This window comes from Arachis stenosperma, chromosome 1 (genome assembly GCF_014773155.1).
Source record: "Arachis stenosperma cultivar V10309 chromosome 1, arast.V10309.gnm1.PFL2, whole genome shotgun sequence".
In the NCBI taxonomy this organism is placed as follows: domain Eukaryota; kingdom Viridiplantae; phylum Streptophyta; class Magnoliopsida; order Fabales; family Fabaceae; genus Arachis; species Arachis stenosperma.
The window spans coordinates 118,740,162-118,875,745 of NC_080377.1; the positions used below are offsets into that span (position 1 = coordinate 118,740,162).

General features: G+C 34.4%; 14 protein-coding genes across 16 annotated transcripts; 8 read left to right on the forward strand and 6 right to left on the reverse strand.

The window, feature by feature from the left end:
• Positions 1-3,716: 3,716 nt before the first annotated feature.
• Positions 3,717-8,403, reverse strand: LOC130932476 (probable LRR receptor-like serine/threonine-protein kinase At4g30520). The gene is made up of 12 exons (XM_057861809.1): positions 7,949-8,403; positions 7,748-7,880; positions 7,596-7,667; positions 7,144-7,287; positions 6,923-6,994; positions 6,725-6,784; positions 6,509-6,609; positions 6,292-6,423; positions 5,873-6,217; positions 5,046-5,324; positions 4,828-4,837; positions 3,717-4,684 (listed from the first exon to the last, which is right to left on the reverse strand). Exons 1-12 carry the CDS (start codon positions 8,073-8,075, stop codon positions 4,417-4,419), a joined length of 1,743 nt encoding a protein of 580 aa, XP_057717792.1. The 5' UTR covers positions 8,076-8,403; the 3' UTR covers positions 3,717-4,416.
• A 22,250-nt stretch (positions 8,404-30,653) lies between these two features.
• On the forward strand, positions 30,654-34,871 carry LOC130932485 (glutathione S-transferase T2-like). Its single transcript, XM_057861818.1, has 3 exons — positions 30,654-30,665; positions 33,970-34,326; positions 34,410-34,871. The coding sequence occupies exons 1-3, from the start codon at positions 30,654-30,656 to the stop codon at positions 34,869-34,871; spliced, it is 831 nt and encodes a 276-aa protein (XP_057717801.1).
• A 638-nt stretch (positions 34,872-35,509) lies between these two features.
• LOC130932495 (uncharacterized) lies at positions 35,510-36,829 on the forward strand. Its single transcript, XM_057861829.1, has one exon. The coding sequence runs from the start codon at positions 35,510-35,512 to the stop codon at positions 36,827-36,829; it is 1,320 nt and encodes a 439-aa protein (XP_057717812.1).
• Positions 36,830-38,852: 2,023 nt separating this feature from the next.
• Positions 38,853-40,243, forward strand: LOC130948035 (gamma-glutamyl peptidase 3-like). Its single transcript, XM_057876772.1, has 3 exons — positions 38,853-39,300; positions 39,377-39,709; positions 39,868-40,243. Exons 1-3 carry the CDS (start codon positions 38,974-38,976, stop codon positions 39,979-39,981), a joined length of 774 nt encoding a protein of 257 aa, XP_057732755.1. The 5' UTR covers positions 38,853-38,973; the 3' UTR covers positions 39,982-40,243.
• On the reverse strand, positions 40,244-44,946 carry LOC130932504 (histone-lysine N-methyltransferase ASHR3). Its single transcript, XM_057861836.1, has 11 exons — positions 44,605-44,946; positions 44,371-44,517; positions 43,986-44,150; positions 43,057-43,083; positions 42,581-42,695; positions 42,278-42,368; positions 41,603-41,696; positions 41,416-41,494; positions 41,150-41,321; positions 40,746-40,826; positions 40,244-40,594 (listed from the first exon to the last, which is right to left on the reverse strand). The coding sequence occupies exons 1-11, from the start codon at positions 44,944-44,946 to the stop codon at positions 40,429-40,431; spliced, it is 1,479 nt and encodes a 492-aa protein (XP_057717819.1). The 3' UTR covers positions 40,244-40,428.
• Positions 44,947-59,605: 14,659 nt separating this feature from the next.
• Positions 59,606-62,380, reverse strand: LOC130941344 (AP2-like ethylene-responsive transcription factor At1g16060). Its single transcript, XM_057869821.1, has 8 exons — positions 61,990-62,380; positions 61,831-61,913; positions 61,693-61,701; positions 61,518-61,606; positions 61,341-61,414; positions 61,176-61,226; positions 61,002-61,078; positions 59,606-60,524 (listed from the first exon to the last, which is right to left on the reverse strand). The coding sequence occupies exons 1-8, from the start codon at positions 62,133-62,135 to the stop codon at positions 59,929-59,931; spliced, it is 1,125 nt and encodes a 374-aa protein (XP_057725804.1). The 5' UTR covers positions 62,136-62,380; the 3' UTR covers positions 59,606-59,928.
• Positions 62,381-86,738: 24,358 nt separating this feature from the next.
• Positions 86,739-89,158, forward strand: LOC130938684 (heptahelical transmembrane protein 2). Of its 3 annotated transcripts, XM_057867175.1 has the most exons (5): positions 86,739-87,105; positions 87,216-87,302; positions 87,426-87,495; positions 87,665-87,714; positions 87,896-87,907. In XM_057867175.1, exons 1-4 carry the CDS (start codon positions 86,867-86,869, stop codon positions 87,707-87,709), a joined length of 441 nt encoding a protein of 146 aa, XP_057723158.1. In that variant the 5' UTR covers positions 86,739-86,866; the 3' UTR covers positions 87,710-87,714; positions 87,896-87,907. The 3 variants fall into 3 exon arrangements, with proteins under 3 accessions (XP_057723158.1, XP_057723156.1, XP_057723157.1); XM_057867173.1 differs by lacking the exons at positions 87,665-87,714; positions 87,896-87,907 and adding an exon at positions 88,120-89,158; XM_057867174.1 differs by having other exon boundaries at positions 87,665-88,013.
• Positions 89,159-89,607: 449 nt separating this feature from the next.
• On the reverse strand, positions 89,608-90,173 carry LOC130938736 (uncharacterized). The gene is made up of 2 exons (XM_057867178.1): positions 89,927-90,173; positions 89,608-89,829 (listed from the first exon to the last, which is right to left on the reverse strand). Exons 1-2 carry the CDS (start codon positions 90,154-90,156, stop codon positions 89,688-89,690), a joined length of 372 nt encoding a protein of 123 aa, XP_057723161.1. The 5' UTR covers positions 90,157-90,173; the 3' UTR covers positions 89,608-89,687.
• On the forward strand, positions 90,090-92,613 carry LOC130938720 (nuclear pore complex protein NUP43). Its single transcript, XM_057867177.1, has 5 exons — positions 90,090-91,008; positions 91,164-91,233; positions 91,747-91,957; positions 92,105-92,178; positions 92,300-92,613. The coding sequence occupies exons 1-5, from the start codon at positions 90,371-90,373 to the stop codon at positions 92,351-92,353; spliced, it is 1,047 nt and encodes a 348-aa protein (XP_057723160.1). The 5' UTR covers positions 90,090-90,370; the 3' UTR covers positions 92,354-92,613.
• A 595-nt stretch (positions 92,614-93,208) lies between these two features.
• Positions 93,209-94,144, forward strand: LOC130942756 (uncharacterized). Its single transcript, XM_057871028.1, has 2 exons — positions 93,209-93,676; positions 93,879-94,144. The coding sequence occupies exons 1-2, from the start codon at positions 93,290-93,292 to the stop codon at positions 93,930-93,932; spliced, it is 441 nt and encodes a 146-aa protein (XP_057727011.1). The 5' UTR covers positions 93,209-93,289; the 3' UTR covers positions 93,933-94,144.
• A 1,124-nt stretch (positions 94,145-95,268) lies between these two features.
• Positions 95,269-97,378, forward strand: LOC130960975 (50S ribosomal protein L35, chloroplastic). The gene is made up of 3 exons (XM_057886558.1): positions 95,269-95,606; positions 95,737-95,853; positions 97,080-97,378. The coding sequence occupies exons 1-3, from the start codon at positions 95,361-95,363 to the stop codon at positions 97,155-97,157; spliced, it is 441 nt and encodes a 146-aa protein (XP_057742541.1). The 5' UTR covers positions 95,269-95,360; the 3' UTR covers positions 97,158-97,378.
• A 12,824-nt stretch (positions 97,379-110,202) lies between these two features.
• Positions 110,203-111,525, reverse strand: LOC130932512 (protein FAR-RED ELONGATED HYPOCOTYL 3-like). Its single transcript, XM_057861846.1, has one exon. The coding sequence runs from the start codon at positions 111,523-111,525 to the stop codon at positions 110,203-110,205; it is 1,323 nt and encodes a 440-aa protein (XP_057717829.1).
• Positions 111,526-116,308: 4,783 nt separating this feature from the next.
• Positions 116,309-119,629, forward strand: LOC130936731 (uncharacterized). Its single transcript, XM_057866876.1, has 6 exons — positions 116,309-116,683; positions 117,096-117,371; positions 117,481-117,654; positions 117,770-117,876; positions 118,300-118,631; positions 118,744-119,629. The coding sequence occupies exons 1-6, from the start codon at positions 116,528-116,530 to the stop codon at positions 119,331-119,333; spliced, it is 1,635 nt and encodes a 544-aa protein (XP_057722859.1). The 5' UTR covers positions 116,309-116,527; the 3' UTR covers positions 119,334-119,629.
• Positions 119,630-120,848: 1,219 nt separating this feature from the next.
• On the reverse strand, positions 120,849-127,326 carry LOC130968216 (autophagy-related protein 11). The gene is made up of 5 exons (XM_057893386.1): positions 125,336-127,326; positions 123,232-124,918; positions 122,432-122,652; positions 121,850-122,063; positions 120,849-121,493 (listed from the first exon to the last, which is right to left on the reverse strand). The coding sequence occupies exons 1-5, from the start codon at positions 126,277-126,279 to the stop codon at positions 121,083-121,085; spliced, it is 3,477 nt and encodes a 1,158-aa protein (XP_057749369.1). The 5' UTR covers positions 126,280-127,326; the 3' UTR covers positions 120,849-121,082.
• Positions 127,327-135,584: the final 8,258 nt, after the last annotated feature.

A 135,584-nucleotide genomic window follows, 5' to 3' on the forward strand; every position in this document is an offset into this window, starting at 1 on the left:
GAATTTTTAATTGTATTAGAATTATAAATTTTAATCTAATATTAAAAAGATTAGAATACCCTTATTTTGTGTTTTAAAGACACTAAAATAATTTTTTTTTGAATAAAAATTAAAAGACTAAAATATCCTTTTATAATAAATGTTTAGTTATAGTAAAAATTATAAATTTCAACCTTCAAAAACACTCTAATACCCTTTTATAATTAAATTTTAAAAGAACAAAACAATTTTAGAAGGCTATTTTAAAAAATACTAAAATAACATTATAGGATTAGTTTATATTATTTAATTGTATTAGAAATTGAAAATTTGGATATAACGTTAAAATTCAAAATAGAAAAAATCGATATTTTATGTGAAATTGAAAAAATAAATTAAATATGTAAAATATAAAATTTTAACAAGATTTAAATTATAGAATTGTCAAATCTAGTAAAAATTTTATAAAATTAATTGACTCATTTAAAATCGTAATATCAAAAAATTTTAAAAGTTAAATCAAAATTTTAACTATTATGTTAAAAATACTAAAAGTCTCTCTGGTTTTAAGATTTTTTTTTTTTTGGTTTAATTTTTTGTAAAGAAAATAGATTAGTTATATTTTGGACTGCTTAAAATGCTTGAGTTGGATAGTTCTCTTTTTTATCTTTTCAATCAAATTTCCACAGACGCAAATTTTCGATTAGGTTTCCATGAAATTACAACCCCAATACGAAGTTCCATTGTTAAAGCAGGAGCCCAATAACTAGCCCATTATAGCCCAATAACAAAAAACACACTACACTATTGGGTAGAAGTTCACCCCACTAAAAAAATACTAATCGCCTTCGAATACCCTATTTACAACTTTATACATTTATAATTGGCTTGGGCCCAAGCCCACCTATCAGGTAAGAGGATAGTGATTAGTGCTAAATACTGATTCACGTCCCAAAAAAAAAAATGCTAAATAGTACTTCATGCTTGCCAGTTGCCACCCATCTGGCATTGCCTTTCTCAGTATCTCATTTTTTCTTTTTCCCACTGAGATCATTAGAATGTTTTTTTTTTTTTTAACAAAGAAAGCTAAACAGAGAAAAGTGGAGCAGCTCAACGAACACGACACACACAAAAAAGCTAAGGAAAATATATACAATCAATCAATTTTTATTTTTAGCATTGGCATTAACAACTATATAGATCATCACTATACTATTCCTTATAATTTAGAAATGACTTCTTTTTTATGTCCTCAATGTTTTTTTTTTCTTAAATATTCTCACATTTGGTTCTAGCTAAATAGTCCAAATTACAGTAAAAAAACTTAATCAACTATTTTTTCTTCTCATATTTTTTGTCATGCACTCCTGTCCATTGTCCAATTTTTAAACAATTCTTTGATTATACTTTGAACAGCCCATACTTTATCATAATATGTCAATCACACGCACCATACTTATCAACTAAACTTATAGTAAAAAAACAAATAATGAATACGTTTTATCTATTTTTTACATAAAACACAGGTATTATCACTTTAATGAATGATTCCTAAAAAAACTTAAATGCTCTTTAGTATTCATCCTTTCCACTAAAACAAATTATACAAAAAATTTGATTCTTGTCGGGACCAACCTTATCTAAATTGCACTAGTGAAACTATAACTTGTGACTTCCTCTGAAATAGTCTCTAATTTTAACACCTACACAAAGAAGTTAGTAGAAAAAATGCATTTTTTTTATCAAATTTTAACACAACTACATCATCTCTACCAGTTGATAGTTTATCTAACCTTAACCTTTCATGGAGTTGGTTGACAAGTGCCAACTCCTATTGAAACAACTCTTTCCTTTGATTGAAATTTCATATAGAAAAGTTTTGAAAAACTCTCTTTCAAGGCCCACCTTATAACCAATTGCCTTCCCAAAATCGAGTTCTTCTTCCATCCCTTATTTCCATAGAGAGCCCACTAATCATCTTGTCTTTCACCTGTTGTTCTTCGAAATATAACTGATAAATATGTTTGCACGGACCCCTTTTGAAGGTAGAGTTTGATTTGATAACATTATATTAAGATCCAAATTATTACAAGAGCATATAATCTTTTTCCATAATGAACAATCCTCCTTTAAAAAACACCACCACCACTTAAATAGAATCGCTATATTCCTAGTCACCGCATCTCGCACTCCCAATACACCTAACTTTTTTTGCGCCTATATCACTTTCCATTTAACAAAAGGCATACCATTGTTTCCATCCTCTCTACTCCATACAAATCTCCTTTGCTATGCTATCAACTTCTCTGCAACCGCCTTTGACATCTTATATAAACTAAGATAGTAGACCGGCAAGCTATTGAGCACAGACTTGATAAGGACTAACTTTCCAACTTTGTTGAGTACCTTTGCTTTCTAGAGACTAAACTTCTCTTCCACCTTATCTATAATTGGTTTTTAGATCTTCATCAGTCGATGGTTTGCTCCTAAAAAAATCCCAAAGCATCTCACAGGTAGAACGACTTCTATGCACCCTAGCAACCCACACATATTTGCCCCCCACTCCGGCTCGCAATTAACCGATATCAAATTTAACTTGTCAAAATTAATTGTCAGACTAGACATAAGCTCAAAACATCGCAAAAGCCTCTTATAATTCAAAATTGTCTCCATCTTTGGAGGGCAGAACAAAATAGTGTATTTGCAAACTGTAGATGAGACAGTTCTATATTATCTCTCCCAACCAGTAGTGGAGATATGCGTTCGTTCCTGACTGCCTCTCCCACCATCCTATGCAACACATCAACAAGAACAAACAAAAATGGAGATATAGGATCTCCTTTTCTTAGACCTCTCTCCATCTTGAACGGCTTGAACGGTGACTCATTAATCATAACCGACATAGATGCTGTACTTACACATTCCTGCACTCATACCCTCCATCTATGACCAAAGCCCATCTTTTATAACACGATATCTACAAAACTCTACCTGACCTGTCATATGCCTTTTGAAAATCTAGTTTAATAATTACCGCCTTCTTGTGCGTCAGTTGTTTCACATACTATGAGCACTCCATAGTGTATTTTTCCGTCCCTTTACAAATGCACTGTGTCTCTTCCACCAAATCTAGTACATTGTACACACATCCAACCATATTAATTGGCCGAAGGTCTTTGATCTTCTTCGCACTTAAAAATTTTGGCGCCAACACCACCCATATTGCATTTGCATCCGTTGGTAATTTGACATTTTGGAAGAATCCTATTATAGAATTCCTAACCAATCTTATTCCAACACTTTATAGTTAGTCAACTCACAATCCTAAACTACATCTTTAATTCCCTCAGTAGAGGACATTACTTCCAATGTTGCACATCTTTAATTCCATCCCCTTATAGAATCCTCCCCTTATTCCTAGCCTGATTCCTTACCAACCTCCCATGAATTTAAAGTGTATCAATTTTATTATTCCTCCTTTTGACCAAAACTAGTTGATGAAAGTATCTAATATTCTTACCTATATCCCTTCCATTCTTTTATTTTATTATATACACTAACTTTAAAACGAGCTACATTTTCCTCTCTTTTATTTCTGATATATGTCATGTGAGATTCACTTCATACATAATATATGCATCACATACAAAGTAAGCTCATTTGTGACATGATACATCACTTTGAACGTTCTAGCAATTTATGCATTAACATCATTTTAATTATTTGGACAAATAACACGCCACGCCATATAAGACTGAAGCAGATAAAGCATGAAGGCAGAAAGTGATAAAAGCGGTAAAAACACCCAATAAAAAGAGGTGACCGTATTGAGAGGGGGAAAATAAATGAATAAAGTAACGCGTGGCCCTGCAAAAGCATCTGAAGGAAAAAGACATGTAACAGCTGAAAAGCAGAGACTCTGTGACCTTCACTCACACTTTCAAAGTTTTGAACACACACAGAAAATTCATGTGCCCCCATCCCATCCCACATCCCTTCTCTCTCTCTTCCCTTCTTCAGTCAAAACCATCAGTATCAATATTCTGTTGCATGACACCCTCTCCTCTCTTCTTGATTCACATACTTGAGAGCAAGGAATCTTTGATGATCATTGTACTCCATCCACCCTACCCTATACGACTATACGCACTGAACCTAGTTACACCTTGATTTCTACCGTTCTTTTTTGCATCCAAAAGCACGCCACTTTGTACTACTACCACAACTCCACTCAAACTCATATTTACAATTAAAACACAAACCCAACATGATAATGTGTTTTACAGAACCATATACACTGATTAAATCCTAGAATAACCCAAGTTTAATAATAATAACAATTTTATAAGAAAAAAAATAAAGAATTATGATTATATATGACCAATAGATCTCATTTCGCTTTTCTTTTCTAATTTTCCTATTGAAAGCCATGGTAATTTACCTAGGACCAGAGAGTTCCATGGCATAGGAATCCAAGGAGCGTTCATCATCATCGTCATCCATTGTGGAGCCAAACATGCTTGTACGATCATGAACACTGTCATCATGCTTCGATGCAGGGGCAGGGGCGCGGGATGATGTGTGGCCACTGTTATTGCTTGGGGTCATGCCATGACTAACATTCCGATCATGATTATTACTATGTGATGCTGCCCACTTCTCAGCAAGTCCATCGCCTTCAAGCATTCGGCTGTATTTTCCTAACCTGTTACAACATACCAATTTTGATTTCAACTTCTGTTAAAAGTCTAAACATTTCTCATGCTTCAATCACTATAGCCATATTGAGGACATCCTATTAATATCATAGTACATAACTACATACTACATATCTTTTGGGTATAATACATTAACATACCTAAGAATTCAAGTTTTCCATGGTTCTTCAAATATTGTTGATAGAAATGAAATACGTAAATGAACAATTGCACAGGCAGAAGTGTCCCCATAAAGTTTAGCATTCTCTTAACAGAATGCTATGATGCATAAATATAACTACGATGATTAAAATTAATACCACAATTACTACTGACATATCGTTTTGATTATTAAGAATGGAAATTAACAGTTCGTTTCAGAAGATTGGCCAGTGGAAAGGTACTCTGGAGCAATGTGCCCAACTGTGCCACGGACCGCGGTTGTGACGTGGGATTCAGAATGGTCAAGGAGCTTTGCAAGGCCAAAATCACCAACAACAGCCTCACAGTAGTCATCAAGAAGAACATTAGCAGCTTTAACATCTCGGTGTATTATCTTTGGATCGCATTGCTCGTGCAGATACAGAAGTCCTCTCGCAGCTCCAATTGCTATCCTCTTTCTTGTGTTCCAATCTAAAGATGGTTTGCCTATCATAACGTTCGTGATATTCAACAAGAAGGAATTTAAGTCCAAGATTTACTAGCTAAACTAAGCCTTCAATTATAAGGAATTTAAGTAAAGAAGAAGGATTTAATGCCTAGAATATACATTTTGTAAACCTGGAAAGAAACAATCAATACATTTTTGTAAATCTGGAAAGAAACAACCAATTTGACTTGAAATTAAAAAGTTCCCAATAGATTGATTCAGAACATTTTAAGCTTATATTTGAAATCATGATGGTCTTCCAAGTATTTTAAATATTATTGAATACACAAGATATTGATAATTAGAGATAAATTATGTGTAGGTGCCTGACATCCAAAACTATTTTTCAGATTACAGGAGAAAAAGAGTCAAATTTGAAAAAATAATTAAGTCCTAAAATTAAAATCCGAAAACATGATAGGTGCAGATCAAAGACCATAACAGGATTTAAATGCAAAACGAAGACCACATAACTAAGTTCTACTAAAATATATAGTAACAAACATTGTGTGATCACATGCTTTGTGGGGTAGTGAGATAAACCTACCTCTAAGCCTGGATGCCACACTGCCATTAGACATATAAGGATAAACCAGAAGCTTTTCATTAGGAGTAGCACAATATCCAATTAAGCGAAGTAAATTGCGATGAACTGCCAAACTGATCATCTCCAATTCTGTTCGAAACTGTGATTCACCAGAACTTCCAGTAACATCCTTCAGTCTTTTCACTGCCACCATAGAGCCGTCACCAAGTTTTCCCCTATAAACATTGCCAAAACCTCCAGCCCCAAGTATGTTCTTGGAGCTGAAACTATCTGTTGCTTGTTGGAGCTCTCTGAACGTGAAAGTCTTGAGATTTCCCAAGCTGACAATTCCCTCTTCCTTATATTCTGCAGCAGAGCAAAAATCATAACTAACTATTCCTCCATACATAATCTAAGAACTGTTATGTTGTGCTACCTACCACCAATAAACAGGATGGCCTGGTGCTGTCGTTTATGTCTATACCAAAAGATCCCAAAGAGCAAAACCATGAGAGAAGCACAACTAAGACTAACTCCAAGTGCAACTGCTATTTTTCTGGACTTGTGTTTTCCTAAACATGGAGATGTCAAATAGGTTTAAAATGTTGTATAAATAAAACAAGAGGCACAAGACAGCTAAACGTTAAAGATAGGTACCTTGTGATGATGTTTGAGAGAAGGAAACGGGCATAAGAGTTGCTGATCCAGAGCAACCTTCAGTAGTGATGCTTCCACAAATTAATGGGTTTCCCACAATACTACATAGTAACAGTGAACAAAAGACAAAAGGAAACAGTTCAAAAATAATGTATACAATAAAATAATACAGCACTATCAAACACACGCACACACACAGGGGAAGAGACACCATACTTGAATGCCCTTGCAGGAAACTTGGGCAATGGTCCACTTAGATTGTTATAAGACAAGTCCCTGAATAATGCATAGAGTCATCATCATCACATCAGAGATAAATAGAAATAGTGTTAACAAGAAGTTGCATGTGGTTTCGATTTTCAAGGCACTGGTATGCGTGAGGAAAGGGGTAATTGGTATTATATCCATACTCACAAGAAAGCAAGCTGTGGGATTTTGGCCAGTGAAACAGGAAAGGGTCCTGACAAGCTATTGTTGTTGAGCCTCCTGCTCTCATTGCATTCCACATTTTACATAAATAATAATGATAATACAAGATTTCAAATAACACAAGTAGTATCATCTCAAAATTAATAAATCAATTTACTCCTTAAAAATGGTGATAAAAAGGAAAAACAAAATAAGAAACTACTCACAGGTATTGGAGACTATCCAATTGGCCGAGAGAGGAAGGAATCACCCCAGAGAATCGATTATTGGAAAGATCCAATGTCTGAAGCTTTGGAAGGGTTCCAAGCTCGGGCGGAATTCGACCTGAGATATTATTGTTCTGCAGTAACCTGCATTCACCCATAAACGAAGGTTCCAACGTGGAGAATTATGCTTAGGTTTCTCAGAAGGTGATACAAACTCCAATACTAAAGACATGAAAACGAAAACTAAAGGAATACTGGAACAAAAAACGAAAAAGGAAGATGTTGAGGTGAATACACATAAGGACAAGCACTACTTAGAAACCAGTAATTGTAATAACCAAAACAAGAAGAAAAACAAGATAAACAGGTAGTGTTTGTAGAAGAAAAAAGAAGCATTGAAAGAGAGAAATATGAATGCAAAATTGGAAAGAAGATTTGTTCTGAGTCCTCACACTTGGCGAAGATTTGTTAGGTTTCCAATTGCTGCAGACAAAGTTCCAGAGAGAGATTGGCTCGGCGCTCCCCTGCACACAAACAAACAAAAGGAATGAAGTGTAAAATCCCTGAGACGACGACGAATAAGAAAAAGAAGAAGAAGACTAACAGGCCAATAACAAGGGAATCAGAGGAGCAAGTAATCATGGCCCAGCTGCAAGCGTCGACTGAGTACTCATCCCAGTTACTCAACACACCGTGAGGATCAGTGAGACTCCACTTGATGCTCATTAGAGCCTCCACTGCACATTTCACTCAATGAATTCCGCTCCAAAGAAAGAAGGCACAAGAGAAGACAAGAGGTACGTACCTTCGTGGTTGCGAGGCTCCGCAGATGAAGAGAGTGCGGCACGCGAGAGGAAAAGGACGAGAAGGAGAACCACCGCCATGACTATAGAGCAACAACGGATTTCAACATATCTCACAAGCACAAGCATTACCAAAAGTAAAAGGAGTAATAATATCTAACCTAATATCAATGAATGAATTTCAATTTGTAATGGAGCACAACACAGCTTCGCTTTACAACAAAAGAAAGAAAAAGGGAAATTGAAATGTGTGTGACTTGAGCGCAGAATTTTAGATGCTTAGAGAAGAAAAGATTAGATAGTACTAATACTAATACTAATACTAATAATAATAATAATGAGATTAATGAGCCTTCAGCTAGCCAGAATCAAAACGTCCATCGCTTTTGCTAATAGCTTGTGCTCCAATTCTGCTCTCGTTTTTCATAATAATTATTATTATATGATTATTATGATAGTAGTAGTAGAGTTAGTAGTATTGAATTAATAATAGAGAATAGAGAGGGAGTGATGGTGATAGAGGGATTGGAGGGAGCAGTTTGATTTGACAAAGACATGGTGTTGTGCGCAGCCAATTGTTGGGTCACATTAACAGAGATAGTGACAATGGATGGGTCCCTGCATTTCTTCAACACACTCATCATTACCACCACCCCTTCATCTTTTTCTTCTATGGTTTATCACAATCATTATTAAAATAAGTAAAAGCCACAAATACACTCGAGCAACTACACTTTCAAGAGATTAATTCGGAAAGAAAAAAAGTTTTAATAAAATTTTTTACAATAGTAGATATAGACATATTATTTTTAAATTAATTTTTATAATTAGAATAAAAAATTTTAATTTAAATTAATTTATTTATATTTATTATTTTAAAAGATTTTATTAATATTTTTTTAGAAATTAACTAATATTTTTATTCATAATAATATTATGAGAATATAAATCTTTTAAAATTAGATTAGTTTTGTTCTGACATTATATATTATAATACAAAAAATTTATAGAATTAAACTATTTTTATAGTATTTTTTAAAATTATATGTAATAAATATTTAAAAAAAGAAAAAAGTGAAAATATAGATTAGAAAGATAAATAGTAAAATTTAAAATTAAATAAAAAAATATGTATATAATAATAATACCTTTTATTTGAATTATACTATATTGTTAATTTTATTTTTTGTAAAACAGAAAGGTAGAGAAAATAAGAGAAGAGAGAGAGAAAGATAAAAAAGAAGAATTAGATAGAGGTTTGTTAATTTTAGAAGAAATAATTTTATTTTAATTGTTATGAAAAGTATCTAGTGACACATTTTGACTTGTCAAATTACTAATATAAATTATAAATTATATATAGAGTGAGAATGATAAAGAGAAATAGAAAAGTGAGAGAGGTAGATAAGAGAATGTAGGAAGAATGTTTATTAATTTAAAAAAAATATATCTTCTTAATTTTAGTAAGAGAGTATTATGTGATATATTTTGGTTATTAAATTAGTTAGTAATATATAATATATAATATAGTTATATTTCAATTTTAATATTTTAATTTTAATTTAATTTAAATATAATTAGAAAATGTTATGTTACATATTTTAGTGTCAAATTTGTAATTAGTCATTGATAATAATTTATAAGAGAGATAAAATAATGAAAGAATGAAAGAATAGATAAAAGAGAGAGAGGAGGAGAAAATTCCTTGAAAAAAAAATTTAATTTTAATTATAATAAAAAATAATATATAGCACATTTTAATTATACATTAGTAATATATGATAGATAATAAATTTATTAAAATATAAAATTTGAAAAATTTAGTTATTACTTTATTTTTAAAATAATTTATTACTTTAAGACAGACCAACTTCCTTTAATTCTTCTACTAAACAATATTATCTCGTTAATTAATAATCTTATTCTTTTTCTCGGCGTTGTATCTTTATTTTACAATTTTCTCTGAATTAGAATAATCTGAATAGTAAAGGTCAAATGTAAAATCATCTTCAGAAGCAATTTTTATATTCTTGTCAACACTTATTTTATTATAACAAAATTGAAAATTTAATATAGTTTCTTTTTTTTATTTAAACGCTTAGACTTTTTTATTTTTTCATCGCCATTTTATATTTATATTTTATTTGAGTTCTTATCTAAACTGCATATTGTTTATGTAAAGAAAATAAGAACACTTGACCAAATTTTGAAAATAGTAATGAACAAAGTACAATATTCTTTTAGTTTTTTTTTCTAATTTAACTAATTTTAACCCAAGAAAATTTTGAACATCCTCGAGACATTAAATATATTTGATTTTTTTTATAAATTAAAAATAAGATGAAAAAGACATTTAAAAATACTATATATAATTTCATATTTTATATTTTATATTTTAAAATGTTTTATAAAAATAATTAATTTTTTGTGTATATGTAATATTTTATATATTTTGTTTCTGTAATTATATTATATTCAATCAAATGATATGTATATAAAAAATCAATCACTAAATTAAATATTAATATAGAATATATATATATATATATTGATATATAAAATATATTAAAGGTATATAAAATATTATAATATTTATATATAAATATATAATAATTAATTTAGTGACTAATTTTGTTATTACAATTACAAACTAATAAAATTAACTAAATAAAATTCTCGTATTAGAGTGTGTTAGTTGGATTATTTGATGCCTTTATTTTATCAATATATTTTCATTAATTAGAATTGAGGCTTAGTCAAAAAATAGATTGATATTTAGTTATAGTAATACAAAAAAAATATAAAAAAAATTGAAATTTATTTTATTTATTATTTATTAATTATAATAATTAATAAATAATAATTAAGACAATTTTAAATCTTTTTCAAACATTATTAATTTAAATAGATGCATTTAATTCATATAGATCTACCCATTCGGAATCAAAGTAACCTTAAAATTATATTTCATCCCAAGATTATAATTATTGATCTCAAAGAATACAAACATTGAAAATACTAATATATATGTCTTAATGTAAAGAAGAATTTAGCTGATATATACTTTGAGAGTATATAATAAGACTATTATTAATAAAATATTTTAAATATTTTTTAATAAATAAAAATAAATGTATCAAAAACTTAAATTTTTGTGTATTTAAAAAAAAATGTATTATATTAATACTTAAAACATAAGTTAGATAAATCCTACGTAAAAAATGCGAAGAAAGTAGTGAAGCAAAAACAATTCCTTTCCATCTCTATTCTACAGTGATTAACTGTTGAGTTAAGAGTATGTTTAAAAAAGATGTGACTCTAAACTCTTATTAATTAAAGTGTGTCAGTTTCCTAAATATAGATACATACAGGACATGCATTACTGCATATTGGGTCCGCTAATTAATTACCACATTTTCCAACGAGACTTGGACAGCATATCGTTTGGAGGGACAACACTGATCCGAGAGATCTAGCTTTTAAGCTTTAACAACATTAAATCTCAGCATATGAACACGAGATTATTGGTAAAGTTAATTCAAAAATGTTAAAGGTTAAGTAGCACATTAATTAATTAAATTAGAGTCTTTATATAAAAAAAGAACTAAAAATGAATTAAATTATAGTGCTGTGTCGGGCAAAAGAAGGATATAAAAGCAAGAATTGGTTAGAGATTTTGACCAGGAGCCCCAAAAATTGGAATTTAAATTCAATTATGGGTCATGAGGCATTATTCTATTCTACTGAAAAGCAAGTGCCACCCCAATAAGACAATGCAATTCCATTCCAACATAAACAATGCGAGCTTTCCGTTATGTTCCAAATTTCCATTTAGAGCAACTTTAATTTGCAACGTTAATCTCTTGCACCAGTTACTCCAAATTGAGGACGAATTTCTCATCATGGGATAAAAAATTCCTCATGCTGTGAATGGGGATCCATGGTTAATTGTGACTTAAGCTCCAAGCATTTGTTGGTGGAGGAGGAATATGAATATTTACATTTTATTGCTGCAGCGAATTAGTATTTCATCATATCGTATATCCTATGCTAGTAGTATGTCACTGGCTACACAAAAATGTTTTTAAATATAGGTCAATGAAGATATATAATATTTATTTAGTATATTACAAAAGCTGTTGTATGTATTTAAAAATATGAAACGAATTTTGATAAGCAATGTTGCATGTGGATAGTGGGAATATGGAGAAGTGTTAAGTAGTAGTAAGAAGTAAAAATGGTAACGTGGGAATCCCCACTTGTTCAGACACAATATCTTTGTTGGAGTGCGTTTATTCTTCCATTCCATGGTGTTGCAGCTATGTATTACTGTGTACCAATTGGAATTTGATTCCCCTCTTCGCCTCCACCTCCTCCTCTTTCTTCAAATCTCAAATTGCTTTTACCGAAGCACTTTGATTTACACAAAAGCAAAAGGTCATGACCCACCCGTGTTATCCCCCCTCCTTTAATTTAATTTGATTTCTTAACAGACTTCTATATATTGAAATAGTAAAATTTATATGAATTTTTTTTTGAGTAAAATAATAATTAGGTTTTTAAATTTTTTGCTTTCATACTAATTAGGCTCTGAAAAAAAATTTTCAATTTAATATTTTACGATAGCACACAATTGATACGCTTTTTAATTTAAATATGGAAGTAAAAGTTGTGTTGGACTCATATATGAAAAAATACAGGTGCTTCACAGCCATGTGTGTCAACGGAACAGAATTCGGATCATGTGAGTTCTTCATCAGTAAACGAACGGTCCGAGTTGCTTTTGATATTCCATTTCATTAAAAAATTGACAACAACAAACAATTCGAAGAAGGGTCCGTTTTTTAGCTTCCGAAATTCATATTTGTCCAACCACAAGTCGGACCATGCGATTTCTTAAGGAAAATTTTAAAATCAAACAACTTGCATGGTCCGATTTATGTACTCTGAGTTTTTTCAATTTTTTTTAACATAAATCGGACCCTCAGATTTGTATACTCTGAATTTTTTCTACTTTTTAAATGCAAATCGGACTCTCCGATTTGTGTATTTTCATAATTTTAAAAAACACAAAAAATATCATGTTAAAGTATATCACCTATTTTGCTTCCATATCAAAATTTTTTAGTCCAATGGATATGTGATGTCTTTCTATTAATTTATTACGTAAAATTTAACAGTGACACTTATATGTACCGTTACCTACTGTGATGTATATTTATAAAAGATTGTGATGTAAATAATAACTCGTGAAGCAAACTTTACCCTTTAGTAGAATTTGTAATAGATAGAAAATAATTGACAAAAGTTATATGAAAACTCAAAAAATAGTAAATATTTCATCAACAACAGAATACATACCATTGTAGTCTGTAGATAACGAAATATATATATACAACCTTATTTTATTTCATACTATCCATTGACCGTTTTTTTATCGTAGACGACCTAAGTGGTATTTTTTTTCTCTTCAAAGACTAATTAATTCTAAGTCGAAATCCTGAAAAATCTAATTATCACTTTACTCTTATTACTCTTATTTTTATATAAAAATCATAGTTGAACATTATTAAATAATTTAATATATTTAATTAAATTATTTATTGTAATGTGTTAATATTTTAATTATTATTTTAAAATATTTTTACCTGTGTAATTATATATTAAAAAATATTTAGAGTATTCTTGATCTTTTGTTAAGATAGATTTTTTAGTTAAAAACTTGGTGAAAACTTATATTCAATTAACTCTATGTGAAGTTGATAGTTGAGAACTGTTAAATAATTTTACTAAATTTTCATCGAATGACTCTCAACTATCAATTTCACGTAAAGTTAATTATACATGAATTTTCACCTAAAAACTTTATTTAAAAGGGTAGTGAAATATGAATAGAGTATTAGAGTCTATTTTAAACCCATTGATATTCAGAATATAAATATCGAGGTAATATTCAATTTGATCCTCAACTTACATGCAAGCGATAATTTAGTCCTTAAAATTTTAATTGTCTTTATTTAGTCCTTAAACTTTGTGAACATAACTCATGTTAGTCCTTGAAACAATTTTCAACGTAAAAATGTTAACTGAACACTGTCGTGAACAGGCGGATGCTACACTAAATCTTGTAAAATGGTGTTGTTTTAGTTTGGACATTTAAATAACCCAAAAACAACATCATAAATTGTGTTTATTAAAATTTTACCTAACAAAATAAGTGATATGATTGCATTTTTGAGCTATTTAAATGCCAAAACTAAAATTGCATCATTTTACAAGTTTTAATGTGACATCTAATAGTCTATAACAGCGCTTCATTAATATTTTTATACTAAAAATCGTTTATGGACTAATATGAGGCATGTTTATATATTTTGGGGACTAAATAGAGGTAATTGAAATCTCATAGACTAAATTGAGACTTGCGTGTAAGTTCAGGGACCAAATTGAATATTAACTCTATAAATATCTTACAAAAAATAACACCTTAATTAAATATAACACACATATATATATATATATATATATATATATATATATATATAGTGTTTTTGTTATGTTGTCTAATTTGTCTAACTTATTTTTTAAAATAAAAAATAAAATATTTAAAATAAAAAACAAATCATGTAAAATTTATTAAATATTATTTATTTACCTTTTTTAATAACTTAGATATAATGTGATAGATAATATAATATTCACCTATATATATTCGTCTTCCACACTTATGTAATCTATTGGAGGCAAACGCTGAAATGCTTCTTTTAGATTTTATACCTTCCATGTTTTATGAACTATAATACATGTTTATGCATAAATATATATGTTTTAAACCGTACTAGTTTAATAATTTACTATTATAAATAAATATGTATATTTATTATTTTTAAATTTTTAGATGGTGAAATCCCTGGTAACTAACCTTCTGGATTTTAACACAAATTTGTAGGTGTAAAATCACTAAAATGTCCACAGTGGAAACATTTGGAAGTATTGATCTGGAAAAGAAAATTGGAAGAATGTGAAGAGGCATACATTTTTGGATCGATTCTTTTGGTTTTGTTGCCTAGCAGTAATCGCTATTTTTGGGTCAGTTCACATTATATCAATATAATTATTATTGGACAATTGAATCAGAAATTATGTTGAAGTTCAAATTAATAGGTGAATATGTTTTAAAGGATATAAAAAATAAACATATTTAAACATAATTATAGTGAAAATATTTATAATTATGCCCTGTATCCAACTAATAGCTTATGAACACAATTTAAAAAATTCTAAATACATGAATTAGTTTGAACGTGATTTATTATCTTTTATGATATTTCGTCTGGTCAAATTAGATTCTAGAAATGAATGTGGTAGAATTCTATTGACTTCCTCATGTATGGTTCCAATCATTGGAGCATATAACCTCATCACTTCTTACATTATGATTATTGATCCACTTGTTTCATTTTTCAGTTTGTACCGTCAATCTCGCTTAGTGGTGATACTCCTTATCCTCATACATATATTATATACACATAATTGGACGTCAATTTTTAAGTGTGGATTATGCATGAATAGGTTAAATCAGAGCACATTAGAGACAAATAAAGGTTGCCTATACACATCAACAACCACTATAAAATAAAAATAAGAGAGAGGAGAGAGAGAGAGAGATTGACGAAAAAGCTCGTCTTGTCTCTTTCCTCACCAGGTGCAACGTTAAACTTTTTTTTTTTTTTTACTTTTTTATGCTAACTTTTTTTTCATCATGCTAAACTTGCATCGTCTAATTAATTATCAAATGACGTGTGTTCTAATTGTCATGTTATTGGACCCAAACCCAAACTTTTTTTCCAATTCCATTGGGTTGTTATCTCCAATACAGATAGAGTAACCGTAAATGGGCCTGGGCCCAAGACATATAGAACATAACAAACGCCAATATTCCTAATACCAAAAAAAAGCCCAATATTCCTATACCGACGCAAATTCTCCCAAAAAGTTTTAAGTATTTCTGCGCATGAAATACGTATAATTGAATCTTAATTTAACTTAAATAATTTTAGAACAAGCTAATAATGCTCTTCCACTAACACACAAACTATGATTATTTTTAATAATCTGTATCACTTGGGTTAAGTTTCAACTTTCATCATGTGCTTAATTGCTTATCTTGTACATGATGAATTTACAATAATATCCCGGTCTACATGTACAAGAGTGTCTACAGAAGAGAACAAAATGGGGATTAAATACCAATATATATATATATATATATATATATATATATATATATATATATATATAAGCTAAGAGATAATTTTATAGAAGGAAAAACAAGAGGTTGCACAATATTATCATACATCGCTTTCACTCGATCATGCTGAGTAGACACATCACACACCATGAAAACAAAATTTATATCTTCAATGTAAGTTATATCTACAAATAAAATTTGAATACCTAAGAATTTATTTGTAATAGAATTCTGACAAGAAAAGAATTTTTTTTCTTTGGTTTGGAATACAATAAAAATATAATGAAAAGTGCTAGAGACCAACAACTTTTGTGATTTGTAACCATCAAGTAGTCATCAATAATGTTTTTAATAGTGTGAGATTTCATCCAATAGTATGAAATTGCTCATTTTTCCTTTACTAGTTACGTGCTGGTCAAAATTTAATAAAGTTGCGGGTCTCTTAAATTTTTCCAAATGTAATTTTCAAATCTCAAAAAAAATTTAATTTTCACATTAATGTTTAAACTAAATCGGATAAAAAAAGATCTGATTTGTAATTTCACTGTTACTAAAGATTAAAATATCAAAATTGTCCTCAACAAACAAATAAAAAAAGACAAATAAAAAGACCACAAAATAAAATAACAAAAAATACAAAATTAATTTCATTCATACAATTAATTTATTTTAAATCATGAATTTAAATTTAAAATAATATTAAAATTCACTCCTTAATTAAATACTTTCCAAACATACTCTAACATTTTGATTAAACGAACAAACAAACTAGTCATTCAATTCACCCAGATTTAGTATTTTATATATGTTAAAATTAATTTCATGGAATAATAAGGCTTCCACTTTCTCGAATGCTTAGCTTCTATGGTATTCATTTACTTATAGCCATCACTCATGCAAATATATAAGAGCCAAAAAATAAAAAAATAAAAAAGTATATTAATCATATAAATATTTGTTTATCGCCCTAAATTACTTATTAGAGTCCACAAAGCACGGCCATGAAAGTGGTACAAAACCACTTTCTATTCCAAGCTGCATGATTATATTGGTAAACCGTTGCCACAATAGTCAAACCCTTTATTGCTGCTAGTTTCTCCTTTGCCTACTCTTTTGGAGATTGGAGCGGGGCAACAACAATATTAATATTAATATTAATTATAAGGTAAAAACTCAAGTGAAGTCGACTTCACATGAAGTTGATACCTGAGAGTCGTTAGATGATTTGATTGATTTGACTAAATTTTTATCTAACAGTTCTCAAATATCAACTTCCCGTGAAGTTGACTCCACCTGAGTTTTCACCTAATTATAATTAATACCCTAATAAGATCATCCAATGGTAATGTGACACGGTTCTCCAATAATTTAGGGCTCAACAACTCTATTTTCTAGTTTAATTATGCTTTGACAACCCAACATCATGCAAGAGCTTCACTTTAAATATTCTCCAATTTAAAAAGGTTAATATTTCGTCCTCATCATCACTTCGTTGTTCCCTTCTTTAACCATTCTGCCTTATTCCTTTTCCTGATTATTCTTCAATAATAGTGTTTTCCCTCCATTAAAGTAGAGTATAAGTGCTTAATTATATATACCGATGTTTGGTTTCTTTCATTAATAGAAATTGGTATATGTTCTTATTATATGAAATTTCACTATTATATATACTGTTGACCATAACTTACATTTTAAAGTTATATAATGTATCACATTCTCTCTTAATAATCCAACTTGAGATTCTCGTGAAAAAATGGAAGCTAAAGATAGAATAAGAAGAAAATTAAATAAACATCATTATAAGAATATTTAAGCACTGTAGTCCTTGTTTTGTTGTATGTTGTTTGAACTTCGAATCATTCAGCACGGTAATGTCTTCACCAAGAGTCAAGAAATTTTGATGGGGCGTGACGTCATAACTTATGCTAAGTTCCATAAAGTACGTAGCCAAATGATGAAGACGACGCTTCATACGGTGAATAATCGATTATAGTAAAAGTAAAACGCTGCATGAGTTACATATAATAATAATAATAATGGCTTCTGATCAAGCTGAAAATCCATGTGCAGTCAACTTCACGTGAAGTTAATAGTTAAGAGAAGTTAAATGATTTGATTGATTTGACTAAATTTTCATCTAATAATTCTCAGTTATTAATTTCAGGTGAAATTGACTGTGTGAATTTTAGGATTTCAAATCCATAATTAGGGTCTCAAATCCTCAAATATATGGATGTAGCTTCGATTCGGTATATCATAATTGATAATTATGTAGTTTCCACGTACACACATCTCACTACCCAATTAGATTCCAATATCCAAATGATTGAAACGAATATTATAAAGTAGCATAGATCATTTCTGTAACATGGACAATATAATTAATTTCTAATGTTTATTGGAGTAGAAAATAATAATGTGTTCCGAACATATTTAAACAATGTTCTAACAGCAGTTATACAAAATGACTTATTTTTAGCATTTACAATAATAAAAAATTAATAATCCGAAGTATAAGTATCTTGCGTTAACTCAGAATTCGAGAGAACGTTATACCTAAAAACTGTGATATATGCAGCCTAATCTGATATTTACTTCAATGACTATTTCTATATATTACTTGAATGTTGAATCCATAATTCTATAGCATTTATAATAAACTACATAAAATATCAAATCTGAGTGGTTATGGTTACTTATACATGTTAGAAAAACAAGGAAATTAACCAATTAGGTAAGCTCTACCTTCTTTTTGTAAACGAAATAGAGTGGGAAAAAATGGAATTATTAGTTAAAAAACTCGTGATCACCTAAACTTTCTCATACAATGAGATGAATTCATAGTGCATACTAATGATTTTTTAAATATTATGCAAATTTATTAAACAATGTAATGATATATACTATGATGCACAGAGATATAGGACATGACCTGACAGAAGATACAGTGATACGATATATATAAAATATAAAATAATTTTGAAATAAATTATAATAATATTTTTATATTTTATTGATTAAAATATAAAATAAAATTTTAACTATTTTTAATGTCTTTTTTCAATTTATAAAATATTTAAAATAGTTTTGTTTTAATAAATAATAATATATATTATTTTTAAATTTATTTTAAAAATATATGTTAAGAATAAAATTAAATACACTGATATGTGATGATAATTAAGTGTATCTAAATATATTCAAAAAAAAATTTTAATTTTTATTAATATACGGTTGGATACAGCCAACACATGTTGGACAAGTACACACTTCTGATTGACATTTTAAAAAATTCTACAGTCCCAAGTTTTGTATGTGTTATTAATCTATCGAGTAACAGAAGCCTTCAAGTCTTAAATATACAAGTATGGATAAAGGGGTTTGTGCTTTATGCCTAATTGATTCACATTGCATGCACTTTCAAGATAACACATTAGAGTGTTACTTGATGCATTATTTGCAACCCATAAATTTAAGAGAGGCATCTGGTTTTGAAAAAGCTTCGATATAGCTTTATATATAGTATAGAAATGGGTATGTATTTTTCTTTTTTTGATTGATAATTTGGACATACACCTGAAAATACAGATAAATTATTTAATTAAGAGTTAAAAAATGAATGGCATGAAAGGTCCCTTGCAAAATCTTGGTCAGTTGACGAATGACGTTTACAAAAATTAGAAGGTGAAAAATCACCACACGCTGCCACATTCAATGTAAGCTTCTGTCAGATCCTAGTTTCAGTAGTCATCTGAGCCAACTATATTATTATATACATTTAATTATTTATCGAATCATTGATGTCCAAGCTAAGTAGTTTTTCACTATAACTAGAACATTTTAATTGAAGTAGGCAACCCTATTTATTATGATAACATGAAATTGGAATTTATTTACGGAAGCTAACATAGCTTTCATGGTATAATATATAGTAGGTAGATCCTGTTTAATTCGAAGTAGCTAGTGCCTACACTACACTAGCAAGTTCCAATTAATGTGGTGAGTATATATATTTGATCAAGTCACGTGGCAAAGCTAAGTCAACATGGGTTTTATCATAAGGCCGAACAAAGTGGAAACAAAAAGAGAACCTAATTATGGGGACAATATAATGTATCCAAAGTACATTTAAATTTCACATAGGTGGGATCATCGTCCCCACTACCCTCTTATTTATTCACACAAAATGTGAAATGTTGTGTGAATTCACGGGTTACTAGACCCCTCTTCAATTTCCTCCTTATACAAAGTAGTCTTAATATTCTACTCTTATCTATAAGACACATTCACATTATTATTAAGTAAATTATGGATATGGGCTTGAATTGGAGTAGTTTGGGTTTGGCCGTATTCACATTTAACTTTGCTTTTTTTTTGGTCCATGATATCCTTCAATCCGACAGATCAGATACTAATCCATCGCGAATCGAAACTTAAGTTGGAACTTGTTAAGATAGTAGTATCAACCGGAAGAAGCTAAGACCTAAACCATGCTAGTATTCAACTATTTTGCTTCTCATCAACGTTAGGTTCGTTAATTATGCAATAGTATTATTCTAAAAAATTGTTAGGAGGATCCGTCATCAAAACAAGACACCTCCGAGGAAGAATCATATTCCTCTTCTTTTTCTCCCCACCCTTCTTTATTCGTTTCAACTTTCAACCGTGCTCTGCACATCCATGCTTTCACGTGCATACAAAATCTAACACAAGAATGTTTGAGACTTGGTTTGCGCTTTATTGTCCAAAGCGCAAAGTAATGGCCACTGCTCATTCGAAAATAGTTTTCGAAATTCGAATCGCACCAATTACATTTTTAAAATCGACAAAAATACACCTCATTATCAATCTTAGAAACATGATTAGTACGAAAATATTTGGTAACAAAAAAAATTAACTAAAACCTACCAGAACTTGTCTTATTTAAAATACGAAATGAATGTAAAAAATAAATGATGTTACTACTAATTACTAGCAAAACTAAAAGAGAAAAAAAAGGTTGGGAGGCACAAGGCACAAGGAAAAGGACAGTTTCGCAAATGGACTAATGAGGCAATGGTGACCCCTAGCTCACAACTTTGTTGTTTTTGTTGATATGTTACAAGAAAGAAAGAGAAAGAAGAAATGGTGGCTGGCTCACTCTTAAATAGGACTGGCAATTTCAGTAATTTTACAATGCAAGACCCTACCCTTTTCTTATTGGATGTGGATTGTCACCTCACCCACACCCACATCCACAACATTGATTGGACAACTTACATAATAAAACCAAATATTAACACACTGCAACCAGCCAAATTTGCATATACACTTGGATTAATTATTAATTATTGATGGTTAATTGAACTCAGGTACTAGTATTCTAGTACTACATATTACATGACATACGTAATCTTTTATTATTTCAACTAACTAGGCTTAGCTAGCTTGTTAAGAGCAACTACCACAATGCCCAAGAAATAACAATAAAAATTTTGGTGAAAGAGACAGAAGCAAGGACTGACATTAAATTTGAAACGGTAATAAAACAGTGGTTTGGATGTTGAAGGCTCTGTAATGTGTACCTTAAGGGACCCCCAAAATTTAAAGCATCACTGCCCCAAAATCCTACAGGATTAGGTGCATCCCCATTTACTGCAAAAAAATTCAAGCACCTACAAGCCACAAGTGAAGAAACCTCCATTTCCTTCCTTTAATTTGCTTTCCCAGCAAAAATTTAAATTAAATAAGGGCCATGATATGATGATTTTATTTTGTTCAGGCAATTGAGATCACAAGCAATAATATCAATATGATGAACTCCTTGCATATTAACATATGTTGAAAATCAAAAAAGTAAAAGAAATCATAATAGGCAAATTCTACTATGAGTTGAGACTAAGCTAATAATAATAATAATAATATAGATTGAGCCGTGTAGCCAATATCACCTTCATGAGCAGCATCATAATAATGAAGAGCCAAATCAGGAGAGAAACAACAACAACAACAACAACAATTGGTGTTGATGAGAAACAGAAACAGAAACAGAAACAGGAACAGCACATCCTTGACAAAAGTAAAGGTTTCTCATCAACATCATCATCTCAATAAACACAAACCAACCTGCTTGATGGATCCAATAATAATAATAATGATAATAATAAGAATCTGAGGAAGCCAAAAGCAAAGGCCATGGACACACCAACATGTTTGGCTTCTTCTGCTTCAGCTTCAGTTGCTGCCACCAACTCCAAGACCACCCCAAAAGTGGTACCATGAAACAATGAATGAGCAAAGGCAAAGAGAGTGTATGTGGTGAGAAGAAAGAAACTACTAAGGAGGCAGGGATGGAGGACGTGGAGCTATGGTTGCTGTGTGTGCAAACATAATAATAATAATGAGGTGTAAGTGTAATAGAGTGTATGAAGGAAATTGAATTGAAGCTACTACTATGGTTCTGGTTCTTCTGCTTCTGCTTCCACCACTCTTTTTCTCTTTCTCTTTTTCTTTCTGTGTCTGAAATCTTTTTTAGCTCTCAATTGCTTGCCCCAGAAGTCCAGATTAGCTAGATTTGCGCAAGCAATCTCTGTCCTTTATTTCCTTCCACTCTTAACCCTCCTCATTTACCATATTTCCTCTCCTACCCCTCCTTCAATACCAGCCAAAACCATTATTTCCTCATTATTATAAAAAGGGTAAGCTGGTGACTTACACTATTTCTCTATCACACATTTGCCAAAAACAAAATTATTTCTTAACTTACTTTCTGCTTTTTCAAATCCTAATAATAAATCACTCTAATTAATACTTAAAAATAGATATTTAAATTAATTAAATAATAATAAATTTTTAAAAAGATTGATTAATTGATTAAAGACTGAATTTTAAAAGATGAATAATATTTTTTATAATAAATATGAATACATTTAAAAATAAAAAACATTAATTTATGAATATAATAAAATTTTGGAATATTATTTTTATATTTTTAGAAATTAAATTGGTGATCCTCCCTAAAACAAATATGATGTGTCTATTCATACTTTTTAAAAAGATCATAACATGCCTCTTAAACTTATTCTCTTGTCTAAAATAATGTTAGTCAAATTACATAAGATTATTAGACCAATTAAAACTTTCTCTTATAAATTTTAATATAAGGATTTAACTAACTTGTATCTAAAGATGTATTTTAAAAATTTAACAAAAATTAATTTGTATAATAAAAATAAAATATTTTTTATGATATATTTAACCTATATTTTAGAACACAAATTAGTGAAATTTTTAATATAATTATATACTTAAAAAGTGAATTAAATGCTTACGGTTAAATTAGAATACATTATGAGTAGTAGTAGAGTATTAAATTGATGAGACTGGCCCATAACTCCTGTATTTTATTGTGTGCTTTGGGTACAAATCAAGACCTTTTCTCTAATATTTTTAATTTTTTAAATTCATTCATGGTGCATAGGATTTCCAACCAAAAAAATACATATATATTGGAAAGGCTCTCATTTTCTACCTGACTAAACAGGCTCACATGCCGAGGTTAAATTTATCGAGATAACCACCATACCAAAGGCTACAACTACTAACAACTATACACTACTATTAATACTTAGTAAAATGTGGCTCTACACCTAACATTCATTCGTTTTAGAATCTTTTTTCCTTTCTATTTATTTAATAAGCAAAATTTAAAATAAATTGGGGTAGGTTTCGGTTGGGTTTTTGCACTATATGGAGAAAATAGAAATTTACTTGTGTTGGGGGCCCATATAAAAAGCCCAATGGGGCAGTTTGGTCTTTCGGTGTGTTCAAATAAAGGGTACTCGTAAAGGGAACCCGGATTTTACGTTTCCATTCTAACAGAACAAAAAGTTTTTGCTTCTTTCAACACAACATGTGAGATTGAGAAGGAATTACCCTTTCTGTGTTTTGCTGCAGTTTACTTGCATCACTGGTAAATGCATCTAATGCCAAACTTATTATAATATAACTTCATTCTTTTTCCTCCACGCAAAATATCATTTCTTACTAGTTACCAGTTACTACCCCATGAGGTGAAAAAGGTATATCTTTAATTTGTTAAAAGAGAAAACTTTTTGTTTTTTTAATAAAACTAAAATATAAAACAAATAAGTTTTTATCCCAATATGTAATTATGAAGACAATCATTGTAAGTATTGAAAGAGACACAAAGACTGAGATTGCGAGACAGAAACCGAAATAAGTTTTAGTATTGTGTTTTGTGTAAAAAATCAATCTCTAATTTAATTTACATAAAGAGTAAAGTTGGAATTAATTAATTGAAATAGAGTTATTTTAAGTATAAAATATTATTAAAGTTTCAGTTTCTATCTCAAAAAATTCCTGTTCCTGTGTCCTTATTTTTTGCAAGTACTGAAATACTGACATTTTGAAGATGGTGACTGAAATTTTAATACCAATTTCTAGACTAATAAACATGATACTAAATCACAATCTTTTTCATTTTTATCCCAATACTTCAAAAAAAATGCTATGTTAGAATCGTAGTTGTATAGTATTTTTATATAAATAAGTAAATAAATAAAAGTAAGAATGATTGTTTTTATATAATTACAGAAAGCAAATTTTTTATATATACTAAAAATTAATCATTAATATTAACTTAATTATTTATAGAAAATATATACTAAAAGTATGTGAATGAATATATATATATATGAGTTAATACTCAAATTCGTCCCTGAAAGATACCTCGATCTCCATATTAGTCCCCGGATGATAAAGTTAATCAAAAGAGTCCCCGAAAGTTACACGAGTTAATCAGGTTCGTCCTTCTGTCAAATTGCTTGATGACATGGCTAACGTCTGCTCACGTGGCACGTTAACTGCCATGCTGGCAAAGAAGGAATACGACGCCGTTTTGATGGTTCGGCCAGATAGACATGAATCGGCGTCATTTTGTGGAGATAGTGGATTCAAAACGTTTCAGAGTGGAATCACCCTCCTCCATAACTAGTATCTTCACCGTTGGCTCCAAATTGTTTCGTCTTCGTCAAGCCATGCCCTAACCCGTTCACGTTGCATTCGAACATCGCCATCCACGTTTGTCGTCGTTGGTTGACGATCAAAGCGGAGCAGCTGTTGGTAATGAGAAGAGCGGTCATCAGCGGTTAGCAGCATTGATTGTGGAAGAAGCAAGCTTGACGGTTAGAGGTAAGCAGTAAAGTTTTTTCCTTTTTTTTTGAAGTCAGTTTGTAGGCTGATGTCGTAGGGGTGTCGTTATGTATAACTGTGTCTGGTTAGGGGTAGGGGTTTCTGTGATTGTTGTTTAAGGTCAGAATGCATTGCTTTGAATGCCGTTGTGATGATATTGTGTTATTGTTGTTTGATGTTAATGGGAGTTAGTTTTCGGTGTTGCATGTTTGTTTTGGGGTTAGGGTTTCTTATGTTATCATTGAGAATAGGCAGTTGCAATCTGTGTGGGCTAAGGAGGTTTTCTTCTTTCTGCTTGTAGATGGAAGGTCCTCCGATGACCTTTGTGTTTCACCATGGGGGACTGTTTAAGAAGAATGAGGAAGGAGATATGGTATACGAACCCGATAATACAGAGGTGCTGATGGGGGTTGAGGGAGACACGCTTGACGTCTTCTTTGTAAGGGGTTATTATAGGGAGTTGGGTTACATTGAAGCTGGAAGTTGTTGGTGGAAAGATCCTGGAGTTCCTCTTGCATCAGGGTTGAGAAGCTTAGTGACAGACGCAGACTTGGTTGCCATGTGCAAGGATTGCAGGAGAAACCACAATCTGATCATATCTACTTGGAGCATTGTATATCTCAGCCTTGTATAGTAGAGGAGATTGAGGATGAAGTAGTGAATGTGGAAGCAGAAGGGTTGAAACAGGGGAACTGCAGCTCCCAACCTGTGAAGAAAACAACAAGAATTGGTCCTCAGTCCCAGAAGCAAACCTCTCACCCCAACAGAACAACCTCACAGCCCAAGTCACAGCCTAATCCTACAATAAAGCCCATATCTGAGCCAATCAACCAAAGGTGAAGCCCATGTCTCAGCCCAATAAAGCAGCCACCAACCCAACAGACAACATCTCAGCCCAAGAAGACAGCTGCTCAGCCCATGAAGCGTGTTCCTCAGGCAAAGAAGACCAGTTATCAGGCCAAATCAGTCCCACCTCAATCAAATTCGTCATCAGAGGCAGGCAGTAACTCACAAGGGGCAAAGGACAAACAAAATAGCATTGGCTGCAGAGTCACAAGGTGTGGAAGACAAGTGAAGAAAGCTCCCCTCCAGGAAGATGACACTGACTCTCATGACTCTTATGAGAGTACTAAAGATGAACTGTATAGGCCTCCAAAGGTTGTAGGAGACAACCTCTATAGCAGTGAGAGTGATACTGACTCTGGGAAGGGGGAAAGAAGTGCAAAAAGGGACAGCAGGTCTGAAGTCAAAGAAAAGCACAAGCCCCCTAAGAAAAGACTAGCTGATAAAGAGATAGACACTGATGATTCCAACTATGAGGGCTCTGAAGATGAAGAAAGTTCTGAGTCTGGTATGTTAATTCCTTTAGGGTTAGTTGTTTGGGGTTTTTATTATGCAAATGTTAGCCTTTGTAATGTGTTACAATTTTTTTTGTTGCCAGATTTAGATGAAAGTGATGCTGCCTCAGATGCTGACTCCTGGCATTCAGAGGATTCTGATAAGGTGTTGGAGTCTGATGAAGAATCACCAGCTGTGTACCCACAGTTCAATGAAAAAACAAAGTTTGGAGAGTTAAAATTCGAGGTCAGTATGGTATTTAAATCCAAGTCTGAATTCATGCAAGCAACTAGGGATTATACAATCCAGTGGGGTAGAAATATTCTATTTTCAAAAAATGACAAAGTTAGAGTTAGGGCTGTCTGTAAGTCTGAAGATTGTCCCTGGGTAGTTTACTGTGCATGTAATAAGCAAGATGGTTCTTGGCAAATTAAGACACTAGTAGATAGTCACACTTGTCCGAGAAGGAGAAAAAACAGAGCTGCAACCCAAACCTGGACTCTAAGTAAACTAGTACCTAAGCTTAGAAAACACCCAACCATGAAGCACCGAGAGGTTTACGATTGGTTTGTTAGAAAGTGCAACGTCTATCTGAACAGCACATGCATTACAAGAGCCTTGAAAGCGGCTAGGAAAATAGTTGAAGGTGATGAGATAGCTCAATGGGTTGGTGTGGGACTACGCGAATGAGTTGCTCACTAGTAACCCCGGATCCACAGTTCAAGTGTCTGTTATCCCCATGCCTGAGAGTCCTCCCCTGTTTGATCGCTTTTATGTTTGCCTTGATGCCTGCAAGAGAGGTTTTAAGGCTGCTTGCAGGCCCTTAATCGGTCTGGATGGGGCGTTTCTCAAAACACTACATGGGGGTCAGATTTTAACAGCTTGTGGGCAAGATGCTAACAATCACATAGTTGTGATTGCTTATGCCATAGTCAGTGTTGAAAACAAGGACAACTGGAAGTGGTTCCTTGAGTTACTGCACAGTGACCTGGGAGACTACAGGGAGAACAAATGGTGCTTCATTTCAGACATGCAGAAGGTGAGCATTGTTTTTGATTCAGATAAGACAATACTGGGACTATTTGACTTGATCAATTAACATTGAGGGATCAATTTGATTTAATGAAGTTAGTGTAGGGACGAATTTGACATGTTAACTTGTCGTGTCTGTTTAACTTGCAGGGGTTAATACCAGCTGTTCAGGAAGTATTTCCCAGGGTACCATCGATTCTGCGTCTGGCATTTATGGCGCAATTTCTCAAAGCAGTGGTCTAGTACTGAACTGAAGGATATGGTTTGGGAATGTGCTCGGTCTAGGACAACAGTTGAATTCAACAGAAACATGAACAAAGTGAAGCTAATAAATCAAAAAGCATGGGAATATCTCGACAAGTGGCCAAAAGATGCATGGACAAAGGCCCACTTCAGTGAACTGCCAAAGGTTGATAACATATGCAACAATGCTTGCGAGTCTTTCAATGCAAAAATCAAGCATGATAGGGGCAAGCCGATTCTGACATTAGCTGAGGAAGTAAGGAGAATCATCATGAAGAGTATTGTTGACAATCGGAAGAAGCTAGAGAATTATCAAGGGATTCTCCCCCCTGTTCAGCAGAGCAGACTTGAAGCCATGACAGCTTTGTCTAGCCACTGGGCTCCTCAATGGTCTGGTGATGAAAAAGAAGAACTGTATGAAGTTCATGGGTGGCCAACCAATATGGTGGTTGACCTGGGAAAGCATACATGCAGCTGTCGTTTTTGGCAACTAACAGGTAAATAATTCGAGATTTACTCAATATAATTTACTTTTATGCACGACTTTAAAATAATGATTGGTTTCTCTATGCAAGGGATGCCGTGTATGCATGCAATCTCAGCTATACAGGATAAGAATGACAAGCGTGTTGAAGACTACTGTCACCATTGGTTGAAGATGGAAGCGTACAGGAAGACTTATTGCTTCAATGTGAATCCTGTGAAAGGTCAGGATCTGTGGGAAAAAACTCCACACCCAGCTCCCGTCCCACCACCATTTAAGGCTAAGCCTGGAAGACCAACGAAGAAGAGGAGAAGAGACAAAGAGGAACAACCCACTGGGTCAAAAACAAAGATGAAGAGGAAGTATAACCCTATCAGATGCATGTATTGCAGTGAGATAGGACACAACAAACGAAGCTGTGCAAAGAAGAAAGCTACCGAAGCTGAGGAGCATGCTAGGCAGCTGCAGCTGCAACTAGCTCTGGTTGCCCCTGCTGCAGAAGGGGCTGCCCCTGAAGCAACCACTGTCCCAGCTGAGCCTACTCCAGCTCCATCACCAACACAGACTCCGACAGTAATTGATATTAGCCAGTGTGACAGTATACCACCAACCCAGGAAACACAACAGGTAATCTGCAATATGTGATTCATTTTAAACATTTTCATAAATCTCATTTCTTTACTAAGCTAAATCTAAATTGTACCATTAATTTGTTTAGGAACAAGTCGCTGTTAGGCCATCCAAGTTGAAGGTCATTAAGGGAAAGCCAGAGTTCAGTCGTCTCCTAAAGCTACTGTAGCCGCACCAGTCGCTATCTCCGCTGAGACAATCAAGGGGACTAGTTCAGCTACTGCTAAAAAACTGGCCGACTTTATGACCTTCGTTCCTACTCCCGCCTTCAAGCCCCCAATAAAGACTGATAAATGACTTTGATTAGAGTTACATTATCTACATTTTGGTCATCTATGTCACTGAAACTTGTACTCTGCCCTTTTATTTTGGTCTATTATGTATCCTCATGTAAAAGCTTATGACTTTGATGTGGTCTGTTTAGTTTGTTAAACCTTTTGTTGTTCAATGTGACATCTAGCCTTCTATGGCAACTCAAATATAATAGTACTTTGACTACTCAATGTTTAACACTACTTTCACTACTGATTATGTCCATTCCTTGGTACATGTTACTTTAATAGTCATTGAATTGGTTTGGAACCTTTCAATCAGATTGTGTTGTTTACATATAAAAAAACCAAATGAAACATCTATTCTCATTCAATACATTCATCTCATTACATCATCAAGTGTTTGGAATTTGCTTTACTTGGAACGACACAACAAACTACAAACAATCACATTAAGCACAACTACCACAAACAGGAAAACTATCAACATTTTCAATGCTTTTACTTCAGCTTCCAAGCAGCCCAGTCTCCATGCCACCTTCAACCTCCATTCATCATAGTCACTATCAACCTGCAGCTCAGCCCCATAATCTTTCTTCGTCCCACCTTGGCCCATCCCTTCATACTCATCATCCTCAACCCACTTAAAGTAGTTGCAGTGGCTGCCCTTCTGAAAATTCGGAAATCAGAAAATAAAAAAATTAAACATAATCCCAACACACAAAACAACATCAAAAACCATAACATCTGTCACAACACTCACCCGGTACCTTGGACATGCACGGAATAGTCTATCTGGGTTCTCCGCTGTCCAGACTTTCTTATTGCAGCCTTCAACCCACAGAAACATGATTCCTCATGAGGTTTCCTCCTGCTTCGCATTGAGGCGCTGGAACCATTACTGCCGTTCGAGAACAACGACACACCTCCACCACGGCCTCCATTTCCATTTCCGGCCTCCATCGTCGCCCAAAACCACTAATTCCAACACGAACCCAGGCATATGGCCATCTGATTGATGAAGGCGACCTATTTATCGTGGAATTTAGGATTAGGTTTCAAACACTTAGGGACTTATTTGAACTGTTTTCTCAAACTCCTTGTCAGCACAGCTCATGACACGTGGGCCTTCCACGTTGCAAGCTAACCACACACATCAGCAACAGTTAGCCAGGTCACCAACGGAGTTAACGGAAGGACAAACGTGATTAACTCCTGTAACTTTCGGGGACTCTTTTGATTAACTTTATCATCCGGGGACTAATATGGAGATCGAGGTATCTTTCAGGGACGAATTTGAGTATTAACTCATATATATATATATATATATATATATATATATATATATATATATATATATAATATTTAATTTTATTTATATATATATCATATTTTTTAATTTTATATATAACGAATTATAAAAAATATTTGATTACTAATATTTGTGACTCATGAATGTTATTTACTAATAATAGTGTGTAAGTCAATAAATAATGAATTTAGTTAGTATGTATTTTTAGGTCATATGATAAGTTTATTATTAGTGAAAAATTTAAAATTTTTTATTTAATAAATATAAAATAAATATATTAAAATTTGAAATCTTTTATATTCTTAATAAAACAATTTTAATTTATAATCTTGATAGATAAAACCCATAAATAATAGATAGATTGCATGGGGGTACGGTGTTGATTGAGAAGGAGTGAAAAATAATTGATTAGGCAGAAAATGACGAGAAGCAGAAACATTTTGTATGAAAATGTAGAAGGAAAGAGAAGAGAAGAAGAGAAGAGGGGTGAGTGTGTTGCTGAGCTCAATGCTATCATAGAGAACAGCAAGAGACAGAATGTCTGAGGAAAAGTCAGATATCACAATTAATAAAATTTAATTTTTTTATTTATTTTAGTAAAAGGGTGAAGAAAACGAGACACAACCCAAGAGAAAGTAGACCAGCTCTTAAACCAAGATAAGTTCTTCTCATCCAACGGTTCTTCTTCAGTCTCACCCAAAGAGTAACAACAATGGTTACTTTGTGGGAGGATTAGGGTTACGTTAAAATTTGAGAAGTTGAGGTAACAAAAATTGGATCGTCTGATTTTTTAAAAATACAGAAATTAGATTGTTCATTTTTTAGAATACAAAAATTAGATCAAGAGATTTGTGAAATCGAATAAAGGAATTTGTGAGAATACATAAATTAGATCGAGAAATTTTTGTTAAAAAATTAAAAAATTTAAAGTATAGAAATCAGATACTCTAATATGTGTATCTTTTATATTTTTAAAAAATACAAAAAAATTATAATATTAAAATATATTACTACTTTTATTTCTATATAAAAAAGAGTCTAGTCTCCTATCTTTAGGCCAATGAGTAATAGTTCAAATGACATAATCTTCCCATACTAAATTAAGAGGTTGTGGATTCGAGTCTCCTATTGTTTGGTAGTAAAAAAAAAAAAAACCTAGCATTTGCATTGGTGCATGGTATCCAATGAAAGAAATTTTTTTAAAAGTAAATAAAAAATAAATAATTAATTATTTTTAATTAAAATAATAAATTTATATATGATAAAAATTATAAATGTAATAATTATTTTTTATTTTTTCACTGATCTTTTACCTAGTTATAGTATCCGGCATCAAAACCTAACCAATTCCAGATTTCCAGTGCAATTATCATTATAGTTTTATTTTATGTATTTATTATTTGCTTTTTATAAAGTTGCAAACTTTTTGATAATTAGCAGCGGGAACAATATTTTTAGGCTCGTTTCTCAATATGTCTCACGTCTGTACTCTATCTATATCTGTGGATATGACAGTCCAATTCTTTTTTTATTTTATTTTATTTTTTGCATATTGTATTTTATTTTCTATTTGTAAAATGGCACATGAAAAAGTAGAACTGGCCCTTCTCTTCCTTCGCCGTCGCAATCCGCTTCCTATTTCTGAAAAGCTCATCATACACCTTTCTTACTTTTTCTAATAAATCGTTAAAGTAAAAGGGGACAACATAAACTACCCTTTTCTTTTTCTTTTTCGGTTTATTCACTACTTGGATCTTCTTAACCGTTCGGCCCAGAAGGGACAAAAAAGTATTCAATTCTTATTGGCTGAACACCTTTTCACTTTGTACTTGGGCCTATCATATATCGTCTGGAGTGGATATTGGGCCCAATCAATTAAAAAAATTATAAATAAATTCATAACCTTTTAAATTTTTAGTAAAAAAGTAAAAAAAAAAAAAAACAAATCTTTCACTACTTGAATACAAACCCATTCACTTTTTAAAATGAGAAATATCAGATATCTAAGTTTCTCTAAAGATACGTATTTATTATAGTATATTTTAGACAGAATAATTTAAATATTTCAAATTTTAGAAAATAATAAACCTTTTTGTACTTTTAATTAGTCGTATTTATTTTAGAAATGGAAGTATTTGGTATAATTAGAGATAGGTGAATTTTTTAGATAAAAAGTCAATACATAGGGGACGTGTTGAACACGTGGGGCATATTGGACACATGGCAACATTCTGACCAACATGCGATAACATTTTAACCAACACATGAGAGACGTGTTGCAACACGTGAGGAGCGTGTTGAATAATTTCCATAATAATACACTTCAAATGTCAATATTCAACCAAAATACTATCTTTCTTTTCCTATTAAAAATAATTTCTGTAGAATCTATTTGGTTTTTTTTTTTGTCTAAAAAGATTATTGAACATTTGAAAAAATAAATAAACAAATAAAGGAGGTTCCCTTTTCCCTATTGTCACTACTTAGAGCAACTCCAACGGTTCAAAAATTTTGAATCCCATTTACTGTGTGTCAGAAAAAAAGAAGGGTGTACCATTCGAGCAATTAAAAAAGGAATTCCTTCACGAAGTTCGGGGCAGCAAAGGCCCTGCTCAGAGTGACGCTCTCTCTAAAAAAAAATAATATTTTATTAATAAAATTAATACTTTATATATATATATATATATATGTATTGAGCTAATAGTTACATATATAGTACTAATAGTTACATATATATATATATATATATATAGTATACTTTACATAATTAATTAGTTATTATAATTATTAATAAATTAAATATGATTAATTATATTAAATAATTAAATGATTAAATTTTTATTTATATAATAATTTATATTATTATATTAAATTAGTCGTTGCAAAACTAGCCGTTGTAAAATTAACTGTTGGAAATTAGTCGTTATTATGTTACTGTTATTATTAATAAATTAATATTTTGTTACTCTATATATACCACTTAGATACACTTCTATTCTTACACTCTCTACTACTCTTCTTCATCTTCTTCCAAGTTTACACAATCAAAGTTCTACTACTATTATTTTTTTTTCGAAAAAATAGATCCAAACCAACTCAACTCTTTCTTCAATTACTTACAAAACTTTTCTCAAATTCCAAATACCCAACAATCTCAAACCTCAAACACTCAAGTTCCAAATCAAAACATCACACTACCAAATACATTTCAAAATCCAAATCCACAAAATCTTTCTAATTTCAATTTTCAAGCTCCTTATAATAATCAGTTTCCTATATTCCAACCGCAAAATCAAAATTCACAAACACCTCATTTTCCATTTTCATCCATATTTAACCCTTCTATCGGAAATGTTACTCCAACTTCCTTGCCGTTTCCAACTCAATTCAGTGCATCAAGACATAACTCATCTGGTGTTGGTGGCTCTTCTAACCCATCCTCTCAGACTCCTATACAATCTAGTCCAAATTCGCAATATTCCGATTTTACCAACCCTCGTGGATTAGATGCTATCGACCTCAATGATGATGATATTGAAGATCGGAGGCAAGATAGTATTCAACACTGGCATTGGGAAGAGGATGAGATGTTGATCAGTGCGTGGTTAAATGTTTCAACTGACCCTGTAGTTGGTACCGATCAAAAGGGAGAAACATTTTGGAGTCGAATTCATAGCTACTGTGTAGAATTTTGCACCGACATGACAAGGGGGTAGTTGCATGTAAGAAACGATGGTATAAGATCAACAAGGCTGTTGCACAATTTGCTGGTTGCTACGATCAAGCTAGTCGAAACATAAGGAGTGGTTCGAACGCTGATGATATAAAGGAGTTGGCTTATAAACTTTATTCCACAAATTATGGTCAAAAGTTCACTTTTGAGAGGCATTGGAACATGCTTCGGTTGGAGCAAAAATGGAGAAGCCAACTACCTACACAGAGTGGCGGCTCAAAGAGAACCAAGGTTAGTGCAACTGGAGCATACTCATCCTCATCAAACCCAGAAACACCGTTGGCTGACGAACCCGGTGTGGACTCTCCCGTTCGCCCACAAGGATCAAAGAAGAGCAAGCGAAGAGGTAAGGGAAAAGCACAGATGTCTGAAGATTTTAGTGAAAGAAATCATCGGTTGTCAAAAAATTATCTCTCATGGAAGATATTAAGAAGTTAGAGAAAAGGAACTAATGGAAAGGGAAAAAGAAAGAGAAGAGGAGAAGGAACATAGAGCAAAGATGATGGCAATCAAAGAGAAGGAGTTACAAATTCAAGCGGCAATGAAAGAACAAGAATTACAAACTCAGAGGTATATTAAAAAATGGAGATAAAAGCAAAAGAAAGGGAATGGATATGCAAATACTTAATGCTGACACGTCTACAATGAGTGAGAAACGACGAGCTCTTCATGAGATTGCATGTGAGAAAATAATGGCCAAGTGGTTTACTTAATGGTTCCTTGTATTCGTAGTGTTATGTAGTATGTTCTTATTTATTTATTGCGTATTACTGCTATGTGATGTAGTTTGTTTTATTTACTTCTGATGTAAGTTTTTAAATTAGTCAATATTATTGTGCCGTTATTGTTCATGAAAGTGACCGTTGCAAAACTAGCCGTTAAGTAGCCGTTGCAAAAGTAGCCGTTAAGGAAAACTAGCCATTGCAAAAGTAGCCGTTGCAAAACTAGCCGTTGCAAAACTAGCCGTTACAAAACTAGTTTCTCCACTTATAAATATCAACTATCAATGACTCCACAACTCCACTTCAACTCTTCTTTCTCACCTCGACAGAGAACTAAAAATTACATTTCTCCATATGGCTAAAAATTTTGATGATATGTTTAATGAGGCTTTGTATGGCAAAAGAAGACGGCAAGATAACACACTGATAGATAATTGGATCGATGAGTATTTACTCGAAGATTCAGAAGAAGAAGATATCGATAGAAGCCCTATCCCAATTACTCGTAGATGGATCAACAGAGATCGAGAAGCAGGACATGATCGCCTTTTTCAAGATTACTTTGCAGATGAACCGGTGTATAATGCTGACATTTTTCGACGGAGATTTCGAATGAGAAGAGATGTGTTTCTTCGGATAGTAGACGCTCTCTCAAACGTCTATCCGTATTTCCACCAGAGGGTTAATGCAACTGGAAGAAGAGGCTTGTCGCCACTTCAGAAATGTACCGCTGCGATACGGATGTTAGCATACGGCGTAGCAGCTGATGCTGTTGATGATTATGTGCGCATAGGCGAGAGCACTACAATTGAATGCTTGGAAAAATTTGTTGAAGGTGTCATTTCTGTGTTCGAGGTTGAATACTTGCGAAAACCCAATCCAAATGACGTACACCGCCTGCTACAAATGGCAGAGGGTCGTGGCTTCCCTGGCATGTTGGGTAGCATTGACTGCATGCATTGGCAATGGAAAAATTGTCCAAAGGCGTGGAAAGGTATGTACATGAGTGGTTATCGTGGGGTTGCAACCATTATACTTGAGGTTGTAGCATCTTCAGACCTTTGGATATGGCATGCGTTCTTTGGAGTTTCTGGTTCAAACAACGATATCAACGTGTTAGATCGTTCTCCAGTATTTGATGACATTCTAAATGATCGTGCTCCGGAAGTAAATTATACTATTAATGGTAATAATTATACAATGGGATACTACTTAGCAAATGGTATTTATCCTGAATGGGCCACATTTGTCAAATCAATCTCAAAGCCACAAGGGGAGAAACGCAAGTTATTTGCACAATACCAAGAAAGGCAAAGAAAAGATGTGGAACGCGCATTCGGAGTGTTGCAAGCACGCTTTGCAATTATACGTGGTCCAGCTCGTTTTTGGAAAAAGAAGAAGCTTGCCAACATAATGAGAGCTTGTATTATATTGCATAATATGATTGTTGAGGATGAAAGAGACACTTATGCAGGAAATTTTGCTCAAGGCTTAGAGTATGATGATGTTGAAAATGGATTATCACAACCTCAACTGGGAGAAGAAGATTTTGCACCATACCATCAATTTCTCAAAAGAAATGCCCAACTTCGAAATAGGCAGCAGCATAGACAATTGAAAGAGGACTTGATTGAACACATATGGCAATTTCACAATGTTTGTCGTCAACTGTAGAATTTAATTATGTTTTTTGTATTAAGTAATTTTACAAATTTGTGTAATCTCGAATTATATATTGTGTATTGTTGTTATGTATAAATTTATTTAATATTAATATCTTTTAATAGTGAATTATTTTTAAATTTAAATATTTAAATTATATTATTAAAAAAAATTAATTACATTAATTTCAAGTATTTTAATTAATTAATTAATTAGATGGGACCACAATAGGGACTAAAGTTAGTTCCTCCTAATGGAGAAGAGAGAAATGCTTTGAGTTCCTATTTACTATTTATGACGCAAAAGCTGTTGTGGAGTTACTTTTTATGACAAGTGGGTCATAAACAGAAACTGGGATGAATTCCCTATTGGAGATGGTCTTAGTACTTACTACTGTTGAAGAACAGTTGTGTTGTATGGGTGGTTGGCAAAATGAGCAATTGAACATGTGCAGTTCTGTGTGAAAACTGAACACTGAAGCAAATTCCAGGAACTGAGAAACCCTTCACTTTTATATGTGCTGCTATGCTTTCCACGTGCCATTACCATTTATCACCACCCTGTATGTCATACTATTTCAATGGCCCCGTTTTGTTTCACTCTTCTACTGCTTTCACTCTAATTAGTGAGTGATATTTACAAAATCCAACATTCAATTGAACTTTTACTATATAATATCTATAGTCTTAAATTAATCAATTGAGAATGCTTGTAGTTGTGCCAAGTAAGAGCACAAAAATTGTTACTGACCTTGTTCTAGAGTTAAAAGGTGTAGTTAAATATGAGTATGTCATGTTATTATTAATATTTAGAAATATTTAAAATAAGCTCTGGTTAAATTAAATCTAAGGCTTGAGTAAAAGATGACATGATTGACTCTGTATTAGTATAGGATTAGTATATTTGCAACTAATATCGTTTTCTTTAGTGGGTGAAATAAAAGATTAATTTAATAACCACAGAAAGTAGCATGAGAGATACCAATACCATGTGTTGCACGTGATGGATTCGTTACTTCTGGAAAGATACATATATATTGCTGATAAGCCACCCTAATAGCTAACACCGCGGAACGCTGCGGTCTTTGTACTGAAACGCGGTGGTTGCCATAATAAAACTTTCTTGTTTCTATTATTATTATTATTTAAATATGTTAGACTACACGCGTTTATGATTTATCAATTGTGTTTCTTATGGAAGAAACAGTATTCTGATTTAGTTTTATAGGATGAAACAACGACACTTTTTTTTATTTATCTTGTCTATATTTATAGGATACATTTTGAATACGATATTTATTTGAGATTTGTTTACATACTTTTTATGTTTAATTATGTTTTAATTAAAAATAAAAAATACTTTAAATATATTTATATACATCTAAATATTATTATATATTAATTGTATCTAATTTTATTTTTAATTTATATTTTTAAAATAACTTTAAAAATAATATATTATTATTATTTATTAATAAAAAAAATTATTTTAAATATTTTATATAATTAAAAATATTAAAATATTATTATAATTTATATATATATATATATATATATATATATCGTATTCATGTGCTTTATAAAAAAATTAAAATTTGTGTGCCTGCCTATCTTGTAATATCCATGCTTCGTAGATTTTATACATTGATATGTAACCTGAATTAAAATAATCCATTCAAGAAATGATCTCGTATTACCTTTTTTTTTATCATATAGTACAATTAACATTTCAATAATGTCACGGAATTACTATTGAAATATTCCTTAATTATATTTGGAATATTATCTACTATTTCCTAAATATTCATTTATCTTGATTCCAAATAAACGCTCTGTTATTCAAAAGTTTTATACTTTTTTTATGTATAATAATTGTCATATTAAAATTTTTGTTCATCTTTTACTCAATAAATCTAGAGACAATAAAATCTACATATATATAATCTAAAAAGTTTACCAGAAGACGGTCAACGGAAAAAAAATTATTATAATTTTGCAATTGGAACAAAATTAAATATAAATAGACGTGTGTAGTCTACAAATTAGCACACACAAAAATTGGTTTTGGTTTCTGGGTTAGATTCTCCTTTCAACTTTTCAAATCACGAACTCATTCATAATTGCTACCACTCCATCCTCCTTTAATTTCACTTGAAGATGGTAATGAATAATAATGGAAATGGAAGAAGATATGGTTTGCTTCAAGCAGCAAAGGACCCTGAGTATGTGAAGAAAATGTATGGCGGATACTTGAAGGTGTATGCAGAAGCATTTGGTGAAGAAGGAGCAAGTTGGGATTTATTTAGAGTGTGTGAAGGAGAGTTTCCTGAGATCAGTGAGCTCCATAAATATGATGGGTTTGTTGTATCAGGTAGTTCAAATGATGCATTTGGTAATGACTATTGGATCCTCAAACTTTGCTTCATTTTGCAAATCCTTGATGCCATGGAGAAGAAGATTCTTGGCATTTGCTTTGGTCACCAGGTACTGTATACAGTATACATTTCCTTCTCATTCAGCACATGCTTAGTCACGTGACCTGATTGTTCTCTATATATAGGTACTATGCAGGGCATTGGGTGGAAGGGTTGGGAGAGCAAAAAGAGGGTGGGATATTGGGATAACACAAGTGAGTTTTGCCAAAGATAGAGCTCCATTATGGTACCTTGATGACCATCATAACATGCCATCATCACTCTCCATCATTGAGATACACCAAGATGAGATTTTTGAGGTTCCTGTGGGTGCAAATGTCATAGCTTCCTCAGACAAAACTGGGGTTGAAATATTTGTAATTGAAGATCACATTCTTGGAATTCAAGGTCACCCTGAGTATAACAAAGATATACTATTTAATCTAATTGACCGCCTTCTTGGTATGGACAAGATAGAGGTAATTAACAAATTGAATATCTTTTTTTGAAACAAACAATTTATAGTCCATTATAATTAGAATAATCATGCTCTTTCCGTCTTTGTACTAAAGGGGAAATTTTATATTGATATATCATCCCAAAAGGCTTAACGATTTTTATTGCAATAATAATGCAGAAAAGGTTTGCTGAAGAAGTGAAGTGCCGAGTAGAATTGGGAGAGCCTGATAGGAAGTGTTGGGAAAAGATATGTAGGAACTTTCTCAAGGGACACCACAGAATATGTGACTAAATTGGGATTCAACCTTTTCAGTGTATATTAGATTATGATAATAATGATAACTATATATAACTCCGAAAATAGATAACATGATTGAAATTTTAGATGGATAGAGAAATTCACTAATTAACATAACTCTGTACTTGAGATTCAGAAGACAATACAAATAGGAATGGTTGGATTTTTCCCATTAAATTAGTATCTTTTTGTTCAACTGTAATTTTTTCATTCTTAAATTCGATAAATAAATAAAAAGATTTATTTCATTGTTCAATTGCTACAAATGCCATTGTCGTCTGCTCTTAGCAAACTGAACCCTATCGCCCTGGTTCATTTTTTTTCGCTTTATCATTTTTCCTTTTCAAATGAGTTTTGCATTTGAAAATTCATCTCGGCTTTACATACAAAAGTGATGGCAATGCACAAGGATTACCAAAATAGAGGCACCAAACAAACGAATCATACATGTGTTTCTATGGCAGGACATGCAGCTGAAGTTCTCTTACGCTTTGATCCCCAACCCCAACAAATATCTAACTTCACAATTTTCTTTTTCACCCCTAAAAACCCTCTACAATTTGGGGCACCACATTGGCATTTTACCTCAGGTCCAAATTGCACAAATCTGATAAGTCAATAAGAAATGTTAATCCCTGATCACATAGATAAATTCACAATTTATTTCCTATGTGCTATTCTTAACATACACAGAAAAGAGATGAGAATATGCACTAAGTAGAAAATAGAAAATGAAGAAAGAAAAAAGCAGGAAATACCTGTAATCATATGTTAAGGGATCTCCCGTTTCTATTGAACGGGAAGCAAATACACCAACCCGCGTTTCACCATCTACTTGCCTGCAAGAAACAGCCAAAACTAAGACGGATACACAGCAAGGCACCTGCCATGGAATAGACAAATTCTTTCCCTTCTTGTGTAGTAATATTTGGTAGATATCTCACTACTTGTTACATGTTTTAAGAACAAGTACATTCTGCAACTAAATGCCCATCTATTTAACTCTTTCTATTAAAATCTTTGTTAAATGTATGTATGGGTATTAAATCGTGATAGCAGTTAGCAGAACTTTGGTATAATATCAAAGAATTCCCATTTCGGGTTACACAACTAGTACAACAGTGAACTAATGAAGCCAATGGAAAGAATTTTTGGCACTAACCACTTCTCGAGAACACAGTTGGGATCACAACCATGGTTTAAGAAGCGAGCCATATTTCCTTTGAAGGTTGCATCTATAGTAAAATCTTTACGAATCTCACACATGTAAAAATTCTGTGCACCCCCGTATTTCATGTCCCAAAGCCTTTTTTCACATAAAGCATCATCAATGACTGAAACAGAAAACATTTCGGTTAACGGTGGAAAGGCACACTTGAAAGATAAAAAAGGTTTTTAACAATATAAGCCAAAAGAAATGAGAGCTACCTTCTCCAATATACTCAATTATGAATTCGCCTTTGTTGATGGTTTCAGCTGCCTCTACTCCCCATCCACAATGTTCAGTCTGAATCAGAAGCACATGGTTGCACAAATTTAGAATTTTTCACCCCAAACAAAATTCAATCCCGAATATACACATTGAGATTAAAGGAGAAAAGGATGTTTCATCCACCTTGACCAGCTTAATCTTTTTCTCCTTGCGAAATGGCCTATTACCGCAATTTTCTGAGCAGCGACATGACTTTGAGCAACTTATGCATTGAACCCTAACAAAATGAAAACTCCATGTTATAATAGAATATGGGAAAAGTACAACTTGTCGAATCTATTAACAAGTCACTTGACAGGTATATGTCATGAAAATAAAATATAATAGAATCTATATAAGGTGCGGGTAAACAATGGGTGAACATTTATAACTTCTCGGATCCATGAGTGTAAAGATAAAACATTTTTTGTCAGACAAATGACATTATTCAACAGATATTGGCTGAACGGGTGTGCCAAGCTTCAATATCTCTTTATTCTCTATGATAACCATAAATTTCATTGTCAAATATAAATTGATAACAAAATAGAACAAGTACATGTTTATTGTTTATCAGTGTCATGCTCTTACGATATCATCTAACCTAAACATGATTGCCATATCATTTGGAAGAGGTAATCTTTAGCTAGATTAGTTTAAAATGTAACAACCCCAGACTAAACAATGGTGTAAAAGGTTATCATTATCACTGAATCAAATCGCATAACACAATGAAATCTAAAATCCATCTATACCTAAGCGGAAAAAAATTCATAAAATATGTAAATAAACAAACGACCGAAGACAATTCACAAGTACCTGCACACACAATCATCCGAGCAGGTAGAACTGCAACTGGTACACCCTGCACCATCATCTTCGCCACTGCGCTTCTTGACTAAGTAGGAATCTGAGATTAGATTAAGGTTAGCAATATCATGATCAGCAGTCAGTACAGAAGTTAACCTCTGTTAATGAGGAATGCAATGACAAACAGTAAAACTAGATATCCTAACACAGATGTCATAAAACTATTTTACTTAGCATTCTTAAGGAGAACTGATTATTTATTCTTGAATGAATTGGTAACTGTTTCAGCAAAATAAATAAAATGTAGGATACTGCGCCTTATATGCACATATGATGGTGGTTCCATCTTAGTCTCCATCTCTTTCCATGTAAGATCAATCTTGAAATCCTCATTGACATATGGAACAGGCAACCGACGAAATACTTCCTGGAAAAGGCCAGGGAAGTCAACAAAATTGTTGGCCAGAGATTAAACATAATAATGCAAATGGAACATGGTATAAAAAATTATCATCTATAACATTCCAAAATCTAAATATAGAAAAAAGACACTTCCATAACAGAACCCTACAGAATTGATGGCAATTTAACAATATATAGCACTTCTTTTTTTCCCAAATTGGTATCTCTTATTATCTCTAACAACGAGTATCCAAAAATGTCAATGTACCATGCCAAGACGTCATTACTTTCCAAACATTTACCATGGCTCCACGAGAAATAGAAGTACAGCACAAGATTTATACAAATATGATATGAAGCAAGAACATATGAGTCATAAATCTAACCTGTATGTCACTTGTGGAACCTTCAAGCTGCTTATCCAACAAATACAACAGTCCTGTCAGCAAACCTAATAAATGAAAAATACTAATAAAAAAATAAAAAATTGGAAATAAGTAAAAATAAGCTGATATTTTTGTCCTTCATGACGTATCTCACTCAGTTGAGAAAAGTATATCCAAAGTAGTCAAACTACTACTTTTTCCATCTTAAGCAAGGATTAATGGCAACCAAGTTTTTTCAAAGACAGAATTTTATACAAAAACTAAACTTCAGAACCAAATTCCAAGTGAGGTATTAATGTTTTCAAGGATCATAGTACGATTTAACATAAAAGTTAAATCCAGTGAGAAACATGATCGACACTCCACATATGACAACCTCCGATAGATAATTTAAACTCCAAATAAAATTGCAGTAGTATGTAGTTCTGATCATTGTGCAAAAGTATCTGACAGCGTGGTCTTAGACAAGCTAAAACAAAAATGTAAGGCGGTGAATAAATTTGGACATAGTTTACACTCACTGAAAAGTTTCAAACTAGTGCCCATATCCCTTCCCACCCCCACTCGTCCTCCTTTAAAAATTTTTATTGGACAAAATTAAAGAGACAGTAAGAAAAACCAAGTAAAGAAACAAGAAATTTGAGATTAGCAGACGCCACCAGTGTTGGTATAAAAAAAAAATCAGTGAAATTAGAGCTCACGATAAACTGGAAAACATATCCGTGTGATTGTGATTTAAGTTGTAGAGAGGAAAATGAATGGAGGGAAAGGAACAAAAAACACAAAAGACTAACATAAAGAAAAGATATTCTCTAACAGGGCAAAGAATTAAATCTGAATATGTCATGTATCTAACGAAAACATCTATTGCAGCGTAAACAATTAATATGCAGTGACAGTAAAAGGTCTCTGTGAAAAGATAAAATGACCTTTCCATCCAATCGCCAATCAGATGGATGCCTCCAACAAATAGCATGTCCAGGATTGTCCTGTAGGCTCACCACAGCCTCTGGCCATGGGGCACATTTTTCATGAAATGCATTTGTACAACGCACACACCGCAACTGCTTCTTTTGTTTGCAGACAAAGCATGCCTGTTTATAGAACCAGTTTTCTCAATTGCATTAGTGGGCACAACACTAAAGTTAATATCACAAATTATAGCTACGCCCTAAACCCCCTCTATCACTGAGATGTGATTATAATGCCAATTATGAGCATATAGCATCCACACACATACCCGTGGGCATCCTAATTGAATCTATTCATTACGCTGATTGTAAGATGCGATTCATCAAATATTCAAATACTTACATGTCGTGAGCACTTGAATTTTTTTGGATTCGAGATCCCCATAGTTTCTTTTGCACAATTGATATGGTAGATTCCCCCACAGCCACGAACAGAACAACATAGCTCCTCCCCTGGGCACACTAGACGATGGCAAACAAGGCATTCAACCTGAACCAATACACAGAACTAGATTCTAATCTCCCCAGTGTTCATAGCAAAATCTACAGACTTCAGGGAAAAGAAATTGAATTGTACCATTTTGGAAGCGCCAACGAGGAAGGGAAGTGAGAATTCAAGATCGGGATCCTCGGAGCCAATCTTGTTCCTCTTCTGAGAGAACTCTCTGATTCCATCCTCCAAACCCTTGGCGTCACCATTAGCTGCTTTAACGGCAGGAACCTTAATCTCGGTTCCGTGAGTTTTGTGGATGCGAATGCCATCTTGCCGAAGAGCATAGCGCGTGTAAACAACGGTGTTGGATGGTGGCGGTAGGTTTTTGAGGTTGGCTGAGTGGAGAGAATTGGTTAAGACAGGAGGGTCTGCGGGGGTGGGGAGAGCTAGAGTCTCGGAAAGAGACAAATTCCCCAAATCGGGCATGGTTGGCGGTGGAATTTGGAACCCTAGAATTTTGGAGGAAGATGCATGGATTGGAAGAAGAAGAAGAGGGGGTGGTGGATGAGGAAGAAGGGAGAGAAGTAAAGACTGAAGGAGTAAGGAGGAGAGTGGCCAAATAAAATGAGCGGGAAAATGTTTTCGTTTTATAATTTCATCTCAGAGCGCGGCGGAGGAATTTTTAAATTAAAACCATTAAAGACATTTAATTTCATAAATTGAAAATATTAATTACTATTAAATGGAATTAAATACCGGAAGGCTTGTAAAAATGCCAAATGTTATTAATTAAGAAATGAAATTATCTATCTTGTACTCTATGACGATCTCCAGTAGAAAATTCATCTCAATTTTTATTTATGGTCCACCTATCAAAAAAAGTAATTCCACAATAGTTTTTGCGTCATAAATAATAAATAGAAACTCAGAGCATCTCACTCTTCTCCATTAAAAGGAATTAACTTTAGTCTCTATTGTGGTCCTACTTAATTAATTAATTAAAATACTTGAAATTAATGAAATTAATTATTTTTAATAATATTATTTAAATTTATAAATTTAAAAATAATTCACTATTAAAGAATATTAATATTAAATAAATTCATATATAACAATAATACACAATATATAATTCGGGATTACACTAATTTATAAAATTACTTAATACAAAGAAAAACATAATTAAGCTCTATAAACGATAAACATTATAAAATTACCATATGTGTTCAATCAAGTCCTCTTTCAATTGTAGGTAAGTGGTATATACAGAATAATAAAATATTAATTTATTAATAATAACGGTAATATAGTAACGGCTAGTTTTCAATGATTAATTTTGCAACCGCTAGTTTTATAACTGCTAATTTTAATAATGTGATTAACATTTTAAATTTTAAAAATAAAAATAATCAACCCAACTAAAAATTATTTTGTAAAGTGTAAAAATTAAATTTATTTTTTGATGTAAGTAAATTTAATTAATTATAATTTAATATAATAGTATAAATAATATTTAATATTAATTATGATATAAATAATTAATATAAATCATTAACTAAATAAAAATTTAATTATTTAATCTAATTAATTATTATAATTATTAATAAATTAATTATAATTTAACTACTTAATTAATTATTATTTATTTAATTAATATAAATTATTAATTAAATAAAAATATAATTATTTAATATAATTATTTAATTAATTTAAATTATATATAATTATTTATTTTTTAAATAACTTGCCAAATGACAAGTTATTATTGGGTAACAAGAGTCCCCGTTCAGAGGGACTCCCCCTTCTTGATCCAAAAGAAGGAATTCCTTCTTACCTCACTCCAATGGTTGGTTCCAACTTTTTTGACATGCACAGTCATGAGAACTCCAAACAAGCAACCATTAGAATTGCTCTAAAGACATGTATTAAGATTATAAATTAAAATTTTTTTATTGAAAATACAAAATAAATAAATTTTTTATGTGTTTGTTTTATATCTATTAAATGAGAAGATTTAAAACATTCCACTAATGATAAGTTTATTAGCACATGTTAGCTAAATTTTTAAGAAATTTTGTTTTTTTAACCAACTTAGATTTGTCTAGTGATTAACCCACTAGTTTGTTTAACCAAATGAGTAACTAGTAGTGGCAATGGGATTGAGAAGGGCAGGATTTTACTTTACCCGACCCACCTCACCATACAATAACTCGCATAAAACTCATTCTGCGGCTAAGAATAGTAAAAAATTGAAACCTAACCTATCCTCGTCAGCTCCTATCATTATTAAAATCTAACCAAAAATAAAATTTCAAAATTTATATAACCATCGTCACATACATAACATAAATTAAACTGAAAAACTTTACAATTATACAATATTATTAATTATTTTACTAATTATTTTATGTATATTAGATATTAAAATTATATATATTATATATACAAGTAGGTATTACCTAAACCTAATTCTCATCCAACTCCCACCCTGCCAAGACCCTGAGCCGACCAAATAAGGGAGGATATCCGTGAGTCTGAATTATGTTGCTATTTTTGGCAGTAACTCATTAACCAATGGTAAATAGGTTTAATTATTTTGTTGGCCTCTATAATTTTACGAAATTTTTAATTAGGTTCTTATACTTTTTTTTCTTTTAATTGAGTCTCTGTACTAATTTTTTTTCAATTAGGTCCCTTTTGGTAGTAATTAGCTTAATTGTATAAGGACCCAACTAAAAAAAAATTGGTGTAAGGACTCAAATAAAAAGAACAAAAAGTGTAGGGACTCAATTAAAAAAAATTAGTGTAGGGACCCAACCAAAAGGAAAAAAAGTATAGGACCTAATTAAAAATTTTGCGAAACTATAGGGACCAACAGAGTAATTAAACCCCTTAAATAAAACTTAGATCCGTGACAGATTAATTATTGACTATGAAGTACGGACATTTTATTGAGTTATTGTGTTTGTGTGTCAGACACATTTTGGACAGACACTCATCGACACTCGTCCGACACGCGTGTACTGTATCCAACTGTGTCTTAATAAAAGATAAAAAAGTTTTTTTCGGACATATCTAAATACCATCACGTATCAGCGTGTCTAGCGTTATTCTTAACATGTATTCTTGAAATTAATTTAAAAATAATATATTATTATTTATTAAAATAAAAAATCTTTTAAATATTTTATATAATTAAAAAAAGATATTAAAAATAGTTAAAAAATTATTCTATATTTTAATATTAATAAAATATTAAAATATTATAGTAATTTATCTAAAAAATACTTTGTATTTATCGTATCCTGTATTTTATAAAATTTTAAAATTTATGTATCTATATATTTCGTATTATGTCGTTTTTCGTGTCCATGCATAGTTGATTCTTGAGAATTTAAAATCTTCTATTAAGAATAACCTTAACCTTTGTTAACTAAATCCTGATTTAAATATAAGTTTAGCTAGCATATTCTATTTGGGCACACATGTTAAAAATATAAATTAAAAAATATTAAAAATCGTCAGAATTTATTATTTTTGTTATGATTTAACTAGTAACTTAGTTTGTTTAGTCTAGTTTATTTAGTCTAATAATTTAACAATATATTTTATCCCACACCTTTAAATATTAATGGCTAAAAATAATAAATTTTGATAATCCTATAATATTTTTCTTTAATAAATATATTGAAAACTAAATTTTAAATATTTTTCTATAAAAATATTCTTATTTTAATGTGTCACGTAAATCTTTTAAATATTTAGCTAGTACATTTTAAGATAATAATAACATAAATTTAATAAGTTTATTACATATTTAATACATTAAAAGTATAAAAAATTATCATTTTAATAACTTTTAGTTAAATAATTTTAATTGTATTCTTAAAATGTGTCTTTAATTTAAATAGATGTTCACACTACTAATAACTCAATTACATTGAATAAAAAAATTGTTTTTTTTTAATGAGATGTCTAAATAATATTCTCATTTCTTTTATTTATAAAATATACGCCTTCTTTTTTAAAAGATTAAAATAATATACCCTTTAGTCTATTTATCCAAAAGAGCTATCAGTAATTATATTATATAAAATATTTTAACTTGATTATTATAATAATAAAAATATTTTGGTTATTATAATTGTTACGTGGGTAACATGAGCTTAATGAATTGGGCTTGTAAGGTTGGCCCAAACGCCAAGGTGAGGTGATCTCCGACTTGGTTTGCGTATGGGAGTCGCCGTCTGATTTGTGTGTATGAACGAATGGGGGGTGGTACCTGCAAAGACACTCCGATGCCTACGTCAGCAAAGGGTTTAGCAGGTTTTGAGAGTATTGGAACTTGAAGATACCAGAGGGGTGTCAGTGTATTTATAGTGGTGAACCAATAACCACCGTTGGAGTAGTTCCATCTTTTAAGGTGGATAACCGTCCCTTTATCTTAGGGTAGTTGAGATATGACTCCTGAAAATGGGTTGAGAGATTTTAGTGGCAGTTACTTATTTGAATAAGTGTTATCTGCCAATTATCCTTCAAACCCAACTTCGTTGAGGTGGAGTCTGTGTTGAATTTGACCTCTTATGAGGAAGTCGGTAAGTAGCGAAGGCCATCAGTGGGGATTGGGCCTTTAGGTATATTTGGATCTGAGCCATAGTGTTGCCAGGGTATGAACAGTGCCCCTACTCGAGTCCGATCTCTTTCATTTATGAGTCGGATTCGAGTATTTGAACTCGATCTTGTAGCCGACGTGATTTTTAAAACCGACGTGATTCAAAATTCTCAACCATCGTGTCTAATCAAACGTCGCGTTTGTTGGGGTTTTCGCATTTACACGTGGGAGCAGTTAATTGGTAACGACGCGTTTCTTTAATGATCGCGTCAATTTACCCTTATGCCCCTGGCATGTTATAAATACTTTTCCCTCACTTTTTTTCTGTTTTCTTTCGTCTTCTGAAATTTCTTGTTTCACACTCTCTGTTCTTTTCAAAGAAACAACTCTTTTCATCTCGGAGTGCTTTGCTAGCGCTGTTACTGCTTCTCTTCGTGTTTGCAGACAAAGGTTAATACTTTCTTTCTCCTCTTCTACCCTTTATGTTGGTGCTTTGTTAGAGGAGTTTTGCATGTTCTTAGCGAGTCTATTTATTAGTCTAGTGATCCTATTTGTTTTGCTTTGGAGAGAAGTTGCTTGGTCTTTGGGAAAGCCCTATTTTTTTATGCCCTTTCTTTTTTCTTTGTAGGTCTTGCCCCTTTTGTGCCTACTTCTTTGTTGAAGAAATGTCTTCTCACATCCCTGAGTCCCTTTCGAGATGGGTAGATGATACGGTACTGGAGGAAAGCCCTTTAGTGGATATTGACTATATCACTGACCTTCGTACCCACCATAGGATTTGTAGCGATGAGGTTGATGAGTCAAAGTATGAGTTGATGGCATCGGGTCCTGAAGACCGGGTTTGTTTAGGGAGGGTTGTTGATTCAGACCCTCATTTTTTCTTTATGTATGATTGCTTTTTTACTCGTTTGGGGGTTTCCTTCCCCTTTTCTGACTTTGAAATAGAGGTTTTGAACCATTGCTGAGTTGCTCCTACTCAACTCCACCCTAATTCTTGGGGTTTCATGAAAATTTACCAACTTGTCAGCCGAGAGCTAGACTTCCCGACTTCCACAAAGATCTTTTTCATCTAACCAAGCCATTTAGTGGACAAAATAATAATCAGCAGTGGGTGTCTTTCTGAGCCATTCAAGGTCGGAAAGTTTTTTCTATCTTTGACGATTCCTTTCATGAGTTTAAGAAATTTTTCTTCAAAATTCAAGCTGTGGAGGGTCATCATCCATTTTTCTTCGATGAAAACTCCAACTCCCAATTTTCTCTCTATTGGTTAGAGGCCTCTTCTGTGGAGAAGTATGGCGTGGACGATTTGGATGAGGTAGAGGAGGCTGTTGTGGGGTTTTTCCGAGATGCCTGGGAAAGAGCCCCCAATTTGGACACAAAGAAGTTTCTTCTGGGTTCTCCTAGTTTCATACAGACCCAGCTAGGTCGTCTTTCGTTGTCCTTTTTCTGAAGCTTCTGACTTGCGGTCCTTTTCTGACTTATAGACTAATTACTTGTTTTCTTCTTTTCAGAGATGGTAAAGTGGTTCAAGTGCTGCTTACCAGAAGGTCCAAGAGGCCAAGAAGAAGGCGCGTGCTCGTGCTGATGATGCGAGGGCTGCTGGCGCTCCTCCTTATCCTCCTCGAGATTTGGGGACTTCTTCCCGCCTTATCTTGGTAACTCTGGCCTCTGCTTCTACTTTTCCTCCTCTTATCCCCCCAGTCTGACATCCTTCCGAACCTGAGAAGGAGAAACGCAAGACCTCGGAGTCTGGCTCTTCTAGGGAGACCAATTTTGATGGTCCTAGGTTTATTCGGAATCACATCTTCCCCCATACCCAAATTAGTATGGATGATGTTTCCCTTCGAAACCACCTTCAAATTATGGTTTGGAGGAGTGTTCGGGCTGCAGGGGTCTGCACAAAACTCCTTGATATTCTGGACAAAACTTCTCTTAGTTCCTTAGGCTCTTCTCAAAGAGTTGTGGAGGAGTTGGAGGGGAGAATTATCCTCTATCAAAAGAAAGAGAAGAGGCTTCAGGAGGAGGTTGTCGGGCTGAAGGAGGAGCGAGCCCGACTTCAGGAGAGGGAGAAGAAGTTGTGGCTCATTGTGCTATGGCGGAGGGTCTCAAGGAGAAGGCGGAGCAAAACTACGTTAAGCTTTTTTCTGAGAATATTGACCTTCAAAAGCAGTTGGAGTTGAACCGAGAGGTGTATCCGGACTTGGAGGACCCCGTGGTGAAGAGCTTGGAGGAGGCATGGAGGATATTCAAGGAGCAGGTCGGAGTGATTGCCCCCGGCCTGGACCTTTCTCCCCTCCATCCCGATAAGGTCGTTATTGATAGAGCTATAGTCTCCCCTCCTCATTCTAAGATGGATTCTGAGTTGAAGACTCGCGGGCAAAGGCTAATTGAGTATCCTCCTCGCGGGAAGCATCAAGAGGAATACCTGCCGAGTTCTTCAGAGGTTCTGACTCCTGTTGCTGAAGAGACCACTCCAACCCCTCCTGATGCAGACCCGAGCTCCCTTCCTGCTGGTGATTCCCCTTTACCTTCCCAGTGATTGATTTGAGCTACTTTGGCGCCCGGTTTGTGGGCCCTTTTTTGGACAATTTTTATTTTTTTGTTTGTGATGGTTGCTCTTGACTATTCTGGCCTTCTGGCCATTAACAAAAAATTACGTTATTTTAATTTGCCCTTTTTGGATAAGGGCTATTTTTTGTTTAAGTTACTTGCGATTTTTCGAGGACTTTAGGACAGTTTCTGCCTCTGTTTTTAATGGACTTTTCCTATCTCTTTTTGTATTCCTTTCGTGTTCAATTTTCATATATTGAACTGTTTCATAACGTAGGTTATTTTTGCGATGCATTTCACTTTTCTCATGATTTCCGACTAATAGGTCAAGATGTTCCTGAGTTATTATGATCATCTTTTCGTAACCTCTTTACACCAACTTGTACCTCGTCGTTTTATTTTGCCGACCAATTAGGTCGGGCATGAAATTTTTATATTTTTTCGAGCTTAAATCGGTGCGTTTCGTAGAATAATGCACACAATGTGGGAATTTATGAATAGGTGTAAAAAGATCTTTATTTATTGATGAAAGTATCTTTTACTACTAGGAGAATTTTGATACCTCGTTAAAATCCCCTTCCGGAAAACCCTTTTTTAGGAAAAAACCATGAAGTCGGGAAAAAACCATGGAATTCGCTTTTAACTATAGTACTTTTTCATGTTACAAGCATGCCATGACCTAGGTAGCTCGGTATCGCTCAAGTTGGTTACCTTGTAGTATCCCTTTCCTAAGACTTCGTTTATCCTATATGGCACTTTCCAATTAGGAGTGAGCTTTCCGTCCCCCGACTTGTTGACTCCGATGTCATTTCTGATCAAGACCAAGTCGTATGGGACGAAGCTTCTTCGAATGACTTTTTTATTATATCTATTTGTCATCCTTTGCTTCAATGCTGCTTCCCTTATATGGGCTTGTTCTCGAATCTCAGGGAGTAGATCGAGTTCTTCTTTGTGTGCCTGAATATTGTCAACCTCATCGTAGAAGTTCACTCTTAGACTTTGCTCATTGATTTCTACTGGTATCATGGCTTCTATTCCATAAACAAGTCGAAATGGTGTTTCTCCTGTGGCAGACTGAGGTGTAGTTCGATATGCCCATAGTACTTGAGGGAGTTCTTCAGCCCAGACTCCCTTTACAACAACCTTTTTTTTCAAACCAACCAGTATAACCTTGTTAGCTGCCTCAGCTTGCCCATTTGCTTGTGGGTGCTCTACCGAGGTGAACTGATGCTTGATCTGCATGCTGGCTACCTGGTTTCTGAAGGTAGAGTTGGTGAACTGAGTTCCATTATCAGTGGTAATGGAGTGGAGGACCCCATATCTTGTGATAATGTTCTTGTAGAGGAACTTCTGACTTCTCTGGGCATTGATGGTGGCTAATGATTTTGCTTTGATCCACTTAATGAAGTAGTCTACTCCCACTAGTAGATATTTTACTTGTCTAGGTGCTTGGGAAAAGGGTCCTAATAGGTTCAATCCCCATTTTGCAAAAGGCCATGGAGAAGTTATGCTAATGAGCTCATTAGGAGGAGCGACGTAGAAGTTTGTATACATTTGGCATGGCTGACACTTCTTTACGAATTCGGTGGCATCTTTCTGCAAAATCGGCCAGTAGAACCCGACTTGTATGACTTTTCTACCCAAAGACCTTGCTCTGAGACGATTCTCGCAGATTCTATTGTGCACCTCTTCTAGGACCTCTGTTGTCCTTGAGGTCGGACGCTCTTTAATAGTGGTGTAGATATTCCTCTTTTATAGAGGGTATTTTTCACCAAGGTGAAGTTCTGTGCTTCCCTCCGAATTTTCTTGAACTTTCTTTTCCTCTTTGGGTAGGATGTCGAATTTCATGTGTTCGATTAGTGGGTTCATCCATCCAAGGTCCAAACCGGATACTTCAAGGCCATCCTGTCTAGCCTCTGTTTTTGTGAGAGAGGGTTCTTGGAGAGTTTTTTGGATTAGGCTTCTATTATTCCCTCCTGGTTTAGTACTTGCTAACTTTGAAAGGGCGTCTGCTCTGCTATAAAGATCCCGAGTTATGTGTTTGACCTCGGTCTCCGAGAACCGCCTGAGATGTTCCAGAGTTATGTCTAAGTACTTCTTCATATTGGGATCTTTAGCCTGGTACTCTCCATTGATTTGAGAGGTTACCACCTGAGAGTCGCTAAAGACCACTATTTTGGTTGCACCGACTTCCTCCGCCAGCTTCAACCTGGCGATAAAGGCTTCATATTCTGTCTGATTGTTAGAAGCTGGAAATTCAAATTTGAGGAAAACTTCGATTTGTGTTCCCTCTTTGTTGACTAGTGTTATGCCTGCACCGCTTCCGACCTTATTGGAAGAGCCATCCACGTACAGCTCCCATGTTGTTGAGGCTTCCTCTTGATCTCCTGCATATTCCGCTACGAAGTCGGTGAGGCATTGGGATTTAATTGCAGTCTGAGTTTTGTACTTAAGGTCGAACTCGGCTAACTCTATGGTCCATTGAACCATTCTGCCTACGATATCTGTTTTTTGAAGAATTTGCTTCATGGGCTAGTTTGTTTGAACTCTTATTGTGTGTGCTTGAAAATAAGACCGTAGCCTTCGAAAGGCCACTATTAAGGCATACGCAAACTTTTTGAGTTTTTGATACCTTAACTCAGGGTCTTGTAGGACCTTGCTGGTGAAGTACACAGGATGCTGCCCGAACTCATCTTCCCGTGTTAGAGCTGATGCTACAGCTTTGTCGGCTATGGACAAGTACATGACTAGTTCCTCCCCGATTTTAGGTCGGGTCAAAATCAGAGGTTGGCTTAAAAACCTTTTGAACTCCTGGAATGCTTCTTCGTATTCAGGAGTCCATTGGAACAGGCATCCTTTTCTTAGTAGGGAGAAGAGTAGAATGGATCTTAATGCTGATCCCGCCAAGAACCTAGAGAGAGCTGCAAGTCAGCCGTTATTTTTGCTGGACCTCCTTTAAGCAAGTCAGATTTTTCATTTCTAGGACTGCTATACACTTATCGGGGTTGGCTTCAATCCCTCTTTGTGTTAACATAAATTTCAAAAATATTCCAGCCTCTACTGTGAAGGTGCACTTTGTTGGATTCAACCTCATCTCATGCATCTTAATGGTGTTGAAGACTTGCGAGAGGTCGGCCTCGACCTTGGTTTTTACTAACATGTCATCCACGTATACTTCCATTAGATTCCCAATGTGAGGTGCAAACACCTTATTCATCAGCCTTTGATATGTGGCTCCTGCATTTTTTAGTCCAAAAGACATAACTACATAGCAATAATTTGCTCTTGGCGTGATGAAAGATGTATTTTCTTGATTCGGCTTGTACATCGGAATTTGATTATATCCCAAGTATGCGTCCATGAACGATAAGTATTGATACCCCGAGCTGGAGTCTACTAAGGTATCAATATTTGGAAGTGGATATGGGTCTTTAGGGCACGCCTTGTTCAGGTCGGTGTAGTTGACACACATCTTCCACTTGCTATTTTGCTTCTTGACCAGCATCACATTTGTCAGCCAAGCGGGATATTTGACCTATCTGATGAAGCCGGCTTCTAGGAGGGCTTGTACTTGTTCTTCCACCACTTGGGCCTGTTCAGGTCCGAGCTTCCGTCTTCTTTGCTGCACAGGTAGCGATTCAAGGTACACTGACAGTTTATGCGACATGAGCTCAAGATCTGTTCCTGGCTTGTCAGAGGATTTCCAGGCGAAGAGGTCGGAATTCTCTTGTAGGAGCCTTCTAAGCTTCTGCTTCAAATATTCTTTCAGATTGGCTCCTATGTTGATGTTCTTTCCTTTCTCCTTTCTGACCTGCACCTCTTTGGTTTTTCCCCCGTGCTGTGGTCGTAGATTTTCCTTAGCTCGAACTCCTTCGAGCTCAATGGTGTGAACCTCCTTGCCCTTTCCTCTTAGGTTAAGGCTCTCAATGTAGCACTTTCTTGCCAGTTTCTGGTCTCCTCTGATGGTTGCGATCCCCTCTTGCGTTGGGAATTTCATGCAAAAGTGAAGGGTGGACACTTCTGCTCCGAGCCGATTTAGGGTTGTTTTGCCTACTAAAGCATTATAGGTTGAACCCACATCGACCACTATGAAGTTTATACTCAGAATCTTGTATTTCAACCCCTTTCTGAAGGTTGTGTGTAGAGGTATGAATCCTAATGACTTTATTGGTGTATCCTCCAGCCCGTATAGGGTATCAGGGTAAGCTCTTAATTCCTTTTCATCCAATCTCAGCTTATCAAATGCTTGTTTGAACAGGATGTCGGCCGAGCACTCCTAATTCACCAGGGTTCTGTGTAGGTAGGCGTTGCCTTGCCTTGCCCATCTTCTTTAGTGAAAGATATGGTGGGAAGGTCAGGGACTTCGCCCCCGACCTGGTAGAATTCCTTTAGGTGTCTTTTGCGAGATGACTTTGTTAGACCGCTTCCAGCGAACCCCCCCGAGATCATATGTATATGTCTTTTCGGGGTCTGTGGTGGTGGGTCTCTTCGATCTTTCTCATCTCGCTTTCTCTTGCCATGATGGTCTGACCTTTTCATGAGATATTTGTCAAGCCGACCTTCTTTGGCCAGTTTTTCTATCACATTTTTCAGGTCATAACAATCATTCATTGAGTAACCATATAGTTTATTGTACTCACAGTATTCCCTACGACTCCCCCCTTTTTGTTCTTGATGGGCCTAAGTAGCCTTTCTGTGTGACAAATTTTCCTAAGTAAAGGAGTGTAGGAGTGATATCTCATCAGCCTTTTAGGTCCGACTTCTTCTTTCCTCTTGGGCTCCCTTTCCTTTTCCTTTGAAGAGTGAGAATGCCCAAGTCGCCATCTCGGCTCTCTTAGCTTGGCATTTTTCTCCATGTTGATGTACTTCTCCTCTCTTTCCTATACATCACTCAAAGAAGTCGGGTGTCTTTTTGAGATGGACTGGGAGAAGGGACCTTCTCGGAGTCCATTTACTAGGCCCATAATCACTGCCTCTGTGGGCAGGTCTTGAATTTCTAAGCACGCTTTGTTGAACATTTCTATGTAGTCCCTCAAAGATTCTCCGACCTCCTGTTTTACTCCAAGGATACTTGGTGCGTGCTTTACTTTATCCTTTTGGATCGAAAATCTAATAAGGAACTTACGCGAAAGGTTGTCGAAGCTGGTGACCAACCTGGGGAGGAAGCTATCGAACCACTTCATTGTTGCTTTTGTCAGAGTTGTCGGGAAGGCTTTGCAGCGAGTAGCATCAAAGGCGTCGACTAGGTACATTCGACTTTTAAAATTGCTCAAGTGATGCTTCGGCTTGGTAGTCCGGTTGTAGAGGTCCATATCGGGACTTTTGAAGTTCCTTGGAACTTTTGCCCTACTTATGTCCTCACTGAACGGGTCTTCTCTCCCCAAGGGAGAATCTTCTCGATCGCTGCGAGAGTTCCTACCTCGAAGTTCTATTCTCAAGAGCTTGTCTTCGAGCTCTTTTCGTCGCTCAATCTCTCTCCTCAAGTTTCTCTCCGCCTATCACTGTCGTTCCAGTTCTTGATCTTACTCAGAATCGGACGCTGTGTTTTCGTCCTCGTTTAAGTCGTTCGCCATCATGGGCTAATCTCCAAGTCCCCGGCAATGGCGCCAATGTTACGTGGGTAACCTGAGTTTAATGGATTGGACTTGTAAGGTTGGCCCAAATGCTAAGGTGAAGTGATCTCCGACTTGGTTTGCGTCTCGGAGCTACCGTCCGACTTGTGTGTATGAAGGAATGGGGGGTGATACCTGCAAAGACACTCTGATGCCTAAGTCAGCAAAGGGTTTAGTAGGTTTTGAGAGTATTGGAACTTGGTCACTTGGAGATACTTGAGGGGTGTCAGTGTATTTATAGTGGTGAACCAATAACCACCGTTGGAGTAGTTCCACCTTTAAGGTGGATAACCGTCCCTTTATCTTAAGGTAGTTGAGATATGACTCCTGGAAGTGGGTTGAGATATATTAGGGGCAGTTACTTATTTGAATAAGTGTTACCTGCCACCTATTCTTCAAACCCGACTTCGTTGAAGTGGAGTCTGTGTTGAATCTGACCTTTTCTGAGGAAGTCTGTAAGTAGCGAAGGCCATCTGTGGGGATTGAGCCTTTTAGTATATTTGGATCTGGATCATAGTATTGGGTCAAGGTATGAACAATAATTATCAACCAAATAATTATCATTTATTTATATATATAATTATAATTATTATTAAGAGATACTTTTCACAAATTAACTAAAATGTATATTATTTTAATTTTACAAAAAAAAAAAGACAAAAGTGTATATTTTATAAATAAAAAATATCATTTAGACATTTCACATAAGAGTGAAATATCATTTTTCATTGAAAATATTATTTATTGTTATAAAATTTAAATTAAATTTTTTATTTACAAAAATATTACAATAAACTACAAACATAATCATCAAATTAATCATTGTATTTGCATATATATATATATATATTAATTAATATATTTTTTAATTAAATAATCAAAACTTAGAATATAAAAATAAATAAATTTGTTCATAGTACTGCAATAAAAAATACAAGATATCAAATATATAGTTATTTTTAAATACGGTGACTGATTAGTGATTAATTTTTTATGTATATTTAATATAATTATTTTATTTAATAAATACATGCTTGTCCTCTTAAAAAGTATATAATATTTTTTTCAAAGAATTAAAAGTTTTCCAAAACATCAGTATCTAAGAGATAATATAAGATCATATTAATTGATTTGTTTCCCTATTAATGTGATGTTATAATTTACTTTTTGTAAAATATAATTTTTATTTTAAAAATATTCTTTTAAGACAAAAATATTAACTATTATATATTTATTATATGTATTATTTTATAATTTTTAACAAAGTAATCAGATATTAAAATTGTCATCAAACGTGTCAAAAATTAAAATAAAATAATGTTAGTTGATTATGTAATGCTCTCGTTTATTTGTGCTTTTAACACACACAAAAAGTACATTTTCTAAAAAAAATACTTATTTTATTTTGAGCAATTTATTTGTGTATTTATAATAATAATAAAATTAGTAAATTAATATTTCCTTTGTATTTTGAAGAGAGAAAAAATCTGAAAAAGGTAAAACAATTACAATTTTATCTTTTTATATTTTTTAAAAGACTAAAAAAAAGTTTTATGAATTATATTCAAATAAAAATTATTTTTCTAACATACATCTGGAGATAAAAACTAGTGCAATAGTACTCTGTTAATTTGAGTATTTGACTAAAATAGTATTAGTTAATATATACATATATATACGCACGAAAATATATAACAATACTTGATTGAAAGAAAATGGAATACATTACTTTTATCTTTATTTCATTTGCAAAACAAAGAAGGAAGTGAGTCAACAAACATAACTAACCGCACCACCTAGCTAGCTACCTCGACCCATCAACAACTAACAAAACATTAATCTCCATATTTATAAACTAGAAGTATTCAAATTCAAATTGATTTAAATAAAAAATTAATTAAAATCACATTAATTTAAATTTAATTAGATTCTATTTTTTATAAATTATTAAATTAGATTAAATTTTAAATCTATTATTTTTGATAATCGAATCTAATTCAAATTGCATAATTTATTATAATATTATTATTTTATTATTATATTTATAGTTATAGTTACAACATGTTAATTCGTTATATATTTTTATATTGTTTATATATTATTATTATTTAATAAATATTTTATATTTAAAATATAATTTATTTATTTTAACTAACTTATAATTTTATTTATATTGTTCTGTTATTGTTGAGACTTGTTATGTCAATGTTATTGTTAGTTATTTAAAATTTGATGTTAGAAACTTGTTATATATATTTAATTCAATCCAAACTACTTGAAATTTGATCGATTTTTTTTTTAAAAATCATCCAATCTAAATCGCATCACAAATAAAACTAATGTTTGGATCAGATGAATTTTTGACTCAAAATCAATCCAAACTGCACCTCAAATACCCTTATTATAAACAATGTTTTGATTTCCCAATACATATTTCACAAATCAAAATAAATAATCAACATAATAATTAATTTGTCAAGGACATATATAATTATATATGTTTCTCTCTAGCTAGCTCCCCCTATCCCTTCCAAGCAAAAACCGCTCTTTAAAATCTTAACAACAGTTAGATCAAGTCTTAATACATGTTGTATAAGACAAAAATGCAATAATAATAATAATAATAATAATAATAATAATAATAATAATAATAATTAAATAAATGAAATAAATTAAGAAAAATCAGGAAATTCGTCAATTCTCGAAGTCATCGCAGTGGAACATTGGCACAAATGAGTGGATCTCGTTGAACAACGTATCATGATCTCCTCCTTCATACTTATTTGAATCTTCATACTCAAAATAAGTTTGAATGTCGTCAGGGAAATTGCACTGTGGCAACTCATCACTACACTCTGCTGGTGTTGATGGATTATTATTATTATTATTATTCGCCACTGATGACGTCATCTCCATCATTTCCTTAAACTTGGACGACTGAAGCAGAAGCTCTAGGGCTGACGTGGCACCAGGTCGAGCCTGACCCGACTTACTTCCATTAATTTTATTATTAATGAATAATGGTTCGTGGTTGAAGAGGCTATTATTATTGAAGTTTGGTGTGAAGTTGGTGTTATTGCAATTAGGGTTAACGTCATCAACGGCAACAGCAGCAGCAAGATTAAAACTAATCCTGTTGTTATTATTATTATTATGATCATTTTCGTTGCTGTTATTGTTAGGCTTAAGCCACTTAATGTAACGGCTGAGATCGAAATTGGTGACGGCGTTAAGTCCACGGTATTCAATAGCAGCCATGTCATAGGCAGTGGCAGCTTCTTCTTGTGTAGCTGCAAAAAATTCAATTTTATATTTATTATAAGGTATGCATGCTATGTTATCATGAATTAATGTTTTAAATTAATGATGATAATGGCATATGCTAGTGTCACAACTCACTCTACTACTACTATTACATACGCGTAGTAAGTAAAAGTTAAAAATTTTCAAAATCGGTTAGGGTTTGGTGGAACTTCCTACCCTATTGAATGTGACTGATTAAATTTGCCACACATAGCACATGTATGCCCATGCAGATGGGGTTGAATTCAATTCAATTAAATTAATTAAATGTCTCTTTATGGTATTTAATTTGGTGGTTTGCAAATTAGATTACGATAGTGTATACGACGAGTTTGTGCACGCCCTAACAGAATGTGATAATTACAAAATGATGAATAATAATGCATAATACGTCATATATAGTATATGTATGAACGATAATAATAATAATAATAATATAATGTATGTTATTAATGTAAACGTACCATAAGTTCCAAGATAGAGATATTTATTCCCAAAAACCCTGCCTATCCGAGCCTCCCATCTTCCGTTATGATGATGTCTGATCATGTGATTATTAAACGTCATGAATTTTAATATTTAATTTCTGATTAATTTGATTATTCTGACGATGATTATATGAATATATATATATATACCTTGCAACACCTCTATATTTAGAAACTCCCCGGGAAAATCCACTGCTTTTCCTGTAAATACAAAGATTTAATTTCATTATATTTTTCAAACCCAGTTTGATTGGTAAATTGATTACTTTAAATTAAAAGAGGTAGGTATAATTGTATAAGATTAATATAAATTACCTCCTTAGTGATCCAATATACTCCTCCCTTGATTGACCCTCCATTTCTTTCAATTCATTCTGGTACTTCGATACCTATAATTATTGGAACACAAATAATTTTAATTTGTAATGTCATATGTATCTTCTTTTTTTTTCTCACGTAATTCATAATGTTATTAGAGTAATGTAAAAGTACCGGAAAATTGAGAATGGTATCTTGACCCCAGTATTTGAGTGCTGCTAGATCATAAGCATGTGCTGCCGCCTCTTCATCGTCATAAGCACCTTAATTAACACACACTTGGATGATTAATTAATTCCCTTAATTACCTTAATCAACATACTTAACATAATGTATATCATATACGTACCAAGGTAGACTGAAGAAATTACATGATGAGAAGTTCCACAACACGATTGAGATGATTCCATAAGAAAGAAACCAAACCTAGCAAATTAGTACATTGATTATTCAATATGAAATAAAACTAAATTAAACTAATTATTACCTTGTCGTCCCTTCTTGTTCTGAGACTCATTCCAGCAATTCTTGTCCCACAGATGAGCTTCATATCTTCCCGTCCACCTATGCCTATGATATCATCCATAATTAGCGGAGAAAAAAAAAATCAAAAAAGCAATAACAATAAATAAAATAATTAAAATACCGAGTGACTCCTCTGTAAATCGAGCTTCTTTGAGGTGGAGAGTCTCTAGGGACACTCCTCCTGGTACGTTTCACCTTGGTAGTACTGCCATTGATTACACTAAGATTATGATTATTGTTCTTGTTAACTTGTGATGCCTTTCCCATGAATAATAGTAGAAAAATGAAGTTGCACCAAGGAGTAAGAAAGATGGATGAAATAGTAGAGAGTAGAATGGTGCATGCAAATAATATATAGTAGAAAGTAAGGGGGGGTTAATTTAAAGGGGATGGGGCTGGCAAACAGTGGGGATATAGCCGGCTGAAAGAATGGTTGTTAGTGGCCGTCTGTGAAATCGGCTCTATGTTAAATTCTTTCTTGCTCGTCTTCTTAGCCTCTCTGTGATGTTCCTTTCAACACCTTTGGAATCTACCTTCCTATCTCTCATTCTCATCTTTTATTAACTCCATCCCTTGTTTTCTACTTATTTTTTATTCTTTTCCCTCACTTTTTTTATGCTTCATTGTTTCCTAGCTTGCTAGCTATGCTTATATTCAATATTCATAAATATTAATTAGCACAGTACTTTTTATCAAGAAACTAATTTTGATACACTATATACTTTACATGTTCAATAAAAATTATTATTTTTTATATTAATTACTTGAATAATCATCTAAAAAAAATAATATGATTACATATACGAATGTGTAAAATATTTTATACTATCAGTATATCAAAATTAATTTTCTTATTAATATAAATTAATTAATATTTTATTTTTATAATTTTAAGCCATCATATATATTACATTTTAAAAAAATAAAATAATATTAAGTCGTTATTAACATGACGAAATAGATATACCCAGTCACAATTACTACATTCTGTATGTGACTTTTGCAATAAATTTTCCAAAGTCACACACACATATATTCAAAACAAATTAATTTTTTAAATGAAAAATATTAATAGACAATAATTTTTGTGAAAAATGTAAACAATAGATTTAATAATTGTTTAAAATAGATTGATTAAAAAAAATATAGGTAACCAATAATATTTTTGAATAATATGTAAATAATATGAATTAATAAAATTAAAAGAGTAAATTAATCTTAAATTTAATTAATAACATTAAATTAAGATGTAATATATTTTTATTTAATTGGTAGTTATTCATATTATTTAAAATGTTCATTATTTACCTAGCACTTCCCGTAATAATATAAAGAGGCATAATGGTTTAAACAATACAGCATCCAATTAGTTGTAAAATACCACTTTGCAATAGGATTATTCATTAATAGCCTTAAAAACGCCGTTTTAACATTCATTTGATTGCTAAGTTCATTTATAACATTCATTTGGTACCGAAACCAATTCCATTCAATTCCATGCATTAAACAACGTGTTTCTATTGACTATTGAGCAATGAGCGCAGTTATATATCTTTAGGGGAAAATAAATTAAAGAAGGAAAGATGTCATAAGCATGGTTGTTGAATTTATATATATACACTTGAAATAAATAGTTTTTTAATTTGGAAGCATAATTTTAACCTAGTGACTTATAATTAATTAGTGCAAATACACTAAAAAAAATACTGTTAAAATTGATGACCAAATCAACAGTAAAATTATCAATAATATTAAAAATTGACAGTAAAATTGACGATATAATTTATTATTTTTAAGGATTACTTAAATTACAGAGGTGAGGTATGGTCTTAAATTCTTTTCCCATACATCTAATCTAGCTAAGTTCAACTAACCCATTGACAATAGTTCTTCTAGGCTTCTAGTGTATATAGGGAGCCCTACCTCTACTTATATTAAATATGTGTAAAAATAATAATAATAATCAATATATGATTAAAGTCTTCGAAATAATATTTTTTACACTAAATATCTCTTATATTCTCATTACATAGATAGCTATATTGTGCCTAAAAAACTATAACCTAAAGTGTACTAAACTATTTATCTACATTTATATATGTATGTATTATATGTACAAAATCTTCACACAAAAATTAGTTATTAAATAAATCATCATGTGTATTTGTGAATAGTCTGTATGTTATTGTTACGATGGGTAACCGGAGATTAGTCCAATGGATGGCGTTCGGCGGCCCAAGTGTATGATGGAGGAGGACTCCGTGTGGGTCCGCAACTCGGGAGGCTCCGTCCGACTTGTGCTCGCGTGTGAATGGGGGGGTACCTGCAAAGACACTCCGATGCCTAAGTTAGCAAGGGTGTGAGCAGGTCTTAGAGAGTATTGGACTTAGGAATACCTGAGGTGTGTCAGTGTACTTATAGTGGTGAGCCAATAACCATCGCTGGAGTAGTGCCGTATCTTTAGGATAATAACCGTCCCATTATCTTAGGGAGGTTAAGATATGGCTTTATGAAGTGGTTAGAGAGATTTCAGGGGCGGTTACTCATTTGAATGAGTATTTATCTGCCAGCTAATCTCACAACCGACTTCTTCGTACAAAGTCGGGGTTGACACCGACCTCTTGCGTGGAGGTGGTGCTTTGCTAGGCTTAATCTAATGGATCAGGCCTTTCGATTGGACCTGGGCCCTCATCATTGGGCCAGGGTATGAACAGTGCCCCTACTTGAGCCCAAATTTTCTTTAAAGTTTGGGTTCAAGTATTCAACTCGGGTTCGTAGTCGACTTGTTTGAAAGAGCACGGATCTTGGAAACCGACGTGATTTTCGCGACTTTTGATTTCTGACAGTTACGTCAATTCAAGCGTCGTGTCCGTTGAGGGATCATTTAGGGATTGGGGGCTTTGGTAACGGTGCAGTCTCATTAATGACTGCCTCGCTTTTTACCATTATGCCCCTTAGCCTTTTTTATAAATACTTTCCCTCTCTTTCCATTTTCCGTTTCTGCAATCTTTCAAACTTTCTCCTTATCTTGTTCGTGCCGTATCCTTGCGTTCGAAGACTTCCGTTCTTCTCCAACCTCCATTTTCGGATAAAGGTTAGTTTTGCTTTATCCCTGTCACTTTTGTTTGCATGTTCTGTTTGGCGAGTAGATAGGTTGACCTGTAGATTCTAGTTTCGAATCTCTCTTCTTTAGTGGCCGTATTTTTTGATTTTCTTTTTCTTTTTCCTTTTTGTAGGTTTTCTGCCACTTTCTTCTTTATAAAAAATAGCCTCTGTAGACATTCTTTCTCAGTGGGTTGACGATACGGTCCTTGGGGAGGAACCGTTGGTTGACGCTGAGTTCATCACCCACCTTCGTACTCATCATAGGCTCTGTACTTCAGACGAGGACGAGCCCAAATATGAACTGATAATCCCGGGTCCTGAAGACCGGGTCTGTTTTGGGAGAGCTAATGAGGCGGCCCCTCATTTTTTCTTCATGTATGAATGTATGATCACCCGTTTGGGTGTTTTTCTTCCTTTCTCTGATTTCGAGATATCTGTCTTGCACCACTGTAAGGTTGCCCCTACTCAACTCCATCCCAATTCATGGGGTTTTTTGAAGATTTACCAGTTTATAAGCCACGCTCTGGACTTTCCGACTTCCTTGAGAATCTTCTTCTATCTTTTCCATATGACTAAGCCCTTTAGTGGGCTAAACAACAAACAACAATGGGTATCCTTCCGAGCCATTCAAGGTCGGAGGATTTTCACCCTTTTTGACGAGTCTTTCCACGATTTCAAAAACTTCTTTTTCAAGGTTCAAGCTGTAGAGGGTCACCACCCCTTTTTCTGGACGAGCATTCCTCCCCTCGCTTTCCCCTTTATTGGCTGCCGGCCACCCCTTGCGAAAAGATTGGTCTAGATGATCTAGACGAGGTGGAGGCGGCCATTATAGGGTTTTTCCGAGAAGCGTGGGGGAGGTCCCCATATTTGGATACCAGGAAAATTCTTCAGGGAACACCGACTTTCGTTCAGTCTCAAATAGGTAGCGCATGCATTCTTTATTTCCGAGTAGTTTCCGCCGACTTATATTTTTCCGACTTGTGACTTTTGTTTTCTTTTGTAGATATGGCAAAAAGGAATGCTCAGGAGGCCTACCAAAGGGTCCGGGAGGCCAAGGCGAAGTCCCGGGCTAGGTCCGGGGCGGTCACCTCTCCTCCCCCTCTACCTCCTCCTCCTAAGAATACTGGCACTCCCACTCAACCTATTGTAATCTCTTCCTCGAGTTTGCCCCGACCACCCCCCTCTGCCCAAATTCTCTCCGAACCCGAGAAGAAGAAGCGCAAGACTTCAGAGTCTGGCTCTTCTTCCTTCGATGGTGGGGTTAAGGCGGATGCTATGGCATTCGTCCGAAAGAACATCTATCCTTTTATACATATGGATGATGTTTCTGTTCGGAACCACCTTACCACCATGGCCGAGGAGAGTTTTAGGACGGCGGGTGTTTGTGGCAAGCTTTTAGACATTTTTTAGAAGGCTCCCCTTAGCTCCTTGGGTGCAACCTCGAGGGTTGAGGAGTTGGAGGGGAGACTTCGTATTTTTGAAAAACATGAGAAGGAGCTAAAGGAGGAGAGAGATAAGTTGAGGAAGGAGAGGGATCACCTGAAAGAGGAGGAGGGCAAGCTGCGGGCCCAATGTACTTTGGAGGCTAATCTGAGGAAGACAGCGCAAGATAGCTACCACAGCTTATTTCAGGATATTGTGGCTGTGAGGAAGGACTTGCTGAATTCCCGAAACGCATACGCCGAGTTGGAGGACTCTATTGCTGAGGGTGCCGAGGAGTCTTGGAGGATTTTTCTGGAACAAGTCAGGGTAATTGCTCCCGACTTGGATCTTTCTCCTCTCCACCCTGACAAGGTGGTTATAGATGGTGCCATTGTTGATCCTCCTGTCCCCGAGGTCCTTTCTGAGTCAGATTTAAAGACTCGGGGACAGAGGATTATAGAGTCTCCTCCTCGGCCCCAAGATGCTCCAAGCACTTCAACTCTTACTCCGACTTCCTCTTTGGCTCCTCCTCCTGGTCCTGGTGGTGTTCCTCCTGGTGGTGATGATTCCTCTACTCCGTCCAAAAAATGACTTCTTTATTTTTGTGGCTATATGGGGGCCCTGCCTGTGGGTCCCCTCTTTTTTAAACTCTGTTTATTTATTGGTGGTTGTGAACAATTTTCTTCTGGCCTTTTAAGGCCGTAAACAAAATGATTCGTGCCCTTTTTTGGATAAGGGTTTAAAACAAAATAAATGCCCTTTTTTGGATAAGGGTTTGAGTTACCTTATGCGTGCACATGCTTTTCTGTTTTTGGATATGTTTGATCTTTTTGAAAAACCTTCTGTTAGCTTGCATTATTTTTTCGAGCCTTTTTCGCGCAAAGGCTTGTATGCAGCCTTTAAACTTCTTCTAGGTTTCTCAATCTCTTTTGTTTATCCTTTATACTCAACTTTGCTTTGGTGAGTTTTGTGACTTAGGTTATTTTTGCGATGCGTTTTTCTTTTACTTGGTGTTATACTCCGATCTGTGGATCGAAGTTTTCCAAGTTTCCCTACTCGGGATTACTTTCCGACTTATGAGTCGGGTTGGTTCCCGAGTTTTTACGATCGACTTGTATAACCTCTTTACACCGACTTGTACCTCGTCGTTTTATCCTGACGACCATCTAGGTCGGTTCACGGGATTTTCACGCTTTGTCGAGCTTAAGCCGGCGCGTTTCGTAGAAAGACTTAGAAAAATAAAGGAGGATATTATAAGAGATATTATGAAATGAAAAAGATCTTTATTAGTCGAGAAGGTACTTTTTGCTACTAAGGGTTCTGACAGCATATTTTCCCTTAGCCTCTACTATGATGCCTCGTTAAAAACCCTTCTTCAGAAAAAACCCTTTTGGGAAAAAATCATGAAGTTGGGAAAATAGTACATCAGGGAGCAGAGTTCGCTTTTAACTATAGTACCTTTTTAAATTACAAGCATGCCACGACCTTGGTAACTCAGTGCCGTCCAGGTCGGTTACTTTATAATAACCTTTCCCTAACACTTCCTTGATTTTGTATGGCCCTTTCCAATTTGCGGCGAGCTTTCCATCTCCCGATTTATTGACTCCGATGTCGTTTCTGATTAAGACCAAGTCATCTACGGCAAATGTTCTTCGAATGACTTTTTTGTTGTATCTGGTAGTCATCCTTTGCTTTAATGCCGCTTCTCTTATCTGGGCATTCTCTCGGACTTCGGGGAGCAAGTCAAGCTCCTCTTTGTGCCCCTGTACATTTCCGACCTCATCGTGGAGAATTACCCTTGGGCTTTGCTCACTGATTTCTATTGGAATCATGGCTTCTACGCCGTAGACTAATCGGAAGGGCGTTTCTCCTGTGGCGGATTGGGGGGTCGTCCTATAAGCCCATAGCACTTGGGGGAGCTCGTCAGCCCAAGCTCCCTTTGCTTCCTGTAATCTCTTCTTTAGTCCTGCCAGTATGACTTTGTTAGCTGCCTCGGCTTGCCCATTAGCTTGTGGGTGTTCTACCGAGGTGAATTGATGTTTGATTTTCATACTGGCAACCAAACTTCTGAAGGTGGCGTCGGTGAACTGGGTCCCATTATCTGTGGTGATGGAATAAGGTATTCCATACCTTGTGATAATGTTTTTGTAGAGGAACCTGCGACTTCTTTGAGCTGTGATGGTGGCTAGTGGTTCTGCTTATATCCACTTTGTGAAGTAATCTATTCCCACGATCAAGTATTTGACTTGCCCTGGTGCTTGGGGAAAAGGACCTAACAAGTCCATTCCCCATTTTGCGAAAGGCCAAGGGGAAGTTATACTAATGAGCTCTTCTGGTGGAGCCACGTGGAAATTCGCATGTATCTGGCATGGCTGGCACTTTTTCACAAAGTTTGTAGCATCTTTCTGCAAGGTCGGCCAATAGAATCCTGCTCGGATTACTTTCCTGGCCAACGATCTTGCTCCGAGATGGTTTCCGCAGATTCCACTATGTACTTCCTCTAGCACCTCGGTGGTTCTTGAGGTCGGTACGCACTTCAGTAATGGTGTTGATATCCCTCTTCTGTAAAGGACATTTTTCACCAATGTATAATGTTGCGCTTCCCTTCGGATCTTCTTAGCCTCTTTCTCCTCTTTAGGGAGGGTGTCGAATTTCAAGTATTCGACTAAGGGATTCATCCATCCGAGGTTTAGGCCGATTACCTCAAGTACCTCTTGTTCATCTTCCGTTTTTGATACCGAGGGCTCTTGGAGAGTTTCTTGAATTAGGCTTCTGTTGTTCCCCCCGGGTTTGGTACTTGCTAACTTGGATAGGGCGTCAGCTCTGCTATTTAGATCCCGAGTTATGTGCTTAACCTCGGTTTCCGCAAAGCGCCCGAGGTGTTCCAAGGTTTTTTCCAAGTATTTCTTCATATTGGGGTCCTTTGCCTGATACTCTCCACTTATTTGGGAAGTCACCACTTGTGAGTCGCTGTAGATCATCACCTTTGTAGCGCCAACTTCTTCTGCTAACTTTAATCCGGCAATCAAGGCTTCGTATTCTGCCTGATTGTTTGAAGCCGGAAATTCAAATTTTAAGGAGACCTCTATCTGGGTTCCTTTTCCGTCTACCAATATTATGCCTGCGCCGCTCCCTGTTTTATTGGAGGATCCGTCTACATAGAGTTCCCATGTAGTCGGTTTCTCCTCTTGTTCTCCTGCATACTCTGCAATAAAGTCGGCAAGGCACTGGGCTTTGATTGCTGTCCGAGTTTCATATTTCAAATTGAACTCGGAGAGTTCTATTGCCCATTGAACCATTCTCCCTGCAACATCCGTCTTTTGGAGGATTTGCTTCATGGGTTGGTTCGTACGGACTCTTATTGTATGAGCCTGAAAGTAAGGTCGTAGTCTTCGTGAGGCTATCACTAAGGAGTAGGCAAACTTCTCTAGTTTGTGGTACCTTAGCTCAGGGCCTTGTAGAACCTTACTGGTAAAATAGACCGGGTGTTGACCGACCTCGTCTTCTCGGACCAGGGCTGAGGAGACAGCCCTGTTTGCCACGGATAGGTATAGGACGAGGTCTTTTCCCGGTATTGGTCGGGTTAAGATAGGAGGTTGGCTTAAGAATTTTTTGAACTCTTGGAACGCCTCCTCACATTCCGGAGTCCATTCAAACTGGCATCCCTTCCTTAACAAGGAGAATAATGGAAGGGATTTTAGTGCCGATCCTGCCAAAAATCTGGAGAGGGCTGCAAGTCGGCCATTGAGCTGTTGAACCTCTCTTAAACAAGTCGGGCTCTTCATTTCTAGGATGGCTCTGCATTTGTCGGGATTGGCCTCAATCCCTCTTTGTGTTAGCATGAAGCCTAGAAATTTCCCTGCTTCTACTGCGAAGGCGCATTTTGCGGGATTTAGTCTCATCCCATGCGACCTTATAGTGTTGAAGACTTGTGAGAGGTCGGTTAAGGGGTCGACTTCTTGCTTGGTTTTTACTAACATGTCGTCGACGTATACCTCCATTAAGCTCCCTAAATGGGGGGAAAACACTTTGTTCATCAGGCTTTGGTACGTGGCTCCTGCATTCTTCAGTCCGAATGGCATGACCACGTAGCAATAGTTGGCTTTTGGTGTGATGAACGATGTTTTCTCTTGGTCGGGCTCGTGCATCGGGATTTGGTTATATCCCGAGTAGGCGTCCATGAATGATAGGTATTGGTACCCTGAGCTGGAGTCTACTAGGGTATCAATACTTGGTAAGGGATAAGGGTCCTTAGGACAGGCCTTATTCAGGTCGGTATAGTCGACGCACATCCTCCATTTACCGTTTTGTTTTTTGACTAGCACTACATTGGCTAGCCACGTTGGGTATTTGACCTCTCTGATGAAGCCGGCTTCCAGGAGCGCCTGTACTTGCTCTTCTACTATGGAGGCCCTCTCTGGGCCGAGTTTGCGTCTCCTTTGCTGTACAGGTCGGGACCCTGGGTAAACCGAGAGCCTATGAGACATGAGCTCGGGATCAATCCCGGGCATGTCGGAAGCCTTCCAGGCGAAGAGGTCGGAATTAACTTTTAGGAGTTCACCCAACCTTTGTTTCAGGGTTTCCCCTAGGTTGGCTCCTATGTAAGTCGTTTTTCCTTCCTCTTTACCGACTTGTATCTCCTCGGTTTTTCCTCCCGGCTGGGGTCGTAGCTCTTCTCTTGTCCTTGTCCCACCTAACTCTATGGTGTGGACTTCTTTGCCCTTTCCTCTCAGATTCAGGCTTTCGTTGTAGCACTTCCTTGCCAATTTTTGGTCTCCCCTCACCGTTGCTATTCCTCCTGGAGTCGGGAATTTCATGCAGAGGTGAGGAGTTGACACTACTGCTCCAAGTCGATTAAGGGTAGTTCTGCCAACTAAGGCATTGTAGGCTGACCCTTCATCGATGACTATAAAGTCTATACTCAGAGTCCTTGATTTTTCCCCTTTTCCAAAGGTGGTGTGAAGGGGTAAAAATCCCAGTGGCTTTATTGGCGTATCCCCTAACCCATATAGAGTGTCGGGGTAAGCTCTCAGTTCTTTTTCATCTAACCCTAGTTTGTCGAAGGCGGGCTTGAAAAGGATGTCCGCCGAGCTTCCTTGGTCTACTAGGGTTCTGTGGAGATGGGCGTTGGCTAGGATCATAGTTATCACCACGGGGTCATCATGCCCGGGGACTATCCCTTGCCCATCTTCTTTCGTGAATGAGATAGTGGGGAGGTCGGGTGTCTCATCCCCGACCTGATAGACTCTTTTGAGATGTCTTTTGCGAGAAGATTTGGTGATCCCACCTCCCGCAAATCCTCCTGAGATCATGTGGATATGTCTCTCTGGGGTTTGTGGTGGCGGATCTCTCCTGTCCATGTCATCCCGCTTTCTCTTTCCATGGATGTCCGACCTCTCCATGAGATATCTATCAAGCCGGCCTTCTCTAGCCAGCTTTTCTATCACATTTTTGAGGTCGTAACAGTCGTTGGTGGAGTGACCATATATTTTATGGTACTCACAATACTCGCTGCGACTTCCCCCTTTTTTGTTTTTAATAGGTCTTGGGGGTGGCAGCCTTTCAGTGTTGCATATCTCTCTGTATACATCAACTATAGAAGTCTTTAGAGGAGTATAAGAGTGATACTTTCTGGGCCTTTCGAGACCGGGTTCTTCCTTCTTCCTGACTTCCCTTTCCCTCTCCCTAGGGAGGAAGTGGGTCCAGGTCGTGAACCTAGGTCTCTTAATTTGGCATTCTCTTCCATGTTGATGTACTTCTCGGCCCTTTCTTGTACATCACTTAGAGAGACGGGGTGTCTTTTAGATATGGACTGTGAGAAGGGACCTTCTCTAAGTCCATTGACTAACCCCATTATTACTGCCTCCGTGGGCAGGTCTTGGATTTCTAAACATGCTTTATTGAACCTTTCCATATAGGCTCGTAGAGATTCTCTGACCTCCTGTTTTATCCCCAGGAGGCTCGGTGCATGTTTTACCTTATCTTTTTGGATTGAGAACCTCATCAAGAATTTTCTTGAGAGGTCTTCAAAACTGGTGATGGATCTTGGGGGAAGGCTATCGAACCACTTCATCGCTGCTTTCGACAAAGTGGTCGGGAAAGCCTTGCATCTCGTAGCGTCGGAGGCGTCAGCTAGATACATCCGACTTTTGAAGTTGCTAAGATGATGCTTTGGATCCGTAGTTCCATCATAGAGGTCCATATCAGGGCTTTTGAAGTTCGTTGGAACTTTTGCCCTCATTATGTCCTCGCTGAAAGGATCTTCTCCGCCCGGGGGGTTGATCTTCTCCTTCGTCGCGGGAGTTCTTGAGAGAGGATTCTAGCTGCAAGAGTTTTCTTTCCAACTCTCTTCGCCGTTCCATCTCTTCCTTAAGGTACCTTTCGGTTTCCTTTTGCCTCTCCCGCTCTTGTTCCAATTGCTCCAGGCGGCTATGGACTAGTCCCATCAATTCTGTTACGTGGGATGGTCCGCCCTTTTCTGATTCACGTCCATCTGAGGAGTTTACCTTTGGATTCTTCATTCCAGAGGTACCCTCTCTGTGTTGGTCGTTATCTTGATGTTGGGCTGTGTCTTCATTGTCGTTGCCCAGGCCTAGATTCTCTTGCTCAGAATCTGTTTCAACATGGCCTTCTTCATGGGATCTTTCTGCCATCAAGGGATGATCTCTCGGGTCCCCGGCAACGGCGCCAATGTTACGATGGGTAACCGGAGATTAGTTCAATGGATGGCGTTCGGCGGCCCAAGTGTATGATGGAGGAGGACTCCGTGTGGGTCCGCAACTCGGGAGGCTCCGTCCGACTTGTGCTCGCGTGTGAATGGGGGGTGGTACCTGCAAAGACACTCCGATGCCTAAGTTAGCAAGGGTGTGAGCAGGTCTTAGAGAGTATTGGACTTAGGAATACCTGAGGTGTGTCAGTGTACTTATAGTGGTGAGCCAATAACCACCGCTGGAGTAGTGCCGTATCTTTAGGATAATAACCGTCCCATTATCTTAGGGAGGTTAAGATATGGCTTTATGAAGTGGTTAGAGAGATTTCAGGGGCGGTTACTCATTTGAATGAGTATTTATCTGCCAGCTAATCTCACAACCGACTTCTTCGTACAAAGTCGGGGTTGACACCGACCTCTTGCGTGGAGGTGGTGCTTTGCTAGGCTTAATCTAATGGATCAGGCCTTTCGATTGGACCTGGGCCCTCATCATTGGGCCAGGGTATGAACAGTTATTATTATATGGTCAACAGTTTCGTGATCAATAGCTTTTATGAAGAAGACAAAATAAAAATAGAATTGTTAGTTATATTATTTTTTGTATTTTTTTCGTATATTCTTTATTCTTATATTAAAATTAATTGAAAAAAATAAAACAAGAGACAAAATTATTATCTATTAAATATAGATAAAAATGATACAGATATTTTTTTAAAAAATATTGCTAATCGGAATTAGTGAGATTGAGGCATATCAACTCCTAGAAGAAATTTGGTGAACAAATTGTCACTCATTTTCAAATCTCACGGATTCTACAGATCACCAAATACCGAATAGGCGAAAAAACCATTTAACTAAGAATCTGTAAAAGAATATAATAATATCATATTTAAAACATTAAATAAATTGTTCTTCTAATTAAGTATCTTAATTAACCCAAAAAATATATATTATTTTCTATATGTAATTGACAGTAAAACAGTGATCATGAAGAATTTTTATAGTATTTTTGAGATTTATAAATTTAGACTTCATTATTCATTACTATCAATGTATTTTCATTGTAAACAATGATACGAATTCAACAATAATTACAAATTATTATGTCAATGGAAATATTTTATTACATGTTAATTATTTACTATCACTAAAATAATAAATAAATATTTGAATTTGATAACATTGTAATGATTAATTTTTTTTTTTTCATATCTAAGATTTTGTGAAAAAAGTGAAGATAAGCAACTAAGAAATCCCTGATTAAAAACTTAACATTCCTAGTCACCAAAATAAAAAAATACTAATTAACATTCGAATTATGTCACAATTATATTAAACTATTTATAAATTTATTAACTATGTTGTCAAGCCATTGCTTATCAAATTTATTCTAAACTATAAAGGTTGTTGTAGCGACTAGCGAGTCAATGTCCCCATGGCCATGAGCAAGTCATGTCTACTAAGACCTTAATTAGATTTTTTTTTTAATATCTTTTTAGTAGAATCCTAAGAACTTAGATATAAATATATAATACTCCTGTCAGAATACCAATTAAATAAAAAAAAAAGTGTTGGACCGGGTTTAATCATCCAAGTCCAAGAAGCATAGTTTCTCAATCGTAGATCGGCTCCAATTACCTGGTTTTAATATTTTTTAATAATTTAAGTCTTCATATAAGTTTGGTTTCAAATTAGGATTAAGTTTGGTTTTCTTATTAATTTATAGTGGGAAGAAGACGTGGATATATAACTACTCGGGGACCAAACAGCAGTGAAGTATTTTAAAGGATTTAACTTTTAGTATGGTACCTAATTGATAGATTAATACTATAGGATTAAATTTTAAAAAAGTTCGTGACCGTAATTGATAGATCGATTATCTTATCTGTATATTAAAATTAATATTAGTATAAAATATATATTAAAATATAAATATATATTAAAAATAAATTAAATTTAATATATATTTATATATAAATATATTAATATTTAAAATTATTTGTTTTGATAAAATAACATGAAACGTAAAAAAATATATTTTTATATTTTTTTATGCGAAAAAATTAAGAAATTCTAACAGGAAAATTGAATTTCCTTTTTTAACTATTAAAATACTTTGTTAAATTTCTCAAAAATTAAAAAAATTGAAAAATTATAAATATCCCAACAAATTCTTTTTGCAAAAAGATTTTTAAATGCTATAAAAAGTATATTTTTTTACAAAATTAAAATGTTATTTGTATATTAAAATTAATTATCAAAATTAATTAATATATATTTGTGTATATAAATAATTAATATGTTACTTAACTTATTTTTAATATATATTTTATATTTTAATATATATTTTATAATAGTAGTTAATTTTAATATATGTATAGCATAGTTGGTATAAATTTTATTTTTTCAATCTTACTATTATGGACTTTTATTAATCCCGCTCCCTTTGTAAAATAAAAAATAGATTAATCGGTTTTTCTAATAAGTTATTTGAAACATAATTAAAGATATTGTAAATAGAAGCTTTCAGATTTTCAATGTCAATAATATATCAAAAAACATTTTTACACTGGCTAACAATAAATTTTATTTGAAAAAAAATTAATTATTAAATTAGTCATCACATATTTATATATAAATATATTATATTTAAGTATATATGTATTATACAAAAATAACTAATCTTTTTAAAAAAATCTGTTTCAGTTGTAGAGAAATCAAAAGTGACAGTTGAGTTACACCATATCAAAAAAGAGATTTTGAGAATTAATTAAAGTAACAAAAGTGCTTTCCATTATTGTGATGTTGAATATGTATATCCGAACTCATTTAGATAAAAACGTTTAAAAAAATTTTTTTAAATATTTTTTAGTAATTAAAATTTAATATATATAATCGATTAAATTATGTTATTTTTGTTAACACTAGGCTAAATAAATTGATTTAACCAAAAAAATGGTGAATCAAATCTTAAATGGGTCTAAATTAATATTATTTTTTTATAAAAAATGACTACAATACCCTTATTATAAAGAATAATTAAAATACTCTTTATATATATATATATATATATATATATATATATGTTAATTTTAAAAATTCTAAATCCTAACCCTACGATAGAAAAATAAAAGACTAAAATTTAGGATTCTCAAAATTAATATAGATAATAGAAGTATTTTAGTCATTTTCTATAATAAGGTATTGTAGTCATTTTCTATAGAAAATAATATTAATTTAGACCAGTTCATGATTTGATTCACCATTTTTCGGTCAAATCAATTTGTCTAACCTAATTTTGACAAAAATAACACGATTTAATCGATTATATGTGTTAAACTTTAATTATTAAAAAACATCTTTATAAAAAGACGTTTTCAGCGTCTTTATCTGAGTGGCTCCCATATGCTCAATCATCAGTCACAGATTACAATCTAACTAACAAACTCACATTAATTAACTATTCTCTAATTCTCCTAACTAATACAGTTATTTAACTTACTAATACTAAATACAGTGACTACAAATAATCGAAAGATTAAATTCTGGCTACATTCTCCCTCAAATTGGGAGTGTGAAAATTGATCAATTCCAACTTGACCTCACATAATGAAAATGGATTTAGAGCTAAGGGCTTGGTCAGAATGTCAGCCACTTGGTTAGCTGATAAAATTGGTAGTAGCTTTAAAGATCAATTTTACATTCTTTCTCGCATAGTGTGATAGTCAATCTCGATATGTTTCGTCCATTCGTGAAACACGAGGTTGGCCGCAATATAGAGAGCTGATTGATTGTCACAATATAGAGTATTAGTTTGCTCAAGGGTGCCTGAAAGTCACGCAAAATGAAAGACAACCAAACATCTTTGCACATCACAAGCTTTCCATGGCTCGATACTTTGCCTCAACAGAGGAGCGTGCCACTGTTTGTTATTTATTGCATCTCCACGAAATCAAGAACTTGCCTAAGAAGTAGCGAAAACCAAAAATGGATAGACGAGTATTCGGAGAAGCTCCCCAATCCGAGTCCGAAAAAGCTGTTAGGTTGAGATCTGCGGAGGCAGAAAATAAAACCCCCTTTGCTGGTGCACCTTTAAGGTACCTAAACACAAGTAGTGCAGCCTTAAAATAAGTGTCTGCGGCACAATCCAACTATTGGCTAAACTTACTCAACGAAGCAAATATCTGGACGTGTGTTTGTCAAGTAAATCAATCGGCCAATTAATCTTCTGTGGCTAGAGACATCTCCTAAAAGAGTATCTGAAGTTTTGGAGAGCTTTACCGTATAATCCATAGGCGTATAGACCGGCTTTGCATCATTCAATACAAACTCATCTAACAAATCTAATGTATACTTACGTTGGTACATGGCAATACCTTTGTGGCTGCGTGCTACTTCGAGTCCAACAAAAAATTTCAAGTCCCCTAAGTCCTTAATTGTGAATTTTTCATTAAGCATTTTCTTCACTCTTTGAATTTCATGCAAATAATTGCCTCCCAGCACTAAGTCATCCACGTAAACTAAGATACAAGTAAAAGAGTCACTAACTCTCTTACTAAACAAGCAGTTGTTAGCCTTAGATTAAGAGAAACTAGATTGGAGAAAAACACAACATAACTTCTGTGCCACTGGTGACTGGCTTGCTTCATTCCATGAAGGGAGCGCTGCAACTTGCACACAAAACTAGCAGGGACTCGAAGGCCTAAAGGAGGTTTCATGTAAACTTTCTCAGAAAAATTGCCATGGAGAAACATGGTGTTGACATCCATCTGGTGCACAAATCAATTTCGAGCTGCAACAATGGTCAATAAGACTCGTAATGTGGTGAGTTTGATCATAGGACTGAACGTGTCGAAGTAATCAAAGCTAGCTGTTTGAGTAAAGCCTTTTGCCACCATTCGGGCTTTATGTCTTTCAATCTCACCATTGGATGTGAATTTGTTTTTAAAAATTCATTTACAACCGATCGCCTTCTCTCCTCGAGGAAGAGAGGTCAATGTATATGTCTTATTATCTTCAAGAGCTTTCAGTTTATCAATTATTGCTTGCCACCAACAGCTTGGAGTGATTGCCTTCTTGTAACTTCTAAGTTCAGTGTTTTGTGTGATCGCAACTGAAGGAGCCATGTGGCTTGAAGATAGGGAATCCAAACACACATACTTGGAGAGAGAATATTTTTTATTGATGATGGTTGAGCGCTGCTGATTTGATGTTGTGAATTGCATACAATGAAAGGTATCGAAATAGGCTGATCGAGATCATTGTCTTGTTGATCTTCTTAATTCAAGTTGCGCTATTGACAAGGCTGAATTGGCTGCAGAAGGGGTTGATGCATGCCGTGTGGTTGTGTGCAACGGTGAGGGTTGATGCAAAAGTGTGGTTGAATTCGCATCAGAATTTAGTGAGAAAAAATAGTTATTGTGTTATGAATGATTAGGATGCAAACGATGAGTGTTACTTAATTGAAAAAGTGCAACAAGCAAAACCATATTGTCTAAAATATTTGTATGAATAGTAGTGAAACTATTGGAAGCAATGTCATAAACAAATATGTAACATAAGTTATAGGGTGAGTTTGGAATTTCGTTGAAAAATATAGGCCCTGTAAAATTTTTGAAAGGGAAGTTGTGCTCATAAAACATCACATTTCTAGAAATGAAAATCTCTCTACTCTAGTATCTAAAAAAATGTATCCTTTAGTTCCTCATTTAAAGCCTAAAAAGACACATTTTCGAGCTCGAGAGTCGATCTTCTTCCTATGAGACACTAAAGTAGATGCATAAAACAGACTATCAAATATTTTGAAATGGTTAATTTCAGGCAATTTTTGATGAAGCATTTCATAAGGGCTAGAGGCTTTAACTTTAATGTGAGGTACCCAATTTAGAATATGAGTGGCATGGGCCACAACAAAATGCAAAAAAAAGTAGGTATATTAGATTTAAAAATGAGAGCTCTTGCTATGTTTAAGATTTTTTGATGTCTTGTCTCCACCATTCCACTATGTCGTGGTGTTTTCACACAACTAGTTTGGTGTAAAATCTTTTTTTAATTGTAAAAAAAAGCATCAGGAATTTTTTTACCATTATCTGAGCGAATGCTCTTAATTGTTTTATGATGTTACGTTTCAATCAACTGAACAAAATCCTCTACTATTTTCCTAACTTCAGATTTGTTTGCTTTTGTCATCAACAATTGTTAAAAATTACATATGTTCAGAGATAGAAGACATAGCAATTGGGGCCCGAATATCCATATGTATAAGATCAAACAAATTCAGAGATTCAATAGTGCTATCATTAAATAGTATTCGTTTTTGTTTAGCATAATGACTTGAAGAACAAGGTACATCAGTGGTATGGTATGAAATGAAAGGATATGATTTTTGATCTGTTTGATTTTATTACATGAGATATGTCCTAATCTATGATGCCATAAAATTGTATCTAATGAATGAGTAATGTTGTTTGTGCGTGCTTGATGTATGAGTTTTGATGCATCAACCTCTGTTGCAACTGGAAGACTTGTTTGTATGGCTACTGCCTTCATTATATGCAATTCTCTCTTTTGATTAGCAACTCCAATAATATTCGAGGTAAGTGACTCCAGAATCTCACAATCATGTGCATTGAATGAAAAGGAACAAGAAAGTGCTTTAGTTGCTTTAGAAACATAAATTAGAATGTTTTTAAAAGATGGAACATAGAGTACATCAATCAAGTAAAAGCTTGCTGAAAAGAAAATTGCCCCACTTATTGTTGTGACAGTTTGAGAGTATGATTATTTGAACATGATTGATGTATTTTATAGATTAAAAGAAATTGTGTGGAAATGATACATGAACGCTAGCTCCTGTATCCAAAATCCAATCATAACTAGTTAAAAAATGGTTGGAAATTGATAAGAGATAGAAGATACATGCAGATGGTGTATGTACAAATGCCCATTTTTCATAACTCGGAGGGTCATTACATTGCTGTTGAATTAAGGCAATAAGTGCTTCTTTCTACTTGTCTGAAAATAAGCCATCGAGACTGATCTTTTCTTCCTTTTAAACCAAAAGTTCAATGCTGTATTCATTATTACTCACAGGTCACAACTGTAATGGAGTTAATTGAGTTTAATGAATTACTGTTCATCTGAAATTGATTTCTTTGCATATATGGTGGAAAGCCATGTATGCGATATAACATGTGTCAACCAAGTGCCCACTCTTTCCACAACGGAAGCACAACTTAGGAGTTTTTCTACCATTTCCTCTGCCTCTACCACTGCATCCCCTACCTCTACCTTTATTGTAATTGCTTCCTCCCTGATAAGTCCCAAAGGCATTTGTATTAGCTGCTACACTATTACTAAGTGCATTTGCATTCACAACTTTAATAGCATTTATCAGTAATTTGGATCCCGGGTCTATCTATCAAGTGCATCATTTACCTTTCTTGTTGGAGTAGTGAAGAAAACATTGTGCTAACATCTGGTAGGGGTTTTACAAGTATAATTTGTGAACGAACATTTGCATATTGATCATTTAATTTTCTAAGGAAGCGTATTACATGAAACTATTCTCTATGCTCTTTAATCTTATCAAAATTCTGACCACATTTACATTCGGTCAAGCAAGAACATAAATGTATAGTTCTAAATTTTTCTAATTCTTTCCAAACACTTTTCAATTTTTTGTAATAAGAAGTGATCGTGAGCTCACCTTGTTTCATAGCAAACATTTCTTCTTCAAGATCTGCAAATCTGAAGAGGTCTCCCTAGTAGAAGAGGTGCTTTAAATCCTTCCATAGTTCATGATTGTTGTCGCATCGGAGCACACTTTGCAAAATCTCAAAACCGAGTGATCTATATAAGCAAGACAATAAAATTGTTGCATCGATTCCAAGCTTTGAACAAATTAAAGGATCGTCCTCCTCTGGTTTGATTAGGGTTTCATCGATGAATGAACTTGAGCTTGTTCTTCGATTTTGGCGAGATCTTCCCTGATCTAGACCACGAATGGTAGTTCAAATTGGTTAATGGAATATCTGTAAGTAGGGCTGGAAGTGAGTCGAGCTGAGCCGAGCTAGACCAAGCTCAAGCTCGGCTCACCAAAATTGAGCTTGGCTCACGGCTTGACTCATTAACAATCGAACCTATTTCTTAAGCTCAAGCTCGGCTCACCGAAAGCTCACGAGCTGGCTCAAATAATAGAAACATAAATACAAAATCTATAATTTTATATCAATAAATTGTAACTTATATATTTTAAAAAATATTTAAAAAGAACAATTTTATATATTATTTATCTATCAATAAATATAAATTTTTTATTTATGTCTTACATCAAAATTATATGTAATAAATAAATATAAAATTTTAAATAATTAAGATCATTAATATATAATTATATATTACTATTTCATATGTATATATATAATATTAAAAGTATAGACTAAATGCATATAGGATATGTGTGTATATATATATATATCAGGCCAGCTCACGAGCTAATGAGCTGAGCTTATCCAAGCTCAAGCTCAGCTTATTTAATTTATGAGCTCAATTCCAGGCTCAAGCTTGGCTCACCAGCTCACGAGCTTAGCTTATCAAGCTATTAACGAGTCGAGCTCGAACTGGCTCATGAGCTGGCTTGACTCACTTCCATCCCTATCTGTAAGTGAAATTCCAGGAGTTTTGCTAGGATGAAGGTATAATGGATCTTGCAATGGACTAATACCAGAGAAATATTAAGCTTGCATCGCATTAAATTGTGCTATCATTCTTGTGAAATTTCGGAATTCAATTGCTGAAATTGAGTTTATAGATTTGTCCCTCTTTCTTGCATGTTTGTTTCCATTAATGAACAAATTCATGTAAACACTAATTCACACGAACCTCTCTGCAATCGAGTTCTTGCACATAATGATTACACTCTTTTTTGCAAGTTCCACGCTCACTGCATCATGAAAAAATTTTTATTCTAATTACAAAATAATCAAAGATGATAGTGGGATTACATCATACAAGAGAGAAATTTTGAGATGAACATTAGTTAGAGTGACAAAAATGTTTTCTATTATTGTGATGTTAAATATATATACAAGATACTCAATCATCTGTCACAAGTTAAATCTAACTAACTAACTTAAGTTAACTAACTACTTTTTAACTCTCTTAACTAATGCAGTTATTTAACTTATTAATACTAAATACAGTAACTACAAGTAACTAAAAGATTAAGGCTACAGATTTGATTGTTGATTTGTTTTATAGATATCATATTTTTTTTTGTGACTTATATATATCATAATTGATTTGCTAAATATAATTTTCTAACGAATTTATTGATTTGGTGTCCTAACTGTTAATTCACTAGTTTCCTAACATAGGATTTGTTTAGTGTTTGTGTCCACTCAACATATAGATATGGACACAAAGATTAAGATACTAACCAAACACGATAAATTAAAAGATAAGGATTAAATAAATCTCTACATAATAAACCTGAATGAAAGAACGGACTATTATATTCCTTTTGTAAACTATATGAAATTTAGAAGATATAATATATCGAGAAGTTATGTTAAATATAAATAATAGATTAAAGTATTGTTTTTATTTTTGTATTTAAAAAAAAATCATAAAATTGTTCATAATATTAAATTATTTAATTTAAGTCTTTAATATTTGTAAATTATTTTAATATTATTTTATTGTAAAAGTAAGATAACGTTAAGACAATTTTAAAATGTTAAAAATATAAAAAACTATATATTTAGACAAAAACGATGTATTATTTTTAGAATAATTATTAAATTAGGTAAAATAAAAATGAATTTTAACTCAATAAATTGTATTATAAATTTAAGATTTTTATTTATGTTTATAGAATAATTAATAGATAAACTTTGGAAAAAAATGGTACATATATAATAAAATATATATTATATTTTTTTATCTCTAATATATCAAATTTATTTAATGTTTAATTTAAATAAATTTTATTTTTAACTTTAAAATGCATTTTAATTCATCCTTTTATTTTTTTATGATAGATAATTATTCAATTACATTAATTATTTTATTTGACTACAATAAATAAATTAATTTTATTTTAATTTATATTAATCTTTTATCTTATCCATTTTGATTAATGATTTTAAACTGTTATAATTAATTATATATTTGACCATATTAACTATAACTAATTAATTATATTAATTTTTCGTTTTATATATTTTGATTAATGATTTTAAACTTTTATAACTTTTACATGACATATTTATAAACTATTTTTTTATTAATTTAACTTACTTTATTGAGTAAAAAAGTCATATTAAATTTATTATATCAATTATTTAATTTGATTAATTCAACTACATATTATTTTATTTCTATTTCGAGGGCTATCTAAAGCGTTGATTTGAGCCTGAACGTGAGGTCCAGATCTCTTTGTATAGCAACGTCTGACTTGTTGATGTTGAGGTGCTACCTGTTCGAGTTTCTCGTGAGGAGATGGAGGGTGGTACCTGCAAGAGACTCCGATACTTAAGTTAGCAAGGATTTTAGGCAAATTTTTAGTAGATTAGAACATGTCTTATACCTGAGGGTGCCAATATATTTATAGTAGAGTTAATAACCACATTTGTTGGAGTAGTTCCACCTTTATTGATAGATGACCGTTCCGTTTATTTTAGGAGGCTATTAAGATCTCCCTTCTAAATGTAGTGGAGAGATTTGTAGTTACTTGTTTGGGCAAATATAGCTGGACCTCTCTGTCCGTGTTCGACTTCTTTAAAGAGGTCGGACATGGAATAGAGGCCACCTTTTAAGATTGGTCGGACATGGAATAGAGGCCACCTTTTAAGATTTGACCTTTTATCCTTATTGGGCCTAGCTTTATATTTTGGGATACAGTATAAACAATTTCATTTATTGTTATGTTAATGTTTGAGTTGTTGTTTACCAAAAATTTCTTTATATTTTCTTCTTTGATTTTAAATATTTTAATTTTAAATTTCAAATTTTATTCATTATTATATATATATATATGTGTGTTTTTTATTTAATGTCAAATCTAATATTTCTAATTAATAACATTTTTTTTGTAATTTATTACCTAATAGTTATGTGCCCAATAATAATTATATGATTGTAAATATTTATTCAATTTATTAAAAAAATAATTTTTTTATCTATTTTTGTATTGCATAACTTATTCACGATAAAAAATTATATATATTAAAAGATGATCTCATTTTTTTACCAATTGATTTTTTATTCAGTAATATTTTTTTTCTTCTATGATGTATTATTTATACTTTTTTTAATTTTTTTATAACCTATAAAATATTATTATTTGTTATTGTACTTTATCTTTTCTATTTATTTTATTTTATTCTTATTTATTTAAGTTTTTATAATTTTTTATTATAAATTTTATTATTTTTATCTAAAACAAGTTAATTTGTCCTAATTCTTTATGTATTGAGTATTTTCAATATTTAAATTATATTCATTGCTTAATTTTATTTTTGATTTTGAGGGTCGGAGTGATGAAATAATATTGATGAGGCTGTTGTGCGTCTTTTACTAATTTTTTTTGGTTTATCTTCTTTTTTATAGAGATCATAAGTAATTATTATATATAATGGTGCTTATGCATAAATAATAAATATAAATTATACCCTATCTTTTCGACGTAAAATTTTTATTATCTATCTTAAAATAGAAAAAAATATTGTAAATTACTTTGAATCAATAAATCTATCATCATTGTGAGAAATGGTAAAATTAAAAAAAATTATAATTATTCAATAAACACTTCATTTAGTCTAATATAGTAGTTCTTTTAGTTGAATATTATCTTTAATTTGTGTTAAACTCAAATATTTCAATAAAAAGATATTTAAAAGGATGTAACCATTATTAATTAAAGAATGAATGAATTTATATGTTTACTACACAATAAATTAAAAAATTAAGTAAGAAAAATTAACATTTTAAAAGAATTTAAAAATAATGCATTTGAATATTGGACAAACTTATATTGTATTTGTTTTTAGGGGTAAGTACGATTTTGGTCCCTAAAGTTTAGTGCCAGAATCGAAATCGTCCCTCTTGTATTTTTGGATTTAAAATCGTCATTAACGTTTTTTTCGTATTAAAATCGTCCTTTTTAATAAATTTTTTTGTTTTTTTCCTAAACTACCCCAATTCCTATTTTAATGATAAAAATTATAAAATAAAAAAAATTAAAATAGTAAGAAAAATTAACATTTTAAAAGAATTTAAAAATAATGCATTTGAATATTGGAAAAACTTATATTGTATTTGTTTTTATTATTTTATATTTTATTATTTTTTGTTTGAGATTTTTTAATATTATTTTTTTGTATTTTGGTATTTTAAAAAAGTTTTTTGATCTAATATATTTATTTGTTGGTCTAATAATTATTCTTTACAGAAAATGATACTAACATAATATAAGTTAATCTCAAATTAAAAAGTTACACTAATTAATACAAGTATTGTCGTATTTGAATTAATTTTTTATACATTAATATAATTAATTAAAAATAAATGATAAATAAAATTAAAAAATAATTAAAAAATAAAATATTTATAATTATTTTAAAATACATAATGAAATAAGTTATAAGATATTATTTAATAAGTTTAATTAATACACCGATAATATAAAATATTTTACATATTTGATATTTGTGCAATTATAATTATTCTTTTAGATGATCATTTAGATGGTCAATATAAAATTTAAGTATTTTTTATTAATGTGATATTTATGTGATTGAATGTATGTGTAAAATAATTTTATACTAACAATACATTAAAATTAAATTCTTACTTATAAGAATAAAAGGTAAGAACTTATATTAAAATAGGGACTAAAATAAATTTTATGATAAATTTATTTAGATTGTTAATATAGTATTGTAAATGACAACTTTGTACAAAGAAATTATTAATAAAATTTAGAATAAAATAGGTTTTTATCCCTTAATATTTAGATCCTAAACTTGTTTTTAATATTTAAATTTTTTTATTCAAGTTTTTAATACTTTAAAATTATTTTAAGAACAATACTATATGATTAGTAATATTATTATTTTTAGTCAATATTTAGCTAATAATAATTGATACTCATATTTATAGATATTTTACATACAAAAAGTATATAATTTATATATATTTACTAAAATTTTATACATATAAATCAATAACAGTTTGCACCTATATTTTTTAAAATTTACACACATAAATTATTATTAATTTATATATTAAAAATAATTTAATATTTATATTAATTAAATAATAACTAAAATTAATAAAGTTTTTGTCACTTTAATATTATACTACTATAAATTCTATTAAGATATCTATAATAACATGATAATATTAAAACAATTTTAAAATATTGGAGACAAAAAATAATTTTTTACTCTAAATAATTTTGTACACTTGTCAAAGTACTGATAAGCATGGCTTACTTGGCTATTTATACTATGCCTTTTTAAATTACTAAAAAATATTTTTTTTTTAACTAAAAATATTATTCCAAGAATAAAGAAAAATAGATGAAACGGATCACATGGTGTTGTCTTGTCTTGACTATAAATATAAATTGTTAAATACAACTTTCGAGAATGCCTGGACAGGGCGTTAATCATAGCCGGAGACGGAACCGGTGAAGTTTCCCGGTGAGGCATTGCGAACACGGCGGGCAAGCAAACAAGCGACCAAGCCATCGAAGATGACCAGCAACCGCCGGAGCGGCAACAAGAACGGCCGAAAAGTTGTTGAGAGCATCAAGAATGATTCGAGATCGAAGGAAACGAAGAGGTTCCAGAAGCGATTGGTGAGGTTCGAGGAGCTTCCGGAGTACCTGCGAGACAGCGAGTTCATCCTCGATTATTACCGTTCCGAGTGGCCGGTGAAGGATGCCTTGTGGAGCATCTTCGCATGGCACAATGAAACCCTAAACATTTGGACGTGAGTTAGCTGCACTTCACACAACTCTTCTCTCCGATTTCTGACTCTCTCTCACGCCATTTTCTACAAACAATTGGTGTGCAATGGTTACAACGTGTTTTTTTCTGCAGTCACTTAGGTGGATTTCTGATATTTGCTGCTATGGCCGTGATGAGCACCACGGCGACGGCGAAGCTAGGCTTCGGCGATTTGCTCAGGTATTGACTGTTCTGTTATTAAGTTATTGACAGCGATGCTGCGTCGTTTTCTTGTGTGTGCTGTGTTGTGTTAATAATGCCAAGATTATCTGATGTCGTGTGTGTTTGAGGTGGAACCACCAGAGTACCGGCGGCGTTTGGGTTGTTGACGACGGCGAAGGAGATAAACCACTCTGACACTGTTGCATTTCCGGTTAGCTTTTATTTAATTTTATCATTTGTTGGCATCTTCTCATCATCTTATTATATTGCATAGATATGCCAAAAAATTAAATATCTATAATAAAATAATAATAAAAGGAGGATAAATTGTTAAAAGATTTATATTAATATTTGAAAATGTTTGTTTCCTTGTTAATCAGGAGCACCGCACTACGCTTGATTTGTTTTCATGTGTCATCACATAGCATATGTAACTTCCTTTTATTCACTAACTACAAGTTACAATCATTGCATGTTTATCTTGCCATACTTGTTCATCATAGCTCATGTTATTACTTTTACATTTTCATGGAGATCTTATTATTATTAAGCAGCAGTCACACAACCTTTTGGCTGGTATATTATTAATCTTCAGTCTTATGAATTTTTAGACCAGATACACGGCAGATCATGATTTGGGACTTGCCAAGAAATTGATGTGCATTCTTAAATCGTGTAATAATGTCCTCTGTATCTTTCATATACTAACAATGATTTTTAAATGACAAATATTAAAAAATGATTTAGTAAACTTGATGTGATAACTAATGAAGTCATACGCTGTTCAATCATTTTTTCTTTTGTTTTATATTTTTTTTTAATTTATATTTTCCAGGATTTGCATTTGAGACACGTTCAGGATCCATCTATCCTTCTCAACATGAGAGAATCTGGTGTAGAAATAGTTCCTCGATGGCCGTGGTTCGTTTTCTTAGCTGGGGGAATGGGGTGCCTTGCTTGCAGTTCTCTGTCCCATCTTCTAGCTTGCCACTCCGAAAGTTTCAGCCTCTTTTTCTGGCGTCTAGATTACGCTGGAATTTCACTTATGATTGTTTGTTCCTTCATTGCTCCAATTTACTATGCTTTCTTATGCAATCCATATGCAAGATTATTTTATTTAACATCAATATCTGTGCTGGGAATCCTAGCCATTATTACCCTTCTTGCACCATCATTTTCCTCGCCACGGTTCAGACCTCTCAGGGCTTCCTTGTTCCTCTGCATGGGATTTTCAGGCATAATTCCTGCAGCTCATGCACTTGCCCTGCACTGGGGACATCCACATATAAACATTGCGGTAGGATATGAGCTTGCCATGGCAGTCCTGTATGCCACAGGAGCTGGATTTTATGTGTCTAGGATACCAGAGCGATGGAAGCCTGGAGCATTTGATCTTGCAGGGCAAAGCCATCAGATATTTCATGTTTTTGTTGTTCTTGGTGCACTTGCTCATAGTGTTGCCACACTAGTTATATTGGATTTTCGACTGGGATCCCCAACTTGTTCATTTTAGCAAATCACAATTAGGTTGTCTCCTGTTGTATGTGTCATAGTACTATCTTACATATCAGTAGAAAGGCTAGCTGGTTGGTTAACTTGTGAGAGAAACCACCCGTTCTTGTTGTATGTACGATTATTGTATTTGTACCACTTCTTTCTCAATATTTCTTGTGCATTGCAATTGCAAAACGTTGGTAACATACTAGGCCTCGTGAACTGTTCACTCTTAATAATTTGATTTTCATATTTTGGCTGAGCAGCACCATGCATTAGACCGTGACAATGAGACACTAACCTTGATCTCTTAGTATGACTAATTTAATTTAGAAGGATATGAAAGTGGGAACCAAAAAAATCTTGACAGAATCATCAAGGCAGCAGTTATATTCACATATTTTGTGATTATATGCATGAAAATTTTAGGCTAATACATGCCTTGATGAGATAATGTAACAAACACATATCTGCACTAACTTTCGTTTCTTCTTCTTCCTCTTTGTTCTGCATTTCTGTTCCTACTTTTCTCATTAACTCGACCGTGAGTGTTGTATACCACTTTACTTGATAAGGGTGATAAAATGATTACAGACACCAAGAAGGCAAGAAACTTCTTCTGTTGCAGAATAGTAGCCACCTCATTGATTGAACCGCATTGAGAAACACAGATTGATCATTCAAATGTTTAGAGTTTTTTCTCACGAAACCATTGAATGTTAGTAACCAATCGATTTTTTAATTTTATGACACTTAAACAGTCACACTAACCTGAAACTATTGAACTAGGCCAATCAATAGCTACTGGAAAGGGTAAATCTTCAGATCATTTAAAGCAACAATTCATACCCAACAAGAAATGTTGAAATACTTAAACATACAATTTATGCACATTAAACTCATGCAGAATTAAGAAGTATACGAATCTGAATCAACGGGTAGAGAAACAATGAGAAATATACACAAGGGAACTACTAGAAAAGCTGCAAGCCTAAGCAATTCCTCATTCTGTGTTGTTATCACTCCAGTCCTTGACCAGTCTCCACTGTACCTGAATAACAGCATTTGAAACCATTCTAATAATGAGCCGCACATTTAACAAACCTTTCAGAATTCAGAAGTAACAGAGAAAAAAAATGCAAGGTTACCCAGCATCAATGAACCCCAACCCAAACACTCCAATAGCAGTTCGAGCAAGAAATGATTTTGAAATCTTCAGTGAGAAAAAGGATCGCTTTTCACTCTTGCTGTTCTCTTGAACCTCGTCCCTCTTTGCCAACGTTGTTGTCCCAAACTTCCTTGGAGTTTTGGTCGCAGGAAGAGAAGAACCACCGAAGCAGAAGATAACACCAAAACTCCTTCCAGCAACTACCACCATATTCTACTACTCTTATCCACAATCTATAATTAATACTTGACCATCACAAATTCAAAGAAAAAGGTGAAAACAACCAGGGGCAACCAGGTAATTCACTTTAAACTCCAGGGGCATTTCAGTAATAGAATACATTCCCATTTCCCACCTTTTCCCTATGCAAAATTAAAATCTTCAGAATTGGGAGAAAGTGAAAAACCCTTCTAAACCCTTGTGAATGGCAGCGACGGCAATGTTGGAATCGGAACGCCCAGTAATCCACCGTCTTCCACAGCATAAGTACATCGACGCCGTTAGGTGGCTTCCGCCGCTATCAACGTTCGACCGGTTCGCGGTGCTCGCCGCATTCGACACCGATTCCGGTTCCTCTTCCATCGAAATCCACTCCTTAAACCCTAATCCACTGTCCCTCCAACCTCACTCTTCGTTTTCCTCATCTTCCCGCGTCTCCTCCCTAAGGGCCTCCCAGTTCCTCCAGAAAACCGTCGTCGCCGCCTCCACCGCCGCCGGATCACTCCACATTCTGTTTTCAGATCCTGCGGATGCGACGTTTGAATCGGAGGTGTCGATGCCCGAGGAGGAGGGGCTTCACTCGGTGCCGGGCTCATGCGTTGACCTCATGGACGGTGGGGTAGAGTGTGTGACTGTCGGGGAAGATGGGAGGGTCAACTTAGTTAGTATTGGGAATTCGAATTTGAGCTGTGATAGGTTGTTCGATAGTGGTGGGTTGGTGTCGTACACGGCAGCGAAGTGGGCGTCCCCGATGGAGTTCGCCACAGGTGGTTATGGGTTCAGTCTTCAGTGGTGGGACAAGAGGAAGCCCGGTGGACCGGTTTCTCAGTTTAAGGCTAACTGGTAAGGAAAATGGCGAGCTTTGCAATTGTTCGAAGTGTTGGAGAGGATTTAGATTGTGTGAAATTAGTTAAATTCAATTATGCTTGTTCTCTTGTTACCATTGATATGTGCCACTTTTTTGTATTTGATAGCTGCTGTTGGTTGTTTTGTTGCAGGGATCAGAAATTCACTGCTGGAATAGTGCACTCTATCGATATTCATCCATCGAGAAAGCACACTTGCCTGGTATGTTCTTTCTTTCTTTATTGATTTATTTTTGAATGATTTACAAGATACTTCATCTAAATCCTAAATACCCAGATAAGAGTTAGGAGCATGACTGATATTAGATTTTAGTGCTGCATATGTAGTTTATGGTGCTTGCAGGTGCTTCTTTGAATTCAGTTGTAGACTACTAGCTAAATATATGAAAGGTATCTAATGGTGAAGCATTTTGCTAAATTTGTAGATATAAATGTGGGATAAGTTTAATGAATTTGTAAGACTTTATAAGTGTGACATTATTCCAGGACAGCGTTTAGTATCTCTTGGATGGGTGATTACTGATTAAACAACATGTAATACCAATTTGGTGACATTGTCAGGTTGTGGAAAGTTAGTTGTTTTTAGCTTCTGTGATAGCAACTGCAGGTTGAATGGTTCCTGACTCCTGAGTTCTTGTGGTCTGGAGATGCTCAGATCTTAGTGCTTTAGTTGTAAGCTTCTTCTGACATTTCTGGAATCATAATATATTCTCAGGCTGGAGGCTCCTTAGGTACTGTTTTTGCCTGGGATCTTAGGTGGCAGCAACAACCCATTATACTCTCTGGAGCTGAAGTCCAGTCAATATCTGAAAGCGAGGTCTGGGAGGTTCAATATGATCGATGCATAAAATCAAGCGCCACATCTACTCGGATCTTACCTGCCATGATCTGTTCAGAGGACGGGATTCTCGCCGTAATTGAGCAAGGTATATATGTCCTTTACTAATGCAACTTGCTAGTTGGACATCTAATTTATTACTATCTAATATCTATAGTATAGCATTGTTTTTATTGCACTAGTCACTAAAATTTTTTTCCTTGCATCTTTAATTTTGTATTCTTACCATGTGTAGGTGAGGAACCTATTGAGCTGCTAGCAGAACCTTGTGCCATCAACGGCTTTGATATTGATCGACATAACCCATCTGTAAGTTGATGCAACTAAGATTGTTTGTTGTATGTTGAATTGTCAGATGGTATTTTTTGGTGGTTCCCTTTTACTGACCAAGTTGAAGATCAAAATCTTAATTTCATTGATTGTCATGCAGGATGTGATATGTAGTTTGGAGTGGGAAGCAGTAGCCATATTGACCAGAAGATAACGTGGAAGAGTTATGCACATTGGTAGCTTGAATTCTTGGACGGGAAGCTTTGTGTAGTTTATGGAAGAAGATAATCTTTTTAACGGACTAGATATGATGCTTCTTATGTTATATATGCAGCAACTTTTTTGTTCTTTTTGTTAAGCCATTTGTATGCAAAGGAACGGGGTTTTCGATTATACAATAGGCAGCATATTATATCAATACAATAGTGTAACGCCTGATCACATAAAACGGTAAAGCAGCATATAGTTAAAACTTAAAAGGCAAGGGACACTCTCAGTTTCTAAAGAATTTCATGGCATATAATTATCAATTTTGCTACGTCTAAATTTTTTATGGTTGATATTATTTTAACACCAGTATTCTTTTAACAACTAATACACTTTTTTTTATTGTGTTAATTTAAAAGTAATTTAAATCCTAATTAATTTATAATAACTATATATTTACACGGGTGTTATGAGTATTTGATAAATAAACAGTGTTATTGATAATCTAATCATTGTTGTCAAATTTAATTTACAAGTTACATTTTTTGGTGATGGAAATAAACTAAACAAAGGAAAATAAAGCAAACAAAATAAAGAAATTGTTTAAATAGAGAAATAGTTCTCAAAGTGAAGGAAGTTTCACATGAAAAAATAATTTTATCATCATCTTTGTCATAATATTTACCACAATGTTTTTATTTCTCATAATCAAACGAAAGTCAATATGCCAATTCCAATGGATGATAATTAATTTACAAGTTACATTGAATCTAATAATGAATTTTTACATAACTAAAAATGCTAATTTAAATAAACATATCTGGTTAATTTATTTATTTTTTTAATGCATTTGGCGCGAAACCCGCTGACTTCAAATTGGGAAATTGAGGAATTTGGGATTAGGTTAGGGTTTGAAAGGGCATTGGAGAAGCAACAGTAGAAAATGGAGAAAGGAGGAAGAGGAGCCCCTGCGAACATAGTTCTGAAGAAAGACGAAGCCGAGGACCTAAGCGGTTGCATCCACCAGGTTCCGTGCTGTGTGAAACACGATGGCCCCGCCTCCGTTTCCGACTATTTTAAACCCAAGCTCACCGGCGTTGGGGTCGACGGTTTACCGTTACAGCAAGCCCATTTTAGAGGGAGGTTGCTCCAAGGTACTACTCTCCCTCTTCCTCATGGCTTCTCTGGTTTTGTTTTATCAAAGAAGAGTGATGAGTGTTGGGAATCGAGTGCAACGTTCCGTGACGTCACGTATTGGAACCATGAGTTCGCTCCTTCCCACAACGATGATCTCTTCCGTGCTTTTCACTGCCTTACTCTTTCGCAAGCTGTAAGTTCCGTTTCTCCCTTTTTGGCTTCATGAATGAGATTCGGTACACTGATTTGGAATTAAATTGCACATAACTTGTATTATATGATAGTTAAATTGATTAAAATAAGCTTTAGAGGGAAAAAATGTGAAAATAGTTGTGGAACCTTAAAATTAAAGTTATTTAAGGTTGGTTAACTAGAACGTTTGATTGTGACTGCAGCTGCATAATCCGGTGACAGCTGAGGAATTAGCTTCATCATCTTTTTCACTCTAGAGCGGTGATACATGCTGTAGCAGTCATATTCATGTTTTTTTGTGTGCTTTGATCCCCAATTCTCCCTATGTACCGCCCTATATGGCTTAGGCTAATATATTGCTTTTAATGTAATGTGTAATCTATCTTGCTGTCACTTTGTAGTCAACAATGCATATTTTAGAAGACCAAAATTCTAAAATTGAATCGGTTATTTGTCCTACCCAGGAGTAACAAGTAATATTGTTTTTCTATCTGAAAAGTTCTAACAATGATATTATATAAATTTTTGAGTATTAATTTTAAAAGATAAAGTTATTTCGTCATTTTTTTAATTTTTAATGAACACTGAACACTTCCTTCTATTTGGTTCAATATTAGGTAGTGATTGAAAAACATAAGGCTTATATATATATGAATGATAAACATATTAAACCATCAACAATGGATTTGATAATCTACTATTTTTCTACTTGCCTACTTAAACAAGTTCAAAGTAAGTAACGAAAGCATTGAAAAATGGTGCTCTTTCGATTTTTTATTTTTGGATTTTGGTGGGGGAGGGTGTTGGAGCTTGTTAATGATTAATTGGCTATCGAGTATAGCAACTCTACTAGCATGACTAAGATGTATATAGTTAGATTAATATGAAAACAAAAAACCCAGCTCAACAAGTTCTTTGCACACAACGAGGCAAGCGAGATTCGTCATCTCTACCTTCGTTAAAACTTGGCATCTAAGCCAATGAGCTAGTGAGGCTGTGCAAAGGAAAAAAGAAAAATGGTGAAAGAGAAGAAAGAAGAATAAGAAGGATAGGGGAGAATATGAAAGAAAGAGCTGAAAATTTTGTGTTAGTATGGCAAATCACACCTTGTACTGTACAAAGAATAAATACAACAAAATAATTATTCTAACTAACTGAATAAGTACAAAGAGTAACCTTATAGATAAGAGACTAACAAAATTGTTATTCTAACTAAATGTACAGGCTGTACTAACTAGAGTAAAGATATAAAATGAATGATCTAATTATGATAAATAAATAATCTAACTATATACATCTTAATCATGCTAATAAAGTTACTATAATGCCATAATACATAGCCAATTAATCATTAACAAGCTCCAATAGAGGGAGGGTGGGGAGACCAAGAATAGCAATAACTGTGGTGAGCCAAACCAAATAAGCCCAGAGTCCATATAATGAAAACTAAAAGTAATACAATAGTCAAGGCCCAATCATTAAACAGAAGAGAACTCTCAAGACCCAAAGTGTGTCCCAAAAAAAAGGAGAGAATTGTGTTTTCCTGTGAATATAGTAAAGATAGGGGGACACAACAGCAAAAAAGAGAAAGATTGAGGAACCCCTTGCCAAGCCTCTCTTTAATCATTATCCACAACCACAAGCTAAAATCTTCCCTTTGAACCTCACATCTTCAATTCCGAAACATGGCGTGTGCAACGGCAACGGTTTCCTTTGCCTTCAGGCTTCCACCATGCGCTCCCTACACTCGTGTTTCTCACTCTTCTTCAGTTGATGTTCCTCTGTTGAACAAGTTCACCTCACTGAAACTCAGCTCGTCAAGCTGCATTTCTGGCTCAACGCTTCCTCACAGACTCTGCACCGTTAACCCTACAAGGATTCAGCACCTCACCATTGTTTCTGCCAAGGGCTACAAAATGAAAACTCACAAGGTCCCTTCCCCTTTCTCTCTCTCTCTGTCCCACTCCTTTCTTTGTTGAATTGGTCTTTTCTGCGAGGTAAGAGTAACTCCAATTTGGATTACATCCTTTATTTGAATGTCATTTGTATCGTTGTTTGCAGGCATCGGCGAAGCGATTTAGGGTGACAGGTCGAGGGAAAATTGTGCGCAGGAGAGCTGGGAAGCAGCATTTGTTGGCCAAGAAGAATACCAAGAGGAAATTGCGACTCTCCAAAATGGTACTCTAGTTTTATTTTATTTCATTGATTTGTTTGATTGTTCTTTGGTTTTCTTCTATGGATAAGGTTGTGTCTTAGCTTCTTAGATAGTGGTCTAATTTCAGTGGTAACAATGACCAAGGTGCGAGGCTTCTTTTAAGTAATAAATTAAGCATTCTGCTTTGGCTACCAGTTACAAATTTCTTACATGCAATTGCGAACTGCAATTGGTTTGCTGATATTTAATTTTTTTTTTATTGGTGCTGTTGGTTTTGTTGTTTTGGCATGTGAAGTGCAATTTTCCTGAGTATCTTAAGAGTGTAGAAGTAATATGACTGTTAAATATTGGGTGAATTTTTACAAGGAATTGGATTGAATGTTTGTTGATTCTGAAGAGGGTTAACTTTGCTTGTTTATTGAGGATTCTTCAACTAGTTCTCGTTTCCTTTTGATCTGAATTCAATAAATTGATAACTGCTTACTTTACTAAGATTTCTATGTTAACTTATTTTCTTTGTTGGGGTGGTGGGATTAGAGGAATAGGGGTGACTTTGGGCTTACAAGCAAAAGCTGGAGTATAAACTGTCTCCCAGCCTTCTCTCCATTTGAAATGGTGATAAATTGAAAATCATGATATTAAAACACCTTCACTTATCTACCTTCAAATAGGAGGGGGAAGAAACATGTCAGAAACTATAATTCAATGGCATTGGTAGTTTGTAGCTATTGGTGTCTGATTTAGGACGAAGGTTCATAACATGAACAAAAGTCATTCTTTCTAGTCATTTATCATATAGTTGAGTTTCTTCCCCAATATTTTTCATTCCATTGATTTCTACTTGCCATACTACCTGTTCACAGAGTGACTTCATATATGAGTGACTTCATAAAGTTTGTCAGTCTGAAATTTATACTCATCTTAGCACTTAGTTGATTATGGGTTTTAGAGAAATCCAGTGTTTTGAACTTGTTTCCCTCTACCAAACCAACATCATCCCGTCTATAGTTGGATTTCTAGAATGATGCTAGTTGTAACTTGTAATGCGGAGGGGCTTAGGTATCTGACTTGGATTCAACTAACATGCCCCATTGGAAATTTTACATCTTTGAAATTTTCTTATTCATCATGTATAAGGTGGGTAGTTTGCATGAATACAAGTGTTAGCTTGAATTTGCTATATATATCATTATATGAAATGATAAGATTTGCATTCTCATGTCTAACTCCTTTTTATTGTCATGTGCAGCACCCAGTAAGCAGGGCTGACTATGACAACGTAATTGGAGCCTTGCCATATCTGAAAGTAAACAGAAATGTTACATAAAGGTTGCAATCTGAGTCATAAACCTAGCTTTGTTTAGTCTAGTGATTTGTGACGTCTCTAGATCTGCTTTTACACCATCTGAAAATTGTTTAATTTTTCAAATGATGTGAGATAGTTTTCCCAATTGAGATATCACTATATCAGTACCATATGAATTTGGCACCCTTCCTGTATCATGTAACAATTGGTATTTATTCACATAATTGACAATTTGAAACCAAGTTGTTTAGTGGATGAGTAATGCTAGATTGCTAGGTAATTGATTTTTTAAGTCACCATTAGTTAATTTTAAAATTATTTTGTTTATTTTAAATTCTAAATGGTAAATTATAAATTTTTAACTCGAAATCCTAAATTGTAACCCTACATTAAAATTGACTAATGTTGGATAACTAAAAATTAGTTTCTTATACTTTGATTACTTTCCCTTAGTGGATTTATCTCAGGTTGGGTTAGAATAGAATGAATTGAGAATAGTTGTGGTTTAGTCAAAGGCGAAGGTTTTGGTTATCACAAAGTGTACACACATGTTGAATTTCATTCACCCATTGGCGCATTTAAAATGGCAACTTTTGACCCTGAAACTAAAAACAACTTCATGGCAGCAAGCACTACTTCCCTTTGAATATGTTGTGTTGTCCAACAACATTCCCCACACATTGGGTTTCTGGTCAGCAGGTCAAAGTTGGGGTTGGACAAAGCATGATTGTTAAAAAAAATGTTTACCACGATATTCCATTTTTCAATGCCGAAAAAATGAAAACTTAAATATCTACTTTGCACTCTTTAAGTGGGTGGCATTTATAAAATGGCTTTGTCTTTGGTGGAGAAAGTATATTCAAGAGTATGGTGGACCAGATGGAAAGATGCCGATTGGATGGCTAGGATGGCATCCGTACGGCATTTCTTGGAAATTATAGGTTTGGCCCAAAGTTTAGGTTATTTGTGAAACGGTATACTATGATTTTTTCCAGTTTGAGTTATGATTTCCGGTTTATTTATTTTTTGTTGGTAATGGGTTTCTTTTTTTTTTTTTTCAGTATGGGTCTAATGATGTGGGCAGCTGTTTTTCTCCCAAAAAAAGTATGTAATACAAAACCCATATCCCAAAAAGCAGAGGCGCCTGTTCTGATGGTCACCATCCTGAGTCGGCAATCAAATGGGGAGAAGCTTGGAAGGGTCTCTATCGCAATGGCGGCGACTGACGGAGATGCCCAGCGAAAGAAACGATGCCGACGGGAGGGTTTGATGAAATAGAGTCGATGTTTGGTGAGTCTGCAGCCCAACAGTGGCGATTTAGGGAGAGCTCCATATACCCGGCGACAAACCTCGTCACCGCTAAGAGGGTTCGATATTGGGAGATTGAATGGAGGATGATTCTGATGGTCTTCAACAGTGGCGACGACGGCAACTAGTTAGCGTTGCAAATCTTGGATGGAAATCCTGGATGGAGAAGGTAATGGGTCTGGCATGGGAGATAGGAAACAGAATACGGCCACTCCCAAGGCACAGCGACATGATGAAGATGCTATCTCGCGAAGTGGTGATGGCAAGAAGAATTTCGTAATGGTCGTCGGTAATGGACAGTGGCAACGAAGGTGGAAACGTAGATACCTGACCGGCGTGTAGGAGGGAAACCCTTCTTTTTTTGGTCGTTAGGTGGGATACCAGTTTGGCGATAGGGAAGTTGTTGGTGTTACTGTGTTAGGTTCGATATTACAATGTGCCTGGACTCTTGCCGAAAAAAAAAGAGCCAAATACTATGCCGTTACCTTAATAATGCTACCCCAACTCTTCCTGCAGAATTGGTCAAGTAGTACTTCTACAAAGTACCTAAAAAAAATAAAATAGCACATCTACATGTACATGTAAAACCTTGATGCAGATGCAAATGTTGTGCTAATTTATGCAAATGTTGTGCTAATTTATCGCAAGTGATTTCAAGATTTACTTTTAACTCGGGAGTTGGTGTATGAGAAATATTTGTTTGTCCTTATTAAGTCGTTTTAATTACAGCATACTGAATGTAGAGAACTAATAATGGAGAAATCCGCTGAAGTAAAGCAGTACTAGTCAGTGTAATGTAAGAAGAAGGTTGCAGATGGGGTTCAATTTTGTTAGCAAGGTGGGACGTGATTTATGTCATGGCAGCAGCCGTAAACATTACACGCAGAAAACACCCCTGCCGTAGGTGGTTAATAGTAAGTGTGTGAAGAAACACATTCTATTTTCAAAGAGTGATAAAGCACATTATCCACAAAATACAAGAAACTTGGTCTATTGTTTTCCCAGAAATTAGCACATCAAGTAACAGAATTCGCAAAAAGTGATACACACGAAGTTCATCCACAAAATACAAGTCTGTGTAACAACATAAAGATAGCAAGATTCAAGAGCCTGCGGCGTTGTTGCTCCATCGGACTTGCAAAACTGTTACTGGCTCGGTCGATATGACCTTGAAGATATCGACACCTCCGGGCTCGAATTTGCACAAGCTGGCAAATTCTGCCCAGCCTCCGGAGATGACCCCGAAGCTACCGTCGCGCTTGCCACTAAATCTTGTATAGGTGGCCTCAACCTCAATGTGTCCGTGTGATAGGAAGAGTGTGTGTCTCTGACCGGTGAAATGGATCAGATGAGGGACATTTGGCTGTTTATAGCATAGCAGCAAATCATTAAGAGAGAATAAACTTATTGATGAAGACACGTACAAGAAAACGAATTGGTGCCTTACCAACAGGTGGGAGTGCAAAACGCGGTCAGTGAGGTCCATTACAAAGAATGGCCATTTGATCTTGTGCGTTTGGGCTATCGCTTTTGCCTTGTGTGAGGAAGGATTGTTGATACAGCGGGCACGCCGATAAGCACCTTTCGCTTCGTACGGAGGTTCCTTTGACGGTCGGGGGCGGTATGTGTTTTTGCATCCACCGAAGTCAAAGATACGCACCTGGAATTCAGAGTTTCCCTTGTGCTTGAAAAGAAGCATGGAGTCTAAATTAATTTGGTATGTCTGGTAGAACTCTGGCCAACCACGGGTCAATACAATGCTGCCATTTTACTGTTGTTTCCAGAAGCACCGATGGCTGATACACCTGCCATCAGGGACCACCAGGGTTATGTAGGGGGCCCCGCTCGGGAGTTTGTCTGGACCGATCGGGAGGGCCTGCAAAATAATAAGAAAGTGTTGGCCAACACATTGATCATTCAGGAAGTAATAACATTGTGTGTCCTTTGATATACGTCTCGGGCGAGGTGGCTTACCAGTTTGAAGCTTGGGGGCCTTATTATTGGCTTCAGAAAACGCAGTGGGCGGTGTTGCTGGTTTCGTTGAAGGTTTGTTGCAGGTCGCTTGCCCTTGTTCTTGGATGAAGATATGATGACCTGTTACAGTACAAATAACAGACCTGAGAGTCGTAAGCTAGAGGTGGTTAAATAGTATTTCAAACAACAACACACAATATTGGAGAAACCTTATTGACTTTTCTAATAGTTAAATACTGTCAAAAACTGATGGAATCGAAAATAATGTTAGGGTTTAGGGTTTCATCTGAGAAGGGGAAAAAATGGAAGCGACCAACAGTAACATTTGCAAAAGCTTTGAAACGTAAAACAAGGGATTCCGGAGTGAGTCATTTCTCTGATCGTGGAACTCAGAACTCAGTAGTTCTACACGAGAATCGCGTAGTAAATCAAACAGGCAGGCAGGCCACGAGACTAAGGAATGATAAAAACTGTCAAGATTGCATGTTAGATGAAACATGCAGAGAAGGTAGCCGGCGCAAGATAGTGGAGGCAAGGCAAGGGTTCAGCAAATAGTGCACCCCCATTAAGGGATACCACCAACGAGAATGGACAAGGATTTTTCCCACCATCAAATCAAAGGCCCCATATAACAAGAATGACGATGCAAGGAAACACAGTAAAAGAAAAAAATTATATTTTTTTCAGGAAAAAACATGCAACATGTACTGACGGCCTCGGTTGTTGGTGATATCAGTTTCACATAATCAGATGGGGGGGATTCCGTGAAGTAACCAACAGACGGTCTAAATCCAATCGCAGTGAGGGATTCGGGATGTCTTACCTGGATTGTGTAGGTTGCTGTCTGTGGACTGAGGAAACATCGTGCGAGAGTCTCCCGGAAGAGGTGTTGGTGGTTGGATGCAAAGCGACGAAGGGATCAGAGTGTTATGGGTTCGAGTGAAAGGCGCAAGTATTTTTCAGCCGGTGTAGTAGAGGAAAACCTCCAGCCTGTTTTTTTTTTTGTTTACCTTTCTTCCAATTGCCCTGGCATGGAAGCCAGGCCCGGATGCAAAGACACGGGTGTTATAATATTAGACGTAGACTTAGTATAGCATCAATTATATTTATATGTACATGTTACGATATGTAATAGCCGGAGTATAATTATTAACATTTTATCTATTACTGAATGAGATGATATTTTTGTGTATATACGTAATATTCATACGTTTATACATACACACACACACACACACACACACACACATATATATATATATATATATATATATATATATATATATATTGAAATATATTAAATTACATTATGTAATACTTTCATATTTTATTTTATCTAGTGTGAGGTATAACGTCAATAGGAATAGTGATATTCAGCCATATTTAAGAAAGATTTTTCCATCTAAAATTTAAAAAGTAAAAGACAATTATTTCGTTGAAGAAGCCATGCTACTTGTGTGTATATTTCTGTGTGCTATCAGGTTCTGTTCGGTTGACGTATACGATTAGACACAGACACAAAGAGACATGCATTAAAGACATGGACAGAATATATTTTGTGTATATGCCTTTAGTTTGTCAAATATAAGGAACAAGAAACACATGTTTAATTAAACACTTAATAGAAAAAAAGAGTTGGACACCAAACTCCTCTATCCGCTTTATATATTGTTATAGATATATTGTTATAGATATGTATAATTTTAAAATTTTTTGTAGGAAGAAATCCAAGGATAAATTTGGTTGTATGATCAAGGAGAGAAAGGGAGAAAAAAAAAACAAACGTTTGGATAGGCAAGATGAGAAAGATTAAGAACTCAATGAGGGTAAACAAGTAAGAAGTCAGCGTCTGAAACATTGTGTCTCAGTGTCTCAGCAGCAAATTGCAGATACACAAATTTAGTATCGCTGAGGTCACCCATCCGTGTCAGCCCACGTCCTTCGAAGCTCTGTGCCTCACCAAGTCAAACAGCAGATATGTGTCACGGCTTTGTGATGGTGTGGTGGCTTGATACTCGTGTGGGATGTTGCGACTGTTTAGTGGTGGGTTGCAGATATTGGGGAGTGGCAAAGAATGGCGGCAACAAGGAACATCAGCCATGCACAACTCTATATAGTGTTTCTTGATCTATATACTCTTTTAGATATGAAGACGTGGATTGAAAAATATTCGTTTTTAAACCCTAAACCCTAGAACGTAACCAATTGCATTTATCTATTTTTGACCAAAAACCATAATCCCTGATTTCTATGCTCTAAACCTTAGCTGCTAAGTCCCTAAACCCTAAACCCTAAATCCTAGTCCGCAAGAGCAACTCCAACGCTGATTGCTTGTGTTACTATTTTTGACACATTTGTGTCCCTAACCATTGGAGAGAAGCTCATATTGGTCCCGGCATAGCTTTTTCCTATTCCATGTGAATGAGGATTTACTATAACCAATAATATCTTGTCATTTGGCGAGTTATTATTTAAATATATAATTAATTAGATTAAATAAGTATATTTTTATTAAATTAATGATTTATATTAATTATTGGAATAAGAACTAAACCGTTATTAATTTATTAATAATTATAATAATTATTAATATAAAATAATTAAATTTCTAATTAATTAATGATTTATGTTAATTATTTATGTCATACTTAATATTGAATATTATATATATGAGTATATTAAATTAGCCGGGGGAAAACTAGCCACTGCAAAATTGTGTTTTTCTTTGCATTAAGTGACTTTACAAATTAGTATAATCCCGATCTATTTATTGTGTATTATTGTTAAATTTCAATTTATTTAATATTAATATGTTGTAATAGTTAATTATTTCTAAATTAAAAATTTAAATAATATTATTACATTAATTTTAAGTATTTGAATTAATTAATTACGTGGGAGCACAACAGGGACTAAAGTTAGTTCCTCCTAATGGAGAAGAGATAGAAACTATGAGTTCCTTTTTACTGTTTAGAACGCAAATGCTGGTGCGGAGTTATCTTGTATGACAGGGGGGGTCGTTAGTAGGAACTGGGATGAGTTCCCTATTGGAAAGGGTCTAAACCATAAACCTTAGTCCGTAAAACCTAAAAATTGTCATTTCGTTGCCATCGTGATGAGTGTGTGACGTTAGCCCTACATCAATGAAAGCAAGGAAGAGTGGTGAGTTTATAACTCGGGATTAACCATCAACTTACTACGTCAAGGTTTTCAATTGGATGTGGTGGTTTCTTGTCCTACGTCCTGTAACTTGGTTCCTCGCCGAAATCTCTCTGGTGGTCGAGAGCACTCCTCGGTGTCCCCATCAAGTGTTATTATAGCCGATGGTTAATTAGACTGGTGATTTGAACCATCGAAAGTCTTCCCGTAGAACCTAAATTGTATTCCAAAAACCATATGTCACAAACTCTAGACCCCTAATGAAGTACTGTTAATACCAAACCCTTTGGGCCGTCAGTCATGCAACCTGAACTCTTATCAGGAACGGGAATCAGTGTCGGAGGTACTGGCACATCGAAGTATCTCCCACACAGTGTGAGAGGTGTATTATATACGCCCCTCACAATTGGAGCGGAGATTTTTATCTCTGCAACAGACGATACTACCGATTATTGAAGGACATAAAAAAAATGAACAAAAAAGGATCAATGTTGCAGAATTCCGGAGCGGAACCAACCAAAGTAATCGATGCGGACAACCTCGCGGGGATGTCAATCAACGAGATGTTAAGCCTCTTGCGTAGGGACGAGAAAAATATGGACTGGACAGCGTTTGAGGATGTGATGGTCAAGAGGGAGGAGATTCTCAAGGATAAAATTGAGACGCTCCGTGAGCTGCTGAGTGAGTCGAAGACGGCGTATCTGACCGTCTCGGTCAAGCTGAAGGCGAAGGAGTTACAGGTCGAGGAGGCTGAGGAGGCCATGCGTGGGATGCACGCGTTGCTGTGTGATCAGGTTAGTGACTTCGCCAACGGCATGCAGCAGCTGGAGAAGCAGGGAGGCGACCCCATGGTGAAGGTTGAAGACCTTCGTCACCGGGAGCAACTAGATTCTGAAAAGTTGCATGCAATGCGGGTGAGGGTTGCGAGTATGGCAGAGGGGAATAAATCCCGGGAGCAGTGAAGGAGCCTATGATCCGTGTAGGCAAGCAAATTCTCTGTCCTTTTCCGTTATTATTAATCAGCTTAAGGAGCTTGCTATTTTGTATTTATGTCCATGTATTTAGTGTTTGATCTTTTACTTGCTGTGTTGATGCTCTCAGTTTAGAGTGCATATGCCCCGAGTCCCAGATGTACTATTTTGACGTGTGTTTATGGAAGAAATGAATCATCGAGGAAGTCCTGGTTAGTGCTGAACTCTGAAATAATTTGGAACAGACTTCGCGTCAGCGGGAAAGCACGTTAAAACTGATGGTATGAGACAAAGTACATTTAAATTACTGACACCGGGAAATAAACTACGTTGTTCCTTCCAACTAAAGCATACATTTTTTGTTTTATTACTTCTGCTTCATTCGTGCGAACAGAATATAGTAAAACTACAATAGGGAAGAAGAAAAAAAAATAATAACCACAAACAAGGAAAAAATAACAAGAAATTCGTATAGCTCGAGCATTCAGTGCGTCTGGAACTTCCTGGGCACATATCTGTGGCCATGAAATAGTCGTCCACGCAACCAAAAGAGTCCCTACCGCTGTTCAACGTCGCCAAAACATAGCCAGGAACTCGCAGACCTCGTGATTGGTCAGGCACCGGACACACTATACGCCCGAGACGTCGTGAGAATTACCCGTGATGCCACGTGTAGGGCACATGGGGGATCGACAGGTCAAGGGTTGCCCAGGATCCAGAGGTGTGACACCCACCCAACGCTCTGCGAGGATGTCTGTGAAGATCTCTTTGCACATGTGGACATTCCCAGATGTAAGGATAACTTCATACATATCGACGGCGCGTATCACGTCGTCGCCGTCATGGTGGTTACACAGTAGCAGCATGGAGCATAAGTAGCTGGTCTCCACGCTGCCATGCGATGCAGCCCTGGTAAGTAGATCCATTCCGGCGTGACGTCTGGCCATGAAGAAATACTCGTTCAATCCGTCCCTGAGAATTGCGTCTGAATTTCCTGCGTCTATGCACCGATCGACGAATTGTCTCTCCGCCTGGTCTGAGCACCTTAGAAAGGAAACCCACGGCATGGTCCACACCATGGCATGCTTGTATACCACGGCCGACCGCCCGGCATCCAAAAACCCCTTGCAAGTTGACTCCAAGTTGAGAAAATCTTGTATAGAGTTGTTTGCGACCTTGTCGCAATCCTCACTCAGATGTCACGTGGGAGCAGTTTAAGCGGAGATACAGCCGGTCCCGAACGTCGCCCACAGGGGGTTCGATGCTTGGAGGCTCCGTCCATACAGAATCATCACCTCCCGTCACCTTTAACCATGTATTCCATAGGTGAGGTCAAGAAAGAACACCGGTGAAAAAGTATTCAGTAGTAGGAGACTGTATCACCTGGCCTGTTCAGAGGCGTCTATACCGCTTTTTTGACAAATTTTTGTTTTTTTTAATATATTATTCAAATCGTTCATTTTTTTTAACGTTGCAACCAAACTCATTGTTATAATTTATATTAATCATAAATTAGATACCAAATATAAATAAATAATATATTTAATTAATATAAATTAATAAATTACTGATTAAATAAAAATATCATTATCTAATATAATTAAATACTATAGTTATAAGTGAATTAGTTATAATTGCATTATTTAATATAATTATTAAATTAATTTTAATTTATTTACGTATTAGTGAATTAACTATAATTTAATTATTTAATATAATTATTTAACTAAACGCTAAACCCTGAACTCCAAAAAATTATACTAATTACTTAATATAAGCGCATATATGTATGTAAAGTAAGCTATATATTTTTTAAAAACTTTTTGATAACATGCCACATGGCAAAGGATTATCAACTACTGAAAGTCCCTCTTTCGAGGAATTCTTGGCCTCAGTCCCACCTTTATTTTTCTCCCCGTGTGTCAGGAGAGAGACTTCCGTTTACCCCCGTTGGAGTTGTTCTGATGCCCCAAGATGTGCTGAGGAAGTCTCCCTTGTTGATCGAGGCGCGTAATTACAATAATAAATATCCACCAACGGTAACTAACACTGCATATGCGGAATAGCTGTCCGGGATACAGTGACTACAAGACTGAGACACCCACATAAGTAAGAATGTCGCGGGGATCTGGATCTGATCCAAGCAAGGCCTTTGTTGGCGACGGTCTCACCGGACGGTCTACGGACGAGATTCTCAACCACCTCCGCCCAGATGTTGAAACAACGGGCGCGGAGATGCGCGAGGCCGCATTGGCCGAGAGGGAGAGACTCCTTAGAGAAAAAATCCTCGATTTTGACCAGCGAATGAAGGCGGCGAAGCTGACGCAGTTTTCTGTGTGCCCCGACATGACAGGACACGATAGGCTCGAATGTCCGAAACGGTGCAAACATCATAAGAAGCGGCTCGGGATTTCAGGGAAAGTTCTTCAAAAGAGGAGAACTTCCCGACGACATGAGAACACCCCGGAGAATGCCGAGAAACCCAAGACAGCAGAACAGCCAACACATTTCGTCATCTGGGGCAGTGACCTTTCTGCCACTAAGGCTTATATCATCTGGATTGATGTATCGCTTGGGTCGTACTCGAGGTAAAACGGTGTTCTGAACACGGCTTAACTTTATTTTTTGTCTTCCGCAGTTCATACATGCCGGTGTCAAGATAACTCGGTAGATGGGTTTTCCCTTGCAGGCAGCCCAGATGATAGCATACATATTCGGTGATTGCATGAACCCTGACGAGAATTTGTTTTGCCGCGATGATTGGCAACTGGACCGAGAGGCATTTTTGTCGCTCCTCCCTGGGAATGAACCGTCAGCCTACATCCTGGAAGTGCTTGCTCTCAGGACCTCATGGACATAGTCGCAGCTGCAACGGTGTTCGGTCTGGTCCCTTCCGTTGTTTCTTCGGTAACGTTTCCATACTACGTGATATGAGATGCCGATTCCTTTTTGCGCAACGGTTACGACCGCTATATGACCGGACAATGTCACACGTGACAGTAATTTGCTTTGACCAAGGACATGGACGATGATCACTTGATGGACTACTTTCGTGGGACATGGCTACCACGACCCAACACCCTGAGATATGTAAGCACTGTCGCGGCGTAGACCGCACGGAAAACCAAAAGTTACAAAGAAAAATGACATAACATTGAGGAAAAACAAAAAAACCAGAATGTCGTTTATTATTTCCCATAGCCGCTCATACCTGGCTAGAAAATGCTAACGCATAACTTTGTGACAGATCTACGTCCAGATGAAGGACGTCCTCGAGGGCACGAAGGAGTCTCAGTACTACCTGATGGCCGTGGATGTCTCTAGTCGCCGGACGTGGACATTCGACAGCTTTCCAACACAGGAGACTATCAAGGGAAGAATTTCTGCGGTTAAGTCGGTGGTACATAATCTCTACTTATCCTTTCCCATGATGCACTACATTTCGTTGTGTTTCCATCTCGACCTGTAAGGTTTTTTTGTCTAATCTGATTTGTTCTGAACTGCTGGGCCTGCTGGGTTTAGACCGGGTCACACAGAATCCAAAAAATGATAAAAAATAAAGGGACGATATATAAAAAAAAACCGAAAAAAATTCTATTTCCTCCCTACCCACATAGAACTTTTTTTTTCTGTTGTCTCATCCTTTATTGGACATGCAACTAAACCCAAACATTCATTTTTTGGAATTTAAAACTCCTCTCCTGTCTCATCTGTTGCCATTTTGTAAGCTAGTGTTCTGGACAAGATCTTGAGAACCATGTTCCCAGATCTCGACGTCTTAGGAAGGAACCCGTCGCTGTCTGAGTGGAATCCAGACTTCGTCCTGGGGATCACCAACGAGAACAACTGGTACGAATTATATTAATTGCTCAACCATGTATATTTATTCTCCGATTTTGACAGGTATTCACCAATTTGTGTTTCCGGCGGCGACCGTGGCAAAGAAAGTGACAAGGACAAGCTATGGATGATGCTGTGGCTTCAAATGGAGCATATGTTCACAACCAATCCTGTCCTGCAGAGGAAGGTATTCAAAACAACTTTTTCCACGCTGTATGCATTTAAAAAGGTTTTCCGTTGTGTAAAGATCTCTTAATCGATACATCCATGTATGCCTTTACTTTGTCATACTGCAGAGCATCGATCAACTATCTGACAGGATATGGATTGACACTGCGTTGGCTATTGTAAACGAGCACTTCAATGAGTTCTGTGATGAGATAAGGCAACGGGCAGAGGTAGACTGGAATAGCCGGAGGGAAATGACAGCAGTGCTGCCATGACCCTGTTCACAACGTAAGCTTTGTTTTGACCATGCTGGGCTTTTCATGCCCCCTTTTGTTGGCGACCAGGGTGGGCCGTCACTTTGAAGTGGTACCAACAAATCATTGTACACGAATCTACTTCGACGTGATAGCTACCTGACCCGCCATATTATAAAACCTTTATCATTAGTTTTAACCGCTTGACTGTATTTTGTTGCATGTGTATCCACCGTTGCATGCCAGGAGCAACCGTTTTTTTGGTAAACTACTTTGTTGCCGTGCGCTGGATGTTAAATTAGCAATTTTGTATTCTGTTCAGTATGTTTTACAACGGAGTCTACAATATAATACGTATGTTTTACAACGGAGTCTGCAATATAATGCAATGCCTTTATTATCAATCCCTAAACAAATTCTCTCACTATATGTTTTTTCCCCCTTGCCGATGGATAGTGCCATATTCTTAGTATCAGGAAAGCATAAACAGTCGATGCAGTTTATAGGCAATTTCGTCCCGAAATCCGGACATCCAAAATTCCTATGCAATGACCACTTTAACTTGGCAACAATGCCTCGTTACATGATTCGGTTTACACTAACTAGCCATTTGTAATTTAATTAATCAACACAAACTTGTGACTCGGTTTACACTAACTAGCCATTTCTAGTTTAATTAATCAAACACAAACGCAACTATTGTCACAACACATACCAACACATTGAGACACACCAACACATTAAGGATGCACGTCCTCACAAGCTCCACTGCATACTACATTCGTTCATGAACGCAATCGATATGGCCTAAAGAATAAAATTTTTTGAGGCAACAATGACTCATTACATGACTTGGTTTACACTAATTAGCCCTTTCTAATTTAATTAATCAAACACACAAACCTAACTATTGTCACAACACAGACCAACACCTTGAGGAGGCACGTCCTCACAAGCTGCACTGCACACATCCTCACAAGCCCACTGCATACTACATCCATCCCTGAACGCAATGAATATTACCAGAAGTATAAAATTTTTAACTCACATAACCTACGCTATGCATACGCCCTTCTGGATGTCACGCCAACAAGTACAGCGCTTAGCAGCCACCCATACGGAATCCAGCTCAATGCGTAACCGCAAAAAAAAAAACGGTTCAGCCAGCTCACTCAAATTCGTAGTACTCCTCAACTCCTCTCCTGCCTCCATGCTTTTGTAAGCCGCGCCAACCTCAAAACTGTCGATATTCTCCCCCATACTCGATTGTTGACACTTGCGAGAATTGTGTCCGCCCTTTCCACACAGTCGACACCTCTGAACACGGCGAAACTTTCCCCGGGAGGTGACAACTCTTCGACCGCATCCTTTGTACCTTGCCCGCATCGGGTCCTAAACAGACAACCTACTGGCCTCCTCAGCAACACCCAACCTTTTGCGATGTTTGTCCCACAGGGATTGACGCTCCTTTGCCAACCTTGTTTTCAAGTCAACGTAGTCCTCGAAAAACTGGCAAGACAGGCTCACCAGCTCCCTGCAATCATCCAGCATCATCGCGTGCATGCTCATGTATGCCGCGTCTGGGGTCTCCCCAACACGAGTTCCGTCGCAGGGTGCACGCGGCTGCTTAGCCCTTTTTGTCCACCGGTCAACTATTAGGGCTTTGGGGATAGCTGTCATGTTCAGATAAACCAGAACCCCAACCATGTGGACACAAGGAAGCCCAAAGAACTCCATCTGCTGACAAGAACAGCTGAATTCGTCGTCTTCCTCGGCCCATGACACAGCCCATGATCTCTGCTTGCAGTACGTTGCAACTTCGAACAAAACACAAGCACTCGTCCTCTTGGTGGAAACAACTCTAACGTTGTTGGCTAGCATCAACACCTTCCGAAATAGTTCAAAAACCTCTCTTGTATAAACCGTTGCAACGAACTGCTCAATGGCCTCGAGTTTCGTCTTCACAACAGGCTCGCCATACGCAGACTTGTAGTCTGCCACTAGTTCTCTCCTCCTAATGAACTCTAAATAGTGTTGGAAGTGCTCCACAAACTCCCTCAAATTGTACCCGTTGTGTATAAATTTTCCAAGCTGCATATTCAAAGCCTCGCACCTGGATGTCGTCTTCAGTCCTGCGAAGAATTTCCCTCGGATATGGGCATTGGACCAGGAATGCTTCTTAGCAAACATATCCACTATCCACGAATGATCCTCTAACCCGTGGTCCGCCATGCTATCCGTCCATATTGTCTCAAATTCGTCAACCTCTAGATCTCCCATGAGGCATAGACGGAATTTTCTAAGAAAACCCGACCGTCCGATTCTAGCAGTGGCGTTCCTTAATAGATGCCAGCTACACAACCTGTGATGTGCACCGGGAAAAACTGTAATAACCGCACTCTTCATGGAGAGGTCACCGTCCGTGATGACAGACTTCGGCTGTTTTCCCTTCATTGCCTCAAGGAATGACCGCAGCAACCACACATAGCTTGCTTCGCTCTTGTTGCTCAAGATGACGCAGCCGAACACCACCGTCCGCATATGATGGTCCACCCCTGAGAATATTACCAAAGGGCACTTGTATTTGTTACGACCGTAAGTTGCATCAAAACCCAGGACATCACCGAAGACGCTGTAGTCATAACGACTTGTACCATCGCACCAGAAGAGATTTTCCAGCCTCTTGTCAACATCCAGCGAGTACCTCCAGAACATCCCGGAATCAGTGGTCCTTAAATTTCCCAAGAACTTCAACGCGGACTCCGCATCTGTCGCGCCAGCCCGCCTTTGCTTCTCTATCGCATTATATGTCTTTTATCTCGAACCCAACAGTCTCGAATCCTCCTGACTGATTGGCAAACGCGCGGAAAATTGTCGGCACCCGCAACCCAGATTTCCTCATGGAATTGATTTGGTGCAAATCCCCTTCCTTGACTGCTCTGTGTGACCGCGACTGACCCCTAAACCTCGCATCCAGCATGGGATGATTGTGGTTATTGCAGAATTGTTCAACAAACTATCACCCGCTGGCATCATCAGCGTGGACCTTAATTCGGGCTTCACACCCGCACCGCGTGATCGGTCGAGGATCCTTCTTCCTGTCTTCCCGATGCATGTGTTTCCCCCCGCGCTCTCATTCCTTGGAGCACACAAATATCTGCCAAATTATTTCGCCTTCCGCCCTCTGCTTTGTTCTGCGACCCACCTTGGACCTTCTGACCGAGAATCCCTTCATGCGACCGAATTTGTTGTAGTAGTCATAAGCTGCCTGTAGGCTTGTGAACTCCGTCGTCAGCACGTCCTTGGCTGTCAGAGAAGAAAATTTAATTGTGCCAAAGGACCCTATCCCGTCAACAATCCTCACTGCTGCTTCTGCATCTATGTCTGTATCTGCGGCGGACGAATCCATCGCTTCTGCTTCCTCTACCGGCACGGTTTTGCCGCTCATTCCATCATCAGCATCCTGCATTTAACAACACGCGGCATGTGTGTGTGACAACAGGCGGTGGGCCACATGAACATAAACCGGTCAATGAAAACTCATAACATGAGAAGAAAACACACCTGCGATGCATGGACTCGGTCAAAATTAGATGAAAACTCGTAGCTAGGCTCCACAAACCCATTTGGCTGTCACATTTAAAAAAATCGCAGTGAGCGAACAGAACATGAGGGTTATCAACCATGACTGCGAATACGCAGCTATAATTCCAGACACCCTAAAATAATCCAACTAAAACTCACTCAATTGTATTTCTAGTCATACTATAATAATCCAACTAAAACTCATTCAACTATAACGACCAACCCCGATTTTCGGTACAGAATTTAAGAGGTAACAAATCCAATTCGGCTGTGTGCCATTCTAAACGGCAACCCCGAAAAATCAAACGGTAAAAACTGTCGGCGAACAAGAGAAGGCACGCCCCCTCCCCCCCAGGGACGGTTCTACATACACTGTTGTGGGGGCAAGCGCCCCCACTATAATTTGGAATTTTTTTGAGTAGTATATGATAGTAATATTAATTTGTCCCAATTAGATTATTAAATTTGACCCCACAATAAATTTTTATTCAACTTTTGGTACTTAATCGTCAATTTAAAAATTTTATATTAGAAATTCGTTAGAACTTAGAATGATCAATTCTCAAATTTAAACGAAATTAGTGTTCTTTTTTAAAAAATCAACTCAAAAGAATATTATTTATCTTCTTTTCAAATTAGCTTTAATTTTTGCATAGCAACTGTATTAATTGAAAGAACTTTTTTAACTATAAATATAATAAGAGTCGACTTCTAATTGTGTTAGGAAGTGAATTTTTAAATAATTATTTAGTAATATATATAAAAAGAGAGAAATTTTGATGGTAGTTACCAGAAAAATTATTTAATTTTTTAAAATATAAAACCTAAAATAATAGAAATTTAAATTATATATTATTATTTAAATTACTATTTTAGTATTGTAATTTATATATTAGATATTTTGAAGGCTGATCATATTTACAATAATAAAATATAATCATAACAATAATTATGTTGTATGTACATAAAAAATAATTATTTGTATAAAATATATATTAAAATATAAAATACACATTAAAAATAAGTTAAACAATACATATATTTATACACAGATATATAATAATTAATAAATAATTTAATATTTAATTTTGTATATACATATATTATTTTTATTATAAAAATGATTATGATGTTATATAAATTTTGCCCCCACTACCAAAATTTTCAAGATCCGTCACTGTCCCCCCCCCCAATAGAAATCAATTCTTGCGCATGCCTCCCCTGCAATTATCGGACGGTAAAAACCTAATCGACATCTACAAAGCGTACCTGTGAATCTCGTTGTCCTGGGTGGTCCATTTCCTTCCCTTATTTGAACCTTTAGACAGCCAGATCTCGATCTCTGCTTCCGCGCCGTTCAACCCCTCCTTCTTCTCTGCCGTGCACCGCCGTTTCCGTGCAGTTCGACCAAACGAAGCTTCACACTGACCCCAATACAGCTTTCACCTACCTATTAATAGAGTCTGGGGCTTTGGATTAATACCGCATTTTCGTCTCCTCCCCCTCATTTTGGTTGTTTTCTTAATTCCATCCCCAACCGCTATTTTTGATTATTTGTGAATCGGCTCCAATCTTTTCTAAAAATTAACTTCATTATCTGATCTACTAAGATTTTGAATATACTTTTTTCACCGTAAAAACGTCCTTATAAAATATCAACCATAGCTATATAAATAGTCAGGTTAAAAGAATTCATGTAAAAAAATAATTCATGTATGATTTTTATGAAGAACAAAATTAGAATAAACAATTCTATTTCTATAATAACTTAGTATAGTATAATATTAAATGAGATATTATTCCTTTTATGACGTAATAAAAAATAGATTATCCAAATAAAAGAATATAATATTGGAAGGAGGCTTCCATCGGTTTAGATAGAGTCGAACTAATTTTAATTTTTTAATAGTATAGTATAATGTTAAAAGGTATAGTATTAGAAGGCGGAACACATTTATAACACAATTTATAATGTTAACAAAAAAATCCAATACAAAGATATTTACTTCTAGGGGTATATTACAAAGTGGATAAGATAAAAATAAAACTCGATTCGATTCGCATTTAAAATATCGAATCGGGTGTCAATGAGGTATAACTCAAATAATATAGTCTTTTTATATTCACTTAGAAGTCACAAATTCGAATCTCATTCCTAACTTTAAAAAAAGAAAAAGATATCGAATCTAATTGAATATCAAATATAATCGATAATAGAAAAGAAAAAATATTTTTTATTTTTTAATAAGAAATTATAATTTTTTTCTTTTACATTTTATATTTGTTTATTTTTAAAATATTATTAAATAATATTTTTAAATAATTAAAAAAACAACTAAATATATATAAATATTAATAATAGAAATAAAACTACATAAAAAAAATAATAAAATAAAATAACCAAATCTAATTATCCAACGTTTTAACAATAAAGTAATAATACAAGTTTTAATGTATTAATATTATAAGAATATAACAAAAATTAAAAATTTAAAGTGAATAAAAAAAACGTAAAATTATAATATAATAAAATTACATAAATTCACAAAAACATTATATTTTCATTTATTTATAATATCTTTTATTTTTTAATTTGATCCATGGATTTGCCAATCAAATATCCAGGTATAATTCTAAAATTTAATATCCGATCCAATCTTTACCGTGATACTGCACATTGGATCCGGATTTAATCACCCTCTTTAACAATGCATCTGGGGTAGATTATCCCAATTTTGGTCCATCCAATCATGGAAGTCCACGTGTCAAAGCCAGAGCCAATCACGACAGAAGCTAGCCGGCGGAATCGATCTCCACGTGGCAAACTCCACCGTTAGTTGAAGCGAAAGGAAGGTAAAATGGGACCCACATATATCCATAAATTTCATACGTGTCTTTGTGAAATGACATTAAAACCCATGCCAACCTCAAAGCTCGTCACAGCACAAGGACCAGAGGTCATTTTTGACAATTTGACGAATCTCGCACGTGCTTCTCCCTCACGTGCATGCCTTTATATTTTAACTTTGGTTTAATAAAATTTTTATTTTTCGAAAATAGCTTACAAAAGAAAGCTGTCTTTTAAAAGACAGTAAAAAGCTGCAATACTTACATTTAGTAAAATTATATTAAAAATATTTTTTAATAATTACAGCATTACAATTATATTTGGTAAAATAAATTTTTAAAAATTAAAAAATTATCATAAACATATTTATAATGAAAAATATTTTTTTAAATTGTAGAAACTAATAATTTAAATATTTATTTAATTTATTCTTTATATTAATATAAATCAATAATAAAAGTTGTATGTAATTCAATATTAGTAATGATACGTTCATTATCTATCTATATATATTGACTCACTTTTATAAATCACAAAAAATAAAACACATAACTCAAGTAAAATTATATATCTATATTTACATATATGTAGTTATTATAATTTTGACTAATGTTCACGAAGTACAAAAATTTTATGATTAATTTTCATAAATTAGGTATCTTTCACATTTTAAAAAATGAAAAAAAATAAATATCTACTAAAAAATATAAAAATAACGCATAAAAAATAATATAAATAGATAAAAATTTATAATTAATACGTGATAAAAATATATTTGTGTTAAAATGGTAAAGATTAGGTTAAAAATTAAAAAATATATAAAGATTATGTTAAAATTTATGAAAATTAAATTGAGAAATTAAAAATACATAAATATTTCAATGACAATATAATAACAAAAAATATATTTAAAAAAATAAATAAAATCTAATATTAATAATTAATAATAATAATTTTAAATATTTATTATATTAAATTTTTTTTATTTTAATAAATACAACCTAACTTTAAAAAGTTTAGATAATTTCACAAGCACGGAATTTTTAATTTAAAACCCAGCCCTTCTCTCTCTTTCTGTTTCTCTCTCTGATTCGTCGAACATTACCAAAGCCCCCTTTCCTTCTTCTTCGTGGTTTGTTGTGTGTTCTTCTTCTCTCCTTCTTCTTTTTTTAGGGTTTCGTTTTGAAATCTCCGATCTTTGCGATCGCCGCGTCGGAATCGATTGCTGATTCGATTCTTCGATTCTTCAAAGTATTATCATTCTTGCCTCACTGAAAAGTTTCCATGGTTCAGCTGATGGGCTCAGGGAACCACCATTCAGACCCCGAAACGGCGTTGGTCCGTGAAAGGAGGCTGGTAAAGCTGGAGATCGAGGACCCTCTCGAGGAAGAGAATGGTCCCATCAACAAGCGCTCCAAATCTTCGCTCGCTCCGAAAGAGGTTTGTGATCAGCTGGACTTTTAAAATAATTATTTTTTTAAGGGGAAAAAAAAGTAAGAGAAAACGTGTTTTTGGGTAAAAAGAAAAGGGCCAAAATTGAAGCCAATTTTGGCGTGCAAATTTTTTGCTCCTTTTGATATTCCCTGTTGAGATTAGAAAAGAGTAGAGTTCCTTTCTTGTTTTCAAGAGTCGGATGAATATGATATTTTATTATTTTGTTGTTAACCATAATTTTCATTGAAAGATTAATTGGCGTGTTACCGCATGCGCAGATGAAAAACAAAAAAAAAGTATATTCAATTTAAAATTTTGGGGGGATTTGTTGTCATAAGCTTTTTATTTGACAATGTTCTTTTATTTCGGGGACTTATTCTCCTTGTGATTGGTTTCTGGGAATTTCGCACATGAGCAGATTATCTCAAGTGATGCATCTCTTGGTGATGCTTCAGCATACAGCATACTTGATGAGCCTAGCCCTTTGGGTTTGCGTCTGAAGAAGAGTCCTTCACTGTTGGATTTGATACAAATGAAGCTTTCTCAAGGGAGTGTGCCTGTTACAAATACGGAAAGTGACAACTTAAGCTGTCTAGGGAAAAAGGATACGCGTGCTGCTGCCGGAACCAGTTCTGTTGACAAGCTTAAGGCTTCGAATTTCCCAGCTTCACTTTTAAAAATTGGTACATGGGAGGTATAGTTCAAGTACTCCTACCTTGTTACTAGTATTTTTGGGAGATATCTTCACCTCCCTCCCCCCTTGAATTCTGCTTAGGTTGAAATTTATTTGTTTACTTGTGCAGTATAAATCAAAATATGAGGGCGACTTGGTGGCAAAGTGTTACTTCGCTAAGCATAAGCTTGTTTGGGAAATTCTTGAAGGTGGGCTGAAGAGCAAAATAGAAATCCAATGGTCAGATATTACAGCATTGAAGGCCAATTGCCCTGAGGATGGACCTAGTTCATTGTCTGTAGTGGTAATTATTTGCCTAGTCATCTCTCTATATTAACTAGTTTATAATTAATATCTAGGCATGCTTAGTTGTTCAGTATTCTTTGATTCATTGGGAATTTATTTGTGTATATGTGCAGCTTGCCAGACAGCCTCTTTTCTTCAGGGAAACTAATCCTCAGCCTAGAAAGCATACACTGTGGCAGGCAACATCAGATTTTACGGATGGACAGGCGAGCAAACATAGGTATATTCTTTTCTGCAATTATCCTCTGGTGTAGATGTGGGCTCAAATATTTTCATTGATATTTGGTATGGATTTAAAAGTTATAAGTTGGGTACCAAAGGTAGCATTCAATATTGAAGACTGATCTCCAATAGGACTACTGAGAGTGCTATTAGGTAACAACGAGAGAGCTCAATAAAATAATTGAGGAAGGGAGGCCCAGTTGCATTTGGTTTTTGGATATCGTATTTGTTAAGTTTTAGAGGAGTCTTTATGATATAGATTTAACACATTCATAGTCGTTAATGGCTTTTTATTGTGAAAATTTGTTTGGTTTAATGTGTTAACTTCTAATTTATATTGGGTTCATGCTATAATCATCAAGTCCTATGTTATTATATTTCTAAGACCTGATGTGTCTAACTCAACTTGGGTTTTCTGTAGGCAGCATCTTTTGCAATGTCCACAAGGGCTGTTGACCAAGCATTTTGAAAAGCTTATCCAGTGTGATGCCCGTCTTAATTTTTTAAGCCAACAACCAGATATAATTTTGGATTCACCTCATTTTGAGACAAGGCCCTCTTCTGCTGAGAGCGCGGACAATCCAAAAGATCATGATGTGCATCAAGTCAACAGTAAGGGATCTGCCGTGTCTAGTTTTCTGGACGTGCAATCACCCATTGCATCCCTGTCACCATCATTTACGATTGAGCACAATAATCCTCCTGCCATTAGCATAGATAGTCTGCCCCGTGAAGCGCCTTCCCCTAGTTCAGGTAATATAAGAACCTGGCTCTTGTATTGATTGTCCTGGTCATTGATTCTTTATGTTGAAGGTTTATTGTGCTTTATATTAACTTTTTGTTTTGTTTTTCTTTTATAAACTAGTCATGGACTGCCGTGCAATTGAAGGGAGTTCAAGTTCTGAAGCTGAATCCAAGGCCCCTAGAAATTGGGATGAGATTAAAGTGCCTGGATTACGCCCTTCTATGTCAGTCAGCGATTTTCTTGGCCACATTGAACATTGCCTTTCTGAGCAAATAACATCTGAGCCAGAGTACCAGGAAATGCTGGAGGACATTGCACAGTATCTTCTTAGTGACAATCAGGCTATAGGTACAGCAGCTTCTGATGAAAAATCACTCATGTCAAGGGTCAATTCTCTTTGTTGTCTTCTTCAGAAGGACCCTCCAACCGTGCAGAACTCACATGACCATGAAACTGTGGTTGAAGGACCTGACCGTGGGAAAGGTATTCAACTTGCCCATACTCATGAAACAGTGATGGATGACAAAAGTAGAATAGATTTCAAGATATTGGAAGAGGACTCTAGAGATGTTTCATCTAGCAAGCAGGCACCAGGCATGTCTAGGAAAGACTCGTTTGGAGAATTGTTGCTTCATCTCCCTCGAATTGCCTCGCTTCCGAAGTTCTTGTTTAATATATCAGAAGAGGATAGCGACAGTCAAGGCAGATAGCTACTCTGAAATGTGAAAATAGTCAAGTTGCATCGAGAATATGTTAATGTACTCGCATGTACCAGTTTAACTTCTTCCATGGGGGTCACTAGGATTCTGAAAAAATTTTAATGAAGAATCGTGGTGTAGAGCTCATGTTAGAACTCTTTAGATAGGTGCTTTAGTTCTTTTCTTGTGGTCATTCTAGTTTTCGTAGACGGTTATTGTAATGTAAGTAGATTTATTGCCTAATAAGTTTTTCAGCAGTCACGGATTTTAATTCTTTTCAGATTTGATTGACGATGTCACATTCACGATGTTAGCTCTTTAAAGTGTAAATACTGTTATTCTGTTATCAGCCATCCATACTGCTCTTATTGCCAATATATTTTGAAGAGTAAATAGATAAAAAGTACTCATGAAAGATTTTATAGGATAGACACAAAATGCACACACAAAAGATTGATAACAGTGGACAAAAGTGATATATCATTAGTGGGGTTCTGTTTCTGTTAAGTTTAGTGTCTTCATAACAAGGTGGATTTTAGTGAGCTTTAGGTGAAATTAAGTTAATTTAACAAATTAAAAAAGAAAATTAAAAATCCTAAAGAGTATTGGGTGTCCTAATTTTTGAAAGAACTCTATCTTTTACTCTCAATTGCGGTGGCTTGCGAAATCGAGGGATGAGAGGTGAAGCTTAGTCCAGGTCTGAGGATAAATCTGGGTTATATAACTTCAATTATAATACATCACAAGTTATACAAGCTCATCAAAACCAACATCTCTACACCAATGTACAAACCAATTATCAATATCCTTAGGTTATTAATTTTCGAATTCATCCTAGCAATCAACTTCAGCATCACTTTTGCATTGGAATCATCCTGTCCATCCCTTTCCTGATATTTGCATTGTCTTACCAAGATTGTGACTGGTGTAATAAGCCCCTATAAAAAATGACCTTCTCTTTGCATTCATCTTTAAGTTTATTAACCCAAATAAAATAGTCACATCTCACCTCTAATTTCTGCTGTACTCAAGATTGGAGGAGGGAAGAATGAATCAGTATCAGCTAAGATTTCTATTAACAGTCCGTGACTTTAACAGCACAACATCCATTCCACAATAGCATTTGCCACCATTGAAAGGGTGTTTCTTCTTGTTTCTCTTCGTCACACCTTATCATGCTACATAGTCACGTAGGCACTAATCTTAACGGAACCAAAGCCAACTTTTGTCATGGTTATCAATATTGTGTGTGTATATTGAGTATTTCGGATGATTGCAATACACATTTATCCACCCTAAAATCTTTTTTCTCTATTTTAAATTGTTTTAAAATGATACCACCGAATGTTAGGTAACATATTACTTTGGTGAACTACGTATCGTGTATAACCCAATAACTATACCTAATTGTTGAGGTGATTTAAGATGATAATTTATATTAGGACATAGAATAATAATAAATCTGACCAACCTTATTCAGAATACTCGTTCAACTGCTTAAAAATACATCTAAATGAGCGCGTGAGCTTAAAAAGAAACAGCAAAGTTCCAAATAAACAGGTGCTAAATAATATTCACAATTTGTACAGAATCATAAAGGTAAAAATATGTACAGGGGAGATGAAACAGATCTGGTTCATCAGCTATACAAATGGTTAACCAGTTCAATACTCAGAAAGAGCATTTCATCTTTGGAAAGTTGTTTTTCGTATGTACAATTAAATTCTTCCATCACGTCTAATCTGCCAGGATGATGCAGGATCAGGAAGGAGATGATGAATGAATGGTGGTATCAGGTAACATTGCTACGGTCACTATGAAATATTCACAGCCAGCAGGGAGACCATATGGATTGAGAGTTGATCCTGAATTCAAGGATAACCGGTCAGTCCCCGTGTCAGATGTCAGTTTATCAGACCTACCATGACGCTCCGGCCGAGTCACAGTATGCGCTGATGCCTTCACAATTTGGCGTTCAATATGCACAATTTGTCCAACAATGTAGTTAGGTCTGCTTGGGAGATGGTCAACAAAAAGGGCCACAGATTCAGTGGATAGGTAGTAATTAGAGCAGTTCCTAGTAATTGCCACATAATGCCCAGCTGGAGTGAGCACAAAGGCAGCAAGCTCATGAACTTCCAAACAACCAAAAGAAATCTTCTCTTTATTAGCCTGTGTACCAAAACCACCAGCAAATATATAACTCAGTCACTACAAAAACCATTCAAGCTATTAAATATGGAGATGGAATAAAAATATTTACTAAAATACCCCTTAGTTATTAAAGAAAATGTTAAAATTTAAGTATCCATTCCTAGAAATTTCAGTCCCTTGTGTCCCCACTTTCTGAAGAAACTGAAGGGATTGAAAGTGTCCCGGGACTGAAAGTTTAGTTCCAGCCATCAAACACAATACTGAGTTTCGATCCCCCAATTTCAGTTTCAATTTCTGGAAACAAACACTACCTTAATAACAATAATATAAAAAAACAACCTAGAACCATGATAAACATGAGGGCAATTAGTTACCTGTTTCTCAAGCTGATGCTTGTTGTAATAGGTTTTGACCTGGTCTTTTTTCTCCTCCAATTCTTTCCGGAGCTGGTCATTAGCAGCTTCTATTCTTGTGTACTTCTCAAGTAGCTCTTCACGGTGCCTTGATAAGAAACCAACTTTATCAGCCAATACACGAATGCAGTTTCGGAACTCAGCAATATCATCATCATCTTTGTCATTTGCAGAGCTGAAAAGAGAGGAGTTTCAATGATTCTTTTCACAATTTATGAATAGAGAATATCACCTCAGAACACAACAGTCCAACATAATAGCCTCAAATCTGTTCTCTTCGACGACAAACAGCCAAGAGAAATTTAGGCATCATGTACCTCTGGCTTCGCACACCTCTCCACCCAAAAGATGACAATACAAAAAGCGCAAATGTTCAAATAATTTTATAAATTACAATCGTAATTAACTAATCAGTCAGCTGCTAAAAGAAAAATTAGACATGACCTTATGAAATCAAAACTTCAAGTGATGTTCAAGGAACTAAAATTAATATCTTAAGTACTAACATGTGTAAATGCAAGTAGTTAAGAGTAAGTAAATTACTTGGCCAAAGATTGTGCCAAAATACGCAGCGAATCTGCAAAACCAGCCACAGCACCAGGAGAATAAACACAGGTCTTGAGCCTTTCAAAAAGGCTGCGCATTTTAATGAGAGATGCACGCAGTAAACTATATTCTGAGGCCCTCCTGTCAGCAGAACTTTTTTGTGTTTGAGCTTCCTCTCTTGCCTCATGCAAACAATTCTCTAGATGAGCACAATTCATCTGTAGAAAGAGGAAAACAAAATTATTAAAAAAGCATGCACAATAATGTAGATACATGACAATGAAAATTGTAAACTGCTGAAGCATGCCTGTAAAGTTCATCCTAGATTACTTCTAATCCTACAATAGTTTTAGTTTATATGCCAAATTCTTAATCAAGCATATCCATTCAACAAGTATCCCCTAACTGCTCAAAACATAATAAACAACAACAAGACAGTCTTCTCCCCCTAGGTGGGGTCGACTACATGTACCAAACAACGCCATTCACACAAAGACCTCGTTTGTCCGCTTCATGCATAACTGCTCAAATATACAAGAATTAAAGATTCTTTGATTGGCTTTGATCAAGATGGTTTTCAAAATGTGTTCATGGGAAACAATGTTCTAGTCAACAAAAACTAACAAGAAAATATCTTTCATGGTCGGGGCAATGGGAGATGGATAGAGATGGCTTGCTATTTCAAACTAAACACACACGCTAATTATTAGTTTAGGAAACTTAAGCAGCTACTTCTCAGAGAATTAAATACAACCTTAAAATCATAGGTATCTTTATCAAATTTCACTCGAATTTACCTGAGATTCATCAAGTAGTATTAACTTGGCTTCCAGCTCACTCTTGAGACTAGCAACCTCATCTACAACAGCTGTAAGCTTGTTTTCAGCCTCATTCAATTGATTTGTTTTCTCTGCAAGTGCACTTTGTAGTTCCAACAACTTGTCATTGTTTATTTTGGAACCCAATACTGCACAATCTGCTAAGCTACAAGGTCCAATATCATGCTGCACAGGCATGCTCTCAGCAGTTGAACTATTAGTTAGTGACATGCCTAATTGTCCAACAATCTTTTCCTTTTTATCTTTATCACCACTTTGCACTTCTTCACGGTGTGGCTCCATCATAGAAGAATCCAACTGTGGGTTCTGCACTCCAGAGGAATCCAACATGTTTTCATCCACTCCATCTAAAGCTTTATCAGTGTGTTCTGCAAATAGACCAAGTTTTGCATCCAAGGAACTCGAGATGCATGATACCTCATCCATGGGCTCTGAAGTAGATACGCAAGGCATGTGGGCTTCACTGCTCACATATTGCGATTTGCAATTGTCTGTCTTCCCAGACATAAGTGGGAAGTCAGTAGCATCATGTAGGCTGGACATCTTCTGCCCCTGCACGTACTGATTGGACAATTTCTGCTCCAATTCTTGAATACGTTTCTCATATGAATCACACTGCATCTGCTTCATCTTAAGCATGGATTGAACATGTTTAACATATTCATCTTTCAGATGCAAGGCTTCCGCTGTCTTCTCTGTAGCATTCTTCAATATATGATCCATCCTTTCATCATCCAGTGACTCGTACTCAATCTCAGGGCACAGTGAACATATCAAAGCAATTCTTGAAGCAAGCTCAGCTTTGAGTTTTGCATTCTCAACTTCCATTTTGCTAGTTCCAGCAATTTCAACCAGCTCACTGCCATCAAGAAGGTCCTCAGAATCATATCTGTCAATTGACTCGGAGGTAATTTCTACAGTCTCGGCCGAGTGAGAGCTAGAACCACTCAGAGCAGATGAACTTTTGAAGCTCCCCTGCTTCTCCATCTTGGACATTACTCCTGCTAGATGCTCAGGAGCATACCTATCTACATCTGATATGTCAATATTAAGCAAACCAACATCAAATGGAGCTATATGGACATCACACTGGTTAGGAGTGTCAAACAATCCCATAGCCGACAATACATCTCTAGGGATGCATAAACTATGTATTCTCAGAAATTCCTCTCGTCTCCTGACCTCAGCCTCCCGCTTACTAGCAAGTCTTTCAGCCAGTTGTCCAGCCATGCCCATGTACAGCTTCATGGATGCTTTTCGTCTCACTATTTCTGCAAGGCAAGCTCTGTATGCAGGACCTATACCATGGAACAACTTTAAATCCACAAATAAACCCTCCTGTCGACCCATTGCCTCTTTGAATACAGGGAATTGTAGCTTCTGATCTTTGATGAGATAAGAAACATATGTTATGCTTTGCATGTATCTGTGCACAAAGTCGTTCATATCATTCTTATTTTTCTTGCAGATGTTTAATAGCTTAGTAATAGCACGATCACAAGCCTCCATCTTAGGCAAGTGATTTTTGTCATGGACATCATACATAGGACCCAAGGCTGACACTGCATCATGAGGACGAAGTGATGACGACAATTGGGAGGATAGACAATCATCGACCAGTTTCTTTACAGTGTTCACATCTTTGCTGCAGAAATCCCCATAAAATAAAATTCATAAGTTGGACCGACTCGGGGCATAAAAATTTGGAATAACAGGTATAATTGAATTGCAGCAATCAGGACAAGTAAGGGGATATAGCACAATTTGGAAGTATTTAACCTCAGCTAACTATTAAGTAGTTATACCTATATCCCTAAATATAAAAAAGTCTCAACCAAGCAAGCTTCAAGAATAGTTCGAAGCCTTGCAGGAATGGCACAATAACTATTTAACATCAGGCCCACTTACACATTATTTGATCATGATATTTTTCAAACTCATGAAATGAGACAATTACAAAGCAGGATAAGGATATCGCATTAACCTCAGATCTAGATGCTTCCTGAGTAATAAACAGTGCCTAAACATTTCAAATAAAGCTGAAGAATAAGAGAATACTAACCTCAGAGATTGCATGATACTCTTTTGTTCATTTATATATCTCAGATGTTCTTTTATATCTTGTTCTAGGGTCTTCATGGATAAGAATTCCCTGTTAGACAACAACTCCTCAACCTGGCGCTTCACTGCACCAAAAGTCTGCTTAAATTGTGAAACCTTGTTCTCAAACTGCTTGTGGGAACTGGTGCAATTCTCCACCGACTTCCGCAAATTTTCTTCCTTCACCAAATCCAGTAAACACTTGCGATTAGGAGTTTGTAAAGCAGGGTGAAGTTTAACAGATCGAAGTCTCTCAACATCCTTCCCAAAATTAGACAAAAGATCAGAATGTATCCTGTGTTGCTGCAGGTAACGCTTCATAAAGTCCCCATAGTTTTGGTTAATCATCCTATAGTACTGCTCTAAATTTCCCCTTGCAACCTCCACTGCTCTTTCTTGAACCATCTGTTCCCTCAAAAGCCTCTCACAATGCTCATATTTCATTATGGTATTACTATAAATAGCATGGCCCCGATGATAATGGAACCTGAATTGCCGCTCATAAGATGGCAAGGCCTTCAAAGCAGGATCCAAAGCATCATCAAGAGGGTGCGGATCATGCGACGAGGACGGTGATGGTGGCTCGAAATTACTGGGAATATCAACTTGCTCTGGCTGTGGAGGCGGCGAATTGCTTTGAAGCCTTGCTTTATTGAATATGAATACTTCTCTGTCATCAGATGGAAGCTTGTATGCAGACAGCGGCCGCTGTGATTCAAGTTTCATATCCATACAAAGCACAAGCTGATCATTAAAATTAATCCCAGTAACAGATTCAATGGACCTCATAACTGCCTCAACAAGCGTGTTTTCATCACAATCCAACTCAAATGAATGTCCATTCTCGGCAATATGAACCAGCAGCTGGCCCTCCCGGACCAAGCTTCCAGTGACACTGGAGCTCATCTCTTATCCGCCCCAGCAAAGTCCCCACCACTTACGTCTCAATCACAAGCAGAGGGGAACCAATCAAGACCTAATAAGGTGGGGTCGAAATCAATCACAGATATAGCTGAAGAACACCGCCACCATACAATTCAGTCTGCTTCCTTCTCTTTTTTTCACACCACACAAGGTTTTAAGCTATGTACTGAACAAAAAATTAGCACTCTCTTTTTTTAAAATATCTAGAATCAAAATCCAACGAATTCTCAAACGGGTCCAACTATCCGCAAAAAACAACAATAAAAGAATAAGCTTTTCACGACAAAATCACAGAAATCAATCAATATAACGGCAAGCCCAGTGCAACAAGAGTTCAACTTTGCACATACCCGGCAGAGATTTTCACAGAAAGACACGAACTTGAACCTTGGATCCCCAAAAAAACCCTAGTTAAGAGCAACCCCAAAGTCCACCAGAGAAAGAGAAAAGCACGAAGGATGAAAACCTCAGGGAAATCGGCGTCGTTCAGTGGCCGCAAAATCGGAAGGAAGGTGGAGAAACACACAAGATGTGGAAGTGAATAGAGGCAGCAAAGGATTCGCGAGAATCCAACGAGAGAAGACAACGCATATGAGGAAAACGATATATATAAAAAGGAGGAGGAGATGGAAACAGTTATATTAGGACGGAAAATAGGGCCAAGTAAAAGAGGGCGAAAATCTTGGATTGTTAGGGATATGATTACGTGGAGCAATCGATTTTCCAGAATCTCGGTTAAGCAGCGAAACAGAACAAGGAGGTTGTCACGAAACCCCAACCCAAACCCAAACCCAAACCCAAACCCAGACTCTATTTGATGATAATTTCTTCTGAATGACTACAATGTTTTTCTTTTTCTCTTTGTTTTGCTTCTTCTATATGTTGTTCTTCCTTGAGGGAAGTAGAGAACTTGGTTTTGCTTGCTTTATTAAAAATTGCAGTGAGAACCTTCCGTGAGAAGTAACCTTGATGATCTCTCTCTCTCTCTCTCTCTCTCTCTCTGATCGTTTCGGAGAATTGTGAAAGCAAACACTGTATTGTGAATATATCGCGATATTTTAGACCTGACTCTGAATGCGAATTTAGTTACTATTTACTCTCAAATAATCATTTTCTTGTTACAAAGTACAAACTACTCTTCTTTTTTAAAACACAAAGTAAAAATAAGTACAAAAAAACATTGTATGTATATTACGAATTAAAATTAATTATTATATATTTATATATTATTTTATGTATTTTTAATATATATTAAATCTAAATGATTGATTTTTAGCTTTAATCAATTAGTTATTTTTATTTATATAAACATATATTTGTATAAATGTAGGGTCAACATTTCATGTTAGAATAAATAATTTTATTAATTCAGATTATTTATATTAAATTATTAAAAATATATATCATAATATAAAAGTATACTTATATTCATAAAAGTTATTAAAAAAATTTATTTTTTTATTTTCTTCAATTTATGTATTCTTAACTCTTTTTTGGAGATGATTTTAATATATTGAAAAACAAAATTTAAAATATTTATTAAATTTTAAAATTTAAATAAAAGTAATTTAAATGTTAAATAAAATAATATTTGATTTTATTTTTATTTAAAGACAAAAAAATTATACTTATCTTATTTCTCTTGAATCATCGTCTCTGCTCAATTAGAAATTTGTGAAAACATCATGTAAAAATATCTTATCTTTCATTAATATGTACATCGTAAGTCGTATATAATAATGATATCATAACATGGAAAAGTTATCGAAATCCTAGAGTTTATGCTAATTCCCAATAATGACGTCTAGGGTGTCCATGGATCGGATAAAATCGAATTTGATGTAATTTATATTCGACTTAAAATATATATTGGGTTTATTTATTAGATTCGAATTTGACTCTAAATCCAATAAAATTTATACATTTTTGCACCACGATTATACCAAGTAAAAACCGGGTGAAAATTGAGCAGTTAACATTATATTACCTTGATCTTTCTTTATAAACTAACACATGAAAATATCTAAATTTTCAAGACTCCAACCATTATTTGAGATGGTAGAATTCACTTAGAAAATATAACAAAAACAAACTCTTCTCTAAAATTAAAGCATAACCATAATCAATACTAATATTATCTAATAACACCAAATATTTAAATTAATACAAATAACACAATATTATGCATTAATTAGTTTAAAATCTTATGCATTTTAAACATAAAATATTAACTTATAGTCTTATAATAACTAAATTCCACATAAGAATAGTCATCATTCATCACTAATACACAAAATATTAATTGTGTATGATGACCAGGTCACCTAACCGATTTCGGGTGACCCGAACCATAATTCGGACCCGACCCGAAATAATGACCGGATCTATTTTTGAGACCTTACCGGCCCTATACCCGATAAAATCACACCAAATTAGTCCCTAATTGTTCGAAGCCGGACCGGATCTTCGAATCGGGCCGGACCATATACACTCCTAATGACATCTTCTAAAACATGGTTAAAGACTAACGAATTCTCTCTGCCTTTGGTCAAAATTGGATTAATAGTCAAATTAGTTTTTAAAAGATAAATTATTTTTTAAATTTATTTTTGAATGATTTTTTTAACTAAAATTATTTTTTAAAATTACGAATTAATCATATTTGTCCTTTAGTTATTTCATTAACTTTTTTCTAAATTAATGTTGTAAAATGATAATATATATGATATTTGATATATCTAATTAGATAGTAAAAATTTATTAATTTAGTCATTTTTTTCAATTACAAAAATTTTATTCTTAGTATGACCTAGTGACTAAATTGATAGATTTTCGTAACATATTTAATTAACGTCTAATTGAACAAGTTATATGTCATGTATGCTATCAATTAATATTTTACATTATCAATTGTTGATGAAAATTATAAATAAAGTAACTGAAAGACAAATATAATTAATTCATAATTTTTAAAGGACCAATTTAATTAAAAAATTCTTTTAAATACAAATTTAAAAAATATCTTATTTTTAAGAGACTAATTTGACTATTAATCCCAAAACTAATTAAACAATATTTATAATACATTTATCTTTTAAAAAATAATTAAATTAAAATATTTAAAATATTTCGTTAATAAAATTTTATCATGTGTTCTTAGGATAAAATCTACAAAAAATAATAAGAAATTTAACTCATTTTTTTATAAATTTATCTATCATGTATTTTAAGGGTGTCCTATAAAATAAAAAAATTTATTAAAAATATAAAAAAATTAAATTTTTAATATATTTATTTTATATTTATTAAATAAAAATATTTAAAAATTTTTATTAGTAATAAATTTATCATGTATTCTAAGAATATATATTAATTAATTTTTTTTATCATTTTTTAATTTTTAAATAATTTTTTATTTTAAAAATATAATATATATTTAAATTTCAGTTATGCGGATAAATTAAAAATAACCACTAATTCAGTTATTTATATAAAGATAATTAAGAGAATAAATTAAAATTTTTTTCGTTGTTGATATTTAAATATTGAAATATGGTTAAACATTAGCCGTCTTTGAAATTCTTTTACAAAAGATGTAAAACTTTTAAAATATTAAATATAAGAAAATGTAACAAAATTTAACCAATTCTTATGGCCACCGCAACTAAATTGACTCCCTCCGCCGTTTGAATATGTTATCTCTAACTTTGTCTCTTTTTTCTTTTTCGGCCGCTCATAATAATAAGAATAAGAATAAAGTGGTGGCAGGGCCACAGAAGTTAATATTCAACATTCATGAATCATGAAGAAACATTAATAGTAGTAAGTTCCTGGAAATTTCGCCAACTTTGCTACCGCTTTATTGAAAGGTTTTGTTTGGTTAATTCAGAGAATCGATACTCTCAATTTTTTTTTTAAAAAATTTTTTATAAAGTATAATTTTATAGGTAAAAACTTAGGTGAAATCGACTTCATGTGAAATTGATATCTGAGAACCGTTAGGTAAAATTTTAGTCAAATTAGTTAAATTCTCTAACCGCTTTCAGGTATCAACTTCACGTGAAGTCGACTGCACCTGAGTTTCGACCAATTTTTTATTATATCATACATTTTTTAATTAAAACAAAAAAAACGCAAAAAATATGTTAAATAATAAAAAGTTATACGTTATAAATAAATAAATAAAAAAACAGAAATTTCATTATCAATCATTTGTGTACCCCAATTTGAAAGCAAATTCCAGATTCTTCATACACAGGCACTTCTCTTTTTCTATCTTCTTCCAAATCTTTGGCACATGGCTATTTATTTGTCCATGAAAAAAATTGCAATAAATTACATGAATATTTTATTATTTAGTGTTATGTTTAAACAAAATAGTTGATCTGATTTGGATAATTTATTCTTGTGACATTATTTTATAATTAAATGATAAAATATGATGATTTATTGAATATTGAATAACATATTTAGTAAATAGATAGCGTGTTAAAAAAAAGTGAAAAAAAAAATAAAAACGTTTACAAAGGATAAGATTATGATATAAGAAGTTCTGTTAATTAATGTATGTCGGAGGATCCGTTTGCAAAGTTAACAGCTTTCAGAGGTCAACGTCTTAAAAACTAAAAAGTCAATGTTGGCAACAACCTCATTTTCTAACAAGTTGCATGGCAAAAGACCTTGAAAAATGGAAATTTGATAATTATAGCGTAACATAGCATATAGAAAACGTGTGTATTTTGAAAGTACAATAGGATGAAGACTCTTATTTTAAATTGAATTTTAAGATGAATAAGCAATTTACTACTAGCATAGGTCTTTTTTTTTTTTAAATTAATAGCGAGACTCAAATCCAAAATTTTTAAGTAACTATTTGATTTATAATTTGTTGACCTAGGTCTAATTTCTGTTGCATTTGAAAAAAATTAAAAAAATATTATATATTTACACACTCACTACTTAGACAAATTCAACTAAAATTCTTGATTTATAATGAATTGACCATATTTGAAATAAAATGAAACGTTTATGAGTTTTAAATTAATGAATAATATAGTTAATTTTTTTGTTTATTTAACAATATTATATGATTAATTGTGCATGTAAATTATATAAAAATGATAAATATATTCATAATTTTGTAATTCAAAGGATTGATAGAAATAAAGGAGGAGGTGATTTTTAAGTTGGATATAATGCAATTTTGGAATAATGATGCAGTGAGTTTGGAATTTGTGGGATTAGAAAGTGTTTCTGGAGGTTTATTAATATTTAATAATGTGGGATGTTATGATGTTTAGATTGAATAATTGTTATAAAGGGGAGAGATGATTGTGTATAGAAAGAGAATTGACAAACACTAATTTTTATTTGTGCTGTTTGCTTAGTGTATAGTGCGCATATAAGAGAAGAAAAGCTTGTTGTGTGGGAAGAATTAAATTTTTTTATCGGAAATATGTCAGGTTCCTCCTTGCTACATGGGTGTCTTCAATGAGGTTGTACAGTTGAAAGAAAGAAAAGACGCTAGTATGTTAACAACATTATCAAACTGGTGGATATAAAGCTGAATGACCATAAGTTTACATGGTTCAGGGGTCAATTGTGCAGTCAAATTAATAGAATATTGGTGAGTTTGATTTCATTGTTATCATTTGAAGCACTTGGTTGAAAATAAATGACAGAATTTTCAGGAATCAAGAATCAGGTGTTGCATGAGTATTTAATAGGTCGATTAAGAGTTACAAATAGTGGAGTGATGTTTGATCTTTTGAGTTGTTGATGGCATTGGTCGAAGATGATTAGGAATTAGTTTATTTTATCTGTTTAATATTTTTCTGTTGAGACGTTGATGTTCCACCTTGTTGTGTTGAACTTTTTATTTCAAAAAAAAAATTTGTAATTCAAAGATAAATAATAAAAAATTAATTAAAAATATAAAAATAATTTTTATTTGTTTAAATGCAAAATATCTAAAAGATCTATTTATATTTATATAACTTTTATTTTTTCAATTAATTAAAAATTTATTTATTTTCGAATTTAAAAAATAGAGATCTATTTATTTTTTTAATTATTATTATTGTTATTACTATCTCTGTTTTTTTCTCCCTTGTTCTCAAAAGTAATTAATGACTAATTAAACCATGTGATTGTGTATGTATTAACTATATAACAAGGGGCTAATTTTTTTTTATATTGGAAGGGTGTGTGAGTTGTGCTTGATTATGGTGTATACAGGTGTTAGACACAAGTGTGGGACAGGGAGAAATCGGACCGTCCGAGTTCTTTGTTAAAAAATTCGTTAATCACAAATCGGACCGTCCGATTAGTTTTTGTTTTTTTTATTTATTTATTTAACATGAAATCGGACCCTCCGTGTACAGGTTTTTTTTTTTTGTTTTTTTTAAAAACCGAAAACGGACCCTCCGTTTTCTATTTTTTTTTTTTAATTTTTCCTTTAAAACAAAACGGACCCTCCGTTTTTAGGTTTTTTTTTTTTTTTTAAAAAAATCAAAACGGACCGTCCGAGTTGTGATTGTTTGTTTGAAAAAAAAAAATAAAACAAACAAATCAGTGCATCCGATTTGTATATCCCATATCAATGTAAAACACGTTTCTGTTCACAGCTTCTTGTTATACACTTCTCTCTCTCCCACATAAAAAATAACAAGCGTATAACAAGGTTGCTGACTTCATAACACGATTTTAACAACCATACACGTTTGCATTTTTTAATATTTTTAAAAATCCCTTAGCAGACAGATATCTTCATCCACCTACCCTAACAAATATTTTCTCAAAAATGTAATTCTTTTCTTTAAAAAAGGCCAAAAAAAAGAACAAAACAAAAAACACTTCAACGAATTATATACACGATGGCATGTGGCCTCACATATGCATTAGGGATGTAATCATAATTCCTCGTTATATTAAAAATAATAATACTACTTTATATATTAAAAATTAATCACCAAATCAATTATTAACATATAATATATATATTAAAATATAAAGTATATATTAAAAATAAAATAAATAATATATATTTATACAAAAATACATAATAATTAATTTAATAATTTATTTTTAATGTACATAATTTTTTTATTATAAACGCTTCAATATGTTTATTTGAAGTCGCATATCAGCATATGCCATTGTGCCGTATAATCTTATCCCATTAATCTCCATGCAAACTTATCCTAAAGTTTGATTAATTTTTTTTTTTATAATTAGTTTTCTGTTGCATAAAACAACAACTACTTATATCATGTACCTATATTAATATCGAAGTTGCATGCATGGCATCACAAAACCTCAAACAAGATTTCAAATTATCAATTTCTTTTAAGAATTTAATTTTTATATATTTTCAATATAATTTTTTTACACAATAATTAATTGTATATTATAATATTAATAAAAATAATAAATTTTTAATTTATTATTTAAAAAATTATTTAAAGACATAAATTTACACCTTCAAATGTGATTTAATTTTGTTTATAAAAGAAATGACAAAAACCAAAAACTAGGAGGAGAAACACTTAAAGGAGACATTGAATTGTATTTGCAATTGTGTCCAAATGCAATATATTTAGGGTGTGAGGCCCTAATGGAATGAGGATCAAGGGCCATGGCAAATCACATGGGGTCTAACCATATGAGACAGTGATGTCTCACCTTAAAGGGTGAGAGTAAGAAGGACCACCACCACACATGTATGCATCTATTTTACACCTTCGTAATACTAGAGAGACAAAAAAAAATCAGTTAAAATAATTTAAATTTATTTTATTTAATATTTATTAATTTTAATAATAATTAATAAATATTAAATAAAATAAATTTTGAATATTTGTATTATTTTTTTATTTTTTAAATATTATTTTCTAAAAACATACTAGTAACTAGTAAGCTTTAGCAAGTGCAAAGAGAGGCATATATCTCAATAAAAGGGTAAATTGGTAGAATATATAATTATATATGTTGCAACTCACATGCTTTCTGTGTAATTGAAACGGAATCTTTTGGATAAGTACGGTTAGATTGACAGAGATTCATTGCTTATTAATTACACTGCAACACTCTATGTATTGATTGCATTCATTACATTTGGAACTTGCATTTTATCTCTGCTGAAATTAGCTCTCTGAAAGGTTTTGTAGGAGAAAGGCACACACACCTAAAAGAGGATTACCATTATTATTTAGTAGCCAGCAGCTTTTTTTAATTGTTGTTAAGTTATATTTTTTTTAAGAGATAAAAAAAATTAGAACTATAGTATAAATTAGATAAAATTTATCTTGTTCGAATAGAATAGTTTCTTCTCTCTATTTTCTTTTTTTTGGGGTGGAGCTTTTTCAGGCTATTTGCTATTGCCTAATCCAAAAATGTGTGGGAAAATTTGGGCTACTTGGTTAACTTTCGATATTACTAATGGGCTAATTCAGTTTTGTATTACTGGGCCTCAGGCCCAAAAAAGTGATCTCACTAAAATAATATCTACTTTCTTATCTGGATCCAAATACTGAAAGCGAGTCATATAACCAAAAGCCAAGAAAAAAAAAAAAGGCTGAAACCGAGAAAATCAGATTTCTGCAAACTTTTTTTTTCTATAAAATAATATTACGATTTGATTTGAATAAATAAATAATAATAAGTATAATGAAATTATTATGGGAGCCACTCAAATAAAGACACTGAAAACGTCTTTTTATAAAGATATTTTTTAATAATTAAAATTTAATACATATAATCGATTAAATCGTGTTATTTTTGTCAAAATTAGACTAGATAAATTGATTTGATCGAAAAATGGTGAATCAAATCTTGAACTGATCTAAATTAATATTATTTTTTTATAAAAAATGACTACAATACCCTATTATAGAAAATGACTAAAATACTTTTATTATATATATTAATTTTGAGAATCCTAAATTTTAGTCCTTTATTTTTCTATCGTAGAGTTAAGATTTAGAATTTTTAAAATTAATATATATATATATATATATATATATATATAATAAGAGTATTTTAATCATTTTCTATAATAAGAGTATTTTAGTCATTTTTTATAAAAAATAATATTAATTTAGATCAGTTTAAAATTTGATTCACTATTTTTTTGGCTAAATAAATTTATTTAACCTAATTTTGATAAAAATAATATGATTTAATTGATTACATATATTAAATTTTAACTAATAAAAAATATTTAAAAATAAAATATTTTAAATGTCTTTATCTTAGTAGCTCCCAATTATTATATTAACAATGATATC

Bases quoted from the DNA above. Each gene is read 5' to 3' on its own strand.
- LOC130932476 (XM_057861809.1), bottom strand. From the start codon at position 8,075: ATGCTTGTGCTTGTGAGATATGTTGAAATCCGTTGTTGCTCTATAGTC. The intron at 7,288-7,595 runs GTGAGGACTCAG...GGGTGAATGCAG, and splicing joins CTAACAAATCTTCGCCAAGT to GTTACTGCAGAACAATAATA. The intron at 6,424-6,508 runs GTACCTATCTTT...CTCCATGTTTAG, and splicing joins CTCTCAAACATCATCACAAG to GAAAACACAAGTCCAGAAAA.
- LOC130932485 (XM_057861818.1), top strand. The intron at 34,327-34,409 runs GTAGTTGGTACC...CGACATGACAAG, and splicing joins TAAATGTTTCAACTGACCCT to GGGGTAGTTGCATGTAAGAA.
- LOC130932495 (XM_057861829.1), top strand. From the start codon at position 35,510: ATGGCTAAAAATTTTGATGATATGTTTAATGAGGCTTTGTATGGCAAA.
- LOC130948035 (XM_057876772.1), top strand. From the start codon at position 38,974: ATGGTAATGAATAATAATGGAAATGGAAGAAGATATGGTTTGCTTCAA. The intron at 39,301-39,376 runs GTACTGTATACA...CTCTATATATAG, and splicing joins GCATTTGCTTTGGTCACCAG to GTACTATGCAGGGCATTGGG. The intron at 39,710-39,867 runs GTAATTAACAAA...ATAATAATGCAG, and splicing joins TTGGTATGGACAAGATAGAG to AAAAGGTTTGCTGAAGAAGT.
- LOC130932504 (XM_057861836.1), bottom strand. From the start codon at position 44,946: ATGCCCGATTTGGGGAATTTGTCTCTTTCCGAGACTCTAGCTCTCCCC. The intron at 42,696-43,056 runs GTTAGATTTATG...GGCCTTTTCCAG, and splicing joins GTTCCACAAGTGACATACAG to GAAGTATTTCGTCGGTTGCC. The intron at 41,322-41,415 runs GTAGCTCTCATT...TTTCTGTTTCAG, and splicing joins AATTGAGTATATTGGAGAAG to TCATTGATGATGCTTTATGT.
- LOC130941344 (XM_057869821.1), bottom strand. From the start codon at position 62,135: ATGGGAAAGGCATCACAAGTTAACAAGAACAATAATCATAATCTTAGT. The intron at 61,227-61,340 runs GTAATTTATATT...TTGTATTTACAG, and splicing joins TATATTGGATCACTAAGGAG to GAAAAGCAGTGGATTTTCCC. The intron at 61,079-61,175 runs GTATATATATAT...TCACATGATCAG, and splicing joins AAATATAGAGGTGTTGCAAG to ACATCATCATAACGGAAGAT.
- LOC130938684 (XM_057867173.1), top strand. From the start codon at position 86,867: ATGACCAGCAACCGCCGGAGCGGCAACAAGAACGGCCGAAAAGTTGTT. The intron at 87,106-87,215 runs GTGAGTTAGCTG...TTTTTTCTGCAG, and splicing joins GAAACCCTAAACATTTGGAC to TCACTTAGGTGGATTTCTGA. The intron at 87,496-88,119 runs GTTAGCTTTTAT...TATATTTTCCAG, and splicing joins CTGACACTGTTGCATTTCCG to GATTTGCATTTGAGACACGT.
- LOC130938736 (XM_057867178.1), bottom strand. From the start codon at position 90,156: ATGGTGGTAGTTGCTGGAAGGAGTTTTGGTGTTATCTTCTGCTTCGGT. The intron at 89,830-89,926 runs GTAACCTTGCAT...GCTGTTATTCAG, and splicing joins TTGGGGTTCATTGATGCTGG to GTACAGTGGAGACTGGTCAA.
- LOC130938720 (XM_057867177.1), top strand. From the start codon at position 90,371: ATGGCAGCGACGGCAATGTTGGAATCGGAACGCCCAGTAATCCACCGT. The intron at 91,234-91,746 runs GTATGTTCTTTC...ATATATTCTCAG, and splicing joins CGAGAAAGCACACTTGCCTG to GCTGGAGGCTCCTTAGGTAC. The intron at 92,179-92,299 runs GTAAGTTGATGC...ATTGTCATGCAG, and splicing joins TTGATCGACATAACCCATCT to GATGTGATATGTAGTTTGGA.
- LOC130942756 (XM_057871028.1), top strand. From the start codon at position 93,290: ATGGAGAAAGGAGGAAGAGGAGCCCCTGCGAACATAGTTCTGAAGAAA. The intron at 93,677-93,878 runs GTAAGTTCCGTT...TTGTGACTGCAG, and splicing joins GCCTTACTCTTTCGCAAGCT to CTGCATAATCCGGTGACAGC.
- LOC130960975 (XM_057886558.1), top strand. From the start codon at position 95,361: ATGGCGTGTGCAACGGCAACGGTTTCCTTTGCCTTCAGGCTTCCACCA. The intron at 95,607-95,736 runs GTCCCTTCCCCT...CGTTGTTTGCAG, and splicing joins ACAAAATGAAAACTCACAAG to GCATCGGCGAAGCGATTTAG. The intron at 95,854-97,079 runs GTACTCTAGTTT...TGTCATGTGCAG, and splicing joins AATTGCGACTCTCCAAAATG to CACCCAGTAAGCAGGGCTGA.
- LOC130932512 (XM_057861846.1), bottom strand. From the start codon at position 111,525: ATGTTCTGGAGGTACTCGCTGGATGTTGACAAGAGGCTGGAAAATCTC.
- LOC130936731 (XM_057866876.1), top strand. From the start codon at position 116,528: ATGGTTCAGCTGATGGGCTCAGGGAACCACCATTCAGACCCCGAAACG. The intron at 117,372-117,480 runs GTATAGTTCAAG...TTACTTGTGCAG, and splicing joins TAAAAATTGGTACATGGGAG to TATAAATCAAAATATGAGGG. The intron at 118,632-118,743 runs GTAATATAAGAA...TTTATAAACTAG, and splicing joins AGCGCCTTCCCCTAGTTCAG to TCATGGACTGCCGTGCAATT.
- LOC130968216 (XM_057893386.1), bottom strand. From the start codon at position 126,279: ATGAGCTCCAGTGTCACTGGAAGCTTGGTCCGGGAGGGCCAGCTGCTG. The intron at 124,919-125,335 runs GTTAGTATTCTC...GGATTTCTGCAG, and splicing joins AGTATCATGCAATCTCTGAG to CAAAGATGTGAACACTGTAA. The intron at 122,064-122,431 runs GTAATTTACTTA...CTCTCTTTTCAG, and splicing joins TTGGCACAATCTTTGGCCAA to CTCTGCAAATGACAAAGATG.